This window comes from Lygodium microphyllum, chromosome 10, assembly GCF_053477565.2.
Source record: "Lygodium microphyllum isolate KBCC chromosome 10, Lygodium_microphyllum_v1.1.10, whole genome shotgun sequence".
NCBI lineage: Eukaryota > Viridiplantae > Streptophyta > Polypodiopsida > Schizaeales > Lygodiaceae > Lygodium > Lygodium microphyllum.
In genome coordinates, this window is record NC_141144.1 from 95,197,254 (window position 1) to 95,331,654 (window position 134,401).

At 41.5% G+C, this 134,401-nt stretch overlaps 1 protein-coding gene and 1 pseudogene across 2 annotated transcripts; both read left to right on the forward strand.

Annotated features, from left to right (window-relative positions):
* The first annotated feature begins 8,639 nt into the window (after window positions 1-8,639).
* Window positions 8,640-107,396, forward strand: PAT2 (protein affected trafficking 2). Of its 2 annotated transcripts, XM_087686599.1 has the most exons (10): window positions 8,640-8,990; window positions 54,065-54,141; window positions 54,580-54,829; window positions 54,962-55,525; window positions 56,513-56,686; window positions 57,404-57,751; window positions 91,545-91,745; window positions 91,879-93,026; window positions 106,087-106,359; window positions 106,462-107,396. In XM_087686599.1, exons 1-10 carry the CDS (start codon window positions 8,769-8,771, stop codon window positions 106,826-106,828), a joined length of 3,624 nt encoding a protein of 1,207 aa, XP_087542725.1. In that variant the 5' UTR covers window positions 8,640-8,768; the 3' UTR covers window positions 106,829-107,396. The 2 variants fall into 2 exon arrangements, with proteins under 2 accessions (XP_087542725.1, XP_087542726.1); XM_087686600.1 differs by lacking the exon at window positions 8,640-8,990 and having other exon boundaries at window positions 54,069-54,170; window positions 106,462-107,394.
* On the forward strand, window positions 49,015-51,697 carry LOC148030306 (uncharacterized; annotated as a pseudogene).
* Window positions 107,397-134,401: the final 27,005 nt, after the last annotated feature.

Here is a 134,401-nt window from a genome sequence, read left to right on the forward strand (position 1 = left end):
AATGTAGCAGGTGCATTAGTCAATCCAAAAGGCATCACTAAAAATTCATAATGACCAAATTGTGTTCTAAATGTAGTCTTGAATATGTCAGACTTATCTAATCTCACCTGATGATAACCAGATTTAAGATCTATTTTACTAAATATGGTAGAACCTTGCAGTTTATCCATAAGATCATTGACTCTAGGAATTGGATATCTATTCTTTACAATAATTTTATTTAGAGCACGATAATCAATGCACATACGATAAGTATTATTCTTCTTCTTTACCAATAAAACAGGTGCACCAAATGGAGAACTACTAGGTCTAATCAATCCTCTATTTAGTAATTCCTCAACTTGATTTTGAATTTTTTTTTGCTCTATCTGGTTATGCCTACATGGTGCTTTACAAGGTGGTTGTGTACCAGGAATTAAATCTATTTTGTGGTCTTCAGGACATGAAGAAGGTAAACCAGGTGGTAGATCTTCTACAAAACAATCTTTAAATTGTGCAAGGAATTCTTTATGCCTAGGATGCATATGTTTTTCTTTAGCCTGCAGTTCATTCACCCAAATTAGATAATATTTACTACTTTTGCGTAATGCACGTTTAGCTTGAGTTATGAGAGAGCAGTGGAAATGCGTTAGATGCATGCATATCATACAATGTAATATGTTTTCCTTGAAAATTAATATTAATTGAATGCGTGGAATAATCTATATCAGGGTTATGCTGATGACGCCAAGGCATACCTAAAATAATATCACTGGACTGTAATGGTACAACTAGAAAATTCATTCTTTCAATATATTCACCAATTTGAATTTCTAGATCATGCACCTCGTGTTTCATTATACCTTGTGCCTAAAAATGTTGCTTTAATGCGATAATGCGTAGGAACAGTTTGTAATTTCAATTCTTTCACTAACTTTGCAGAAATAAAATCATGTGTACTACCATCATCATGCAAAATAATATTTTCTTTTCCATGCACTAAACATTTCATTGTCAATAAAGAATGTGGAGTTGGCATACTTGGTAAAGTATCTGAAGGAGTAGTAATGTCGTCTTCATCTTTCGTAAAGTCAAGCATTTCTTCTTGTTCTTCATCTTCGATTGCTCCAAGATAGTTAATATAGACAGGTGGCTTCTTCGATTGGCAATTGGTTGCTAGATGTCCAAGTTGGTGGCATTTGTAACACACTATAGGTTTGGCTTTAGATACATTGTTTGCAATGGCAGGAAGTCTAGGAATATTAGGATTTGGCTGTGAAGTTGGCTTAGGGTTTTGATTGGTATTGGATGGTAAAGCAGGTGGTTTTACCCAAGACTTACGGAAAGATGATGAAGGAAAACGACCTTGATTGAATCTTCTAAAATTTGAATTGAATTGCTTAGATCCATAGTTACCATTGGCTTGAAATTGTTGTGGACGCTTGTCTCTTCCTCGAAGCTTGTCTTCAGTGTTATGAGCTAAAAAAATTGCATCTTCAAGAGTTGCAGGCTTGAACATATTGACTTCAGTGTAGTAAGGCCCAAGTAATCTAGACATATACTTACGCTTGTGAGTCGCTTCAGGTATGTCTTCAAGCATGCGTAACTGAAGTAATGCATTCCAAAAGCGTTCGGTGTACTGAGGAATAGGCTCACGATCTCTTTGCTGAAGAAGGTCCCATTGCTTTATGGCTTTTTCATGGAATTGTGGAGGAAGAAAATTCTGTATAAACTTCTTCTTGAAACTCTCCCAAGTAGTGGGACAATCTATACTCTTACGAACCACGGTCCACCAAAGAGATGCTCTATCCACTAAATGATTAGTGACACACTTGATTTTATCTTTTTCAGCGTATGTTTCCTCATGAAAGTAATCATCAAACTGACTGATGAATACAAGAACAGTTTTTTCCTCTCGAGTGCCATTGAAAGTATGGAATTTAAAATTTCTTTTACTTATATTTGTTTCTTTGCGGATGGATTGAGCTTCGAGAGTCGCATCGATGGTACGTCGGATAAGATCTTCAGATTGTGGTTCCTCTTTGTCGGTAGTCGATCTTTGTAAATTGGCCAATTGAACTTGCAATGCTTGCCGGGCTCTTCGTTCTTCGTCCAACTACATCATAATTAAATCCAGCTTTTGCTCCATCGTAGGTTCAGGAAGATCGCCTTCAGCCCATCAAATCATCCATATTTTGTTCCGTCATCCTGCAAAACTTCAAAAGACCTCACACTCTCAAAATCCAATTAGCGGGATGAGCGTAGCTCAAGATCGGGTGTACAAGGCTTATATATTTTTGTGTGTGGCTTTCACAGTCTTCGTCTTTGGCAATTACAGGATTTGAAATCTTTGAAAAATCTACGTTTTGACCTTCTACGTGTGCTGAAACTGGTTCAACAAGTCTGCATATGCGAACAGTACCTTCCAGGGAACAACTTTGCAGTTCGGTACTTCTGCGCAGGAACAGTCCTTATAGGAGTTTTGGGCACAAGTCAGTTCGTGACTTCAGGTTACTTGCCAGACTTGCAGAGTAAGTAATTTTTGACTTGCAGAATTTAAACTTGTAGACTTTGTAGATTTTGTGTGACTTTGACTTATGGTAGTAAGCTTGAAACTTAATCAGCAACGACGTCGAATTTTAGGGGGGGGCCGTTTTTTTTATCCGCGAAAATCACGGAATGGCCGCCCTGATGTTTGAAGCCTTTAAGCTTCTTTAAGCTTAATAAGATTTATATTAAGCTTTTAAGCTTATGAGCTTTGAAACTTATCTCTGTGTATCCATGACTTGTAGAAGAGGATGTAGGAGTGGTTCTCCGCCGTTGTAGGCCGGTCCTTCGCGATCAGAAGCTGGAAATAGAGGTTCTTGACCGCCAGGAATCCACCCGTATCGACCGTTCGTGATGAGATTGACCGTAGAGCTCGATTGTTCCAGAAGCTCCGCCTTCGCACAAGATGGGTAGCGATTGGAAGCTCTCGATCTCAGCTTCGCTTTAATACCACTGGTGCGCAGATCGGATGCCGTATGCTCGCGTAGTGAATGCCGGAGGTCCCCAAGAACAAAAGAACTCTACTTTTTGCACAAAACTCAAGGTAAAAAGCATGCACGACATGACCAAGAGACCAATTGGATGCAATCTCCCCCCATGCCTTGTGTGAGCGCTCCACAAAGCATGTATTTTATGTATCAATCATCTTCAAGCTCAAATAATAGCCCAAATTACAAAATAGCACGCTTTTGGCTTTTGAGTTTGCTTTAGCACAAAATAGAAATAAAGCTAATGGGCGGCGCCCAAAGAGTCAGGCGTACCCAATACAATGTCCAAATACAAATATCATAGTCGTGCGCCCATGCGCATATAAAATAATAAATAAATATCCAACACCTCCATAAATAGGCGCGACAAAATATAGGCGCTATGCCTAAGGTATACACCCATCAAAATATAAGTGATAACTCGAATACATGCTATACTCCAATGCTTTCCTCTACCACTACTGCTATCTCTACACATCAACTGAAGCATTCACAATCGTTAGTAAAATAATACAATTAAACCGACAAAAGTGAATACCTAGCAGTCTTCAGCTACATAAATAAATCAACTGGTTAGAAATCAATCCTAACCTTAATTTATTACGAGTGCGCACTCTAAACTCATAAACGTTTATTAATTTAATATGTATTTTGCGGAATCACCCATGTACACACTAAATTAATGAAACGCCCGAAAAGGATAGGCGTCCCCATCAACTTCTCACACAAAGAATCCACTTTGTGTATGAGCCCCGGTCAACAAAGTTTACGGAATCCACCGTAAAACCTCATGGAATCCACCGTGAAATATGCCTCCTAGCATCAGGCCAAGACACTTTAACTAGTGTAGCATGTATTTCAACACTTAGAGAGTTGATGGAGCATCTACAAAAAATGTAGGTGCTCCATGAACTTGTTAGAGTTCACACAAGTTGTCAATTTGAGTGTGGTTAATAGGGCATTCTCTCACTTCCTTTTAGCATTCTTGCTGCAATTTGGACTCAATGTCATCGTGGTGACACTTGCAAGTCCATATACTTAGATATCTTGGCACACATAAATGGAATTTACAATTTATTGTATGAAAAGACAAGGTGGTAAATTAAGGGAAAAACATCCAAATCCATAGCTCTCTCTCTCTCTCTCTCTCTCTCTCTCTCTCTCTCTCTCTCTTTGTTTTTTAAAGATGAGTGATTTATATTATATTAGACATTACAAGATGATAGAAAGTAACATGACTAAAAGAGTATAGAAGTCACAGCAAAGAAGTAACATAAAGAATTTGCCATATTCCAAGGCATAAAATTCTCCTTAGAAAGAAGATCAATGTGCTACACAAGATCCAATTGTCAGTGTAGGAGACCCTTCAGCTTAACAAGGTGTTGTCGGTGTTAAGAGTACAAAAGTCATGGCAAAGAAGAGTAGAAACAAATCGCCATATGCCAGGGGACCAAGCTCTCCCTAGAAAGAAGATTAATGTACTAAACAAGATCTAGTTGGCAATGTAGGAGACCTTTCGACTTAGCAAGGTGACTCCTTTGTCATAAGAAATTTTCATATGCCAAGGGACCAAGTTCTCCTTGGAAAGAAGACTAGCACTCTACACTAATACTCGCGTAAGCATGGGTGTTCATTATCCTAGTATGAAGTGCAAGGATTCACGCTAGGACCTGCACAAGCATGGTTCTGCACCTGTAATAAGATGATGTTTAGACTCCCCTCCCCGCCCCCCCCCCCCCCCCTCTCTCTCTCTCTCTCTCTCTCTCTCTCTCTCTCTCTCTCTCTCTCTCTCTCTCTCTCTCTCTACACACGCACACACACACACACACACACACACACACATTCTCTTATCAAAATTGTGCTACTCAAACAAACATTCAACTAAATTTTCACACATTGATTTAAAGATATTTGCATCGAGATGCAATCATCACTTCCCCTCTCTAACGTTGTTTCAAGCAACGATCGAGAATATCTCTCTCACACAAGCCGAAAACGAGACGACACGGAGTGCCAATTATTGGATTAACTTTGTCTATGTACAACGCAAAACAAAATATTTTGATTCTTTACAACCAAAACACCAGCACAAACGAACAATTATGCCTCTTTGTAGCCTCAATGGCAACGAAAAACACATACTATGTAGAGCATCCAAAACCTTGAACAAAGATAGAAAATACGAGCTTGAAAGAATAATTGCAAACAACCTTCATACCTCTTAGGAGTTGTAGCAATGCATCGAGCCTTATACATCAAGCTTGTGGAAATTCGACGAACATACACTTAACTCCGAATGTTTATATGTGACCCTCCTCTTTTCCCTCATAAGAAGCAAGAAGAAACTCAAAGAGAAGGGCCCCTATCTCTTCACAACTTTATCCTTATATAGTTTTTATTTGCGTTATAAACATCCTTGAAAAGCATTAGGCTTTTTAGTTTTTCCTTTTCATTCAAAAGCCCTTTAAGCTCTTCATCATTTTTCTTCACTACATACTTGCATATCTACATCTTTTGCCTTGATGTTGTTAGGCTTGGCAAGATTTGCATTTTTTATTTTAATCAGACTCGACTCCCTTTCTTTTTTGAATTTTCACTTTCTGATTCTTCTTCTTCTTCTTGTTCAACACCCTTCTTGACGTTGCCTTATTACGTACTACTATCCTAATTGGTAGCTCGCTTCCCCTATATAGTGATCACTTACTTCACTCTCACATGATACCACCTCCTTAGTCTTGACTCTTCTCTCCTTCCCCTTTAGCTTCCCATTGTTGGTGTAAATACACCTGAAAACCTCGAGAGATCTGAAAAGGCATGACATCCTTTCATATCATGCAGAGCCTAATTCTCTCTCGCCTAATTCTGTGTGCCTCTTCTCTCTTCCAAGTTCTGCACCCTGTCTCTGATACTCCTCTCAATCATGCTTTCTTTGCCTATCTCTGATAGTGGGAGGCCTCTTGGCCATGGCCTCCCACACCCGTTGCCCAGCTTGATACAGAGCTAACTTCGTCTTCATAGCCACCTTCCCTGATCATATCAGTAAACTCCCTTATTGCAGACAATGCATGGCCCATCCTTGCCATAGAGTGGGCCAACTCAGCTTCTAGAACAAAGCAAGCAACTCCTCTTGATTGCAGCATACCTCCTGAGTGGTCTCGGGCCCAATCAAAGTCACAAACTCATGAAGCTCAACTAGGCCATTGTAGTTCTTGTCTGCCTTACATAATAGCAGGTGCAATTGCTCGTGATTGGGCTTGAGGCCACGGGACCGCACCATAGCTGCAAATTCAAGTTGTGTAAGACTGCCTTCACCATCCCGTCAGATTTCACATTGCTGCAGAAAACTCAGCAAGACTGATCCTACCATCACCGTCAGTGGGAGCTTCCCTTCTTTCCTTGGCCTGATTATTAGCTAGCGGCCTACTTCTGGGCATTGTCACTTCTAAAATCTTGGACCAGCATCGTCGAGAAGAAGATTCTTCCTTAGCTCTAGTACAAACGAGCCAGATAGGAAAACCCCGGGAGCTTACAACTGCTTGAGCAGGCTGATCTTTGTTGAGATCAGTGTTGAATGATCTCTGCATCTTCCTTTTTATCTACTTACTACAACAGTGATTAGATGTGAAGCATCTCAGTTGCCTACTACAGCAACTCGTGACTCGGCATGTCTTGTTGAACTCTCGGGTTTGTGCTCCTGCTCCACCTCCCGCCATGCAACAAGCAACACACTTCACAGCTAGCAAGAATTCTCCGACCTTGCTTTTCCACGCATTACACGCAACAGCCAAAAGCCTCGAGCTTTCGCCTCTTCTCCACTTGATGATCCACATAGCAGCACCAAAGAAATTGCAACCGCTGGTTCTTCCATGAACTCCATCCTTAGTAACCTTTGGAGCTCGAAAGCTCTGTTCAATGACAATATATTCCCCCCTTGGGACCCATTGTGACCTTAACTGCATTAGACAACTGCTCCAAACCATGTAACAATGCAATGTGTTTCTATTCGAAAACATGGTTTGAAATTAAACTTTGTGCTCAATCATACATGTCATCGAGAAGAAATGCAATCATACAAGTAATGCCCCACATGAAAAAATGGATGCATTGAAAAAATAGTGCTTAGCCTATGTACATGTGCCCATGCATCATGTAAGATGCAAACATAGTTCCTTGATTACTTTAGATCCATAACCTCTCCTCTCATCACTCATCAAGGAAGAAATGTTGTACTTGGCTTCATCCTCCCAAAATCTCACAATTTCTCAAGAAAATAATAGTCCTCATGATGTTGACCAAGAAAATAACCCATCTCACAATTGAAGGTGTCCTTCATGACCCTCAAACTCACCCAACCTCCTTTTCCACTCAACAGGTACATCTTAGTCCATAGAATCCCCTCGATTCTCTTTACATCTCTTGCAAACTATTTCAACATCATCATGAAAAGTTCACACATTCTCTCTCTCTCTTCCTCTTCCTCTTCCTCTCTCTCTCTCTCTTAGCAAGAATCCCGTCCCAGTCTTGGCCACATGTCCAAAGGACTTTATCTACTATCCACCTCAAGAAAATGCAGCTACTCCACTTAGCATGAAGGGAGGTCCACGTTGCCTACACAATACCCCCTCCCCTATGATGTTTGAGTTATGTATCGCAACCCATGGAGAGAGAGAGAGAGAGAGAGAGAGAGGTGAAGGTAAAGAATGCGTAGCTTCTTCTTCACCTTCTACTCGTCTCCATTCAGCTTACCATCTAAGCAACATGGTAGCTAAATCCCCCCTGCTCTTGTGCGTTGCTCAACTACTGGCCTACACTGCCATTTATCAAGTGGCAATGCCTCATTTGCCCATGCATCATATACACTGGCCATTTGATTGCGCACCATGTGCTTATATGCCCCTTTAGCCATGGGAAGTAACCCACAGGGATGCTTGATGGTAGTGGAGAAGCTTGCCGATGTTGGTAGGAGATGAAGTTATAAAGCATGCTAGTGTTGTAGTTCAAGATATTGCTAAGGCTTTACATCTTGCCCAACATGTTGGTGGGAGATGCTGCTGCTAAAGCTGAGCTAAGCCCTATATCCCTTTCATTTGCCTTGCCACCCATCCAACATGATGCTGAGCTTGACACATGTTCTTCACACCCACTTGCTTGCTGCACTTGTGGCCACCTACCACAATGTATCACAAAGGGTGTACTTAAGCTCAAACTCAAAGCTTGGACTAAAGTTTAATGGAGAAAGGAGAATGGCTTTCTTTTCCTCTTGCTCAAGAATGTGGCATGGTCCACCATTGAAGCTGGAGCTCATGTCGTATGCGAGCTGAAGATAAACTTATATGAGACACAAACATAGAGAGAGATGGTTGATGAGTGTTTTTGGTCCACGAAGAGCAGTGCTGTGAGAGAGAATAAGCTATGAGTTATGACTGGATAGAAAGGTTCTGAGCACCCTTTGAATTTGTATAAAAAGGAGAGTAAATTCTAAGGGCAAAAGAGAATATAAGTCGCTTTCTAGGCCCACTCATCATCTATAGGTCTGGGAGTCCTATAATCTTGCCACATAGGTCCGGTCTAATAACTTTCCTACCCTTGTTTTGTAAGTTAGCCTTGGAAAGTGCGAAAGTAACAGATAGACTAGGAATCAAAAAGACAAGCATTCTCAGACATCTCTACCTCTCTGTCTGTCTGTCTGTCTGTCTCTTTCTCTATGTAAGTAAGTCCTTTTGCGTGCGTGCTCACTCGGGTGAAGCAAGAGGGATGGCAATGTTCCCGCAGTTCGCGTCCACAGCTGCAAGCTTCACGCGCGCCTCGTCCCTGGTGTTCAAGGTGGGCACCGACGCCCATCTCTACGACGATCCTCACGACGCCGACATCGTCAGGCTCCTCGACAGCAAGTTCGATGCCGAGAAAGTGGAGGCCATGAAACGTCTCCTGGCCCTCATGTCTCAGGGCTGCGACGTCTCCTCCTTCTTCCCCCAGGTCAGTCTGGAATCGCAGATCCATGATCATTGATTATCCTATCATAATACTACTCCATCATTCTTATGCAACAGAAACAAATAATACACGCTTCCTCTAAGGCACAAATGCGGCTCATGTAGGTGAGAGAAATCAATCATTATGTTTCTAGATCGAACATAAAACCGTCACATTGAATAATGGATTTAACGGTATGGAATGCTTGGCTGATAATCAATATCTAGCCTTGGAAAGATAGCATGATTTTCTCGTGTCATAGACTGTAGGAGCTTGAGGACCTGTTCCCATCACCATTATGGTTCCCAACCAGTTCGACCATTGGTTGGGAATCTGTAAAGACTTGATTGCACGCGCAACGTATTATGCGGCATATAAAATGCAATTTTCATAGCGTCGAAATCTGTGCTGCGAAAGAGAAAAGACTGATAAGAAAAAAGGGTGCGTGGGCTGGTTGCGAACCTTTTAGGACCATGCCTTCACCCATGGGCTGAAAAGATTTGGGTTCCGAAATCAATTGCAAATCCAAACACCATGGAAACATGCAAATGTGGGAAATGGTTCCCATCTTGTTTGTGAACCAAGCTCTAGTGGGGACAAGTCTTGAGTTAGGGAATTTCAAGAAGATATATCTCGTAGCCTTGGAAGGGTAGCATCATGCGCGACTTTTAAGTAGCTTGAAGTTTGCAATTTTACAAAGGTGGGGTGCCTTTGAGCTGGTTCATGATTACTAGGTGAGAAAAAGGTTTATTTGGAGCATGCCCTTAGTGTAAGTGTGCCACGTGTAAGCATTTGCAAACTAGAGTTGTCCCTCTTCATTGCCACCGATCAACTCCAAGAGTAGTAAGATTTTGCCAATAGAGATCTCTCACTTGGAGTATACCTTATCGAGCAATACAAAATGAGTGCAAACAAGAGAATTTTCACACAAGACAACACATCAATTTGATAGAAAATAAACCACTTGGACTAATTGACTCCAGATTTGGTCATTCCTAAAGTTCAATCTATTTTTACCTATATCCACTTTAGTAACCTTTTCGTCTTAATGATTGGCAAAAATAGAATTAGAGGAGTGTAATCACCCAAATAGACATTTCAACTAGTTTTTAATTTCTAGAGCTAGCATGTGGCATACTAACATTTGACTTATCTTGACATTTTTTTGGTGATTTTGCATGTATGCCTATCCAAGGGTAACTATTTGATGTTAATCATTTCTCTTTTTGAAAATACCGATTCTTAGCACAAGGAAAGTTGTTCCATCAGACAAGTACTTGGTCTTTATGACCCCCTTCACACCTATCACATTCCACCTTGTTGGACGCACAACCAACTCCCATATCTCATTACAGTTGATAGAATCAAGCTCACCTTGGATGTGTTGGAGCCTCTTGAAGAGTGGTAGGCTCTCTATCCTCCAAGATTTAAGTCATAAGGGCACAGTTTACACATTATGTCCTTGCCTCTACTACAATCTAGCTCATCAACGACTCTCCGATATCTTTGTGATTTGGCCAACCTTGAAACTAGTTTTGATGAGTTGAAATACCATGGAAACTTTGTGGTTTTTAGCTATTCAATGCTCAAAGCTTCAATTGGGCATTTGTGTGCTTGTAGATGAACCAATTACAATAGTTTTGGGTGATGTTGCCCTCTTTCTTCCCCTCTAAATCTCTCTCTCATGTGTATATGCATTATGGGGCACACAAAGTTCCCAACTAGCCATGGCCCCTACCACATCAACACTAAGTTTACACAAAATGCCACTTCAAAAGGAAAAACAACTAAAGGTCACTTTCCATGCCATTGATAATGCCCAACTCTGTGCCTCTATTGCTTGCATATCTACTGTTTGAGTTGTTCTAGCTCTTGTAGCCACTACCTCTTGAGTTGTGTATCTAATGGACATGAGGTATGCATTCTTTAATGACGTTCTTGAGGAGGAGATCTATGTTGATTAGTCTCTAGGTTTTAGTGTGCTCGGTAAGGAGGATCATGTGTACCGCTTGTGGAAGGCCTTCTATGGCCTGAAGCAAGCTTTGAGAGCTTGGTATTAGCGGATAGATTGCTTGTTTCTTGAGCAGGGCTTTCATAGTTTAGATCATGACCCCCATCCCTACTTTCGATTGAATGGTTAGGGTTGTATTCTTGTCATCCTCTATGTGGATGACCTTATTTTGATGGGCAGCCATACACAGGAGGTGGAGTGTACATGCGAGATATTTCGCTAGGAGTTTGACATGATCAATCTTAGTGAGTGTCATTTTCTCCCAAGTCTTGAGATGGATCGACTTCCTCTAGGCGTATTTATCCCATAGCATAGGTACATCTTTGAGCTCTTGTCAAAGTTTAAAATGGGTTCTTGTAAGCCTATTACTTGCCCCATAGATGTTGTGCCCAAAGTTGTAGATTCAGTTGGGGGGAAGAAGAAGAAAGGGAAATCAAAGGCTAAATGACAGTTTGAGTTTTTTAGACTTTGACTCTGACTTGGAGAAGCCTAAGTGACCATATTGTGGGAAGGGGACACATCTAGATGATAAATGTTGAAAGAAGTACCCTCATCTTCGCCTGGGAGCAAAGGATGTAGCTAAAACATTTGAACCTTAAACCTCTACTCCAGCAGTTACCCATGAGTCGGTGTTTTTTCATATTGTTGAGTTGGAGGAGCCTTCTTAAGTGGTTGCCTTATCTTTTGAGAGGCCTTGGTTGGTCGATAGTGGAGTCTCTAGTCATATGACTCCACGAGGTGAACTGTTGTAGGAACTATGCCCTTTTGAGGGTTTCGTCATTGTTGGTGACATTGTATTGGTGCCTATTAATGGGGTTGGTATTATGCCTTTGTTTCTTGATTGCGCATTGAGCTCCCTTTCACATGCCCTTTATGTTTCGAACTTGGGTTTTCGACAACTCTTAGTTTATGGCCTTACTAGGCTTGGTACTCGGGCTGTCTTCACTGAGTAGGTCGTTTGTATTGAGGACTCTTCTATCGGGGGGCTGTTGTCGTGATAGGTTGGTAGGAGAGTGGGCTTTACAGGCTCTATTTCCCTTCTCTTATGCAAGGCCCTTCGAGGTAGTGGTCTATTGCTACACCTGTTCCTGCTTGTGCACCGCACCCTTTATTCCACAGGTTTCTTTCCATCCCCTACCCTCTTCTTCAGTGGTTCTCTCGTACCCCCCATTCCTTTCAGAGGGGGATGATCTTGGTGATGCGGTTGTGGATTTCCTAGCCCCTAGTGTTTTAGAGGGGTTTTCCCAGGATTGTGAGAAGCTTCTTCATTGGCAGTCTTCATTGATGGACTTCATTGACATTGGCTTTCCTCTTACTGCCCCAGGATCTGTTTCCTCCTTGGCCTTTTGCCACATCTAAGATTTGAGAGGGGGTGTTAGTAGTCATGATTGTTATGCCTTGTTATTTCTTGCCTATGAGCCTAAGTCTAAGTTAGATGAGGATTTTAGGAGCTCTGACCTGTCTGTCACTTATTTTGACGGAGGAGGTAGCACATTCTAGAGCAACCATTTTATTGCCTCTCAATGCATTTTCTCCTCCGGTTGGGATTTTGTGCCCATTTATTTGACAGTTTTTGTATACATTAGTATGCCTTCACTTGTCAAACATTGTCTATATTTGCCAGGAATTTTTCATGCACATTTGACATTTTTATCTACATTAATTGCTGGTTGGCCCTTTTAAAGGGCCCAAATAGCAAGTCGGCTAGATTTAGGAGTGTTTAGCTATTTATAGCCATCCTCCACTCACTTAGTAGATCATCTCTCATTCTTCCCTTGCAGGTTTGTAGGTGCACACTTCGACTTCGGTCTTCTCCTCCGTTTCTAGTGCTGCTATCATCATTAGCTTGATTTGGTGCCCTCACATTGATGCTATTGGCTACATGGAAGGATTGATCATTTCTCCTCATGTATTTAGCATTTGTTCCTTGTTCATTGTAGATTGAAGGCCTAGAGACTAGAATTTCAATCACTAAAACTGGGGCAATTTTGGGAGATCCAAGTGGCCATTCAACCTACTGTAAATGTCTCGAACAATATAGTATACTTAACAATTATAATATTCGTTTGTTTTCGAGACTTAATGTTTCAAGAAATGAAGAAAATAAATACTTAAAGCTGAATATAACAATTACTTAAAAAATTACAGCCATGGAAACATAAAAGTAATGGAGATAAGATTGAGGATTAAAGATGGATAATCCTCGCAAAAGAATGTATTTTTGCTCAACCCAAGTTCCTTAGGGAAGAGCTTGGTTACAATCGACCTAAGATATAGTAGTAGTTACTACTCTTACAAGATCATGCAAAGATATACATCCACACATGCATCACTTACTATGCAGTAAAAACAAGAGATTTCTTTACAAAAGAGGTGAGTAGAAAGAGGGAAAATCAGCTATTCTTAATTGTTGATTAACAATACATCGATATGGCTTGCTTCTTGTTCTTGAAAGGAAAAAAGTGCTCGAGGAGGGTTTGCTGTCCTGTAAAATAGCAGTGAAAGAGTAGGGAATATGGGAGTAAAGTTTACAGCCAAGAAAACTGATGTAGAATGAGGAAGTATCAGTTCTCTTTACAGAAGAAAGGGGAAAGCTAGCACAAAAACAAAAGTGGAGTAGCATAAGACAAGTGCCTAGCCACATGTCATAAGGTGTAACAAGTGGTGGGACACTTGGAAGTTTGTATGACAAGTGTTAAGGCACTTGTCTCTTTTTTATGGCCCTTCTTTTTGTGGTGAATATTGTCAAGAATAGAAATAACCAAATTTAGTAAGTATTGCTAGAACATAAAACTTATTGTTTTCAAAACTGTCATTCTTATTTTTTAGAACTAACATTTTTAGACGGATTCGAGGCTCCTAAAATTGAGAGATCCCCCCAATATGGATGTCATGTGAAAGCTCTTTAAAGTACAAAAATAGTATTGAAATCTTTATACAAGTTTTCTATGCAAAGATATATGCAATTTAAGCTTTTAGCCTATGCATGCACATTGTACAAACATTTCATGATTATGTCATCTTGCTGATTGTAATTGTTTGTTCTAGTGAATTGAGCCCACTTTTCAAGGCATTAATCCTTTCTGTGTGCGAGCTTGACCTTGGTATGCTAGTTTTGGTCACAAGCGCCCAATTGAGTCGTATGGGTGGAAGTGTGTACTATCTTTTCTATAACTTGTTGCATGGGTCTACCATAACGGATGGTCACTCATCAATGGCAAGTTCTAATGCATTTTTCTTTATATGTAGTAAGTATAAAGTAAACAAATTTAATAGACAATTAAATATACAAAATAATAGAAAGGATACAAATTCTTTTTCTATCCTGTTATGACACCTCAATATTTGGGGCTAAATTTGTCACCCAAGGAGCACAATTGAAGGCCAATCCCTGTGCAAACCAAGGGGCAAATTGGTTGGAAGGCTTGTTGGTCATTTATGACAGCAAGAGGTAGTTGGATATGCGGAGGAGATTAAAGAATCTCAGTGTACTCCATCTATTTGCAATAAAAGATAAAGGAATACCACAAGGGGTGCTAGTTTAGGGGCCAATAGACTATCCATTGTCCAAGTTTAACTGGTAATTATGCGTTTCAATTTATGTACTTTAATTGCTTCTTGTAATTATTGATTACTCAAGTTAGTACTAGCCTTTTCGAGGACGAAGGTTGGTTTTATGGTTTCATTGCTGAGATACCATTAATTCCCTTGACTTGGTGGGCCCGAGGCACCTGGATAAAGGTCAAAAGCTTTGCTTTAGTGCTGAAATTATGTTTGTTGAGCATTTGCAACAAGTATGTCTTATTATAGTGAGATGGGGTCAACTAGTGATGATGCATCTTAGTTTGAAAATGCACATAATGAAGGAAAAATGCAAAGCCTAATCTTTGGAATATGCCTACAACATGGACAGCAAGGAGAAAATGTGGTTGACCAAGAAGTAGGTCCTAGGCCACATGATGTGGGTCACCAGTAAGGAGATGAAGAATATGATGACTAATTTAAGGCTCGGTTGAAGGCATCATTTGACATCTATGCTCAATTGGCTAAAGGTCCACAATTCAAGAGATTTTTGAACTCTCCTAAAAAGGACAGCAAGGGCAAGAAGAAAATGTCATCTTCAAAGGCATTGGGGCATGAAAAACCCCCCAAAGGGCAGCCATCATAGCCTGAAGATGCATCAAAGATTGGTGATGAGTAAAAGCAATTGGTATCAATGGGATTGGATATGCAAGTGCAAGGCTATCTTGGTAGTGCCTATCCAATGGGTTTTGGACAGCTGAGCATGCATACAAGTATGGGACAGCTAGGATACTTTGGTGGTGATACTATTTTTCATGCTATGGTGGGTCAAGGACCACATATGGGGATGTATGGCACAACTCCTTTGTTAGCAATTTAGCCAGCTTATGAGTGAGTTTGGGCAAGTGCAGTTGTGGGCTGGGCATTGCAAACTATTTTAGGTATTTTTCATTGTCATTATTTTGGTGATTTTGGCCATTTATTGCTGGCCGATTGCATATTTATGCTGGTCGACTTGTTATTTTGTTGGCATTATTTTATGTCTATACATTCTGGCTTCGTCCTTCTCGGTTTGTATCATCATCATCTACTTGCAAATTCCCAAAGCAGGTCCTGTTGGAGAGGAGATGGTACTTGTGCCCATGGAGTCAGTGACTCACTATTGTATGTAATTGTCCCATGTTTGGTATATGGATTCCGTTTCTTGAGCATATCTCTGAGTTCTCCCTTTGCAATATTCTTTTGTTTTCTGTTTTCTCGTGTTGTGCAGTCTATTATAGTAATATTCTACGCTTCCATTGTTGCACCCACCTTTGACATGGTATTAGACATCTGTGTTCGGGCTCTGGGTGCTCTTTTCTATTGTGGACAGTCTGCCCTCACACTGTTTTGCCACCGATCAGTCTCTTGAATCTTCTTGTCTTCTGCAGCACAAGTGACCTGTCCTTGCTCCAAATCGGGCTGATTTTCTACCCCTGTAGTCAGCATTTCATCTCAGTTGCCTACATTTTTGTTTTTTTGCATTATTTTAATGCTGATGCCTGCATTTAATGCTTGTCTGTTTGTGTTTTGATCTGCAGCTTCTATGTTTTCAGCATTTAATGCTTGTGCAAGCTGGGCGACAACATTTCCAACATTCGGATAGGGTTTTTTGACTATTTTCATCCCAATTATCTCAAATTTTGTAGTCGTTTACTAATCAGCTCTTCTTTACATTGCTTGTGAACTCGACATTTGTGCAATTTGTGCTGTGCTTGGCTATACTCTCTCTATTCTCTATTCTTTATCTTTTCTTCCCATTCTCTCCAAATGGCTTCTCCTTGCTATTCTACTGATGACAAACTTCATGGAGTGTTGTTATGAACGTATGGTTTATGTAGAAGTGATTATGGTACAAGGTTTATGGAGCTATTGAGTGTCCTTAGCGCCCTACTCCTTTTCTTAATGATTGGAACCAGGACAACCATGAAGAAGTTGTCCTTACTTGGGATTTCGATGATGCACCTTCATATTTTGATCTTTTTCAATGTATCTCTAAAGAGGTGTTATGAGCAGTTTTCTCTTGTAGGATAGCTTCAGCGGTATGGGAGAAGCCTCAATAGATGAAGTTTGAGCCTAAGGATATTGTCCAATCATTCTTACTTCGTGTTACACAGGTACAAGATTAGCTTTGTTGAACCCAGTCCGTGCTTCTAGAGGTTCATCTCATTGGGATTGTGCTTAACAAGAGCTCTTTGGAGTTTATTGGAGATACCAATGCTTTGTGGTTCCAAATATCATTGACGTAAGTGAGCTTTATACATATGTCCTCGATGGTGCTTGAGCATGAGGCATCATTGCAATTATAGGGGAGGCTTCCATCTTGGCATGGTGGCCAAGATGAGACATATGTAGCTTTAAAGAGAGGTGATATGAAGAAGTTGTTGAAGGCCAAGTGTTTTCACTGTGGTAAGAAGAACATTTTTGCAAGGATTGTAAGGAGTTAGTGGCTTCGAAGAAAAAAAAGAAGCACGATACAGGCTCCTCTGATGAGTCATCTTTCTCCTTGGACTCTGATTTGGATTCTTGGATCAAGGCGAAGGCCAAGACGTGGAAGTTATTCTCTTTTTTAGATCAAGGGAAGGGCTTAGTAGCCTCTGTTGTTACTTTCTAGTGTAGTTGATGTAGTCATCCCTCATGACTCATGGTGCTAAAGAGGGAGCATGAGAGGGTAATGAGGTGGGATAGGTGAGCCTCATCTATACAGGTATGCAGGTGCATAGGTTCTAGAGAGGGACTACCTTGGTGCATCGATTGAAGTCTAGTTAGTAGCCTTTGAAATCTTGGAGCTGGGGTTGACATCTAGGTTCATGATGGGTTGTGTCTTGACAGAGAGCGGGATTGGCTTCTAGTCAGAGCTCACTTGAGGGGACATTATGGTGGTCTGGTTGAAGGTGAGGAATCCATGCCCATTTATGCTCAGAGGCAATAGTGATAGGATAATCACATGTGCTATTGTGAGGCATGGTTGAACATCAGGTTCTCTTTGTGGCACCTTGATGGTGGCTCGATCACCCATGGCTTGGGTATCCATGGTCCTATTTTGGTGGTCTTTGCTGTATGGACTATGATTTTTCATTATCATTGCATCATTGTATTGTATTAGATTACCCATGATCTGAGAAAGGGGGTTAGTAGTTTAGTTAGCTCACGAGTGAGTTAAGGTATGTGTAGTTATGGGTTGGGCATTGTTGACTATCTTAGGTACTTTTTATTGTCATTATTCTGACAATTTGGGCCATTTAGGTGTACACGCACCCTTACACATGTACTATATATATATTATCAAAAACCTAAAGTGGTACTTTGAGATCGTATCCACATAGTCTTATGCTCACTCTCACTCTCACTCTCTACTTTGCACTCACAATCTCTCATTGTGCGAACCTCTGCATCGTGTGTCTCGATCCTTGTGCACTCACTGACAAATTGGTACTAGAGGCTAGAGCTTAGGTTGTTGGAGCTGCGTCTGGATAGTTGTCAGAGCTGCATTAGGACTTAAATGTGCTTACAGAAATTGCAGGAGATTAATTTAAAAAAAATACTAGAAAAAAAACGCAGAGCCGTCAGGCACGCCTTTGACGGGTTGATTGGCGTCGGGCATTGCAGACAAGCTGGCGAGCGAGGCGACTAACGTCGCAGGCGAGCTGACGAGCGAAGCGTGCAGTAGCTGGCGGGACGTCGGGCAATCGAACGAGCAGGGACGAGTTGGCAGTCGATGAGCGAAGCGACTGATGGTTGGTTGGATGGAGGTGATGCTCGAGACAGTTGGCGAGCGTGGCACAACAGACAGAACTAGTAGGTCGAGTTGTTGATGCTTTAGATGGATTGGCGAGGCAGCTGACATGGCGTGCAACACAAGGGCTGACAAGAGGCAGCCTGGCGTGTGGCGCAAGAAGCAACTCATGCTGCTGCAGGTCGTGGCGAATCTGACGGGGCAGAGTTGGTGGACTGAGTGGGGAGCTCCCACAGGTTGAGCGGAGCTGAGCTGAACGGAACCTCGGCTGAACAGGGCCAATGTTACTTTGATACCAAATGTGAGAGAGGACAGCAGGATCGAAACTCAGCACAGAAAACAGTAGAGAGTAGAGAGTGAAGCATGACACCCAATGCAATAGACTGAAAGAGTGTAAATTGAAAGTACAAGGTACAACCCTTAAACCTTAGGGTTGTAGAGGGGTGTTCACACCCGAACACGGTAAGTGCATGTAAGTGTGTGTCATAAGCACATACGAAATAATACCATAAGTCTGGGGAAAAAAACCTCTCCTACCGAGAGTAAAAGTGCCCCAGTGTCCTATTGATCACCGACACTCCGATGTGAGTGTAGGCGTAAGTGAGGCGTGAGTGAAATACCCAATAGAAGCTTGAGGTTATACACAATTTTGAAATATGGCAAAAATAGTGCTACAATGTCTTGGTGTAGAAGAAATAGGTGAAGCCCATCAAAGCTAAGGGAATAAGACTAGTATGTATGGACCAAGAAGAGTGGGATGATTTGGATGAGCTTGCACGCTCTACAATAGAGCTCTCAGTGTCAGACAACTTGCTCTTTAACATTGAGAAGCTGAAATTTGCATATGAAAAGTGGTGAAGACTTGAGGAATTGTATGCTCAAAAAAATGCAGCCAGCAAGGTTTATTGGCTAAAAAAGTTGATGGACCTTCGCGTGAAGGAAGGTACAGCCATGTCTGTACATTTGAATGAGTTCAACTCAATAGTTAGCTGATTGGTTTGGATTTTCACATTGATGATGAGTTCAAGGCTACTTTCTTGCTATGCACTTTGCATGAAAGTTGGGATACTTTTAGGACAGCTTCGAGTAACTCAAATGCTCAACTGTTATATTTTGATGTGGAAAGTTCTTTGCTGATGGAAAAACTCAACATGCAAAATAATTCATTAAACAAGTCTTTTAATGTATTGCACACTAGGGACAGATTTCAGCAAAAGGGTAATTTTGAAAATAGAGCACGTAACAACTCTCGTCGCAAAATTGTGGAGTGTCATCATTGTGGCAGGAAAGGGTACTACAAATGGGACTGTTTTCTCTTGAAGAAAGAGAGGCAAAAGCAAAAACACTAAAGACAACAAGGCTGAGAAAAAGGACAGCCAACTTGTAAAGAAAAGCTGTGTGAAGATAGAGGAGGTAAATGTAGTCACTCATGAGAATGACAATGACAGTGATGTACTCCTTGCTTCTTCTTTGAGTGCACATGCATTGATTATAGATTTTATTGATGACATGTACACTTGGATACTTGATTCAAGTGTGTCTTTTCATGTCACACCACATCATGAGTGATTTTTTGATTACAATGGTGGTGCACGTGGTGTTATCCACTTGGGGGATAACTATGCATGCCAAATTGTAGATATTGGTAGTGTGAAATTGGAATTTCAGTATGGCTTCATGTTTGTTTTGCATGATGTGAGACATGTACCTTAGCTTAAGAAGAGCTTGATAGGCATAGGGCAACCAGATGACGAAGGCTATTATATCACCTTTGGGGATAGCAAATTGAAAATTCGTAAGGGCTCTTGCATGGTTGCCAAGGGCTCTAAAAGTGATACTTTGTATCCTTTGTATATATCTAGCGTGTGTGACTATGTAGTCGCCATAACCGAGCAGCCAAGTGTTTCTTTGTGGCACAATTGGTCGGGGCATATGAGTCAAACTGGAATGAAAGCTTTCTCATTTGGGTTATTTGCCATATTTGAGGTATGTTGATTTTGAACAATGTGATCATTGTATTTATGGTAAGCATGCTCAAATGTCACAAAAAAAATCTCTCTAAAGTCTTCATCCTTAGAGTTGGTACATTCAGATGTATGTTAGATGCTAAGTTACCTCTAGGGGAAAAGAAATATTTCATTACTTTTGTTGATGATGTCACATACAAAGTATGGGTTTATCCAATCTGCCGTAAAGATGAGGTCTTGGATAAAATTTAAACATTCCTGGCACTTGCTGAACATTAGACCAGCAAGACATTGAAGTGTCTTCGCTCTGACAATGGTGGGGAATATGTGTCCAAAGCCTTTCAAGACTTTTGTGACAGCAAAGGGATTAAAAGGGAGCTCATCGCCCCTCACAATCCACCCCAAAATGGTGTTGTAGAGCGTATAAACAAGGCCATTCAAGACATGGTCTGTACAATGCTGTCACATGCTGCTTTACCTCATGGATTTTGGATAGAGGCTATTATGATAGCCGTACACTTGATTACTCAGTTGCTACACATGTCTTTTTGGGGGAGGGGGGAAGTCTTGCAAGAAGTGTGGTTGGGTAAGCCATATTTGTATGCTCACTTGAGAGTGTTTGGCTGCGAGGCATTTGTGCATACTCGCAAGAAAGAACGCAACAAACTTGGGCCAAAGTCCTACAAGTGTATTTTCCTAGGATATGGTGATGAGGGTGAAATGGGGTATAGGTTATGTGATCTTGAAAAAATGAAAATTATATGTAACAATGATGTTATCTTCTGGGAAAATTGCATGCATAAATGGCCTAAAAAGACTGAGGAAGTCAAAAGGGTTGTATTCCTAGATGTACCGATAGGACAGCAAAGAATGCCCGCTACATTGCAGCAAATACATGTTGTAAATGGCCCTGAAAATGCAGGGGATGATGCTGAAAATGATCAACAAGATATTGCATATGATGTACCACAACTTCTATAAGAACAAATGGCTTCGGAACAATAAGAACCAACTGTATAGCATGTTGAACCTGCAAAAGAGCAGGTTGTTAATGCAGATTTGCAGGCTGGATAGCCAACAAATCTTGATCATTGGGTCTGTAGGTCGACCAGAATGCAAAAACAGCCAGATAGGTTTGTTCCTAGTGTCAATTATGTGGCTGATTATGCCATGTTGATTGATTGTGGTGAGTTGTCATGCTTCAAGGAAGCAATGGAGAGAAATGACAGCTAGAAATGGCATAAGGCTATGTTGTCAAAGATGGAATCTCTCATGAAAAATGACACTTGGGATTTGGTGCATTTTCCTAAAGTGTAGAAATTGCTACCATGCAAATGGGTTTACAAAATGAAAGTCACTTCTAGTTCTTTGCGAAGGTACAAAGCACGATTGGTTACTAAAGGGTACAAGCAAGAACATGGAATTGATTTTGATGGAATTTTTTTATATTGTAGTCAAAATGACTACTTTGTGAATTATTTTGGGCTTGGTTGCATCTGAAGATATGGGACTCAAACAAATGGATGTAAAAATAGCTTTCTTACATGCTGATTTGCATGAGATCTATATGCTGTAGCTTGAGGGTTTTGTTGCAAAGGGAAAAGAGCACATGGTATGTAAACTCAATAAGAGTTTGTATGGGCTAAAACAAGTACCACAAGAATGGTATCATCAATTTGATACATTTAATGCAGTCTTAGGGATTTTTATAAATCTCAAGTTGATCACTGCTTATATACCAAGAAGGCAGTAGATGGCAGCCTTATTCTCTTTGTATTGTTGGGTGTAAAGTCCCTTTGGGTGTGAAGTCCCTTAATCTCCATGTGTATAAACTTATGGGTATGAACACACCCTTATCTGTACCCTAACATATAAATACATTTTATTCTTTGTGTACCGATACTCAATTGGTACACTTATCTTGGGATTCTCTCACTCTCACTCTAAACAGTGCTCTTGCTTCACTTTTGTCTTGCACTTCATTACACACTCCTCCCAACAAACTGGCATTAGAGTTGAGGTAAGAGTGTGCGCGCTTTCCAAGGACAGTGCGAGTCAGTCTTGCATGTGTGCGTGAAAGAGTGAGGTAGCTTACCTTTCAACTAGTTGAGCATGAGTAGGCGTTCGACTTGATCAGGCGACAGCTGTCGTGACCAGAGGGAGACTGACAGGTTGTCAACGTGATTGGTGTGGTGCAATAGGGCAATTGTTGTGACCAGACGGAGACCAACAAGCAGTTAGTGTGACTGGTGTGGCATAATAGGTTAGGCGCGATAGGTATGTGACTCAACAAGTAGGCTAGCAAGCGACGACGCGAGTTTCGGACGTGGTAGCAAGTCAGGTGCGACAAACGAGGTGTGAGGTAGGTCAATGGGCGCCACGCTTCAGTGGCTCCCTTCTTCGTCATTTTTTCTTTAAATTATTTCTTGTAGTCTATTTCCCTTTTCATTGACGGGGATTCACATGCATAAGTACAACTCCTAGATTTGTGCATATTTATGCCCGAAAATTTGGGGGTTTTCCTAGATTTGATATTGGTCATGCATAACAGTGACATTGGACCCAGAAATTGCAGAAATTGTGCACATTGGTCTTGAAAATTTTGGGGCTTTTCATATATTAGTCAAATTTTGCTGAGTTGAGCTGAATTTATTGACATTGTTGCACATTTGAACCCGAAAAATTTGGGTCCTTTGCAAAATTTTGCTAAATTTGCCTGTTTTATGATCTCGAGAACACATATTAATGCAAGTGGGGTAGATTGATTAGTGAAATTTTGGGACTTTTGCTGAAATTTGTGAATTTTTGCAAAATTGATGTGTGAAATGCACATTGGGGACATTGCCAAAGCAATCTTGGTGCTGTAAGTAGTGAAATTTGAGTTTATCATCTCCCATTTGTGATATTTTGAAGAATTTGTAGAGAATTCTGGTGTTTCTGTGTATCAGAAGTGCTTTTGGGCACATATCTATGCAGTACACATGTTTGGCAGCTTCCATTGAGTTGATATATTGCTGAATGTTCATGGTGCAGGAGTCTTAGTGATCACTTGCAAATCTGGGACTATTGCAAATGTATTTTTGGTGATATTGCTGAAGTGGGAGTCCCTTTGCAGTGGTGTATGCATGGATTATATGCTGAAATCTCAGTTATATTGTTGAAAGTCATTCCTTCTACTGCTGTACATGAACTTGGATCAAATCTTGCTCTTATCTCTTGAAAATTTGGGCTGAAATAAGCTGAATATTCAGCCTAATATTTACTGTCATAAAATACAGCATTGGTACTTGGCACTTTGTTGAATAATGGCCACTAATGCTTCTAGCAGCAATGATGCTAAATCCCTTCTTGAAATCAAGAGGTCTGATGGCATTGGCTTTGACTTGTGGAAGGATAGGATGCAAGGCATTTTGTTTCTCAAGGATTGTGATGATACTCTCTTGGAAATCAAGCCTGTAGGTATCATAGATGAGGATTGGGCTAGACTCAACAAGAAGGCCATTGCATACATTAAAATTGTTTGTATCTGATTAAGCGTCTTGATACGGCTTATGCCATATGGGAAAAGTTGATAGATACCTATGAAAATATAACTCCAATAAATGAAGTGCATCTCGTACGCAAGCTTGTGAATGTGGAGTTGGATGAGTCTAAGCTAGCATCGGAGCATTTGAGTGCTTTCACAGGGATTTTGAGTCAGTTGTTGCAGGGCTTTGGTTTGCAGCCTTTCAATGATAAATTGAAGGCTATTTTCTTGTTGATGACTTTGCGTGATAGCTGGGAGTCTTTGGTTGTTTCACTAAGCAACAACCCTGCTTTAACCTTTGATGGTGCTAGGGGCTCTATTCTCAATGAGGAGATTAGAAGAAAGTCCAGTGGAGAAAACATTGGTTCAGCTTATCATCTTAGAGGTAGGTTAGAAGAGAGAGGTAATGTAAGAAATAAAGGCAAAATTTGGAGTAAACGCAAGGGCAAATAGTAGGATGTTACTTGCTATCAATGTGGGCGTAGGGCATAAAAAGCCCGATTGTTGATACTACAAGAAAGAGCAAGAAAGAAAGAAATAGCAAGGAAAGAGAAAGGAGGATAACAACTCTTCCTCAAAAGAAGTTGCAAAGGCAAATGTTGCATCTAGTGTGGTCATTGAAGAGCTCTCCGACATTGGAGAGATACTTGTTGCAGTCTCATGCAATGATATAGATGTTATGGCAGTAGCATGTGATATGCACATCACTAAAAGGAGGTGATTGATGCCTTACTTTTAGCTCATGATGGGCTGTCCCAATCATGGATAATGGACAATGGTGCCTCTTTTCATGTTACTTCCTCTTTGGAGTTCTTTTTTAAATACATTGCAGGTTGCCTAGGCAAGGTTTACTTGGGCAACAATTATGCATGTGAAATAGAGGTTGTAGGTACCATTTACTTGGCTCTTAAATTTTAATAATGGCCAAGAGCTGATTTTACAGGATGTCAGATATGCACCTGGTATAAAGAAAACTCTATTGTCAGTTTCACAACTTGATGCAACAGGATGCTTTACCACCTTTGGTGGTGGATCTTGGAAGGTTCACAAGGGCTTTATGCTGATTGTTAAAGGCAGCAAAAAGGGGACTTAGTACTATTTGCATTGTAAAGTATCACCTGATCAGTTTTTGGCTATGCTTGCAGTTCATTCTCAGATGGAACTTTGGCATAAAAGACTTGCCCATATATGCTAGAAAGGCCTTCAGGTTCTCACGTCTTTAGGGAGATTTGATGCTAAAGGCTTTGGTCTCAATTTTTGTAATGATTGCATATATGGAAAATACGTGAAGTCTTCTTATTACTCTGGTATCACTAAAAGATCCAATGCTCTTGACTTAGTAGACTTTGAAGTATGCACCATGCCTGTTAATTCACATGGGAGTGTATAGTACTTTGTCACTTTTATTGATGATTTCAGTAGAAAGTTATGGGTGCATGTGTTAAAGAGTAAAAAGGAAGTGTTGGATGCTTTTAAAAGGTTTCATGACTTTGTTACTACACATAAAGGGCTTAAGTTAAAAGCTATAAGAACGGATAATGGGGGCGAGTATATTTCTAATGAGTTCAAAAGGTTTTTTGAGATTCATGGTATTAAGAGGGAGTTGAGAGCCCCTTATAATCTTGCATCAAATGGCGTTGTTGAAAGATATAATTGCACACTTTGTGAGAGAGTCAGATGAATGCTGTCCACAACTAATTTCATGTAGCAGTTTTGGGGAGAGGCTCTTAAAATTGTAGTTTATGTATGCAATCGCTCTTCCAATCATGCATTGGAAAATTGCATTCCCGAAGAGATTTGGACCGGCAAACCTGCTTCATATGACCATTTGCGTGTTTTTGGTTGCGATGCCTTTGTGCGTGTTCTTGTAAATCAAAGGACTAAACTAGACATGAAATCCATCAAGGGCATCTTCATGGGATATGGAGATGAGGGAGAGATAGGTCATAGAGTTTGGCTTCCTCAGGACATGAAGATAGTATGCAATCAAGACGAAGTATTTAATGAGGCAAAGTTGTTGGAAAATGCTACACTTGGTGACCTTGAGAAAAAGAAGGTCAAATTACAACATGAACAACCAGCCATTTAGCAAGCATTAGCTGAAGATTCTATTCCTTCTGATGCTGAAAATGAGCAGTAACCTATTGTGCTACAGCTAGAAGATAATAGACAGCAAATAGATGCACATCATGGAATAGGACAGTAAGAAGAACATGTCGAAAACAGGTTACAACAGCTAGGAAATGTTAAAAATCAGCAACTAGGTGATGATGTGTACACACTTGAGGATTTAGACCCATTGCCTAACAATACAAATCATTGGGTAAGAAGGTCTACACGTGTCAAAAGGCAGCCACAGAGGTTTTAACCATCTTTGAATTGTATTTTATTGATTGATAAAGGTGAGCCTCTGACATTTAGAGAGGCACAGTCATGTGAAAACAAGAGAAAGTGGGAGCTTGCTATGCAGGAAGAGATGAAGTCTTTGTATGCGAATAACACATGGGAGCTTGTACCTTTGCCTAAGGATAGGAAAGCTACCCCTAATAAATGGGTTTATGAGGTGAAATATATTGATGGAAAGCCCAAGTACAAGGCACATTTGGTTGCTAAGGGCTGTACCATAGAAATAGGGAACGCCCGTTCCGGCACTTGGGAACGGATTAACGCGTTCCGAGAGGTTTGAGCCTAGGAAACGCTACCGGAACATTCCAGCCCGTTTCCTGTCCTGTTTCCGCCCGTTCCGAGTGGTTCCCCGGCCGTTCTGTGTTTGGAACGGCCGTTTCAGCAACGGGGCATTAATTTAAAAAAACAGCGTCGATCTAGTTTTGTCTCGCCTCACACCAGTTGGCTCACCTCCAGTCTCTTGCGCCTCTCTTGGCTGCTTGACCCGCCTCCTGTCTCTCGTGCCTCTCTCGACTGCTTGGCCCTCCGTTCCCGTTCCCTAACTTTGGGCGTTTCTGCCGTTGGTAACTATGGGTTGTACACAGAAGGAAGGCATAGACTTCCTGGAGGTTTTTTCATTAGTGGTGAAGATGATTATGCTCTGTGTCTTGTTTGCTCTCATTGCATCTGACATGAGGACATGTATTTTTGAAACCTCACTTAACATGTGGATTAATTTTTAATCACATGGTTAAGTGAATGTTGCACATGTGAGGTGTAACTGGGGTCACAGTAAATTTATGAGCGTGGGACCCAAAGAAATCATGGGATGTCAAAGGCAAAAGTTGCTATAAATTATGCCGCGCAAGTACTTGGTGGTATCTGGTATCAGTTGTTGGCCTAGGTTATTCATTTGGCCATAAGTGTTAGTTGGTGACATAGAGAAGCGGTATCTAATGGTGCTTAACGCCAATCTAGTGGTCAAAGATGGCACAGAGACACTTGGGAGAATGGAAGTTGTCTAGCCAATTAAATTATTGGACAGTTAGATTATTTTTTAAGGTACCAAAATAATTATTAGATTAATTTTCAGTATTTAAAAACTAATTTTTTTTGGAAGGTTGCTCCTTGTAAAAAATGCCGTGTAAGAATGAAAAAACGTCTTTAGAGGCTGGAGAGAGGCATTTTAGTGTATTCATCTTGCAAGAGAGAGGGAGGAGATACTGTTGGTTTGATTTGCAACCATTGGAGGACCTTTTGAGGCAGCTAGGGATAGGAGAAGACCAATCAACAGTAGGTGATAACATCTATAGGCTGTTTGAGTGAGGGTAGCAGCAGTAAATGACTGATTTTCTTCAGTTCTTTGCATCTACAAGTCGTTGAGATAGGCAATAGTAGTAAATGATAGATTTTCTTTAGTTCTTCGGGGAAGAAAGTCTGAATTTTCTCTCTTGTTAGCATTCTCTCTCATCTTCTAGCCTTTCTACAGCCTTGCTCTGAAGATTACAGCATTGAGATCACAAGAGGTTGAGAAATTTCAGATTTCTGTATTGTAAACCCTAACCTATAGTAGAAATTAGGGTTTAGCAGCAGCGTCAGGAAGCGTGCCAATAATTGGAAGATCCAGCACTTGGATTCAATAGGGTTGAAGTTGTTTTCAGTCAAATTCAGGTGGAGGGACCAACAAATCAATGAATTTGGGGGATTTTCCATCTCCATCAAAGTAGATGAAGGCCAATTGACTGCCCAAACAAGGGATAAATTAGATTGAAGGCTTACTAGTCATTTTGGATAGCAAGGGGAGTCGGAATACTGAAAGGGATTGGGAGAATCCCATTGTATATCAACGTATTCTTTAATTAAGTTAAATAAATACCAAAAGGTCCGCTAATTTTGGGGCCAACAGGGTATCCAGTATCCAAGATTATATGATTAAGTGTGCATTTCAATTTTTAAATTTGTTAATTGTTGTAAATAGTGCTTAATCAGGTTATTTACCACCCTATCCAAGGAGGAAGGCTAGTTTTAACATCCTTTGGGTTTAGAGATCAGATGGATGTGTAGATTGCTTTTCTTCATGGTGACCTGGATAAAGAGTTGTACATGCAACAACCCGAAGGTTTTACTATTCTAGGGAAAGAACATTTAGTTTGTAAGTTGAAATGCATCTTATATGGGTTGAAACAAGCCCCTAGACAGTGGTATAAAAAGTTTGATACTTTTATGCTCAGCTGTGGATTTAAACGTAGTCATGCAGATCACTGCTTATACACTAAAAATTATTGTGCTGGTCTTATATGTGGATGACATGCTGATTGCAGGAAAGCATGAGAGTACTTTAAATGCTCTTAAAAGGCAGTTTAGTTCAGCCTTCTCAATGAAAGATTTGGGGGCAGTTGAATATATTTTAGGCATGCGTATTAAAAGAGATAGAGGGCAGCACCTATTGTTTCTCTCACAGGACAAGTACATCTGCAAAGCACCTGACAGGTTTTAATATGGCTGATGCTAAGCCTCTTGGTGTGCCTTTAGCGTCACATACAAAGCTTAGCAAAGCTGAGTGCCCAAAGGATGTTGCAGCTGCTATTGCTATAAAGGGCATACGTTATGCATCAGGTTGTGGTTCTTTGATGTATGCCATGGTTGCAACTCTTCCTGACATTGCTCATGCAATAGGAGTTGTTAGTAGATTCATGTTTAACCTTGGTAAGTCACATTGGAAAGCAGTGAAATGTATCTTTAGATACTTAAAAGGTACACATGAAAAGTGTATATGCTATGGAAAGGGTACACTAAAGTTGTAGGGATTCTGTGATTCGGACATGGTAGATCTTGACTTTAGAAAATCTACCAATAGGTATGCCTTTACTTTGGCTGGTGGGGCTATTTCTTGGTGTTCAAGGTTGCAGAAAATTGTGGCATTGAGTAGTGCAGAGGTTGAATATATTTCCGCCACAGAAGCTTCTAAGGAAACTATTTGGCTAAGGATTTTGGTATTTTTTCTTATATTCCAGTGCTTGGTTGTGATAGCTAGAGTGCTATATGTCTGGCTAAGAATGCCATATTTCATACACGTACCAAACACATAGATGTTGAGTACTACTTCATTCAATAGGTCTTGGATGATGGTCTTGTTACATTGACTAAGGTCAAAACCTAGGATAACCCTGCAAATGTTCTCACTAAGAGTCTCGCAAAGGCTCAGCATGAGCATTGCATCCGATTAGTGGGAGTTGGCTAGCTTAAAGGTACCACTTCAGGCCTTTAAGTGGGAGGTTGTTGGATGTAAAGTCCCTTAATCTCTACGTGTATAAACTTATGGGTGTGAACACTTTGTATGTGAATGACATGCTGATTGTAGGCAGGGATGCTTATGCTTTGGACTCCTTAAAACAAAGCCAACACAGGAGCTTTGATATGAAGGATCTTGGTGAGGCCAATCATATTCTTGGCATATATATACTCAGGGACAGATCGCAAGGTCTTTTCTATTTGTTACAGTATGAGTATGTTACTAAGGTTTTGTAGCGTTTCAATATGGAGGGTGGGAAGCCATTTGTGTATCGTTGCCTCCATACGTGAAACTTAGTACAGATCACAGCTCTACATCTGATGATGGAAAGGTTGAGATCACCAAGATTCCTTATGCTTCAGCTGTTGGTAGCTTGATGTATGCTTCGGTTGCTGCACGTCCTGACATTGTATTTGCGGTGGGAGTGGTTAACAGGTACATGGCATATCCTGGCAAAAAGCATTGGGAAGTAGTGAAGGGTATCATGAGATACCTTAAGGGCATAAAGGACTCGTGCATTTGTTTGGGAAGCAGAAGTCATCTGTTGTTGGCTTCACAGATGCAGACTATGCTAGTCATCCTGTCTGTAGGAAGTCTACTTCAGGATATGTGTTCATGTTCATAGGGGAAGCAGCCTCTTGGATATCTAGGCTGCAGAAGTGTGTTGCATTGTCTACTACAGAGGCAAAGCATGTGGCTGCCACTAAGGCATGCAAGGAGGCTTTATGGCTTTCATGTCTGGTGAGAGAGCTTGGCATTACAAAGGTTTCTATTCTCCATTGTGATAGTCAGAGTGCTATCATGTTAGCACGGAATCTCGTTTTTCATGCAAAGACAAAGGACATACAAGTGACGTATCATTTTATCAAGAATGTACTTGATAGCAAGAGCATTGAGCTTATCGGGGTACATATCGATGATAACCTAGCAGACCTTCTCACGAAGGGTTTTTTAGCAGAGCGGTTTGCTCATTGTTGCTAGTTGATGGGGGTTGGATAGTATATGTATATTTTAGCTTTTTACATACATAGACTTAGTTGATTCTTTTCTCTACCTTCAGGCACTTTGCCTTTAGGTTGGAGGTTATTGGGAATAAAGGGTCACCGTGCCTTTTATGGTGTTCGAGTGTGCACATACCCTTACACGTACTATATATATATTATTACAAACCTAAAGTGGTACTTTGAGATTGTACCCATATCGAGTCTTGTGCTCTCTCTCTCTCTCTCTCTCTCTCTTTGTCTCTCTTACTCTCTACTCTGCACTCACTCTCTTTCACTGTGCAAATCTCAGCATTGTGTATCTCAATTCTCATGCACTTCACTGACTCCAGTCCCCGTGCAGCTAGTGACTCATTGTTGTATGCGACTGTCTTGTGTTTGGTATATGGATTCCATTTCATGAGCATATCTTTGAGTTTTCCCTTTGCAGTGATCTTTTGTTTCCTCTTTTCTCTTGTGATTGCAACAGTCTTCTACGCTTCCATTGTTGCACTCACATTTGATATCCTTATGGTGTGTAGCAACTGATGCATGGTATGCAAAGCCCAATGTATTCAGGTATGGTTGGTAGTATACATAACCCCATATATGGTAGTATTGACATGATGCTTGGGGCACAAAGTGGCATGTATGGTAATGCATTTGCACCCCCTAATGCTTATGGTGCTCAAAGAATGAGTGTTGCTCATGCAAATGCTTCTTATGGTGTTGGTCATGAAATTAATATAGCAAATGTACCCTTTTTACAAAGGCCAGTGTAATAACTTGACTCTAAAAGGGGTAGTAAAGGACTATGATGAGGGTGTAAAAGAGGTGAAGTTTGATGCCTTCACTGGTGCATAAGATAGGTTGAAAGCTTTGAAGGGGAGAGAGTGCGCAATGGAGTGCGAGATATGTTGGATAACAGGGGCACAGCTGAGAGAGATGGAGATCGAGCAGGAGTGAGCGTGAGAGTGTGACGGCTGAAGAGAGTGTGAATAGAGTGAAAGTACGAGTCGATTAGAGTGTACCAACAATGTGTTGGTACACAAAGAACGTAAAGGGTGCGTTCACATGTACAATGTGCGTGTACTATACATGGAGGTTACCGGGCCTTTATATCCCAACAACCTCCCACTTAAAGGTCCAATATGAACCTCTAGCTAACCAACTCCCACTAGTCGAATGCAATGCTCGTGCTGAGCTTTGCTTAGACTTTTAGTGAGAACATTTGCAGGGTTATCTCGTGTTTTAATCTTGGTCAATGTGATTTGACCATCTTCCAGAATCTGTCTGATGAAGTGATATCGCACATCTATATGCTTTGTGTGTGAATGATACATGGCATTCTTAGCCAGATACACAGCACTTTGGCTATCACATCCCAAAACTGTAGTACCCATAGACGTGCTGAGATCATCTGCAAGTCTACTCAACCATATAGCTTCCTTAGAAGCTTCAGTAGCTGATACATATTCAGCTTCATTGGTTCTCAGTGCAACAATGTTTTGCAACCTAGAACACCAAGAAATAGCCCCACCAGACCTGTTGGTGGACCTACGAGTGTCCAAGTCACCTGCCATGTCTGCATCACAATAACCCTGCAAACTAAGTGCACCCTACCCATAGCAAATACTTTTTCTTTGTGTACCCTTAAGGTATCGAAGCCTTGCCTTGTACTTGGGTTTCCCATCAATTGTCTTTACTTTGTACAACCATTTGTTTGGAAGTGGCTTCCTTCCCTTGGGTAGTGATACAAGATCCCAAGTATCATTTGCATATAGAGATTTAATCTCTTCCTGCATAGCTAGCTCCCACTTACTGCTGAACTCACATGACTTGGCCTCTTTGTATGTAAGAGACTCACCCTCATTTGTAAGCATCGCATAATGCAAGGAGGGGTCGAAGCTATGTGGTTGCTTTCTTACATGTGTAGACCTGCGTACCCAATGATCAACATTTTTAGGAATTGGGTCTACATCTGGAGGTATATTATTTTCAGCATTTATTGGCTGCTGTAAGCCATTTTCAGCATGCTGTTCATGCTGTACAGCACCTTCATTTTCATTTCCAGCACTTGCATTTTCATAATCAGCAAGCCTATTTTACTGTCCATGACCTCCTGGTGCTTCTATATGTTGTCCATCATCATTTGGCTCAAAAATAACCGGCTGATCATTAGTTTCAGCCTGTGGTACAGCACCTTGAGGCTCATTTTCTGAAGTAATGGGTGGCTGCAAGCTCTGAAATTTCAAATTTTTCAGATCTTCATTAGAGGCTAAAGTGGCTTTTAGCAATTTTGCCTCATTGAACTTAACATTACGGCTGTGAATAATTTTCTTGGATTGAGGTAACCACACTCTGTAGCCAAATTCATCCTCATCACCATAGCCCCGATGAAAATGCCTTTGGTGGATTTTGGGTCAAGTTTATTCCTGAGCTCATCCCTAACATGCATAAAAGCATCACAGCCAAATATGCGCAAATGGTTATATGAGGCTGATTTTCCAGACCAAACCTCCTCAGGGATGCCATTATTTAAGGACCTGTTTGGAGAGCGGTTGCAAATGTGAACCGTGGTTTTGAGTGCCTCTCCCCAAAATGCATGAGGGAGATTAGCAGTGGATAGCATGCACCGCACTCTTTCACATAAAGTCCTGTTATATATTTCAGCCACCCCATTTGAAGAAGGGCTGTAAGGGGTTGTAAGCTCCCTCTTAATACCATGCAAGTCACAAAAGGACTTGAATTTAGTCGATGTGAACTCACCCCTATTATCAGTTCTCAAGCACTTCAGCTTTCTACTTGTTTGAGTGGTTATAAATGCATGAAAAGTTTTAAAAACAGCAAACACTTCACTTTTATTTTTCAGCAAGTACACCCAAATCTTCTTGGAACAGTCATCTATAAAGGAAACAAAATATGCAGCACCACCCAACGATTTTACGGGCATGCTACATACATCAGAATGCACTAAGTTCAAGACATTGGACTTATGAGAGACACCAGAGTAAAATGATTTTTTAATTTGCTTTCCAAATTGACACTCATTACAAAAGTCAAGTTTAGAGCCTTTTTCATCAACCCTCTTCAGAAAGGTGAGGACATCAAGTCCTTTTTGGCTCATATGGCCTAATCTCTTATGCCATAACTGCAAGTCGCTGCAAATTTCAGCAATTTCAAGAAACTTGCCATTTAAGGCTTTGTAGTGCAAACAATACAAAGTGCCCTTCTTGGTTCCTTTTGCAATGAGCATGGACCCCTTTTTCACTTTCCACAGACCACCACTAAACAGTGTGGTATAGCTATGCAAGTCAAGCTGACCAATAGATAGTAAACTCTTTTTAATGCCAGGCACGTATTTGACATCTTTTAGCACAAGCTCTTGACCATTGTCTAAAGACAAGTGTATTTTGCCAACTCCATCAATGCTGCAAGCATGGTTATTTCCAAGATACACCTTTCCATAACTGCGTGCATTGAACATAGCAAAACACTCCACGCAAGGAGTCACATGGAAAGAGGCACCAGACTCTACAATCCAAGTCTGAGTGACACCATCATCAATTGACAAGAGTGCATCAATCACATCAGCCTTGGTAATTTGGATATCCTGCATGTGACATACAAGGATATTATAATGAGCTGCGCATAATACATTAGCCTCTGTATCTGAAAGCTCCTCTATGACCACACTAGAGGCCACATTGGCCTTTTCTTTGCCTTTGGTTGTTTCCGATGCATCTGTCTTTTCTTCCTTCTTTTTATCTCCTGCATTCTTCTTTCTCTCTTGTTCCTTCTTGTAATATCTACAATCAGGTTTCCTGTGGCCCTTCCGACCAAAGTGATAGCAAGTAATGTCACTCTTATCCTTTCCTTTTCTCTTGCTCCTGTTTCTGTGTCCTGCATTTGCATTTTTCTTTTCAACCTTGCCCTTACATTGTAAGTTGAGTTGCTGCCTTCTCCACTAGACATACGTCTAATTTCTTCATTCAAGATAGAATCGCTCACCCCATCATATGAGAGATTGGGGTTATTGCTGAGTGAAACCACCAAGGTTTCCCACGAGTCCGGTAGTGTCATGATAAAAAAGATTGCCCCCAACTTATCATCAAAGTGCAAATTTGCATCTTTGAGCTGATTTAGAATCCCTGTAAATGCACTCAAGTGCTCAGTTGCAGGGTTTGACTCATCCAATTGCATATTCACCAATTTGCGCATTAAATGTACCCAATTAACAAGTGTGGTGATCTCATGAGTAGTTTTCAGCTTCTCCCATATTGCATAATGTGTGTCTAAACCCTTAATGTCTGTCAGAATGTCATTAGTGACACCCATCTTTATGTAAGCCACAACCTTTTTATTCACTCTAGTCCAATCTGCATCAGACATTAGTGCGGGTTTATCTTCTTGCAAAGCATCCTCACAATCCTTTAGAAACAAAATGCCCTGTATACGGTCTTTCCAAAGGTCGAATCCATGACCATCAAACCATTTAATCTCCATCAAATGCTTGATGTCTGAATTGGAAAAAGTTGCAGCCATTTTATCACGAAAAAAAGAGTAAATGCACTAATCTACAAAAGTACAAGCTGAACCAGCAAAATACACTGTTGTTCTTTCTCAACTAGAAGTAAATTTTTGCTGTTTGTACATAAACCAGCCACCACACGGGCAAAAATGCAGAAATTTACCAAATTCTGCGCAAACCCCCAAATTTTCAAGTTCAAAATTGCATAAATGTCAATCAATCTGACACAGCTGAGCAAAACTTTGCCAATACATGAAAAGCCCAAAATTTTTGGGATCCAATGTCAGGAAATTTTGCTCAAAGGGGCAAAATTTTGACTAATTTGGCAAAATCCCCAAATTAATTTGGGTTACTACTCGCAATGTCTGCTATTTCTGACTCGATAGTCACTGATAGGCATGACAGGCATGAAGCATGTCAAATCTAGGAAAAGCCCCAAATTTCTGGCTCAAATCTTCACAGATCTGAGATCTTTGCTTCCGGTGTGTGAACATCCACCAGGAGTAAGCGGTGACCAAAAAAATGTAGGAGGAAATTTAGATTTTATAGGAAACTGACGTGGGTCGTTAGGTGGATCGTGTGGCTGTTGCGTGGCTTGTTTGCCACGGGTCACGTCGCTGCCCTTTGCTGCCGTCGACCTTTGCCTAGTCCCCACGCCACATGTCGTTGCCCTTCTGTTGCCCAGTCGCCCACTTGGTCACGTCGGTCGTGTCCCGTTTGATGCCCACGTGCCCTACAATGTATGCTACCTCCTACCTTCCAAGGATTAAATTACTTATGAAGAATACACAACATCATGATTGTGATTATTGTCTATTTATTGAGACTGCAAAAAGTCAATTTAGCAAGAAGGTTGCTGGAACTCGACACTATTTGGGTTTGGATCCACAGTGGTTTTCAACATATGCAATAGGATTGGGAACAATGGAGTTCAATATCACAATCGGAGTATTTGTTGGCTTTGACACTCTACTGTCCAGCATAACACTAACTCCATCAGATATTATTGCTACAACTGAAGACAGAACAGTAATTGCGAGGCTACATGGAGATCTTGTGTTCTATACACAATTTCTAGTTTTTCCAAGTGTGTACCTGTCAAAACTAGCTAATTACATGAGACAACTTTTGAATCGATCAGAATGGCTTTTGATTGATAAGCTAAAATATTCCTTCAATGGGCGATTGTGTGATCACATTGGAACATTATACTATGCATTTTGTGATTAGTTAAGTCGATGTACACAAGCCTTCAACAACTGTTTAAGATTTCAAATTCCAGACTATATAGAGGATCATTGTTTGCTGGCTGTTCGTGCAAATTTCGATTTTCAGCTTGCTGTCCTGGCATTTCAGCCTGCAAATCAACATTAGTAGCTTGTTGTCCCGGATGTTCTTGCACATGTAGTGGCTCATCATGGGAAATAGCTGGCTGATCATTTCCAGCATTATTTTCTACATTTACAAGTTCATTTACAGCAGGTATTTGCTGCTATACAGCGGGCACATTTTGCTGTCCAAAAGGTATTTCTTTCCGGAATACAACCCTACGGACATCCTCAGTCTTTTCGGGCTGTTTATGCATGCAATCTTCTCGGAAGATAACATCATTGCTGCGTACTACTTTCCTTTTCTCGAGATCCCACAATCTATATCCCATTTCACCCTCATCACCATATCCTAGAATAATGCATTTACAGGACTTTGGCTTAAGTTTGTTGCGTTTTTCTTTACAAATGTGCACAAAAGCCTCGTAGCCAAACACTTTCAGGTGAGCATATGATGGTGGCTTGTCCAACCACGCTTCTTGGAGAACCCCCCCCCCCCCCCCCCCCCAAAAGACTTGTTTGGTGATCAATTAATTAAGTGTACGGTTGTCATAACAGCCTTTGCCCAAAAACCATGCGGTAATCTAGCATGAGACAACATCGTACAGACCTTATCCTGTATGGTCCGATTCATACACTCTGTAACTTCATTTTGGGGTGGATTATGAGGGGCAGTGAGCTTCCTCTTTATCCCTTTGCTATCACAAAATGCTTGAAAGACCTTGGACACATATTCCCCACCATTGTTAGAGCGAAGATACTTAAGTGTCTTATCAGTTTGATTTTCAGCCAATGCCAATAATTTTTTAAATTTATCAAGCACTTCATCCTTTCTACGAATAGGATAAACCCATATCTTTTGTATAGCATCATTGACAAAGGTGACAAAATATTTCTTTTCCCCTAAAGATAATCCTGGCATCTGACATATATCTGAATGTACTAACTCTAGACGAGAAGATTTCAGCGAAAGAGACTTTTAATGAGATGTCTGTGCATGTTTACCATAAACACAATAATCACATTGCTTAAAATCAGCATAACGAAGACAAGGCAAGTAACCCAAACGAGAAAGCACTTTCATTCCTGTTTGACTCATGTGTCCCAACCAGCCATGCCACAAAGAAACACTTGGCTGCTTGGTCACGGCAACAACATGATCATTCACACTAGATACATGGAGAGGATACAAGGTATCACTTTTACAACCTCTGGCAATCACTCTAGATCCCCTTATAGATCTTCCATTTCCCATCACCAAAGGTGGTATGAAATCCATCATCATCTAGCTGCCCAGTGCTAATCAAGCTCTTCTTGAGCTGAGGTATATACCGTACATGCTGAAGTGTGAAGACAGAGCCATGCTGAAACTGCAACTGCACACTGCCAATACCTGCAGTGTCACATGCATAGTTGTCCCTAAGATGGACAACACCATGTCGACCCCTTGTATAGGTAGAGAATCACTCACATGAGGGGTGACATGAAAGGAAGCACCTGAATCGAGAATCCAGGTATGCATGTTATCATCTGTATGTGTTATTTGCATATAGAGACTCCATCTCTTCCTGTATAGCAAGCTTCCACTTTCTCTTGTTTTCACATGATTGTGCCTCTTTAAATGTCAGAGGCTCACTCTCATTAGTCAACAAAATGCAATCCAAAGATGGCTGAAATCTCTGTGGCTGCCTTCTGACATGTGTAGACCTTCTTACCCAATGATTTATATTATCAGGCAGTGGGCCTACATCTTGAGGAATGTGCACACCATCACCAGGTGGCTGATTTTCAGCATTTTCTTGCTGCTGTAAGGTGTTTTCACTATGTTCTTCTTGCTGTCCTATTTCACCTTGTGCATCTACGTGCTGTCCATGATCTTCTAGCTGTAGCACAATAGGTTGTTGCTCATTTTCAGCATCAAAAGGGACATAACTTTCAGCTAATGGCTGCTGAGTGGCTGGCTGTTCATGCTGAAATTTGACATTCTTTTTGTCAAGATCACCATGTGTAGCATTTTTTAGCAACTTTGCCCTATTAAATACTATGTCTCGGATGCGTACTATTTTCTTGCCTTGAGGAAGCCAAACTCTATAACCCATCTCTCCCTCATCTCCATATCCCATGAAGATGCCCTTGATGGATTTCATGTCTAGTTTAGTCCTTTGGTTTACAAGAACATGCACAAAGGCATCACAACCAAAAACATGCAAATGGTCATATGAAGCAGGTTTGCCGGTCCAAACCTCTTCAGGAATGCAATTTTTCAATGCATGATTGGGAGAGCGATTGCATACATGAACTGCAGTTTTAAGAGCCTCTCCCCAAAACTGCTATATGAAATTAGTTGTGGACAGGATGCATCTGACTCTCTCACAAAGTGTGCGATTATATATTTCAGCCACGCCATTTGATGTAGGATTATAAGGGCCTGTCAACTGCCTCTTAATGCTATGCATCTCACAAAACTTGTTAAATTCATTTGAGACATACTCACCTCCATTATCTATTCTTATGGCTTTCAACTTAAGCCCTTTCTGTGTGGTAACAAAAGCATGAAACTTTTTAAAAGCATCCAATACTTCCTTTTTGCTCTTAAGTACATATACCCATGACTTTCGACTGAAATCATCAATGAAAGTAACAAAGTACCGTGCACCCCCATACAAATTAACAAGCATAGTGCACACATTAGAGTGTACTAAGTCAAGAGCATTAGACTTCTAAACGACACCAGAGTAATGAGGAGACTTCACATGTTTTCCATATGATTAATCATTACAAAATTCGAGACCAGAGCCTTTTACATCAAATGTCCCTAAAGAGGAGAGAACCTGAAGGTCTTTCTGGCTCATATGACCAAGTCTTTTGTGTCAAAGCTCCATCTGTGAATGGACTTCAGCCACAGCCAAGAACTTGCCATATAATGCTTTACAATGTAAGTAATATAAAGTCCCCCATTTGCTGCCTTTAACAATCAACATAGAGCCCTTGTGGGCCTTCCAAGATCTACCACCAAAGGTAGTAAAATACCCTCCAGCATCAAGCTGCCCAATTGATGGTAGACTTTTCTTTATGCCAGGTACAAATCTGACATCGTGGAAAATCAGCCCTTGGCCATTTTCAAGGGCTAAGTGAATGGTGCCAATACCCTCCATCTCACATGCATAGTTATTACCCAAGTAAACCTTGCCTAGGCAACTTGCAGTGTATTTAGAAAATGACTCCAAAGAGGGGGTAATATGAAAAGAGGCACCGCTGTCCACTATCTATGATTGTGACAGCCCATCATGAGCTGAAAGTAAAGCATCAATTACATCCTTTTTGCTGATGTGCATATCACCTGCTGCTGCCATAACGTTTACATCAGCACATGAGGCTGCAACAAGTACCTCTTCAGTGTCAGGAAGCTCTTCAATAACCACACTAGATGCAACATCTGCCTTCGCAACTTCTTTTGAGGAAGAGCTGTCATCATCTTTCTTATCATCCTTCTTTTTCTTACCATGCTGTTTCTTTCTTTCTTGCTCTTTCTTGAAGTACTGGCAAACGGGCTTTTTATGCCCTTTATGCCCACACTGATAGCATGTGACATCTTGCTATTTGCCTTTGCTTTTGCTTCTGCTTTTGCCTTTACCAGCTGCATTACCCCTCTTTTTAGACCTGTCTTTTACATGGTAAGCTGAGCCACTGCTTTCGTCCATAGAAACAGGGAACGCCCGCCCAGGAAACGTTGGCGGAATGTTCTAGCCCGTTCCTTGTCCTGTTTCCGCCCGTTCCGAGCCGTTCCTTGGCCATTCCCTATTTTGCACGGTTGTTTCAACAGCGGGGCATTAAAAAAGAAAAAAAGAAAAAACGTTGATCGCGTCCTATCCCGCCTTGCGCCAGATGGCCCAACTCCCACCTCTCTCGCATGCTTGACCCCTCTCCCGCCTCCCGCCTCTCGCGCCTCTCTTGACTGCCTGGCTGCTCGATTGCCAGACCCGCCTGTTGCAACTCCCACCTCTGCCGCCTGCCTAAAATTGATATATATCTCTAGATGAAATCTAGACTTAAGTGTTGGCTCTCTCTATCTATCTATCTATCTATCTATCTATCTATCTATCTATCTATATAATGCCGTTCCCTCTGTTCCCGTTCCCTAACTTTGGGCGTTCCCCGTTCCTTGTACCTATGCTTTCACCACTAGAATTTCTTTTGATTTCTTCATTAAGGATTGAACCTCTAACACCATCAAAAGTCAAAGTAGGATTGTTGGTAAGTGACACAACCAAAGATTCCCAGCTGTCAGTCAAAGTCATCAATCAGAAAATAGCTTTCAATTTATCATTGAAATCTGCCAAACCAGAGTCATGCAACTGACTCAAAACCCTTGTGAAAGGACTCAAATGCTCAGATGCTGGCTTAGACTCATCCAACTCCATGTTCACAAGTTTACGTATAAGATGCCCTTGATTCACTGGAGTTGTAATTTCATAAGTGTCCTTAAGCTTTTTCCATATAGCATAACCTGTATCAAGATGCTTGATGTCTGTAAGTACATCATCAGACACTGCCATCTTAATGTATGCAATGGCCTTCTTGTTAAGTCTAGCCCAATCCGCATCTGTCATAGCTGTTAGCTTAGTCTCCAAGAGAGCATCTTCACAGTCCTTGAGAAACAAAATGCCTTGCATCCTATCCTTCCACAAGTCAAAGCCAGTGCCATCAAACCTCTTGATTTCAAAGAGGGATTTAGTGTCATTGTTGCTAGAAGCATTTGCAACCATTTTTCAGCAATACACCAGAAATTCAATGCTGCAATTTATGACAGCAAAAATGAGCTGAATATCCCAAATTTTCAGCAAATAATAGTTGACTTTTAGCAGTATGACTGCAATTTCAGCGTACATTAAATGCATACATCACTGCCAGGTAACTCCCACTTCAGCAATATCACCAAAAATATATATGCAACAATCCCAGATTTGCAAATGATCACTAAGACTGCTGCAACACGAATAATCAGCAATACATCAACTCAATGGGAGCTGCCCAACATGTGTACTACATACATATATGCTTGTATCAACTTCTGATACACAAAACACCAAGAAATCTCTGCAATTTCTCAAAAATCGCACAAATGGGAGATAGAAAAATGCTAAAATCACTCTGCTTATGGCAACAAGATTGCTTCAGCAATATTCCCAAAGTGCATTTTACGCATGAACTTTGCCAAAATCCACAAATTTCAGCAAAAGCCCCAAAATTTCACTATCGAATTTGCCCCAGTTGCATTAATACATGTTCTCGAGAGCATAAAACGGGAATATTTAGCAAAATTTCACTAAATTTTGCAAAAGCCCCAAAAGTTTCGGGTCCAAGTGTGCACGAATGTCAGCCAATCTGACTCAACTGAACAAAATTTCACCAATACAGCAAAAGCCCCAAATTTTATGGGTCCAATATTGAGAAATTTTACTCAAATGAGAAAAAATTCACTAAATTTGGCGAAATCCCCAATTTAAATGTGCACAATGTCTGCAATTTCTGACGCAGATGCCTCAATTATGCATACACAGCACCAAATTTGGAAAAGCCCCAAATTTCTAGGCATAAATCTGCACAAATCTGAGCACTGTGCTTGTGTGCGCGAACCCTCGTCAGCGAGCAATGGGCCTGCTTGCAAAAATTAATGTAAAATTGACAAAAATTGCTGATAACGTGACGAAACACCAGCTGTTGACTAGCCGCCTGTCCGGCGTGAGCTGTTGCCTGTTGTTTGTGACTGCCCCTGCTGTCGTTGACCTGCTGGAATTGGCGAAAACTGCTGCATTGACCAGAATTAGCCGTCGCCTGCAAAAATGAGTCTGCATGTGTTGTCGCCTAGTTGGGAACTGTCGATTGTCTGTCCTGGCAACATACGTGTGTCAAAATAGCGACGACTTGACTTGTATTGGCCTGCAAAGGCTGTGCGTGACCTGTCTGGTGACAGTTTGAGCAAAAACGAGCTTGAAGTATTGTTGCCTGTCTCGTACATCCTTCTTCTTGACTAGCAGAGATGATGACTTGTTGATTTCTTGCGAGCGAAGCGTTGGCGATGTCTGGCACAAGCTTCGGGAAATGCGCACACTTTAGCCACAGCTCTGATACTAATTTGAAGGGGAGAGAGTGCGCAATGGAGTGTGAGATAGAGGTGCGAGTAACAGAGTTGAGAGTTAGAGAGAGTGAACGCAGAGATAGGTGTACCGGATTGTGATGGTACACAAAGAATGAAAGAATGTATTTATATGTTAGGGTACAATAAAGGTGTGTTCACACACGTATGACTATATACACAGAGACGAAGGGACTTTACACCCAAAAATAGTTGCATAATGTAGAGAATTAAGGGCTGTAAGTAAATGCTTGTTTATCAACATGAGGGCCATATAGGAAAGGACTGTTCCAGTAGGTAGCAAGTTGGAAAGTTTGAAAATCAGGGAGATCCTAAGGGAAAAAAGCCCAAAACATCAATTAGTTTGGTGCCCGATGTGGTTAATGATCAGCCCTATGATGATGTACTGAGTAATGCAGTGCATGGGGGAAAATCTGAGATTAGCATGTATTGATCTTCTTTGATAATGGGGCACGAGCTATCTTTATCTCTACAAACATGGTAGCCCTAGAGAGGATGAGATGGGACCCATGGGAGAAGTTGGTATGGCACGCAAGGGCTATGCATGCAAATTGGTTGGCAGTGTACAATGTTTCAACAAGGGATAAAGAAATGTAGGTTATGCTTTTTCTATTGGGAGAAGAGTATGTTGAAGTATACAAAATAACGATTCAAACCACAATTTTAACAAGAGCATAATGAGCTATGCCATCAATGGAGGGATCCACCAAGTGAAGCGTTCACTTTGGTAGCAAAGGACAAACTCATAAACTTCTAGAGATTGGTTCATGCACATGAGGACAAATTGTAGTCATTGAACATACTTAATCTCACACTTCGTTTCTTCTAAACTTTCATAGTTAGATTTTTATATTGGGCACTAAAACACTAAACCTAGGACAACTACAGTTTCCCTCCATCTTTCAGGAGCGGCTCCTCATAAATTTCTCCTGCCATGCTAGTGGCGGTTTTTCCGGGAAGTTTTGATGTTTGACTTTAAGAAATTTGTTTCAAGGTATAGATCCCTTGGATCTATTTGAATATCCCCATTTAAATTCATTTTTATATTTCTCTTCTCCAATTGATTAAAATTAATTCGTTTTATTTATTTGATTAACAACAAACATTCAAATCAAAACATCTAACGTTCTAAAAACCCATAATTTTAATTCCTTGTAACGTTTTCCCACTCCCTACTGCAATTCCATCGTTGCTTTTTAGTGTTTAAATACTTAATTCGTTTTGCGAGTATAACATCCTTTCTTTCTTCTTCTTTACTAAATACAAATCAGGATAAAAACAGGCACTCTTCCTTGCAATCATCAGATAATCATTTTTTAATTCGAACAAAATATAGATCACACCGCTCATTGGAAAGCTTCGCTTGCACATTTAGGGATACATGGACAATGATGAGTTTTTCATTGCACTGCTTGAAGGTTGTGATGTCTTGCTTGGTATGCCTTGGTGCCATCATGTGCATGCAGTGATTGATTTTACAGGCTAAAGTGTTCACTATTTAGCATAAGGGAAAGACCCATACTTTGGATGTAAAATTGAAAGGGGAATCTGTCCTTGTTGTATTGACTATTGCCATTTCTAAAGTAATGAAAAATCACATTTTAGTATACTTGATTTTCACTAAGGATGAGGTTGATAATGAAAATGTTAGGAGTATGTCTTAAGCTAGAAAAGAGTCGCATGTTATTTTTGAAAATATATGTTGATTGCTTTTCTCAATCACTTCCAAGGAAGCTATCGCTTGAAAGGTCAGAAGATCATGACATATAGATATTATCCTTGGAAGTGGCCCTCCTAATAAGCCCCTTCCTACAAGGTAAATGCAGCCCAGCAAGAGGAGTTAATGATTCAAGTGAATGAGCTGTTAAGAAAAGGGCTGATTCAGCCCAACTCATCTCCCTTTTGTTCTCTAGTGCTTTTGGTTTATCAAACGGGTGGATCATGGCATATATACATTGACTATTGTACTTTGAATAAAATCACAAGAAGGAATTTGTTCTTGATTCATTGGATCGATGATCTTATGGATAGATTGCAAGGGGCAGCCATATTCAGCCATATTGATTTAAAATTGGGTATTACCGAATTCGCATTAGACCGGAGGATGTTTATAAGACAACTTTTAGGACATCTTTTGGTTTGTATGAGTTTCTTATCATGCCTTTTGGACTTATGAATGCTCTTGCCATATTTAATCGGATGATGGATCATATCTTCAAGCCATATGGGGAACTTGTGGGCACTTTTTTTTCTGACACGATTGTCTATTCAAAGAATGAGGTGGAGCATAGGTAGCATTTGGATATTGTGTTTAATGAGTTACATAAATATAGGAGAGTAGAGCTTCTTGTAATAATAAGATCATCCATATATAAGATGAGCAAAACACACTTGTCACCCTCAACCTTGAAGTACAGGCTGGGGTCATGGGCTGATCGATAGAAGCCACTCTATAGAAAGGAGTTATCAATCCTGTGGTACTAAGCATGAGGAGCTTGATTCAAGCCGTAGAGGGCATTCTGCAATCTATAGACATGGTCCTCCTTTCCTTGTACAAGAAAACCTGGAGGTTGAGAAACATAAATCTCCTCCTCAAGGACACCATTCAAGAAGGCAAACTTTATGTCCATCTAATAAATAGGCTAGCAGTGGTGGGCTGCAAGAGCCAAAATAAGTTGAATAGTAGACATCTGAGCCGTAGGTGCAAAAGTCTCAAAATAGTACAAACTTGCCCTTTGAGCAAAACCCTTGGCAACAAGCCTAGGTTGGAATATCACATGCTTGTTCACCTCAAGTTTTTATGTCATTGGGTTGTAGAGTCGATAGCCCTTTGTGGTAGTGCTGTAACTTGTGAAGACGAGTTTTTTGGACTTTGAGTCAAGCTTTGTGTCTTTTCCTTCTTTTGTCCACATGGAGAAATGCATCATATCTAAAGTTACGGAAGTGAGATATGGAGGGCTTTCAACCAAAGAAAGCCTCCTATGGAGTCATGTCCTGTAAGGCAGAAGTCGGGGAACAGGTGTGGATGTGAGCCGCAATAGCTATTGCCTCACCTCAAAGGAAATAAGGAAGACTGCGATGCTCCAACATTGATCGGGCCATCTCTAGCATGATCTGAGTTGCACGCTCCACCACACCATTCTCTGAAGGTGTGTTTGGTGGAGTATACTTCACCCAAATGTCCTAATTGTTGCAAAATTGAGAAAAGAGGTTAGAAGTAAACTCTTCACTATGATTTGCTTGTACACCATAAACTTAAATTAGTTTGTGTCTCCACAAACACCTTTCACTCGTTGACATTGGAGTATGCCTTGCTCTTGTACTCTAGAAAATAAAACCACACATAATAACTAAAGTTGTCTACAATCAACATCAGATACTTGGTCTTCCCAAGGGAGGCCATGTCCATAGGTCCACAAAGGTTAGTGTGAACCAACTCAAGTGGGATATAGAAGCCCTCCTAGTGGTAGCGTGGGGATGTGGCTACCTATGTTGCTTGCCTCTCAAACAGCTAGGGCACAAAGTATGAATAGGAGGGAAGTTAGGAAGTCCTTCCACCATCTTCTTGTGAGAAGCCAGTCGTATAGCGTCAAAATTGAGATGACCATAATGAGCATGCCAAAGCAGCCCAAGCTCATGGGAAGATCTTGCGGCCAAGGTTGTGAGCATGTAAAGCCCATCCTCCTAGGATCTTGTTCAAAGAATGGCACCTGTAGAAGCATCCTCCATTGTTACCACATCCTATGTAAATATCATATGGGTACTGAGTCGCCCATCATGCTCCAAGACAAGCAATGAAAGCTCCTCCCATAAGAGCGTCTCATGGATGCTCGACGTGATAAGTTTGGTGTAGAAGATATTGAATGGAGGAGATGGCAATTGAGTCAAAAGGATCATAGCTATGCCTTTAGAGGATATCGCTCGATCGAGAGAGCCAAGCTCACCTCTCATGTCCTCCATCTTCAAGATGTGCTCCTTCATAGAGGAGGAATCATCAAGACTAAGCATCCACAATTTCTTCTTAGGGGAAATCTTGTGGGCAAACGTCTTGTGGTGATACAAGGACACAAGCTTCTTCCACACTTCCACCGCAGCCTTTAATCTTTGAACATGGACAAGGACAGAATGCTGCAAACTCATAAAGAGAAAAGATCGGGCTTGAGAGTTGAGCCAATCCCCCCACAAGGCTGCACAATCCATAGAAGTCCCATCTGTTGGATTCTCCTTAGGATGAGGGATGGATTTGAAACAAGAGCCCAAAGATCAAAGCTGTTGAGTATGCACTCCACCTCACACGACCACAACAAACCATTGAGTTTGTCTTCTTTGGTTAATAAAGATAAGACTTACACTTGCACTGAGGAAATCAAGGACGGAATCTTCAGTAAGGACGGAGCCTTATGTGAAAGATGAATGTAAAAGGGATGGGTGTGAATGGGGGACTCCTTTCGTTGACTATAATCGTGATAATTGCGTCTCCGCTTAGAAGCGTGTCTAGCAAGAAGCTCCTTCTCTGAGTCATCAAAGCTTGTGAACTGGTGAGATATCCTTGATCTTGCAATCACCCAGAAATTTCCGTTTTGAATTCGGGGGCAAGGCATTTCAAGCTTGCTTGGCAGACCTATCTCGTTGAAGTTAGCACAACACCAAAACCTTCCACGAATTGAGTCCTCAAGTATGGGACAATGCTCCAAATTTACTTGGAACTCGAGCCATCTCCCAGTTCCACTGCGCAAGCACCTTGCATCACTAGACAAGTAGTCACCCCACCTCAGGAAGTACACCACAACATGACAGGTACCTAGATTGCTTGAAGACCCTTGCTTGAAGACCCATTGACACTCGGTGGCCTTCATCTACCTCTTCCTATGAACTTCCCTACCTTCGGATAGCTGGAAAGGTAGTAGGCACTCAGCTAAAGAGACTATAGATGCGTCGTTTGTCAAGGAAAAGTTGTCGCCTACAACAAGATGCTATCATTTACACTAGGAAGCTATCGCTTGTACCAAGATGTGGTCACTTGCAAATCGCAAATTTGTGTTTTTTGCAAAACACAGAAAGTTGGGCCATCTAATGACTCGGCAAAGTTGCTTCGTCTCTTGAAGCACCTGCATAGGCTATAAATGTAGGTTGAAAATCTGTGTTTCAAAGATTTGGGCTGCTCCTTTGTGTGAAAACCTGCTCTTTTGCTAGAAATTTCTAGACTGTATCCTCACTTAGGTGATAATACCATGTGAGAGTATGCAATGGAAGAAGAAATACGAATATAGGGAGAACGAGAGAGAGAGAAAGAGAGGAAGCAGAGGATGAAGGAAGAATACTACAGTGACAGAAGAAGAATGCTGAGATTGATTAGTTCTTGCACACAGCCCAAAGCATCAGTGAGGGTACCAGATGAGGCTGATGATGATGGCGACACCAAGTACGGATAGCCGGAGTGTGCACCTACAAAAGGAAGAATGAAGATTGAAGAGTGTGTGTGTCTGCCAAGTGGGGGGGGGGACTATAAATGCCAAATCACCAATAAATTGGCTGATTTGTTGTTGTAGGGGTCATAAATGTTGGCCGACCAGCATTTAATGTTGGTCGTTGAAGAAAAAATGCCATAAAAATAAGAGTGACCTTGGAAACAAATTTGAGATGACAATGACCATGTTGGACAACTATAGGCAGAATATGAAAAGCAGTAACTGGGCTAGGAATGCACACAAGAAGTTGACAAATAAAGAAAATGCACCTAAATTACCAGAGCTCCTATGTCTCCATCAGACTCTGATAGGAGCTCACAACCCAGGCTGTTATAACTAACATAGGCATGCTAACAAAAACATGGGAGAGAGAGCACCCTTGTGTGTAACCAGCCTTCCTCCTTGGAGAGGGTGGTAATTTTCTGATTAAGCACTTAATTACAACAATTAGCAATTGAATATAAATTGAAATGCACAATTTACCTTAATACTCTTGGACAATAGACACCCGATTGGCCCCCAAAATTGGCGCCCCTTTTGGTATTTCTTTAACTTTAGTTGCTAAAGGATTGAGTACAAGGTAGGTTCAGAACGTACGTACGGATCGTTACCGTACGGTACGTACTGATCGTACGTTTTGTGTACGTATGGAACATAAAAAACGTGATCATTTTTTTCATGTAAAATTTGGGGCCCAAAACGTGATGTGTCTAACAATTTCTGCATCGCTTGGTTATTTGTGGATTTTCCTAGGCAAATTGAGACAAAAGCCCCAAACGTGTTCATTGTTTCAGTGTTTGCAGGTTATGTGAGCTACAGGAGGCGCCAGCGTGCACAGACCAGGTACGTCTCGTCTCTCTCTGTCTCTCTCTCTCTGCGCTCTCTCTCTCTCTCTGTGGGCTCACATTCATGCATGTTGGAGCCTCTCTCTCTCTCTCTCTCGTAATGGACTCTCTTCTCTCTCTCTCTCTCTCTCTCTCTCTCTCTCGCATGTGCACGTGCACGCTCGCTCGCGTTGATTCTTGTGCACGCGCGCGCACATATTTACTGATGTTTTTCTCTCTTATCTTGCTCCAGGAGCCATCATGCCGAAACCAGTCAATCCATATTGGAAGGAGTATACCAATATACTCCATATCATCAACACTCCCGGGCAAGTTGGTTCAAGTAGTCGCAGGTGGTCATGCAAATTCTGCAATTTCACATTGATCAGTACAATTACGCGTGTGGTGAAGCATTTGACAGGCATCAATTGAACAAACAACTGTAGCGCGTGCAAGAAGGTGCCAAAAGCTGTCCGAGAGAAGTTGATTGCTGAGAACTTCCCAGCAATGGGGGCAGCAGCAAAAGGCCAAGGATCCTAGAAAACACAAGACGCCTTGCACGATACTCTCATTGGGGAGTTTGGTGATCCTCCTACACAGGTAGAGGAGAGTTTTGTGTCTCAGCCCGTTGCCTCAGAGCAGCCATCTGCTAGTAGGAAGAGGGCTCGTGTCATGCAGGAGGAGGAGGAGGAGGAGGAGGAGGAAGGTTCTAATGATGTGCATGTGCCTAGGCAAACCACCTTGCCTTCACGTGTGCATTCTCAGTCTTGGGTGAGAGAGCGTCAGAAGGTGGCTAAGATGGAGATTTTTCTCGCGCTCTCATTGAGTGCAATATCAGTTTCAATGTCTCAAGGACTGAGCAGTGGAAGAGGATGGTTAGGGCCATTGCCCAAGTGGGTGCTAGTGCTACAGATTCATGGTGTGGGCTGGATTACAAACAAATGCGCACCACCGCACTTGACGAGCAAAAGGCCTTAATAGATAAGGCATTGGTCCCAGTGAAAGCTGGCTGGCAGCAGTTTGGATGCACCATCATCTCTGATGGATGGAGTGATATACGCAGGCGGCACATCATAAATATACTTGTCTCCTCTTGTCTTGGTACTTACTTCTTGCGCGCTGTAGATGCAGGGAAGGCAGGAGAGAAGATCACAGGTGAGTTTATCTATGGGCATATTCGTACATCCATCATGGAGATTGGTAAAGAGAATGTGGTCCAAGTTGTTACAGATAATGCATCCAATTGCAAGGCAATGGGAAAAATGGTGAAGGCGGAGTTCCCACACATTGTGTGGACTCCATGTGCAGCCCATTGTCTAGACTTGCTTATGGAGGATATAGGCAAACTACCTTGGGTGCAGCCCATAGTTTTAGATGCTACTAGGATGACCACATTCTTTCGAAAGAAGCATCAGACTTTAGCCATCTTTCCTAGCCACAGTAATCTAGATATGGTGCGGCCCTCCAAGACCAGATTTGCATACATGTTTTTGGTGTTGCAAAAGCTCTTCAAGCTTAGGGATCCACTTTTGCAGACAGTTGTGGACCCAAAGTGGAGGGACATGTCTCATGCACAAAAAGAGGCGACCAAAGCCATTCAAAGGCGTATCCTAGATGAGTCTTTTTGGACAGAGGTGCAGGATTTGACAGTGGCTTTGCAGCCCTGTATGTGATGCTAGGAGTCATGGACATGGAGGGCTCCACATTGGGTCTGGTTTATCACCTCTTCATGCAAATGAAGAGCCATGTCACAGCATGCCAAGCCTTGTCCTAGTAGCGGTAAGTACTAGATTTTGTTATTGTACTTCTTTATGGCTGCTTGCATATGCTATTTACTTATTATTAAATTTTAATGCATAGGCTATATAGTACAGCACATGCATTGGCCTTGCAATGTGTCTAAACTTTGATATTGTTGATTTTTGCAGTCGAGATGATATCTTGACTCTTGTAGAGAGTCGGTGGAAGTTTATGAGTCGTCCCATTCATGGGATGGCTGCTTTACTCCATCCTTTCTACAAGACCCCAGGCTTGTTCCATGAGCAGCATCTTATGCAACTGAAAGACAAGTTCATCGCACGTATCTTTGACAAGGAGGAGCAGCTTCAAATAGATGCAGAGATGTGTAGCTTCATGAATAACTTGGGACCATCATTTTCACGGGTGGTGGCATTGCATTCGGAGGCTATTAGTCTTCCTCACATGGTGGCAGAGTTATGGTCGGCAAGGTCTTCCACGTCTGACTTATTTGGCTCTACGTATCCTGTCACAGGTAACTCACTCTCTGTGCTCTCTCTCTCTCTCTTTCACTCTCTCAAGTGTAGCAATGGCAATTATCAAGCCAATGACACCTGCAAATGTAGGATTGCTCCAGCGGATGCTTGTGAGCGCAATTGGAGTGCTTATTCTTTGATTCATACAAAGATCCGGAATCGCCTTAGCACTTCTCAATTGGAGAAGTTAGTGTATTGCAGGGCCAATATGAGGCTTGTGCGCGCCTACCATGCCTTGGGGACACCCAAGCAGGTTCGAACTAGTAGCTATTTACATGTTTGAAATATTATATCTCTACATTAGTATTTAAAATTTACATTATTGTTCAATGTTAACAAATGTATGCTATGTTGCCATCTTGAACAGGCTGATCCCTCACGTACAAAGCTGGTGGCTGATCCGAATCATCTGATCACAGATGAGGACCAGCATATTAGGGACGATCAGGAGGAGATTTTGCGTATGCTTCATAGAGAGATGGAGGAGGTGGATAGGCGTGTGACGAGGTCACACGCACGTGCTTATAGCATTCCACTACGTGAGCAAGCTGCAAATCCAGAGAATGCTCGACGGAAAGGCATTCACAGAGGGAAGCTACCCATTCGGACTCCTCGGCGACGTGCGAATGAGGCAGTTCGTCTCATTCACACTGAGGAGGAGGAGGATCTAGGTGATGCAGTCCAGGCTACAGGCCATGTGATGGTAGAGCCAGAGTTTGATGACGATGGCAATGTCGTGGTGGATGGAGACATGCTCTCTTCAGCCTTATCATCGTCCTCTTCTGATCATGAGTTTTGCTAGAGCCTAAGCAGTGGACTGTGGGCACTAGTGACTACAGTCAGATCTAAAAATTTTGAATTTTCATATATTTCAGTTGGGTGTTTTTATTTATGACATATGTATGCTCTATTAGGAGCCATCTTAACTTGACATTTGTCACCTTGGTGGATTGTTCCTAACTTCCTTGTTAGCAATTGTACGTTGTTTGATGCAGTGTACTGTGTTATGTTTTGGCTTTATCATGTAGACTTCCTCAATGTTAGTTTGATAGTCTCAAATTTTAGTTTTCACTATTCAGTTTTATGCACGTGTTAAATGTTTAATGCTTAAAGGTTTTAATTGTGATGTGACATGGTCATAAGTACTAAGTAGGGAATGTATATATCTTTATGCTTAATGTACAGTGGGAAACACCCTAAAATATCCTCTTGTTTATTATTTTTTTACAAAGGTATGTATTTTTACATACATAAAAAATTTATCCACACAGAACGACGTATAGTACGTATCTATACGTGCCATACATTACGTATGGAACCACCTTGATTGAGTACAAGTTGAGATTCCGCAATCTCCTTTGTTGATCCAAAAGCCCCTTGCTGTACATACAATCAACAAGCAATTTGGGCAATTGCCCCTTGATTTTCACCTAGGAATTGCACAAATGGAACCACCAATTGGCCAAATGTTGTCCCAATTCAAATGGATGACTTGGCATCTAAAATCCTTGTCAATTCCATGAATTTCAGGTATTGATTTCAGTGTACAATGCCTTCTCTTGTTGGCACGGGTACCAAGGTGGCTTGTAAACCCTAGTTTTTGCAAAAATTTAGGGTTTCCAGCAAAGATCTCTTTGTTGTCTACCAAATTTGGCTAAGATTTGCTTAAAATGGTTGAGATCCCTTGAGAATGGGTTGGAGGTGTGAGAAAGCCAAAATGAGAGAGAAATCTGATTTTCTTTTGCAAGAAAACCCTAATTTCTACCTGCTCCTTGCTCCAGCCTGCATTTAATATAATCACCTACTGCCAAACACCTCCAAAATGCTTTCACCTGATCAACAATGCTGTTGCTAGCCCTTGCAAGGTGACTCTTTGTTGTCCCTTTGCTTGCTGAGGCCCCTAGATGACTGTCTTTTGCAGCAAATTGTTGTTCTTTGATTAGAAAATGAACTAGCAGCTCTCTCTCTCTCTCTCTCTCTCTCTCTCACTGTAAACTAACGGAATGGCTGAGACCCAGTCCCCAAAAACGTTTTCTGAGTTTGCATGGCATTTTACCTAAGTGGCAGTCTTCTAAACCCATTTTTCAGCATTGTCCAGCCATATAATTCATTTTTAGTGTTAAATAATCCTAAAAATTAAATTCAGCCCCTCAAACTCCATAATTAAATTGTCTAGGCCATTTGCAACTTGGAGTGTTCACCAACCTCTGTTGACCCTTAGATTGGCATTAATTAATTAATTAATGCTAGTCCCTAGTGTTACAACCAACACTTATTGGCCAAATAATTGTCCTAGGGTCAAAACTGACACCAACCGACCTCCAAAGCCTAGCTGGCATAACTTATCACAACTTTTGTGTTTCATACCTACTGCATTCTTGGGGTCCTTGGTCTGTTACCTTGAAATAATTGCTATATGCATCACATGTGCTAAACAACCTTACACATTTAATTAATAACTCAATCAAATGTTATCAGCAAGATTAAAGCATCTCAAAATTTCACATCCTCGTGACATTGTGTGTGTGTGTTGGAAGATGTCTTTGTTAGATGAGAATGGGAAAAAGCTTTTACCAACAAGAAGATAAAAAGTGCTTATGTGTTAGAGCTCATTCACATGAGAATATTCAAGAGGAAAATGATAATACAACCCTAATGTACATTAGTCCCACCACCTAAGAGGGCAGTGACCAGTCTGATGGGAAAAACACCCTTCTCAGCAATAAGACACGAAAAGTGCACGTGTTTTAGAGCCCATTCAGACCAGAACGACCAAGAGGAACATGATTCGTGTAACAACATCCAAATACATTTGAACAGCCCAAAGCCACAAATGATAGAGCAGGTCTTGGTTAGTGTGCTACCAGAAAATACAGAAAATAGGTGGAGTAGGTAAGGGAAGAAAGAAGAAGATTATGATTTTTCCAAAGTTTTTGATAACCTTTATTTCATGACTAATGGCAACCTTTATAGTTGTTGGATCTTTATCTGAAATATTCTAGAATTATGCTGATCAGTGGTTCCCAATGTGTTTGCAGGTCGTGAAGAGTGTGGCTTCACAAAACTTGGAGGTCAAAAAGCTTGTGTACATATATTTGGTGCATTATGCTGAAAAGTATGCTGTCCTCAGAACTTTTATCACTGGTATGCCTTATAATTGTATAGGCACATAAATAACGATAGGGAGGAAGTTAGAGAGTAAGAACATATTGACATGTTTTGTTCAAGACAATCTTTTGAATACTAGTGGAAACAAGCTCAACCTTCAGTGCGAGGACTAGACCAAATCCCAGAGATGTGAATCCAACATACCATTACCTTCTCCTTCTCATGCTTTCATTGAGCCTATGTGCTCTTAGCTTGCTGATTGCCAGATTGGCAGCTCACACATACTTTCTGGATGATTATTTTTCTCAAAGATAAGAAATTTACTTTCCTTGCATGCTTGCTCCAGTCTTTTTAAGGTTCACAATTCTTGGACTAGGATAAAAGGATTTTCTTGCTGGAATAGGTGTTAATCCATCTGTATGTGATGGTGTGGTTTGGAATGCAGGCGCCCTGATGAAGCTTTGCTGTCAATCAACACTTTCCAGAAAGATCTGGTAGATTTTAACCCACTTGTTCGTGCATGGGCATTGCGTGCCATGTCAGGCATCAAATTACATGTGGTGGCTCCATTAATGCTGATGGCCATACAAAAGTGTGTGAAGGATCCATCTCCATATGTTCGAAAGTGTGCTGCCAATGCCATTCCCAAGCTTCATATTTTGGATACAGATCAGTATCATGATGCTTTAGAACAGGTAATAGTAATACACCTAGTGTGAGCTGTCATGGATTTGGAACTTGATGAAGAAAATCTGAGATATTCTTTTGTTTTTCCCTGTAATATTTGTTTCACTTTCATTCTCACTCTCACACTTTCTCTTGCACAGTTGGTTGGGTTGTTGCTGGATGACATGTCTCCTGGAGTTGTTGGGGCAGCTATTGCTGCATTTCTCACAATCTGTCCGGACCAGCTGACTCTAATAGGGCCAAGGTTTCACAATCTTTGTGAGTTGCTTCCAGATGTGGAGGAGTGGGGCCAAGTTCTATTGATTGACATTCTTCTTCGCTATGCTATTGCTCGACATGGAATGCCACCATGCCGTAAAAAACTCTTTGAGTGTAAGGACAAGTCAGAAGCAAAGCAGCTATCTTCAGTTTGTGAATCATCTGAAAAAATGGCGTGTAGAGAAAGCGAGGTGTTGATAAAGCAACAGAACTGTGTTCCTCAGTCAACCATGGATGTGAAATCAGTCTTCCATTGGACAAATCACGTGGAGGATGACATAAAGTTGTTGCTGCAGTATACATCTCCTCTTTTATGGAGTCATAATAGTGCAGTAGTTTTGGCAGCTGCAGGAGTTCTTTGGCTTGTGGCACCAGAGGAAAAGTTAAAGATCCTAGTGAAGCCTTTACTATTTCTTATGAGATCTTCATTTGACTCCCAGTATGTGGTAATGGATTTCTTTCGTTTGGGATCACATATTGTCTTACATTGTATTCAATGTTGTAATCAATCTGTATTATGTCTCTAGAGTTTGCAGCCTGAAAAGCTATCATCTTAAGGGACGATTCTTTACTGCTTTTTCTTAAACTTCACATTTATAATAGTATGCTGGTTGCTGACTGTATTCTGAGCAAGCTGCTATAATGAGCTTTCCTTCAACATGTTTGAATATAAGAGATGCATGCAGACTTGGCCTTGTGGTCTCCACTTCATTTGGACCCCCTTGTATGTGCGTGTTGACTATCGCATATTGATTGCTTGTGTTTTGGCTCTTACTAAGTAGATGCATTATTCAGTATAGTAGAGGAATTTTTTTTTCGGGGCCCCAAATCATTCATATATGTACAATTGCACATCCAAAGGATTTGCAGTGTCATTATCTAACTCTGTTTTAGTGCTGTCACTAATCTGTAACTCAAACAATCTCCTTTAACAAAGAAGGTTCATTTAGCAAGACTAGGATCAAATTAAAGCCCAAGATGAATAGAATGGAGTTGATGAGAGTAGATGGATGATCCATGGGCCATACTAGGTTAGCTTGAATATAAGGTACCTGCCTGACAAATATAACCATTATATATTTTTAGTAGGTTTTTCATTTACTTTCAAAGTTTTTTGTATTGTGTAGGTTCATTGTGTAGATTCTAACACCCAAGGATTTTTGATGTGTAGTTCAAGTGTCAAAACCTTTTTCATTGAAGCACGAGAATGCTTATGGTAAAGGTTCTTTTTAGTTGGGATGTGAAAATGCTTGTGGGAAAAGAGTTTCTTTTCTAAGGAAAAATTAAAAGAAGAATTTTGATACAGTGGCTCTTTCTATCGAACCCTAGTTGGATCAAATTTGTTTTGATATCCTGTCTCTTTTGTGCGGTTTGCATTTGTTTTTCCACTCAATAAGATTTCTGATGATCAATCATGATTGCCATTTTTCCAGGTAATGGCTAACTTAAAAACATTCGTCCAAGAAAGACCTGACCTGTTTGAAGACTTCTATGAAGATTTCTTTATCTGGTCATCTGATACCCAATCCATTAGGGCAATAAAACTTGACATTTTGCCCATGATAGCAACAGAAGCATCTATCTCGTGTATATTGCAAGAATTACAGGTAGACTAGCTTATTTTTCAAATGCTAGTAATTCTCAACAGAAAAGCTGTCTTCCATTTTCTGCATGGCTTTTGCTTAGTCTCCTGGTCTTATATTGACAATGTCTCATTTGGTCTGCTAGTCTGATATTCACAACATAGTGCATTTACATTTTTCAATTATTTAAGCTCTGTCTTACTTCATCTGTAAGTATTGGAACTGGAAGTTTATGTATTCAGTAGTTACAAATGTAGGACTTAGTGTTACACCAACGTTCAATCTTGAGATAATAGGTGGTAAAGCTAAAAAGGGAGTAGAATTTGTTTCCTCACTCTGAGAATAACACTGCATATCCAGTTCATTAATTCCAACTTCTCTAACTTTCATGCGAGCCTTTTTTTAGTTCTTCAACTTCTTTTAGGCTTGTTATATCCACACTAGCTTACGTAGCTCACCCTTTCTTTGAATTTATTCCTTGATACAAAAACATATTGCTTCAGTGCTGTAGTGACCAAAAGTATTTGCTCAGATAAGTTAACAACACCCAAGGGCACTATGGGCAAAGTGTTTATGGATGTAAGATATAATGTAAGATTTCTGTTCATGTTATTGTAGACTTTGAGAAGAGAACATGGGAACTTTATAGAGTTGAGACAGCTGCCGAACTTCTTTATGTAAAATTTATTATTGAAGTATGTTTCTTTGAGTGTCTGTGTTCACTGGTTTCCAACATTTCAGGCATATGTCCGAGATTGTGATCGTCAATTTGCTGCCAAGGCTGTAAGTGCGTTGGGAAAATGTGCGACAACATTCCCCTCTGTTGCTAAATCCTGCATGGAAAGCCTTCTCTCTTTAGTGAAAGGAGAGAGTAGGCGTACAAAAGATTGTGATGGTGTAATGGCAAACATAACTGGCAAAATTGGCGTCTCACAGCTAGATTCAAAGAAGAATTTTGTAGAGAAACGGTCACCAGGTGACTCACAAGTTTTTAGTAGCAGAGATGATGAAAGAGAGGCAGCTGTCGTAACTCAAGCCGTACTTGCAATGCGATCAATGATGCAGATGCATTTCCATGAGCTTGAAAAGGTGCAGCTTGTTATTATTGTTTATGACATGCAATTTTCTTAGATCTGCTTGAGCTAATATTGGAATATTGGTACTTTACATAACTGTGAACTCATGTTTAGTTTTTTACCCAAAGTTTTGTAATAAAAAGATGTCCAGAACTTATTGAAATTGGTGCATTGGACTTAGGTTTGGAAAATAACTAGGATAATTAATACAATCAAAGGATGATCAATCCCGTTGCCTTGGGTCTTTCCAGTCGCCACATTTTGAATGGCAAATGCTTCTTTTGTTCTACTAGTGTGGAATCTTCCTACCATAAATTTATTTCATGCCCCTTGGCCAGATAGATTTGGTCCCTCTTGTTTGACATATGGAGAGCTCCAGTGGGGCCTTTGCTGCATCCCTCTGATTGGGTCTTTGGTATAGCAAAATATCCCATTCCCACAGAGCCACATATGAAGATCTTGTTTCATTTCTTCAGTTCCGACTTTTGGGGTTTTTGGAACAATTGGGTCAGTTGGAATGCCTTTGTCTTCAATTTGGCCTCCAGGGTTCAAAGTCATATTGCTAAGCTCAAGGGCCTTCCCTATTGGCAGTTGGATCTTATTCAGCATGCTGGCCTTCTCCCTAGGATTTAGTTGCTTGGCCTGTGATAGTTTCTTCTGCTTCTCTGCTGTGACTCTTGTGTTTGTTTCTCATGTGATTAATACAATTACTTGTCTCTCTTTTTGTTTGTCTCTCTCTCACACACACACACACACACACACACACACACACACACACACACACACACACAGCCTTAGGTCCTTTGGAGGACAAAATTGACCTATAGGACACATCAGATAGTTCATCACATTCTGTTTCGTGTATCAGTGCCATGAAGGCACATAAAACAAAAAGGGAAAAGAAAATTAAATGGGATAATCTCTAAGCCCTTATGCCTCATACGAGCTTTAATTACAACATGAAGTTCCATTACTTATGTAGAGGGTAGCAAAATTCCATTGCAAGTTATATTTACTTCTAGGGAAGTGGAGTGCAGAACTCCTTGGTGACTGCTTTTTGTCCTCGATACATTGCCCACTTACCATTTCTTCACGCTTCTTTTGACTTTTGCTAATTTTGTTGATCGATTTTTGAGCTGAAGTGGGTCAACTCGCTATCCATACTTTCCTCCCTTGTAGGGACCTAGCTTGCTTCATCACTGTTGTCTTCTCTGTCATATCTATGTAGCTAACCTTTGCTTGTATGCCTTTTGGGATAATCCAAGTGGGCTCTCCCAAATCTACGAAAGGGACCGCCTTGCTTAATTGTGCTCGTAGGACATTCATTTCTATGATGAAATCTTGTTCCAACTTGGGAGCAAGATTCTCCCTATCCCAACCCAAGGAAGACCACCAATCCTTATTTCTCCCTCATTACTTTCAATCCTCTCGTTTTCCTTGATTATCGACATAACCGCTGTACAAAAGTGTGTTGAATTAGATGAGTTTTTTTTGTTTTTTTTGGGTATATGGTTGGCCAATTCTGCTTGGAGTGACTCTGTTATAGGCTTCTTGTTTGCTTTCTATTGTTCCTTCTTCATGCCTTGTAGTGTTCTTGCACTTCTTTTGTGTTCTTCTTTTTTGATCATTTCTTGCTTCATTTTTCACCAGCTCTTGTTGAACTTTTTCAACTCCTGCAGTAGGTAGGGCTACCATTATGAAGGCTTTGCTGTTGGTAGGGAGACACAAAAGGTGTTTGGAGGTTGACTATTGCAGTAAAGGTCTTCTTTTTCTCCATTTGAATTGTTGAGACCCAAAGGGAAAGTTGTTTGAACAGTCCCCAAGAGATTCCCCTTCTCTCCTTGGGTCTGTTTGACATTAACCCTACAGGAGACGAGGCAGTTGCAAGGTAAGACGGATGAAGTGAGAGTGGGACGGGACAACTAAGGCGAGGGTGGGGCAAGTGCAAGTGGAGTGAGGGTAGGGTGGGTTTGGGCAAGGGCAGGAGAAGGGGTGGGGTAGACATTCCAACCGGGGCAGGGGTAGAGGGTGGGGTGGGAGTGTTGGGGGTAAGGGCGAGGGCAGAGATTACAAGGCAAGGTGGGAGGTATCAAAATATGTGACAATGTAGAGAGATAGTAGGGTTTGTAGGGAGAAACATAGAGTCTGTACAGCAAACACTGAGCGAGAAGAGAAACTCAAAAACACAAGAGAACAAGATGATGAAGCATTGAATTATGCTATGTGAAGTAAAAAGTTGATACAAGGGAGTCGATGCTTAGAAAATGACTACATTGTCTTGTTTGAACATTGTCTTGTTTGAATTACGCAGCAGCACTTGTTGGGAATATGCAAATTGAAGGGAGCGAAACGTACTTCTCCGGGCAGTGAGCTATCGAAGCAATCAGTGGAAGGTGAAGGACAGTTGTTGAGGGAGCGAAACCTAGCCTCAAATGCCATCTGAGAGGAAGCAAGAGATTTACAATTGTCGAGGGAGCGAACTGCAGTCCTCTAAAGCCAGTAGTGGACCAAGGCTGCAAATGTAGACGCCAGAGGCCATAAGGCAGCAAAATGCTAGGCAAGAATTGAAGCTAGATGCTTATGTATTGATGCCAGATGCTGGGAGTTATAAATGCAAGCTAGAGGGGCTGCCAAATTGATGCCAGGTGGAAGAAGAGTGACTCCAAGGCAATAGATATTGATGCCAAGCAGGAGGGGATGATGCTAGACAATGGGGAAGCCTCTAGACTAAAAAACGTAGGTGAAGGTGGAGCACGAAGGAGAAGGATATTGACGCCAAGCAAAGGGATGGTGATGCGAGGTGGAAGATGCTCCAAGCGCAAGGCGAAAAGCTATGCAAACAGGGTGCTTGAAGCAGAGGGAGAAAATGGTGAAAAACAGCCATGAACCACGAACCACAATGTTTGCCAGCAGCGGTGTGAGGGCAGTGGAAGGGTTGGAGGGAGAAGGAAAGGGTGTCTAATGACAGAAGAAGAGTCGTGAAGAGTGTGGGTGGTAGTGTAGAATGAATGGAGAGGCAGCTATTTATAGGCCTTGGTTGTCTAGGATGGTGCACTACTGAGTGGGTGCCCATTGATAAAGTGCCCAGAATGCGGAGGTCACCATTATTGGGCTTGTTAGTTCAAAACCCTAGCTGAGATGGATACACGAAAGAAGTGGTTTCTCAACACCCACTCTTAGGCCCGAAAAGGGATGAAGAAAAAGGAGTGAAGAGAGGTCATGAGAAGATGTAGAGGATCCTTGAGATCTAAGATTTCAACCTAAAAGATAACATGTAGTAAGGAATAGGAGATTGTATGAGATGTAGAACTTGACTCCACCTTGGGAGAGATGCTACTAGCTTTGTAACTCCATGCTGGAAGGAATTCTAAGGCCTTATCACCAAGTCGCGGTTGAACCTCCATGGCCCTGATCTAAGTGGTACCTGAAGGTTCTAGGAATCAAGAGAAGAAACGACTTCTTGAAGACAGCCATCACCGAAGAGTAAATGGTGGGCGAAGAACTTCACGATGAGTAGTATTCCCTCAGAGGTTGGAGATGGAGGGGCCCTCTTGAAAGTTGAAGAAGTGGTGGAAGTCCTCGAAGGGCGTGGAAATAACATCCCCCTCTGTGAGAGATATGGGATGTTAAAACTCGTGGATCATGAACTTAGAAACATCTAATAATGAGTGCTGCAAGTCATGCTGAAGAAGGTATCTAGGGTGTTGAAGATGTCGAAGTACTCCCAGAGGTGGTCTCTCGAACTTGAGTAGTTGAGGATGAGGAAAGGTGAGGCTCACATGGAGTCAAGGGTGGCCAACCGTCATTGTCTCTCAATGGAGTGGACTATGGAGCTAAAGCAATGAAAGGTGTTGAACAACCACTGTCTCTCGAAGGAGCAGACTCTCGTGGGGACGGTATCCAACATGAGTGTCTCTCGATGGAGTCGACTGCAAAACTGTGGGTTGTTGAAGTGGCAGTCCTGAAACCGTAGAAAAAGTAGAAGCAACGTCCACAGTGCATGGCGGTGGTTGCAAGGAGGTTGAGGTACGAAGTGATCCTCCTTTGGCTTGAAAGGGCTTAGTGCGCATCAGATGTGTCTTATTCATAGTTGCCTTCGTACGTCGTACGGAGAGGTTCGTACGATACGAATCATACAGTACGTATCCGTATGACTTTTGGGGCCTATTTGGGCCATGTCGCCTGTGCCACCTGGATCTCGTGTCCCATGTTTTTTTGCGCGTGTGCTTTTACTCCGCTTGCTTGCGTGGCACTTTTTGGGGGGTGGGAAGCCTTCGATACCTCACCCCACCCCCTTTTCTAGCCATGCACTCCCCTCCCCAGCCCTCTTTGGATTCCTTCTAGCTAGCAGCTCTCTCTTTGACCGTTGACCCCTCTCTCATCTACAAAAGGTGCTCCTCTCTTCCATGCTTTCACACCAATTCTGCAAGCACTTGTGACTTACCATTCTTATCTTCCTCTCTTGGATGTCATTCTCGAATCTCACCTCCCATCCCCTCCCTCTTTCTCGCACCCGATCGAAGCATTTGCCATTCTGAAAATCTCATCTCCCATCCTCTCTATCCCGCAACCTATCAAAGCATTTGCTATTCTCATCTCCCATCCCCTCTCTCTCACTCTTGCTCTATTAACTTTACCCCAACCCTTGGGCCTCTCAAGTCTCCCTCTCAACTTTCAAGAGTCGAGACTCAAGCATCTCTCTCTCTCTCTCTCTCTCCCCTCTTTATCCGTCATCGGCACCATGACTTGTGAGAAGCACGAGGCCTTCAATTTGCATGCGATCCATGTGGAGAGGGACACAAAGAAGTCCAACTCCCACCATTGGACATGCAAGTATTATGGGAAGTGCTATACAAGCGGTGCAACTTGGCTTCTCCAACATCTTTCCAAGCCGGGGGGGCAAGTTGCTCCATGCAAGGAGATCCCTTGAAACATTGCGGGGGAGATTCTTGCCAAGATGAGAGGGGGATCCACAAGAGGAGGAGGAACTTGCTTATCGGCACCAACTCCTATGCCTACTAACGAGGAAGCATCCCATGTGGGCGTATCTTCAACCGATGCGGGAGAGGCCTCTACCATTGGTGGTGGAGGCTCCACATCCGCATTCGGCTTCGGTAAAAGACAGAGTGAAGGCTCATGCGGTGCCAGAGAGACAATCGTCCCTCTCTTAAGCTCCCGGTCATGTGCGTGGATTGGTTGTCTTTCTTAGAGAAAGGCAACGACTTACGGACATTGAAATTGCATGCATGGTGATTGATGAAATCTTGTATTCAATGTCCTAAAGCAAGAGCAATGGAAGAAGATGGTAAAAGCCATTGCCAAAGTGGGTCCATGTGAAGGATGGACCGGTGTCACATATAACGGCATGAGGACGAGAAAGATTGATGATGAGGAGAGGATTGATAGAGCCCTTGATCCTATTCGGGCCGCATGGATAAAATATGGTTGCTCCATTCTCACCGACGGATGGAGTGATTGTAAGAAACGGGGCATCATCCACATACTCGTCTCATGTCCACTCGGCACTTACTTTGTGGGAGCCGTAGATACTGGCAAGAGGGGGAGAAAAACGACGGGCGCATTCATCTACTGCCACATTCGACAAGCCATCATTGAGGTATACATTGCAATTTGCGTTTTAAATTTGTTTCACTTTCTTTCATTATGATAATATCATGATTCATGATTGAAATTAGATTTATATATAACTTGTAATTTGTAAATTGTGGTTGTAGGTGGACCCCTAAAATGTGGTGCAAGTTGTTACCGACAATGCATCGAATTGTCGGCGCATGGGCCATTTGCTTGAGGTCGAGTTCCCTACGATTGTGTGGACTCCATGTGTAAGTCATTGTTTGGACTTGCTCATGGAGGACATTGGGAAGCTCAAGTGGATGAAGAGGGCAGTTCGCAAAGCTACATCAATTGTCACATTCTTCACGGTAAAGGTAAAAGTGCTTGCGATGTATCGTGAGCATAGGACACTGGAGTTGAAGAAGCCTTCTTCAACTCGCTTTACTTACATGTGGTTATTACTGGAGTGCCTTTATGAGGTGCGGTCCGCCTTGCATTAGATAGTGGTGTCCACTCTATAGAATGAGTGGGATGAGCATGAGATAGAGGAGGCCAAAGCCATTTAGCGTTTGTGCCTTAATGAGTAGTTTTGGCAAAAGGTCCGTGCCGTTGTCATTGTCATGACTTCCTTTTATAGGGTGTTATGTATGAGTGATTGCGAGGGGTCCACCATAGGCCTTCTCGTTTACTTCTTTAGAGCGGCATTGATGGAGGCACGTGCTTGAATAGTGATCACAAAGACACATCGTGCACATCTTTTAGAGATAGCATAGAGGAGAAGGGTATGGATGCATAAGCCTATCCATGGTTTTGCCGCATTGGTACATCCGGCCTACAAGTCACCGGCGGTCATGGATGATAGAGAGTTCCGTTCAGACCTGCTTGCTTATTTGACTCGTATGGTCGTTGTGGATGATCACAATGCAGTGCTAGAGGAGTTAGGATGCTATGTAGATCAGAGAGAGCATGTGGCTTTTACTTCTCCCACTTGTTGGAGGAGAGAGTCACTTGTGAAGCCTTAATTTTGGTGGCAAAACTTTGGATACGCACTGGGGACCCTTACAGCTCTTAGCCATGAGGCTTCTTGCCGAGGATTGCTCTTCAGGCGCATGTGAGAGAAACTGGAGTGCCTATTCCCTCATTCACACAAAGATTCATAATTGGCTTAGCACACGACAGTTAGAGCGGCTAGTCTATTGCCCCACTAACTTACGCACGATGGGGGCTATAATGAGCATGGGTAGTCCGAAGCAGGTAAAGTTTAAACACTTAACCATAACATTTAAAATTTGTTGTTTTAACTTTTAAACTTTGAACTTTGAAGTTTAAACTTTATACTTTACAATTTAGACTTTAGCATTTACAATGATCAATCTTACGTACATCACTGCATTGTGTAGATGAATATTGATACATTCAAGTTGACGGGCGACACTCTTCCGAGTATACATAAGGAGGTGGAGGAGGAGGAGGAGAGGATTTTTGCAGAGCTCTATAGAGAGCTTATAGCAGCAGATACTCGTGACACTCACAATCAACGTGCTTGTGGGTGAGGAGTTTGAGTAGGTTGTAGTAGGGGCATGGTCAATCGACACCCTCCATCATTGAGGAGGGGTGGTTTGAGTGGCTTGCAGAGATATGTAAGGCGGGGCTCTAGTAGTTCACATCCTGTGCCTCATGATGACATCCCCCCCTTGCCTACATAGCTGCTACCTATGGAGCCATCATTTGATGATGATGGTAACCTCATCAATGAGGATGAGTATGAGTGTGTCTTATCATCGGATGCCGAGGAGTCATCTTCAGACTCTCTTGATGAGCACTCAGATGGTTCTGATGATGATGATGATGATGATAGTGATGCCTCATCATAGATTCATATGACATAGGTATTTTTTTTTGTATCAGATATACTAGACTGTAGTTGTATTGCATGTTTTGCGTTGCCCATGCAGCCGCGATGGTCACCCTCATGTATTCATCTTATTTTGTAATGAAATGGCTATTTCCAGTTTAAACATGTATTGTATGATCTATCATTTAATGATTTATGATTTTTGTTATTTAAAAAATCATCTTAATTTATTTTTCGTACTAACATCGTACTGTACCTTAAAAAATCATAAGGTACCAATTAGTACTGTATTTTATTGTACCGTACCGTATTATACCTTTCGTACCTGACAACTATGGTCTTATTACCTTGAGCATAAAAATTTGAAAGGTGGTGTAAAATAACTCAGAAGGGAGATATGGCACAAGGGGTGTCGGGTGGTAGACACATATACTTTGGCGGTGTAGGAAGCAAAGGTCGATGTCCGCAAGCATCAGTGTGGGGTTTGATAGTGTCCGAAGAGGAGCACCTAGTGGTTTGTCCATCTGCTTGTAGCAAAGTCATAGCACCGATGGGGCAACTTGTAAAAGGGAGAGTGGGAGGGAGAGGAAGAGAAGGGTATCTCTATCTATTGGTAATATAACGGAAATGAAGGGGAATTAGTAGATGATGCCAAACCCACAACTTGTCTTTGCCTTCTCTGAGGAACAAGATCTTTAGTTGTTTGAGCTTTTGCACTCTGATACCATGTCAGAATATGCAATGATGCATGCGGTAGGATTTGCGGAAGAAACAGAGTGTGTGTATGACAAACATTGATAGAGAAGAGAAACTCAGAAACACAAGAGAACAAGATGATGAAGCACTGAACGATGCTATGTGAAGTAAAAGCTGATACAATGGAGCCAAAGCTCAAAATATGACTACATTATCTTGTTTGAATAAGGCGGCAACACTTGTGGGAAATATGCACAATGAAGGTAGCGAAATGCAGTCCTTCGGGCAGTGGGCTATTGAACTAATTAGTGGAAGATGAAGTATAGTTGTTGAGGGAGTGAAATGTAGTTCTCAGATGCCATCTGAGAGGAAGAAGGAGACCACTAGCTATCGAGGGAGCAAACTGGAGTCCTCTAAAGCGAGGAGTGGACCAAGGACACAAATGCAAATGGAAGGGGTCGCAAGGCATCAAAATGCCAAGTAGGAACTGATGCCAGATGTTGGGAGCTGTAAACACAAGGTAGAGGGGCTACCAAATTGACGCCAAGTGAAAGAAGAGTGACGCCAAGGCAGCAAATGCTGATGTCAAGTAGGAGGAGATGATGCTAGATAGTGGGAAAGCCTCTAGACTGAAAAACGTAGGCGAAGGTGGAGCCTGAAAGAGAAGGGTGCTGATGTCAAGCAGAGGGATGGTGGGGCTAGGTAGAAGATGCTCCAAACACAAAGCGTGATGCTATGGAAATAGGGCACCTGAAGTAGAGGGAGAAAGTGGTGAAAGACAACCACGAACCACGAATCACAATGTTCGCTAGCAGGGGTGTGAGGATAGTGGAAGGGTTGGAGGGAGACGGGAAGGGTGTCTGATGATAGAAGAAGAGTTGCGAAGAATGTGGGTAGTGGCGTAGAATGAACGGGGAGGTGGTTTATTTATTGGCCTCAACTGTCTAGGTGGCACACCATTGAGTAGATGGCCATTGATAAAGTACCCAGAATGAGAGGCTAGCCCTTTTTGGGGTTGTCAGTGCAAAATCCTAACTGAGATGGATACAAGGAAGAAGTGGTTTTTGAACAGGAAGGCAATAGGCAAGGTAGGGCAGGGGTGGGTTCAGAGAGAGGGGGTGTTATTGTTAGGGGCAAGGGTAGGGGTTATAGGGCAGGGTGAGAGGTTGATAGATAGGGCAGTCCAGAGGGTGGGGCATGAGTGCTGGGGCCAAGGGCGGGGTGTAACAAGTCTTCCTCCTCGGATAGGGTGGTAAATAACTTGATTAAGCGCTATTTATTGTTGGGAATAAAGGCCTCGTGCCTTTAAATGTGCTCGGATGTGAACACACCCTTAGCATTTGTACTTATACATATATATCTATCTAAAAACTTAAAGTTACACTCTCGTCATTGTACCTAAAAACGTACACACACTCTACTTTGCTCTCTCTGACTCTCTGTCTCTCCGCATGCAACGAACACCTGTTGTCTCGATCTTCGTGCCTCTCCTGTCACTACAAATTGGTATCAGAGTTGGCAAGAGACAACTGCAGACATCGTGGGTAGTTGTAGGCAATGAGGACAGTCGACAGTTGTAGGCATTGTGAAGAGGTGCCACGTGAGACTCCAGCGAGGAGACAGGTCACGGCGGGCAAGCCACGATAGGCAGTAGACAGCGCATGCAGCAGTTGACGGGGGCAGTAGTTGGCGTGTGACCGTCTAGAGGATGACCATTGGGCAGCAGTCGCGTGACGGGTTTGTGGCGGGTAGGCGTAGGCCGGTCGGCGACTTGCACGGGGTCAACGGATCCCGTCACACCTTTTTTTTTTCAAAATCGTATTTTTTAAAAAGGAAAAAAAATCAACTTCCACACCCCTTTCTTTACGGGGTTTCACGCGCCAGGCACAAAAGGCCAGATTTGTGCAACTATGGTCCAGAAAATTTGGGGCTTTTCCTAGATTTGGGGAATGTGATGCAGGACAAACAAATTTGTCTCAGAAATTGCAGGAATTTGTGACATTTTGTCCCCGACATTTGGGGCTTTTCATGTACATGCACAAATTGGGCTGAAATTTACCCAATTTTTTGACATTGATGCACATTGGACCGCGTGAAATTTGGGGCTTTTGCAGTTTGGGCAAAATTTGTGCAGCATTTGGTCATTTTATGTACATGCAGGTTGAATTCCATGCAATTTGGACATCAACACTTGGTAAAATTTGGGGGTTTTGCTGAAATTGCTCTATTTTGGCAAAATTGACCTGTTCTATGCATGACAGAGAAAATGCAGATGTGTGGTTGATGCTTTGAGCACAAAATTTTTGGGGCTTTTGACTGTGTGTGTCAAATTTTATGCCTGTGGGTACATGTACAACAGAAATTGTAGCTAAAATTTGGGATTTCTCATGTAATGTGATGCACATGCCCTTGGAACAGCTGTAATCAGTTGGATAATGCTGTAGCACATGGTTCGGTGCTTCTGAAAATTTAATTACAGATCTGAAATCTGTGCTTCTACGTGGTTATTTATTGCTGGTTGGTACTTGTTTGTACCTTGGTCAATTGGGTGATAGTTTTGGGCCTGCATTTGCTGTTTTTTGGTCACATTTGGGACGTCTGGTGGGAGAGCTTGGCATCACAGAGTTACCTGTTCTCCATTGTGATAGTCAGAGTGCTATCATGCTAGCACGGAATTCTGTCTTTCATGCAAAGACAAAGCACATACAGGTGAAGTACCACTTCATTAGAGAGGTACTTGACAACAAGAGCATTGAGCTTGTCAAAGTGCATACAGATGATAATCCTACAGACCTTCTCACGAAGGGTCTTCCAGCTGAGCGGTTTGCTCATTACCGACAGATGATGGGAGTTGGATAGATATATGCATTTCAGCTTTGTACATACTAGACTTAGCTGATTCTTTTCGCCTCTTAAGGCACATTGCCTTTAGGTGGGAGGTTGTTGGAAATAAAGGCTCTCGTGCCTTTAAATGTGCTTGGGTGTGAACACAGCCTTAGCACTTGTACTTACACATATATATCTATCTAGAAACCTAAAGGTACACTCTCGTCATTGTACCTAAAAATGTGCACATTCTCTACTCTGCTCTCTCTCACTCTCTCTGTCTCTCTGCGCGGAAGGAACACCTGCTGTCTTGATCTTCATGCTTCTCCCGTCACTACATTTACAACAATTAAGAAATTCACAAAACTGAAATGCACACTTTATCATATAATCTTGGACATTGGATATCTTATTGGCTTCAAATCTGGAGTCCCTTTCGGTATTTGTTTAACTTAGTTCAAGAAAAAGTTGATGTACAATGGGATTCTCCCAGTCGCTTTCGGTTTTCCAATCCCCCTTGCTGTTCAAAATGAACAACAAGTCTTCAATTTGATTTGTTGATTGATTTAGGCAAACAATTGGCCTTCACTCTCTTTGATGGATATGGAAAACGCCCCGAATTCAATTATTTGTTGGTTCCTCCACTCGAATAGGCTAAAAACAGCTTCAACCTTGTTGAATCCAAGTCTTCGAGCTTCCAATTTTTGGTACACTTTCCAAGGCTGTTGCTAAACCCTAATTTCTTCTGCAAATTAGGGTTTATAGTAGAGAAATGTGAAAATTTTCAGCCTTTGGTGATCTCAATGCTGTAATCTTCGGAGCAAGGTTGTAGAAAGAGTGGGGAGATGAGAAAATGCTGAGGAGAGAGAAAATTCAGACTTTCTTTGCGAAGAATTGAAGAAAATTTGTCATTTACTGTTGTTGCTTGTCTCAACAACTTGTAGGTGCTGTCATCTATTGTTAATTGGTGTTTTCCTACGCTTGGCTGCCTCTGAAGGTCCTCAAATGGCTGCAAATGAGACTTGCAGCATCTCCTACCCCTCTCTTGTAGGCTGAATACACTAAAAATGCCTCTATCCAACATATAAAGACGTTTTTTAGTCTTGCGTGGGCATTTTGACAAGTGACAGTCTTCCCAAATGGTTTTTCCATCATTATTTATAATTACATATTAATTTTCAGTTTTTAAATACTGAAAATTAATCTATCAATTATTTCGATGCCTTGAAAAATAATCTAACTGACCAATAATTAAATTGGCTAGGCAACTTCCATTTTCGAGTGCCTCTGTGTCATCTTTGATTGTGAGATTGATATTAGGTACCTTTAAGTGCCACTTCTCTAGTGTCACCAACAATTGACACTTATGACCAAATGAATGATGTGGGCCAATAACTGGCACTAGATACCACCAAGTACCTGTGCAGCATAACTTATAGCAACTTTTCCTTTTGACATCCGGTGATTTCCTCGGGTCTCAGGCTCGTAAATTTACTCCAACCCTAGTTACACCTCACATGTGCAACATTTACTTAACCATGTGATTAAAAATTAATCCACAAGTTAAGCGAGTTTTCAAAAATACATGTCCTCATGATAGCCCTTTCCCTTGAAATCCTTGCAATCGTCCTTGATTGCATTGCCAAATGCATCAAAAGTAAAATAGCGGATTGAAATTTCTACAAGGCATCATAGTTAACACAACATTGCGCATTGTTGCTCAACCATTTCATATGTCCAACGCATGCTGAAAATTACCAACCAATCATACCATAACATAAGACTCACAAAGTATCTCAAAAACATTGCAACATTATCATGTGACATGTCTATTTTTCATGAGCTCAACTCATCTAGCAAAACGAAACCATAGCATAGCATAACCAAGCATAAACCATGGCTAAAATATCAATGGCATCATCACATATGCTATTGTCCATGGAACCAGATGTAAACCATTGAAAATTGAGCATAATCTGACCATAAACTGATTACTTGCTGATTTGAGAACTGATCACAAATTGTTGCAAATGTAACTCCAAACTGATCACAAACTCATTGCAAAAACTGACCAGCAATAAATGCAAAAACTGATGCGAAATTAATCCCAAAAGTGACCATAAACGGTTCTCAAATTGATAAAAAATTGAGCTGAAACTAATCAGAATTTGTCTCAAAATTGAGGCAAAATTCATGGCAAATTGATCATAAGCTGATGCAAAAGTATAGTTTCAGTGCTCGAGTGAAACTCATACTCATCTATATACATCTCACAGTGACTAGTACACTAAGTAGTGACCTCATGGCAAACATAGTGTTAGCGTAGTACCTTGGATGCATGCTGAATATATCCGAGATCCACTATATATGAGAGCTATCTATAACTGGAGGAGTGAAAGTGCTACCTCCCTCTTGAGCATCAAGCAATACTCCAGACCCTTGCTTTGCTGAACCTGACGGAGCCCGAACTAAAGTCGACTCTAATTGAAAGATATCTAGGTAAAGCTGCAACAATTGAGGATGGTTTGCCAAGTCATCCTCTTCTATCCATTTAGCATCCATTGGTGAATAATTCTGAAATTTCACCAAGTATCTCCTGGAAACTTTACCTTTGATCTTTCATTCCTTATTTGCCAAAATTTGCTTGGGTACTTAAATCTCATCCAACTCCTCAATCTCAGGCTGAATTTTAGCAGACATATCCTTTGGCACATCACCATGAAAAGGCCTAAACAAATTGATATGAAAGGCATTGTGTATCCGCCGATGTGGAGATAATTTCAGCCAATATGCCACATCACTGATGTTCCCCAATACCTGGAAGGGCCCATAGTATCTCCTACTCAACTTCCGATACAATCTTTCTCTTCCTTTCATCTTTTTTAGCCTTGCCTTTTCAAAACACAGCAATACATAATCACCCTCTGCAAAAAGATAGAATATGGACTATCATTTGCAAGTTTAGCAAACATGCCCATTTCATTCCGGTGAGAAAGAAAATAAAGGTTGATCACATGGCACAAATTTTTTTGGAGCACATCTTTCAGTATCATAGTATGCCGGAGTTGATTGTTAGTGATCAAGATCCTCAGATGAGTAGTTTATTCTAGAAGGGGTTGTTTGAGAATATAGATACCATGATGAAATTCTCATCATCCTGCCATCTGCAAACCGATGGTCAATTTGAAGAGGCTAATTCTGCAGTGTTGGATCTATTGAGGTGCTATGTTTCAAATAAGTTGTAGTGGGAGGAGTGCTTGCCATTGATTGTGTTTGCATATAACAATATGGTACATAGTTCCACTGCCAAAGGTCCATTTCAGGTGGTTAAGGGTAGTAAGAAGGTATCATTTATCTAGCACACTAAAGATAAGATATTTGAGGCTTATTGCTATGTGGAAAACTTGGATGGAGCCTTGTAGAATATGCGATATTATGGGCCTTTCCAAGTGTTGGAGAAGATTAATGATGTGGCACTGAAATTACCTCCACATTGGCAGATACACAATGCCTTTCATGCATAGTTGCACTTGTACGTAGTACAAATTGGTTCGTACTATACGATTCGTATCGTACAGTACAGTACAAATTCGTACATTTTTTTTTTCTTTTTTTCTTTTGTCCCTCTCGTTGGGTGTGGTTGTTGTTGTTGGTGGTAGTTTGGGTTGTTGACTGTTGTTGTTGTGGTGGTGGTGGTGATTTTGTAGCCTTGATCGATCAACTAAGAAAGGGGGTGGAAGCTTGATTAGACTCATCATACGTGTTTTGTTATGATTTATCCTAGAGCCAAAGGCCATACATAAGGTATTCAAGCAGTTCCAAACGTTTCTAATTGATGTCCCATCATTTTTCACAATATGTTAGTGTCATCAATAAATAAATTCAGCACCATTTGAGAATCATCAAGTAGCTTAATCCTATTGATTTTACCTTTGTTCACAGCTCATTTTGCACCACCCAACCCAAAGCATTAGTACACATTGCTAATAAAACTAGGCCAGAGGATAGCTTGGCCTAATGTACCTTCTGAGAGTACACGAATTAGTGACTGTACCATCGGTAGCTACTTTAGCCTTAGCAATGCCAAACAAAACCATAACAAAATTTATAAATTTTTTACCAAAACCTTTTGTGGTTTGTTTGGTAACTGTTGGTCTCACAGGTCATTTTGGCCTCTGGTAGACGTTAATAAAGCATCTCATGTCATTTCATCTCTCTCTCTCTCTCTCTCTCCTCTCCCTCTCTCTTAACCTTCTCTCTCTCTCAAGCATACATGCCTCTTATTTGTCATTCATGTATGATGTATCCACTCCTATGTATGTACTTGTAAGTTGTAGCGCATGTTGCGCATGCGGCATATACCATAGAGGTTTTGGCATGTTACCCTCAAGTATTCATCTTATATACTCCAATAGCATTGCTATTTAGACTTTAAACATCTGTTCTATCATCTATAGTTCAAAATAATAAAGTTATTTTTTTTTCGTACTAATATCATGCCGTACCTTATAAAATCTTAAGGTACCATTTAGTACTGTATTTTATCGTACCGTACCGTACTGTACTTTTCGTACCTGACAACTATGCTTTCATGTCAGTTTATTGAGGCCTTTTCATGGTGATGTGCCAAAGGAAATATATGCTGAAATTCAACTTGAGGTTGAGTAGTTGTATGGGATTTTGATACCTGAGTAAATTTTGGCACATAAGGAAAGAAAGGTTAGAGGTAAAGTTTTCAAGAGATATTTGGTGAAGTTGGCACAAAGCGGATGACTTGGCAGACTATTCTTAGTTGTTGTAACTTTACCTGGATGCCTTTCGGTTAGAGCCAACTTTGGTTTGGGCTCAGTGAGATTTAGCAAAGCAGGGTTCCACAGTAGTGCTTGATGTTCAAGGGAAGGTAGCAATTTCACTCTACCAGTTATGGATAGCTCTCATATGTAGTGGATCTTGAATGTATTCATAAAAAACAAGATAAAGGAAGAGGCAAGAGAAAAATAAGTTGATAGTAGGGCTAAAGGTTATGGGGTTAGTCTAGCATTGTTGGAGAAATTATGAAGATGAAGATACTAAGGAAGAAAATACCTCGAGGTGCAAAAGAAATAAATGATTAAGATAGAAATTTAGACCATATCTTTTTCAATGCGAAGCAAGCTTTGTGTGAAAGCACAAGAAACAAGTATAATATGGAGAGAGAGAGAGAGAGAGAGAGAGAGAGAGAGAGAGAGAGAGAGAGAGAGAGAGAGAGAGAGAGAGAGAGAGAGAGAGAGAGAGAGAGAGAGAGAGAGAGAGATGGCGGTTGATCGTGTCCTGTCCTTGAGCCGCCTGCGGAAGCCCTGTCCCTGAATCGCCTGCGTGGTCGCTCCCTACCTGCGGACGTCAACCTGCACGCGGATGCCTACCTGTGGAGGCTCGAGATTCGCCGAGGATGTCCGTACCTGCAAGGTCTGCCTCGTTCCTGTTTCGCTTGCTGCCTTCTCGTCTTTTGTCTTGGCAATCAGATCGTGATCCGGACTCCCCCTGCTGTGCGACTGTGCCCTACTGCGCGGCGTCCTGCCTGACGCCTCCCCTCTTACGCGTGCACAGCCCGTTCTGCCCTGCCCTTGCCTATCCTCTCGACTCGTGCTGCCTCCCCGCGTGCGACCTTTCTCCGATCTGGACTCCCCCTGCTGTGCGACTGTGCCCTATCGCGTGGCGTCCTGCCTGACGTCTCCCCTCTAACGCGTGCACAGCCCGTTCTGCCTTGCCCTTGCCTATCCTCTCGACTCGTGCTACCTCCCCGCGTGCAACCTTCCTCCTCTGGTCCGCGCCACAGAGAGAGAAGAAAGAAAGAAAGAAAGTTATATTAACGTCTTCTAAAGACCAAAACTAGCCTATGAGACAAACTGTGATACAACTGATGAGGTCCAGCAATCCAAAATAGAAGTGCTGAATGAAAAGCTAAAAACTGGAAACTGAAAATACGGCGTGTGAGAGAGAGAGAGAGAGAGAGAGAGAGAGAGAGAGAGAGAGAGAGAGAGAGAGAGAGAGAGGGAGGGAGGGAGGGAGGGAGGGAGGGAGGGAGAGAGACATAATTGGGGAGCACGCGATTGCGACTCTGCACAGCTCACAGAGCTGATATGCCCCTGTACAACGAGCGAGAGAGAGAGTGAGAGAGAGCGAGAGAGCGAGAGAGAAGAGAAGAGAAGAGAAAAGCATGGCTGGTCTGGATCTGGCTTTTATCGACCAAACGGTGGCAGCCCTTGGTCCGGATTCTGATACAGAGGAACTGGAGGATATGGCTCCTTGCACAGAGAGATGCCTCCTGGTCCTGACTTTCAGCCTGCGGGCAAACGCTCCAAGCATATTTTAGAAGAGACAATGGGTCATCAGGAATGTCCTTATGCTCAGGTTGCCTCTGATTCGGTGGATTCTCAAGATATTGATTGGGAGCATTTGCTGGAGTTTGCCAACACTCTGCTTGGCGATTATGTCCAACATAATCATAAAGCTTTTTCTGACTCTGGCACCGAAGATGTTCTGGAAGCTACGGTGGACCCGAAAAATGTCTTGCGCTCATTTTCGGTGTTTTATGACCATGTGGTTATACTCTTCTTCATTGGCAGGATCCCAGTGCTTTCCCATATTCGTCAGTGGCTGCACAATCTGCTACAAGGGGACTGTGTTGAGGAGATTTTTGTGGGGCCCCGAGGCTTCTATGAGGTGCTGTTGAAATCTAAGAAGCATCGTGCGGATCTCCTGTCTAAACTGCCATTGTTCTTTGATCACCATTTGGTCCATGTTGTGCCATGGCGTCCTATGGCAGGCGACGTGAATGCCCGGTGTGGGTTGAAGTGGAAAATTGCCCGGTTGTCTATTGGCCACTGTTAAAGGATTCCATGGCCGTTGTGGGCATTGTTTTGGCCCCCCCGAGCCTAAGGGCCATGAATCGTAACCGTTTGTGTATGTTATGGGACACTGCTAGGAAAAGGCCTGCGTGGCTACGTCTTAATTGCTCTGGCATGCATCCTTTGCACTTTCGTTTGAAATAGGGAAACTTTGCAGGACACTGCTTTTCGTGTGGAAAATTGGGGCATTTTATCGCCAAATGCCCAGAGAAGCAACCGTCTTCAGATGATGAGCATGTTGTGCTTCCTATGGAAGACATGGTGCTTGATGCTCCGTCACAGGATGCAACCCAGCCACCTAAAGTTTTGGACAAAGGTAAACAACAGGTTTCGGGTTTGGATTCCCGTGGCAATGACTGGGTAGATGCATGCCCCAAAAAAGGTAAAAAGTTTGATGCTGGCCTGGCGGATACTGGGCCTAATACTTCACAAGATTCCATGCGCACATATATGCGTAGGAAAGAAATGTTGTCTTCAGAGCACACTGCGCGTACTATGGTTTTCTTGTGCTCCGCGTAATCAGTCTACTAGGAAAGTATTTACAGACGGTCCAAAGGGCCCACCCGCTAAGTTGGCTTTTGATAGGAGAGGTAATGTGATTACATCATGGGATCGTTGTTATCCCCGTTCCATCCCCAAGACAGTGGATATTCTATCTACCTCTAAAGCTGGCCGTCAGAACTCTTTTGCCGTGTTAGCTGATTTTTTGGATGAGGGTGTCCTGGACATTCTAGCAAAAAAGGTTAAATCGAGGCAAGCGGTGCCTCGTTCCTAATTTTCTTTTTGAATACACATGAAGATAGCCACGTGGAATGTGCAAGGCATTTGTTCTCGCCATAAGCAACATGCCATGTGGATTGTATTGCATGAGAATCAATGGGATGCCTTGTGTGCTGTTGAGCACAAGAGTCACGGTGAAGCAGGAAAAGTTGTGGATTGCCATGGGTTTCACTTGTTTTATGCAGGGACACATGCCATGCCTTATTTTGGTGTGCTTATGATTGTACACGAGAAATATCAGCCTATTCTTATTAAAAATGATGTACATGGCCGCTTTGTGGTAATTGAAGTTTTATTTGAAGGAGAGATCTTATGGTTGCTGGGCCTTTATGCTCCGAATGACCCTTTATTCCGCCGGGATCTTTGGAATACTTTGCAGACCTCCTTGTCACTTGGCAGAGGGGGTTTTTTGATGGGGGATTTTAATATGTGTGTTGATTCTTCACAGTCCACATCAGGGCATTCGGTGATGGACGCTCCGGAAAGCCGGGTGTGGAATGCGTTTGCTCTTGCTGTACTTAAGCAAGATCTCTGGTCTTGGCTACACCCTTCTTCTACAGGGTTTACTTTCCATTCGGCACAGTATGCAACTACATGGTCGCGGTTGGACCGCACATATATCATGCAGGATGATGATTTTCTTTCTGAGATGTTGGAAATGCAAGCGTTGCAGCAATATGCCTTGTCGGACCATTTCCCTCTCCAGCTTGAGATACTTGCACAACCCATTGCACCTTTTATGCAATTGCTGGATAGACTCTCTTTGCGTTTCAACTCGTCTTATTTGAAGCATTCAATCTTTCAGGGCTATATGCAGCAATTGATTGATAGATTCTTATTGGACTTCGCTTCTGAGGGCACTACTTCTTTTGAACGATTGCTCTCTAATGTGCAGCGGGTCGCTCGGTAGTACGGGATTCATCATGCCTCTCTTTGTCGGCGGCGTCGACAAGCAGCGGAGGACTTACCGGCTTTGGTTCGTTCTCTGTTGGTGGACACTCTAGATGATGTATTTCTGCTGTCATTGGCGATGTGTTTGGCTGATCTTATTAAAGAGTTTCAGTTGAAATCTTATTAGCAGGCCAAATTGCAAAATTTGACAGAGAATTTGCAAGATAGTGCTTGTCAGTCTCATAAGTTCTTCCGCGCTCTGCATGCATCCCCTGCGCGAGAAAATATGACTCCACTCCAGGATTTTGAAGGTCGAATGGTCACTGATCCTCAGACTATTGTCAATATGTGTAGGGATTATTTTCTAGATCTTCTTGGTTCTTCGCATTCACTCTCTGACCAGGTTACACATGCACGCTCAGTCTTCTATGATCTGGTCTGCCATTAGGTTCCACTTGATATGCAAACTACTTTGGAGACAGATATTTGTGAGGAGGAGGTTATGGATGTTTTGTTACTCCTGCCTAAGGATAAAGTCCCGATTGGGATGGTCTCACCAATGAATTCTTTGAGAGTTCTGCTACCCAACTGGTGAAGCCATTGACGACTATGTTTCAGCAGGTTTTGGAAATAGGGATCATACCTTCCTCATGGAAAGGTCTTATCAAACTGCTTCCAAAAGTTCCTTCGCCGTCAATGTTGCAACATTGGAGAACAATTTCTTTGATGGGTTCGATGTATAAAATCTTTTCCAAAGTGCTGGCGAATCGGCTCCACAAGCATCTTCCGGCCATTGTGCATCCTCTTCAATATGGTTTCATTGAGGGCCGAAACATTCTGCATAATATCTTAAATGTGCAACTGGCTATTGACTATGCAAGACACTCTAGTCAAGAAGTGGTATTGATTCAATTGGATTTGGAAAAGGCTTTTGATTATTTAGACTGGTCTTTCATTGTAGAACTTATGTCTACTATGGGCTTTGGTACTCGGATGTCCCGCTTGATCTACACCATTAGTGCTGCGGCTTCTTCGCGAGTTATGCTAAATGGTGGTGTTACAGAGCCATTTGTCCTTGCACGCTCTGTGAGACAGGGTTGCCGTTTGAGTCCTCTCTTCTTTGCCCTTGCGACTCATCCGGTTCTTTCGATGTTATCTTCTATGGCAGCTTCTACTCAGTTGCTTGGATTGTCTCTTCCTTTTGGACAGCACTTCATTAGTCAATCTTTGGCTGATGATAGCTTTATGATTTTGCGTGCGGACAAGGACAATATTCGCAAGGCATTAGATGTTTGGACGCTCTTTGGTCATGCTTCTGGTCTTCGTATCAATGCTTTCAAATCAGCCATTCTCAGTTGCACGGAGTCCGATTTACAGTCATTGGGCTGGCAGGGACAGGTTGTTCCCCGTGGTTCCATTGTTAGGCATCTTGGGTACCCTTTGGGTGTTGATGTTCGGCCAAAGCAACTACTAGAGTGGATTTCACAGAAACTGGCAACTAAGTTTCTGTATTGAAAGTCGCAAGCTTGGCCCTTCCATGTTCGCCTCAAAGTGGCTCAGACAATTATGCTACCAATGCTCACATATTTCTTGCCATTGCTGCCTTGGACTACTACTACTTTGAATGCTCTTACTCAGCCCATTCGTTTCATGTTATGGAAGATGGATTCATTGCATGCAGGCATTTCATGGATTTCTTGGTCGCATACATGTACCCCCAAACGCATGGGTGGTGGGGCTATTTTGGATGTTGAAACCCACTCCGTTGGTCTCTTTTTCGTGCCATGTGCGTGGATCATCACCCGTGGGCCGTTATAGCCCGTTATTTTCTTGAGGACTGCGGGCTTTTGCATGGTTATACACAAATTCGGAGCTCCTGGTGGCATGTTCTTAATGCCGACTCTCGGTTTTCTAGTCCTTCCTCATCCTTGCTTGTGCATTTGGTCGGCTCTTGGAAATTGGTTCTCTAGAAGGTGCGTTGGCATCCAGCGGAGGACCGCTTACATACTAACTCTTTTCAACTGGAATTGTTGGTAGCCTCGAGATTACTTTCATGGGAAGGCAAACATGAGCTCAGACCAAAATTTAACTGCATGGCCCGTATGGGCTTGACTTCAGTTGCAGATGCCACCCTTGCTAGTCGTAATGTCTTGATATCGTTTCGTACAGCCAGGAGGAGTTTCCGAATCCCTCGTGGATACCGTGATTTATGGGAACAACTTTTGTTAGTGCTCCAGAGTAGGCAACCCTTTCTTGCCCTTGCTTTGGATCGTCCTTGGCATGACTGGGACCTTGCAGGTCGGTTGAATTTGGAAAAGGCCTCAGCTAACCATGTGTATCATCTTCTGATTAAAGATCATCAATGGCTGGTTACTAAAGCTAATACTGTATGGGGATTGCAGAAATCTCAGTCATGGTGGAAGGCAACTGTGATGGAGAGCTGGTTGAACAAGACACCTTTCAAATGCAAGGTCTTTCTTTGGAGGGTAATGATTGGTGGTCTTCCTCTTGCCTCGGCCCTTTCCAAGCATCGAATCTCTAACGGCAATTGTTTCTTCTGCACCACTACTGTGGAATCGGCCCGTCATTGATTTATTTCTTGCCCTCTCGCTAAGAATATCTGGTCGCTCTTGTCAGCGGTTTGGCGAGCTGTGGTCGATTTCTCGCTAACCCCTTTTGATTGGGTTTTTGTACGGCCAAAATACCCCACACCCGCACAATTGCATATGAAGATCTTGTTCCACTTTCTTAGATATTGGGGATGCTGGCACAATTGGATCACTTGGAATGGCTTTCTTTTTGATTCGGTCTCTAATGTTCCGGGACACATTGGGAGGCTTAAAGGTCTCTTGCATTGGCAGATAGATCTCATTCGGCACTCTGACTTGCTCCCTCGGGAGGACTTACTTCCTTGGCATATGGCAATTTCCTCTGTGTCTTTGCCATGACTTATGTAACTCTTTTGTGGTTTCGTACTGAGTTTTTACACACGATGGCTTAGAGCCATCGTGTATCTTGTAATCATGTAAACTTGTACCTTTTTTCGTAATTAATACAATTACCTTTTACGAAAAAAAGAGAGAGGTACAATATGTGGGATCCGCTTGTAGCTTGCTTGTCTCTCGGTAGACCAAGAGTATTAATGGAAGATTTCAATATGTGTGTTTATCATTTGCAGTCTACCTCTTAGTAGTTAGTGATGGATACACCTGAGAGTTGTGCATGGCATGATTTTGAAATGATTGTTTTAAAGTAGGACATTTGGTCTTAGGTCTGCCCATTAGATTCGAGTTTTTCTTTTCAATTAGCACAATACTTTACCCATAGTTGTCAGGTACGATACGGTACGGTACGATTAAATATGGTACTAATTGGTACCTTATGATTTTATAAGGTACGGTATGATATTAGTACGAAAAAAAAATTAAGATAATTTTGTAAATAACAAAAATCATAATACATTAAATGATAGATCATAGAATACATGTTTAAAGTGGAACTAGCCATTTCATTACAAAAAAAGATTAATACATGAGGGTGACCATCGAGGTCACATGGGCTAGGCAAAACATGCGATACAACTACAGTCTACAGTCTAGTATATCTGATACAAAAAAAAGAGAGACCTATGTCATATGAATCTATGATGAGGCATCATCATCATCATCATCATCATCATCATCAGAACCATTTGAGTGCTCATCAAGAGAGTCTGAAGATGACTCCTCGACATCCGATGATGAGATATACTCATATTCATCCTCACTGATGAGGTTACCATCATCATCAAATGATGGCTCTCTAGGTGGTGGTTGTGTAGGTAAGGGGGGGATGTCATCATGAGGCACATGATGTGAGCTACTAGAGTCCCGCCTTACATATGTTTGCAAGCCACTCGAACCACCCCTCCTCGATGATAGAGGGCGTCGAATGACCATGTCCTTGCTACCACCTACTCGAACTCCTCGCCCACCAGCACGCTGACTGCGAGTGTCACGAGTATTTGCTGCTATAAGCTCTCTATAGAGCTCTGCGAAAATCATCTCCTCCTCCTCGTCCACCTCCTTATGTATACTCGGAAGAGTGTCGCTCGTCAACTTAAATGTATTAACATTCACCTACACAATGCAATGATGCATGTAAGATTGATAATTGTAAATGCTAAAGTCTAAATTGTAAATAATAAAGTTTAAACTTCAAAGTTCAAAGTTTAAAAGTTAAAACAACAAATTTTAAATGTTATGGTGAAGTGTTTAAACTTTACCTAGTTTGGACTACCCATGCTCATCATAGCCTTCATCATGCATAAGTTAGTGCGGCAATAGACTAGCCGCTCTAACTGTTGTGTGCTAAGCCGATTACGAATCTTTGTGTGAATGAGAGAATAGGCACTCCAGTTTCTCTCACATGCACCCGAAGAGCAATCCTGGGTAAGGACCGTCATGGCTAAGGGTTGAAGGGTCTCTAGTGCGTATCCAAAGTTTTACCATCAAAATAAAGGCTTCACAAGTGACTCTTTCCTGCAACAAGTGGGAGAAGCAAAAGCCACATGCCCTCTTTGATTTGCATAGCATCTTAGCTCCTCTAGCACTGCATTGTGGTCATCCACAGCAACCATACGAGTCAAATAAGCAAGCTGGTTTGAACGCAACCCTCTATTATCCATGACTGCCGATGACTTGTAGTTTTGATGTACCAATGCGGCAAAACCATGGATGGGCTTATGCATCCACGCCCATCTCCTCTCTGCTATCTCTAAAACATGTGCACGCTGTGTCTCTGTGATCACTGTACAAGCACATGCCTCCGCTAATGCCGCTCTAAAGAAGTGAACGAGAAGGCCCATGGTGGACCCCTCGCAATCACTCATATGTAGCACCCTATAAAAGGGAGTCACGACAATGACAACGGCACGGACTTTTTGCCCAAACTGCTCATTAAGGCACAAGCATTGCATGGCTTTGGCCTTCTCTGTCTCATGCTCATTCCACTCATTCCATAGAGTGGACATCATTGTCTGGCGCAAGGCGGACCGCACCTCATAAAGGCGCTCCAGCAATAACCACATGTAAGCAAAGCGAGTTGAAGAAGGCTTTTTCAACTCCAGTGTGCTATGCTCATGATACATCGCAAGCACCTTTACCTTACCGTGAAGAATGTGACAATTGATGTAGCTTTGCGGACCACCCTCTTCACCCACTTGAGCTTCCCAATGTCCTCCATGAGCAAGTCCAAACAATGACTTGCACATGGAGTCCACACAATCGTAGGGAACTCCGCCTCAAGCAAATGGCCCATGCGCCGACAATTCGATGCATTGTAATTTGTCGGTAACAACTTGCACTACAGTTGAGGGGCCCACCTACAATCACAATTTACAAATTACAAGTTATGTATAAATCAAATTTCAATCATGAATCATGATATTATCATAATGAAAGAAAGTGAAACAAATTTAAAATGCAAATTGCAATGTATACCTCGATGATAGCTTGTGAAATGTGACGGTAGATGAATGTGCCCGCCGTTTTTCTCCCCCTCTTGGCAGTATTTATGGCCCGCAAAACGTAAGTGCCAATTCGACATGAGACGAGTATGTTGATGATGCCCCGTTTCTTACGATCACTCCATCCATCGGTGAGAATGGAGCAACCATATTTTATCCATGCGGCCCGAATAGGATCAAGGGTTCTATCAATCCTCTCCTTCTCTTCATCAATCTTTCTCGTCCTCATGTCGTTGTATGTGACACCGGTGCATCCTTCACATGGACCCACATTGGCAATGGCTTTTACCATCTTCTTCCATTGCTCTTGCTTTAGGACATTGAATGCAAGATTGCAGTCAATCATCGTGCGTGCAATTTCAATGTCCGCAAGTCGTTGCCTTTCTCTAAGAAAGGCAACCGATCCATGCACATGATCGAGAGCTTGAGAGAGAGACGATTCTCTCTCTGGCATCCCATGAGCCTCCACTCGTTGTCTTTTACCGGAGCCGGATGCAAATGTGGAGCCCCCACCAGCAATGGTAGAGGCCTCTCCCGCATCAGTTGAACATACGCCCACATTGGATGCTTCCTCGTTAGTAGGTATAGGAGTTGGTGCCGATAAGCCAGTTCCTCCTCCTTTTGTGGATCCCCCTCTCATCTTAGCGAGAATCTCCTCTGCAATGTTTTGAGGGATCTCCTTGCATGGAGCAACTTTCCCCTCCTCGTCTTGGAAAGATGTTGGAGAAGCCGAGTTACACCACTTGTATAGTGCTTCTCGCAATACTTGCATGTCCAATGGTGGAAGTTGGACTTCTTTGTGTGTCCCTCTCCACATGGATCGCATGGAAATTGAAGGCCTCATGCTTCTCACGAGTCATGGTCCCGATGACGGATAAAGAGGCCAGAGAGAGAGAGAGAGAGAGAGAGAGAGAGAGAGAGAGAGAGAGTGGGGTATTTACGGAAAAAAAAAAAAAAGAGAGAGTGGGGTAAAGTTGAAAGAGCAAGATTGAGAGAGAGGGGATGGGAGATGAGAATGGCAAATGCTTTGATAGGGTGCACCGTGCGGGATAGAGGGGATGGGAGATGAGATTTGAGAATGGCAAATGCTTCGATAGGGTGCGGGAAAGAGGAGATGCGAGGTGACTCGTGAGATTCGAGAATGACAAATCACACGTCCATTCGAGAATCGAGTGACGAGATCCAAGAGAGGAAGATGAGAATGGTAAGTCACAAGTGCTTGCTGAATTGGTGTGCAAGCATGGAGGAGAGGAGCACCTTTTGTAGATGAGAGAAGGGTCAAAGTTCAAACAGTCAAAGAGGGGTTAACGGTCAAAGAGAGGGCTGCCAGCTAGAAGGAATCCAAAGAGGGCTGGGGAGGGGAGGGCATGGCTGGAAAAGGGGGTGGGGTGAGGTATCCAAGGCTTCCCACCCCCAAAAAGTGCCACGCAGGCACGCAGAGAAAAATCAGAGGTGCAGAAAACGCGGGACGTGAGATCTAGGCAGCGCAGGTGACGTGGCCAAAATAGGTGCAAAATCACGTATGAATTTGTACGGATACGTACTGTATGGTACCGTACGGTAGGAACCAGTCCGTACCACGTACGAAGGCAACTATGACTTTACCTCATGGTCTTGTTTTGACCACATGTATGTTATGCATGAGGATGCTTTCTCCTTGGAGATTGTGGACATGTGGGTGCTGCAACAATATATTTTATCGGATCATTTTCCTTTGCAGATATTGACATGCCACCACCTCGTCGCCCCTTTTGCACAATTTTTGGGGCGACTTTTATTGCGTTATTATTCATTTTGATCCATGTTGTCTAGTATTTGGAGGAATGTGATTGGCATGTAAATGTGTCCCTTTGATTGGATCTTTGCTTGGCTGAAACACCCTACTCTCGTACAATCACATATGAAGATTTTGCTTCCAGTCCTTTGTTTTTGGGGCTGTTGGCACAATTGGACAACCTGGAATGTTTATTTTTGATTCCGCGTTTGGGGTGCAAACACACCTTGCCAAGTTGAAAGGTCTCGTACATTGGCAGCTAGACGTTATTTAGCATACTGATCTCCTTTCCAGGGAGAAGTTGGTCCCTTGGCATACAACAATCTCTAATGCTTTGTTGCTGTGACTTTTGTACTCTTTTAGTTACATGGCCTTCTGTAAAAGAGAGTTTATGTATGATGGCTTGGAGCTGTCCTACATCTTGTAATCTTGGTACTTCTTTTGTAATTAATACTATATATATAAGTAGAGAGAGAGAGAGAGAGAGAGAGAGAGAGAGAGAGAGAGAGAGAGAGAGCATTCCTAATAATTAATAAGCAAATGATATATTTGATTAGCCGATGCATGTTCTAAGAGTAGCCACCAATTAATTTTCAATTCTTCTAGGGGCTATCCAGGTCTAAGTGGGGAAAGGTTGTCAAACAAGCAAGGCTTCTAAAACGGTTTCTCACAAATTACGGTGTGTGTCTTGCCCAGTGGCAAGACACACACAATCTCTACTGTTTAAGGTTTGGTGTTATATTGTCGTAGGTCGAGGCATCTATGTATCCACAAGATTGGATTTTTGCCAAAACCACACTAGCAAACTTTGTGCAGCCACATGAGATGAATCATAATTGTTTTCCACTTTTTCTGAAGACACATATAGTCTCTAGTGTGTTTGGTGTTATATTGTTGAGGCATCCATGCATCCACAAGATTGGATTTTTGGCAAACCCAAACTAATAGATTTTGTGCAGCTGCATGTGATGGTTGTTTTCTACTTTTTGTGCTTTGGGGATGCTAGCATAAGTGGATGACAGCTGTATGTGATGGTTGTTTTCTACTTTTTGTGCTTTGGGGATGCTAGCATAAGTGGATGATTTGGAATGCGTTCTTTTTCTAATTCTCATTTCGGAGGGTAGTCATATTGGCTACTTCAGAGGTCTCCTACGTTGGCAATTTAGCACCATACAATACGTGACCCTCATATCTGGGGATGATTTTCCTTCTTGGTATGCACCAGTCTCTTCAATGTTTTTGTTGTACATATAGTTCTCTGGTGACTCTTATATTTTATGTTCAATTTGATGTGGTCACTATGCCGGTTGGTCTTTGGTAGATGAGATACATTGTTCTAGCTAGAGAAAATTTGACCAACCAAGTTGAGGACAGAGCATTGAACACTAAGCTACTTCTATTGTATGCAAGTTTCTACTTGAGGAGATCTTTTGCAGGTATGGGTGTGTTGGAAAGGTCACTACAGATCAAGGTGAGGTAGATGCCGATGAGTCTAGGAAGTTTTTCTCTAGGTTTGGTATTAAGCTGGCCTTAACTTCTACATATAATCCAGAGGGTAATGGGAAGAGTGAAAGGGGTCAGCCAGCTATAGTGAAGGCCTTAGCCAACGCTTGTGGTGGACGGATCAGGGAATGGCGGCAGTTATTGCCTTTTGCTTTATGGGCGGACCATATTACACACCGTACAGCCACAATATTTATGCCTGTAGAGTTGATCTATGGACAAAAGCCAGTGATGCCCATAGATATTTGTGCACTTACTTGGAGTGTGTTGCCTTAGCAAGATGATATGTCTAGAGAGGAGCTCTTGGCCCTTTGCATACAGTGGCTTGAGAGAAGACTAGATGATGTGCAGAGAGTAGTGCAGGAGCTTAAAGAGGCAAGGCTACAAAGTAAGTATAGGTTTGATAGCAGATATAGGTTTTAGGGCCTAGAGCGATTGAAGAGGGTGATTGGGTCTTGGTCTATGACAATAGCCTGGAAAATCAACATAACACTATTCGCAAGGTAGCCAAGAGATGGTCTGGGCCTTATGTAGTGAAGCATGTCCATGACAATGCTTCTTATTCACTGATAGAGTTCATTAGGATTGTCTTGCGGATACCCATTGTGGGTAAGAGAATCAAAGTATTCAAGAGAAGGGTTGAAGAGGCATATGTAGTGGAGAACTTGGGTGAAGAAGAACATGATGGCAGAGAGGATGATGAAGAAGAAGTGGATGATATGGTAGATGAAGTAGAAGATCTCGATGCGGAAGAAGAGGAGTTTGAGCTGATTGTGGAGCTTGGAGGAGATGAGGATGGGTATTTGTGACCCATCCGAAGAATTTGTAGGTTTGGAGGGGGTGGATGTTGTGGTCACTTGTGGCACTGCATGTCCACTCATGAAAAACCTAAGAAGACACTACTTCTCATAGGTCTTCAGGTAGTTCATTAGATAGGGTGTTGACCGCTTTTGTATTTAATCCGCTTAGTGCGTTTCTAGTGGATTAGAGCTATTTTTTAGGAATATGAAGTTGTGGAAGAGTTTACAGGATGTCAAAAGCCAAGAGTGAAACTGAGTAAAAAAAAGGCAATGATGACGTGCCAAGTGTATGATAGTGTTGGTGGGAGTTGTAGAAGACTTGACAAGACCATGGATGAAGAGAATACCCTTGCGGAGTATGTTGGGGACAAGAACAAATGGCCAACAAAGTATTTCAAGGGTGTGATAGTTGTTTTGAAGCATTGACATGATTTTCCATTACCTAGATTGTGTAAAGAGTGTCGGACTATAAAAAAGGAATGTGAGTGTCCTTTCCAATGTCCATGAGACAAGTCCAAAAGTGGCCAAGATAGTGTCCTTGACCTAAGTAAGTGGCCAAGATCAAAGTTCTTGTGGCCAAAGAGTAAAAAAGCTTTTTACCAAAGTTGTAATCAGCTTGTGAAGAGTTGTGGGCTGCCTGCAACATGCTGAAAATGGTGCTGAATGCTGCATTCTGATCAGGGGTGCCCTATTGAGACCAAAAAGGCAGCATGATTATGATGGATTGAAGCACCAAGAGTAAGTTTGATCAAAAGCGAAGTGTTTGAAAAACATGAACAGTGATAGATGAAGCAGGGTATGCAGTTCATGAGCTATGATAGATCTAGACAGACTTGGAAGATAAAAAATGTGATGATGAAAAGCATATTTAGCATGGAAAGCAAGAGAGATCCCATACCCTTGGATAGGCAAACTCAAAAAGCAATGATGGGAAAGCAAATGCATGAAGAAACAGGGCAAAAACAGGGACTGATTTGGACTGAACTGATGTAAATAGGCCCATGAGAGATTGTCAAGATCCTAGGTAATCAAACATACAGTTTACTGCTGTAGGTATTGAAGGAGTGTTCTATTGTTGTGATAGGGGAGGACAGGGTTTTTTTCTTCTTGTGGGGTGTTGAGCTTATCCATCATCTTGTATTAGGCCGAAATCTATCATGGTTTTCAACATTGTATTGGACTCTTGTATAGGACTTTTCATTAAAATACATAAAGAGCTTTGGTGTCAATTATCTTCGCTTCTATCTTGTTAATCTCGTTTGAGTCCGTGCAACTTGTGGCTTGACACAAACCGCCCTCGATATTTCCCAGATTTGACCTATGGCTGGGAGAAGGTAAGGAGGTAGATCGAGCAGCTCTGTACTAGGGATTGGGTGAGGGGCATCTAGATTATAGAGGAGGTGGTAGAGGCTCTGGCGGAGTCTAGCAGGATTTGCCAAGAGGTGGCTCTCTAGCCTTGACAACACTGTTGGGAGAGGAGGAGAGGGCACATCGGAGAGACCTTGTAGCCATTGGGAGATTGCTCTAGGAAACACTTGGAGATCCCACCCTGCACACGTAGGAGCTTAGAGCGAGGGTAGTCCTCGTGGGCCTAAAGGGCAGTGTTAGAATTTGCCAATTCTATGGATAGTGCCCAATGTTTTAGTTATTTGGTTTGTAGTGTGAACAAAACTACAGTAATAAGTTGTCACCACTTCTAGAGTTAGTTCTAGAGTTAATTTAACTCTAGTTGAGTTAGGGATAGGTCTAACTTACTTAAGACCTATTGTACTTTCATTCTATCATCCTAGCACTTGCATCTTTTGATTGTGGAACTGCTGCCCACTTTTGCTCATTGTCTTTGTGTTCACACACTCTCTTCCTCCATTTCCAACATTTGGTATCAAGGTAGCCTCTACAGGTAGATTCCAAACAAGCATTGTCAGCCAGTGCTGCTTTGCCAAAGTCCTGCTGCAGCCAGCCAACATTCAGCCTGAGGAAGAGAAGTTGCTGTTTTGGAGGAAGTGTTGCTGCTATTTTCAGCTTGCATGGAGTCCCGTACACAATCTTGCATGCATTTGTTCACACATAGCTTTTCTCAACCTTGTTCGTAATATTCTCAGCCTTGCCCACCATTTTCTTAACCTTGCTCGCCATTTTCTTAGTCCTGCTGGCTATTTTCAGCATATCTGAGAAAAAACACAAGGACCTTAATTGTTCAAATTTGGGGGTTTTTGGAAAATTTCTGCAATTTCTCATCTATCTTGCTCGGCTCATACCTAATTTTCTAGAAAATTTCAATTTCTCATACTCTGTGCCAGGAAATTTTGGGATTTTCGGCCAACTTTTCCAATCTCCAAAATTTCTTGAAATTTCTTTGGGGAAAGTTAGGGCTTTTTCCCAATTCACGTTCGTGTGCATGAATCTCCTCTGAAAGTCAAACATTGTGTAATTTTTTCGACATTGGTGTTAGAAATTTGGGGCTTTTCAGCTTTTTTGGCTTCAGCATGCATCATGAGGTAGAGTCCACCACTGGTTATTGTTGGCATGTATCATGAGGCAACATTTTTGCAAAAAATTGCACTGTAAGGTAAACATTTCTTTAATTTCTTAGAAAATTTTAGGAAGAAATTTGGGACTTTTGCCCATGCATCCCAAGTCAGAAAATCAATGGTATAACAACATTTAATTGCTACCATAGTCAGATTGAACAGTAAATATGGGAAAAATTCAGAAATTTTGGTGAGAATCGACATATTTGTAATTTTGTGAGCACACATTACGAGTCAGGTGTATTGCAGCAGTATACAACAATGCATTGCTGTTATTCTTGTGGGGCTGAGTGCTGATTTGGGTGACATAGTGCACACTTTGGCATTTGTATGACAATTTGGCACTTCTTTGTGGCACTTGGTTAGCAATCATGAAGAATTTCTGGTACTCTAAGGAGTACACACATTATACTTCAGCATTGAAGTATTTGGCTATAGATTTTTGCTCATTCGTGAGCATGGCACGTGAGGGAAACAATGATCAGAGCAGCATCCTTGGTGTCCCTACTCTAGAGGACAAGCTTGATGGCTCCAACTACTAGTTGTGGAGTTTTATGGTCTGCAACCTTGTTGTGAAGGACTTGTGGGACAATGTTACAAGTGACTTGTAGCGACTAGGAGGTCTTGCACCTCATACACCCCAGCGTCACGCTCGAGGACAGGTGGTTGGTGCTACTACTGGTGTTGCTCCTCCTCCCATCCTATGGAGGATCAGAGGAAATGGGATTCTAAGGATGCTCAAGCACTTTCTTTGATTAGCCACCTTTTCCTTGGAAAAAAGAAAAAAGAAAGCCCATATACTCTTGGACACTTTTGTCAGTTTTGTGCCTGAAAGTTTTGAAGCATCTCATGCTCTGTAAAGGGCAGTGTTCAAGAAATCTTTTTGTATTGAACCATGCATGAATCCTTCTCATTGTACACCAAGGAGGATTTTGATAATTTGAACTTGTTTTTCTTCATTGTCTTGTAGGATTATAAGTAAATCAATATATTTCAAGGACAATTTCCTTCTCACACCATTTTGGCGGATGCCCCAATTATCCACATAAATTTGTTAAGATGTTCCAAGAGGCTGCCTTCAACTTGCTTGTAGCATCATGACAAAAGGCTGGGTCTCTCCAAACATCTTTGGCACCTACTGCGAAAAGAAAGGTCTCCCACGCCTTTCGCTCTCCATCTGCAATGTGCTGGAAATTCGTGCCTCTATCTTGCTGATCCTCTATGGTATCTAGGTTGTTGAAGAGTCCAACAATTTAAGAGAAAACCTCGGCAGACCTATCACCACCTTGACCAAAAGGAGCTTGTGCTCCAACCTTTGCTAGTGCATAGATGTTGGGGATTTTGATGCAAGAATCCCCAACATCTACCTGTTATCTTTCATGTGACAAGAGACTCAAGCCAATCAAAGTACACACTTGGACCAGGGGTTTCCATAACACATGCTTGAAGTACCTTGCTGAACAAACTGTGGGCTATGAGTTGAGGGAAGGCTGGCTTTTTTCTCTTTTTTCTCTTTTTCTGCATTTTTTTGGGGGGGGCGGGGCAGGAGCAGCAAAACTCAGCTGAGAAGAAGATGAAGGTGGAGGTAAGGAAGGGCAGGGCTGCAGCCTGTAGTACCTGTGGAGTGCTGCAACAAGATGAGGGGGGACATGGTGGCATGTGCAACGTAGGGACAGTGTGGCCAGTAGATGACAGTGAGGGGCAGCTCGGTGAAGAGGAGAGAAGTGTGAAAGAGAGGGAAACTGAAGGGAGTCGGCTTGAAGATGAAGGGGGAAGCGTGTTAAGCCTGGCTGAGCGTGGCAGTGGCAGAATGTTAAGGAGGACCAGTTGGTAGGTCTATATACAAAATTTGCCTGATAATGTAGTATTTAGTTGTCTAAAATCCCCCCAACAACTTAACTCTGATGGTAGACATATTCTTATGATGATTATTTAAATCCCTTTCCTTTCTTGCACCCACAGCCCATGGGAATGCTTAATTTCCTGTGTTAAAAGTGGCATTGTCCATCCCCATCTCTGAATGTAGAACTGGGTGGATTCTGTGTAAGTTGACATTCAATAACACAATATTTTCTAGGATCTCTACATGACTGTCCAATGGTGTTAAGTTTTCGTTTGAAATTTCTAAATTGAAATATTTTGGTGGAAAATAAAGGTGGAGTAACTTGGAAATTCACACACAGGTCTTCTGTCGGCTTGTGCGTGATCTGGATCTTTGCAGAATATCTGCAGCTCGTGCTGTTGTTATTTGGATGATTGGAGAATATGGCTGCAACAGTGTTCTCATTAAGGATATGTTTCCTTCAATTCTCAAGTACCTTGCAGCATGCTTTCTGAAAGAAGAAGCTGAGTCTAAATTGCAAATTCTGAATTGTATTTGCAAGGTTGAGTGTATCTTTTGTGTGGCAGTTTTTGGAATAAATTTTTTGTTATCAATCGTGCTTTGTATCTACTTTTTTCATGCTTTGTACAGCTCTTTTTCATGATAAGTCTGCGTTCTTAAAAAATGTGTTGCAGATAGTTATTCAATCCCAGACGACTGTTGGTTTTCCTTTGGAGGCAGCTGCACTTGCATTGAGCTACATACTAGATCTTGGTAGTTGTGATATGAACTATGACATTCGTGATCGGGCTCGAATGCTTAGGCAGCTTATGTATTTGCACCTAAAGAGGGGATCTTTAGAGTTGCCATCAAATATGTTGCAGAATAGTAGCCTTAATAAAGTGGTGGACTCGTTGGCATCTTTCCTAGACCAGTATGATGAACCTGCAAGCAAGTCACCGATTTCTGTTTTGCCAGAATACATATTGGCATCAACTAAATTAACGTCTTTCAATCAGTCTCTGCCCCAAGATCAAGATTTTTTACCTGGGTCCATGTCACACATTGTTCATCATCATGCTCCTGGCTATAGACCGCTTCCTGAGGCATGCAGCCTTAAAGAACCCCCACAGTCGCTGGAAGCAGTCCAAATTTTGGAAAATTATTCAGGTGATGTGTTGGGAAAGAAGCTGGCGGAGCCTAATCATTTTGTTGCAGAAAGTGATTTTAGTGGGAGTTACAGTTCAGGATCAACCCACAGTGGCAGTGATAATGATGATTTTGCTGGAGAAAGAAATGGCACAGTACACTCTCAGACAAGTGAAAGCGAACCTTCAAGTGGGAATGCTTCACAAGCTATGGGTATTGAGAGAAGTACCTTACCCAATGAAGTAGAATTTGAACCCTTGATACACTTATCTGATGTTGAGATTGAAAATATTAATTTGCCAAGCATTCATGAATCGGATGCTCAGCAATCTGTTAGTGCAAGACCAACATTGAGATCTGCAGATGAGTTGGAATCTTGGCTTCAATCTTCTAGCCTTGACATGGGTCAGAGAAGTATGGAAGTTTCTCAGGATACATCTCACACAGGTTTTGCAACCCTTTTATTGAAATCATTGAATACAGAACCAAAGAGTATGACACTGCTGAACTTTACTAATGGTGAGGGTTTGGAGGTGAAGTACAGTTATATCTTCTCAGACTCTGGAGGCTCCCAGAACATGGTCTGCTTGGGACTTAAATTTGTGAACAGGACAACAGATGTGATGTCTGCAATCAGTGTGAAGGCTTGGGATTCAGAGGCTAATAGTGTGTCCGGAGATGGTGTATCATTCAAGTAAGTAACGGTTCGAGAAGCCATGATGTTTGTGATCATCTCTTAGTAGATGTTCTTTTTGTATTATTCTTGTTCTTATTGTCTCTTCTAGGTTAAGACTTTGAAAGAACTGCTCATATAAGAATGCCAGTTTCCTGCAATAAGGGTTTGGTCGTCTGCTCTTGGCTGCTCCAAAAATGTGTAAGGACCCATGTGTATAATAGTGATACATGTCCAGATGATGCAAAGTCACTGGCTGTGAGACTTGAGGTGCCTTTGTTGGGATGCTGAGCAGTTGATCTCTAAACCAAACACTGTGGATCAGGAAACTTGAGACTTAATATGTGCTCCCAGATTTTATATGAGCTTAATTTCAGTGCCTAATATGCATCCGGCCATTTTTTGATTCTCTCTTAATCTGAGTGTTCCAGAGATTGTCCGGGGGAGAAAGACAAATTGAGTAACAAATTGGGGCATCTTTGTTGGATTATCTTAATCTGGAGATTCTCCTTAAGTTTGACACATCCACAAAAGAAGGCCCAAATTCAACAATCTAATGGTACGTAAAAGAAAAACCAGACAGTGATAGTAATCCAGTAAGGCAAAATTTGGAAAAAGCTCTCCCATCATGTCACGAGCTCCCCCCCCCCCCCCCGTCACGTCTGATCGTGCCTGCCTAGGTCGTTCGTGCCACCACATCAGCTGGCCCCCCAACGGTTCGCGATTGCCTGGCACCCCCCACCCTCCAGTTGCTCCCTCTCCTGCAGCAACTTCCCCCCTCAGGTAGCACCGCGACGTGATGGGTAGTTTTCTCAGAAGGGTCGCGCAATGGAAACCTCTGGTCAGACGCTGGTGCACTCAGCGAGTGCCCCCCAGTCAAACACCTTGTGTGTCATCCTCTCTGAGGAGCAGCTCTTAGCCGTCCGAGCTATGGAGCTGGAGCTAAAGGAAACAACGATTTATGGTTAGGTAGTACGACATTCCCCAGCCAGGGCCCAGCTTCGGGATTGGCTTTATTCCACACTGCACATTGGCACAACACAGATCGCGGAGGCGGTCCTAATGGGCCTAGGGATCTTCATGGTTAGGCTCTGTTCGATAGATGCAGCTCGCGAGTTACTTGCCAGTTCACTAGATGAGTCCACGAAGGGGGTCATATACATGGCTCCTTGGTACAGTGGCTTTACTGTGGAGACATTTGCACTCCACAACAGGTTTCTTCGGCACCCGGCCACTCTTCTCTTCCATGGCCTAACGATAGAGTATCGCCAATTGGTGGAAGACTTTGGACGGCTCTTCGGCACTGTCCTTCCCGCGTCTTTCGCGGATGCAGTGACAACAGCAGCTGGAGTCTCAAAGGTACGGGTGGCAGTGAAAGAGATCAAGAATATCCCACAGTTCCTAGAGATTGAGGTTGGTGGGCACCCCTTTAGGCAGCAGGTCATTGTGACAGGGCAGCCAGGGCAGTGCTTGTGCTGCTACGACTTTGGGCATCAGGCAGCAGCGTGTACGTGTTTCGGAGCCAAGGCGGCTCCGTTGACAAGCCTGTAGGTGGACGCTGACGGCTTCACACGGGTCTAGAGACGATAGAGAGGGAGACGGCAGGGGGGACGCAACTAGCTCTTTAGACCTAGCCTCGACAGCAAGGAGCAGGTGGATGAGCGACGCCCCCTCGGCAAAGCACTCCACAGCCCCCCCTTGCCTGCCTCACCCGGCAAGACCATAGCCCCCCACATCCAGTACCTGCGCCACAAACTACCTCACCTGAGATCCCATAGCCCCCACACCCACCCACCCCGGCCCCCACTGACCGTGGCCCCTCCCCCCCACATACCCGCCATGCACCTCTATCCATCCCACCATCCCTCAATCCTCCTCCCCCCCACCACCTCCCCTACCGAGCACCCCCCTTGAATCCGCACCCGGTACAGGTGGTCCGTCCCAAACCCACCCCCCCTTCTCCCACAGGAGGTGATGAGCCACACACGCCTACATCCTCCTAGCACCAGCAGTCTCCCCCCTCCCATACAGCCATCAGCTCATCTGTCCTTGCTGCCCGTCACACTTTCTCGAGACAAGCACAATTGTTGCCACAAGAGTTCTTCCGCAGTGACATATGGTTCTACCTGAGAGTTGTGGAACGCGGAGAGTTTCCACTACCTCTAGAGGTGGGGATCTTTGTGGTTCGTAAGTCAAGGATGGGCAAGGTCCATCTACTAGCACCACCGGATGGGCCAAGCTATGCCTTTTTTCTTCAGTCTTCTCACTCAGGGGAGTGGACAACTACATAGATAGAGGAACAGTTGAAGAGTCAGGTGGCAGACCACATCTCCCGGTGGATGGGAGAAGAAAGACTAGTACTGTTTGCACAGCAATGGCCTAGTTGCATGAGGGACATTAACTGGTGGGCTGGTGCCGAGGTCCCACACTTGTGCATTATCTTTCGAGCCCCTCCACAATGGAGAGCTTCGAGGGATGTGATCGAGTGGCCCCTGGCATAGGTGGCCCGTTTCTACCAGTGTACAGAGTCACGACTCTTAGCATGGTTGATAGATGTATTGATAGCACCACCTGGAGCATCTATCACCCCTATGGTCCGACCGAGGGCCACCATGGGGGATTGGAGTTCATCGTCCAAACTGGTGGCAAAGCGTACTTGCATGCCTCATAGCTTCTTCTCTTCATCAACAGCCTCCATACCGAACAAATGCATGTTCGGTCAGTCACAGGTTTCCCCATGAGCTTACACCTTGCATCCTGGAATGTGAATAGTCTTTACTACAGTGGGGCACGTGGTTCCAGGAAGTTGATTGTGGGGCAGAAGCTGCAGCCTGTCCTTGCCGGTCGGATCGACATTCTACTTCTACAAGAGCACAAGCTAACCCCTACCCAGGCCTAGCAGGTTGGGAAGGTACTTCTGGGCAGCTCGCACACTTACTGGAAGCACACCATAGGCGCCTACGACAGGAGTGGAGGTGTATGCATCTCTATCGGCCCAAGTCTCACTGCTTGTGTACGAGACCACGGGATGATAGTGGTATGGAGGGTTCTATGGATCAAATTGGATATTGGGGGATCGTGCCTTGAAGTCCTCAATGTCTATGCCCCTACGGAGGTTAGGGCATGCAGTAAATTTTGGGTGGAGATTGCAGATGGACTCCTAGAGGTGGACTCCTGGATCGTTGGAGGAGACTTCAACAACCTAGAGGCTTTGGAGGACTAACAGGGCAGAGGCATAAACTACCAGGGCATGGCTGGGGAGAGGCAGGAGGCATGGGAGGTCTTTTTGCTAGTAGTAGGAGTACGCGATGCCTGGAGAGACTCTGCCTTCCACAGGAGGGAGAGGTCGTTGGACTTCTCTTGGGGATATAGGCGGCTAGGTGGAGTCCTGCTGGAGCGGTTGGACAAGTTCTATGTGGGAGAGTGGGGAGGCTCTCGTGGAGGCTAGATTGAGTAGTTGGCAGTCACCATGTTGTTTGATCATTGCCCAGTTCTCCTGACACTTGATCCCCTAGCATCTGCTCTAGATACACGATCGTGTCGGATCCCTGACTCGATCTATAGGAGGGAGGAGGTGACGAGACCAGATTTGGACCAGAGAGTGGGATTGGAGGGACTGGATAGCAGAGGAGGTTGCAGACGTCCTAGCCGAGTTGAGCAGAATCTGCCAAGAAGTAGCCATACAGGCCAAGCAGCAAAGCTGGGAGGAGGAGAGCGCACTCTGGCGGGACCTAGCAGCCAGGCAGAGATTATTAAAGGAGGCACCAGGGGATCCCACCCTCCACGCACAAGAGATGCGCAAGCAAGTAGCCAGTGCTGGCCTAGAGGACAAGCACTTGGAGTTCTCCTTCTGAACCTCAGCAGCCTTTTAGGCACGGAAGGGAGACACGATGTGCAAGGAGTTCTTCCAGGTGCACCAGCCTTGCACCGCAGGAGAGCAGATACGCAGCCTTCGGGATCAATATGAGAGAACTCGTTTTAGCCCAGATGAGGTGATGGAGATTGCCACCGACTATTACACGCGCCTTTTTTAGCAGGAGAGCTTTAGCTAAAGGACAGAGATGTAGATAGCAGGTCTGGGATCACATCTCGCTCCTCGTCACAAAGGAGATGGGACGCTCCCTCCTAGCCCCCTTCACACTAGAGGAGGCTTTCCATACACAGAATGGGCAGAAATGCTCGGGAGAGGATGGCCTCTCTAACGCCTCCTTCGCTACCTACTGTGAAGTGATGAAGGACACCCTATCGATGTCTTTCTAGGAGATTTTCACTTCAGGACAGATACAGGGAGTCTTTTGGCAGGCCTTATCAATCTTCTCCCCAAAGGGGGAGACCGATTGGAGCTTTCCCAGTGGAGATCGATCATCTTATTGTCAGTGGCCTATAAGGCACTAGCAAAGATGATCGGTAGGCGACTCCGCCCCGTGCTTCCAGACATCATCCATGACACAGACAGACTTTGTCCAGGATAGGAGTATCCTTGACAATGTATTTACCTTCTTTGAGGCGATAGAGTGGGCTCAACACAGTGGGCAGAGACTGGCCATACTACTGTTGGATTTCGAGAAAGCTTATTATAGGGTGGACTGGGATTTCCTAGAGGGCACCATGGTGAGGTTGGGATTCCCCCAGGTTTGGATTCGCGGGGTCTCTGCCCTTTACAGATCGGCCACCAGTAGGGTTCTCATAGGCGGAAGGCGAGGGGAGGAGTTTCGGGTGGAGAGATTGGTTCAACAGGGTTGCTCCCTGGCCCTATACCTGTTTCTACTCTTTGCAGAGGCGATGTCTCACTTCCTTAGGTCACGTTCACAGCAGACCGCTTGGAGGTATGGGAGATTATAGGGAGTCTAACTAGATGGCATATCTGGAAGGCGTGGTGTCAGATGGCTTTTGGCGGAAAGTGACTCTCAGTATAGGCGACCTTAGTGGAGCTCTGGACCTCCATCATCCACTCCCTGCGCGGCCGATGGGACTAGGTGCAAGGCGAGTCTAGGGCTTGTCAGGAGCTCCTTTGTCATTTCATGCGCAATTGGGGCGGCTAGGACCTGTTCTTCGTGATGCAAGCAGGCAGCCCCAGTTGGCGATACACAAAACAAAACACCCCCCCCCCCCCCCCCCCCCCCCCCCCCCACCACCCAACACACACACACACACACACAAAAGAAAAGACTTCTTGCCCCCATCCCTCCCAGACCGCCTTGCACCTTGAGAGGCTTGTATCCATGATGTAGTTGTGACTTTGCATCAGCTCCAGCTAGTCAGTTGAGCATGAGCACCCCATTGTAATCAGTTTTTTTGAGTAATATAATCCCAATGAGATCAGTCTAGGATAGAAGTGATCAAGGCTTGAGGTTAGTGGCCCCAAGTATGGAGTAGGATATAATAGTGGCAATCTTTCTCTTTTCTCTAAAAAAAAACACTACCCATGAACAACTGCTCTATATATGCTAGTGTGTTTTACTGTACTGAGGTGTGAAGAAATCCAACTTATAATCCAGAAATAATACTTTGGAAATCTAGTTTAGGAGAACGAATGCTCCAGAGTAATAACACAGGCTGAGTCAGAGATCCTAGCCAGAAATCCCCAATTTTTTAAAGCACCCTTCTCCGCTTGTATCATCTGCTTCATAGCAAGGATGCATAGTGAAGTTTGTCTTCCTTTTGCAGAAGGATGGTGGAACCAACAGTAACACCAATTTACATCACTATGCAGCAAGCAATAAATTCATTAAATAAATGATAAATTATAAAAACCTAGCACTTATGACAATGGGCTAGACTGCACCAAAGAAATTGAGATGAGCTGACACTCGACTGCCCCCAAAACGTTGCCGTCCCTTGCGATATTTCTTTTCACATTAATGTTGTCCAACTGAGATTTGACTCAAATTGAGAAGATGACAGGCCTGGCCTCAAACTCAAGAGATATGCTCTTGAGTTCTCAACTGCCTTTATTGACTAAGCCGATTCTCTTACAACATTTGGAATATTTGGCTGTTCTTTGTAAGCTAATCCAATGGGCCCCTTGATTTCACCATTAGGGAAGCTCAAATTGAATCTTTTTCCATTACATGCAAATCAGCCCTCCTATAGAACTCCACTATCTCACCCATTCAGTTGTCCACTACCCAATTAACATTAGCAACTGTCCTCAATCATTGAGGCATGTGTGCATGCATCTAATGCAGCCATGTAGAACCTAAACCTTGCTGGTTTTAGACTGAGAAAAGCAAATCGCCAGTCAGCAACATATCAAACTCAAATCACCAATTTTCACTGCTAGATTGCAGATACATCTGACAAGAGAGGGAAAATCAGTAGAGAGAAAAATCCCCGATTTTCAGCCCTAAAACAGCAACCAGCATCATACCTCAAGTTGCCCCTTATTTTTGAATGCTTGGGGAGCCAAAACGAGTATTCAACAGTTGCATGTAGGTCATCCTTGTTGTAGATGACCAATCTCTTCAAATCTGCTGTAAATCTTCAATTTGACGGCCACAATCCTTCATGCATGGCTAGCATTTGCTGGCATGCATTCCAAGACAGCCATGAAACCCTGATTTTTGTTGAAATCAGGTGTAGAATCAGCAAATTCACTGTTGAAATGCTTCAAATTTAGTGACGAGGCTTCAATAGGCATATGGAGAGAGAGAGAGAGAGAGAGAGAGAGAGAGAGAGAGAGAGAGAGAATTCTAATTCTCTTGCACAAACAATGTCCAAACAATAGCCACATATTGCCAAGAGGCTTCAAGATGCTATCACCTACTCAAGATTAGGGTTTTTTTTGTTGGGAATAAAGGGTTATTGTGCCTTTTTCGGTGTTCGGGTGTGAACGCACCCTTACACTCTTGTACTTTGTATACTATCTAACCCTAAAAGTGGTACATTTGTCATTGTACCAGATACGCATTGTGTCATGCTTACACTCCTGTGACTTACACTTTTCTACTGCTTCCTGCACAATATCTGACACTCTCAATCTCAAATCACTTAGTCTTGATCTAGCAGCTTCAACAAACTAGTATTAGAGCATGTGATTGGCTTGAGGTGATTGGCCTGAGGTGACAGGCGGCAGATTGGGGTGAAGACAGACGTGTTGAGATAGATTCCACGTTGTCAAAGACTTGTGACAGTGAAACCAACTTTCCTTTCGTGGATGGGTGGTAAATCCTTGATTACAACTTAATTACAACAGCAAACAATAAATGCAAATCTGAAAATACAAATTTATCTACTGATCATGGACAATGCACACCCGATTGGCCTCAAAATTGGCGCCCCTTTCGGTATTTCTTTAGCTTTATTGAAGAAGAAGTTGATTTACAATGGGATTCTCCCGATCCCCTTTGCAATCCAAACTCCCCTTACTGTCCAAAGTGATTAGCAAGTCTTCAATCTATTTTGCCCCTTGATTCGAGCACTTAATTGGCCTTCACCCACTTCATAGACGATGGAAACGCCCCAAAATAAATGGCTGGCTAGTCCTCCACCTGAATTTAGCTGAAATTCACCTTTAGCCCAGTTGAATCCAAGTCTTGGAGCTTCCAATTTTTGGTACGCTTCTCGAGGCTGCTGGTAAACCCTAATTTCTGTTGCAAATTAGAGTTTACAGCATAGAAATCTGAAATTTCTCGGCCTTTGGTGATCTCAATGCTACAATTTTGAAGCAAGTTTGTAGAAAGGTTGGGAGATGGAAGAGAATACTGAGGAGAGAGAAAATTCAGACTTTCTTCATGAAGAAGTGAAGAAAATCTGTCATTTAGTATTGCTTCCCTGTCTCAACAGCTTGTAGATGTTGTCACCTGCTATTGATTGGTCTGCTCCTGTCCTTGGTTGCCTCAGAAGGTCCTCCAATGGCTGCAAATCAAACCAGCAGTATCTCCTCTCTCTCTCTTGCAGGTTGAATCCACAAAAAATGCCTCTCTTTAACCTTTAAAGACGTTTTTCACATTTTAGCCTCTCTTTAACCTTCAATTTGTGCAACAAATGTTTGGTATATGCACTTGGGTACATGTATTGATGCAATCTTGACGGATTACCCTCTAAAAATTTGGGGCTTTTGATCAAAATTGTCAAAATTGTGTCCAGGAACACCTTTGGAGCAAAAACTGTAGTGAAATTTTGGGGATTTCACATGTAATTGGTGCCTTGGTACCTAAGTGTATCAGTAATTGTTTGAGGAGTGTAGCAGCAGATATGTTTGTAAAAATTCTAAAAATCTATTTGCATATTTGAAATCTCTGCAATCTTGGGATTTTCATTGCTAGTTGGTACTTGTTGTGTAACATTTGGGCTTGCCTTTGGTGACTGCTTAGTTAATTAGGTACTACAAATTATGGTTGGAAACAATGATAACAATAATTTTTTGCACATCAAGAAGCTTGAGGGTGCATATAATTTTGCAATATGGCAAAAATAGTGCTACAATGTCTTGATGCAGAAGAAACATGTAAAGTCCATCAAAACAAAGGGAATAAAACTAGCAGACATGGAACAAGAAGAGTAGGATGACTTGGGTGAGCTTGCCGGCTCTACCATTGAGCTCTTAGTGTCAAACAACTTGCTCTTTAACATTGAGAAGCTGAATTCAGCATATGCAATGTGGCAGAGGCTTGAAGAATTGTATGCTCAGAAAATTGCAACCAACAAGGTTTATTGGCTGAAAAATTTAATGAACTTTCGCATGAAAGAAGGTAGAGCCATGTCTGTACATTTGAATGAGTTCAACTCAATTTTTAGTCAAGTGATTGCTTTGGATTTCCATATTGATGATGAGTTCAAGACTACTTTCTTGCTATGCACTTTGCCTAAAAGTTGAGATACTTTTAGGACAGCTTTGAGTAACTCGAATGCTCAGCTGTTATACTTTGATATGGAGAGTTCTTTGCTGATGGAAGAACTCAATAGGCAAAATAACTCAGCAAACAAGTCTTCTAATGCATTGCACACTAGAGGTAGATTTTAGCAAAAGGGCAGTTCTAAAAATAGAGCACGCAGCAAGTCTCGTGGCAAAAATGTGGAGTGCCATCATTGTGGCAAAAAAGGGCTCTACAAACAGGATTGTTTTTAATTGAAGAAAGCGAAAGGCAAAAACAAAAACACTAAAGACAACTAGGCTGAAAAAAAGAATAGCTAGCTTACAAAGAAGAGCAAAGTGAAAATAGAAGAGGTTAATGTAGTCACCCATGAGAATGACAGTGATGGTGATGTACTTGTTGATTCTTCTTCGAGTACACATGCATTGATTGCAGATTTTGAGGATGATATGTACACTTGGATACTTGATTCAAGTGTGTCCTTTCATGTCACACTACATCATGAGTGGTTTTCTGACTACAATGGTGGTGTACGTTGTGTTGTCCACTTGGGGGATAACTATGCATGTAAAATTGCAAGCATTGGCAGTGTGAAACTTGAATTTCAGCATGGCTCCGTGTTTGTTTTGCATAATGTGAGACGTGTACCTTAAGCACAGGGTAACTAGATGATGAAGGCTATCACACCACCTTTGGGGATAGCAAATGGAAAATTTGTAAGGGCTCTCGCATTGTTGCCAAGGGGTCCAAAAGTGATACTTTGTATCCTTTGCATGTATCTAATGTGCGTGACCTGTAGTCGCCATAACTGAGTAGCCAAGTATTTCTTTGTGTCATAGCCGGTTAGGACACGTGAGTCAAACTGGAATGAAAGTGCTTTCTCACTTGGGTTATTTGCCGACTTTGAGGTATGCTGACTTTGAACAATGTTATCATTGTATTTATGGTAAAAATCTCTTTCTCTAAAGTCTTCACCCTTAGAGTTGGTACATTTAGATGTATGTCAAATGCTAGGATTATCTCTAGGGGGGAAGAAGTTTTTCATTACCTTTGTTGATGATGCCACATGCAAAGTATACGTTTATCCAATCTGTCACAAAGACGAGGCCTTGGATAAATTTAAAAAATTATTGGCACTTGTTGAAAATCAAACTAGCAGGACATTAAAATGCCTTTGCTTTGACAATGGTGGGGAATATGTGTCCAAAGCCTTTCAGGACTATAGTATGTAAACTCAACGAGAGCTTATATGGGCTAAAGCAGGCACCACGAGAATGGTATCATAAATTTGATACATTAATGCAAGCTCAGGGATTTCATTGTTCTCAAGTTGATCACTGCTTATACACCAAGAATGCAACAAATGGCAGTCTTATTCTCTTAGTTTTGTATGTCGATGACATATTGATTGCAGGCAAGGATATTCATGCCTTCCTTGAAGTAGAGTTTACACAATAGCTTTGATATGAGGATCTTGGTGAGGCCAATCACATTCTTGGCATGCATATACTGAGAGAGAGATCGAAGGGTCTTCTTTATCTGTCACAACAAGAGTATGTCATTAAGGTTCTGTAGCATTTCAATATGTAAGGGGGGGAAGCCATTAGTGTACCATTGCCTCCATATGTGAAACTTAGTGCAGTTGACAGCCCTACATCTGATGATAGAAAGGCTGAAATGGTCAAGATACCTTATGCTTCAGCTATTGGTAGCTTGATGTATGCAATCCATTGAACCTTAAATTGAACATTGGAATCCCCTTTTCTTATCAGTTATAAATTCAAAATGTTTAGGGTTTAGGGTTATGATGGGATTGGTTTCTTATGAATGGATACATCCCTTATTTTACAGCAGCAAACACATGCTGAACAACAACTTGAATATCAGCCCATTGATCAAGGTATGGCTGATTATGACGTGGCCGATAAGAGGGCTACTATTTGGGAAGCTAAAACAGTCCCTACATGGGTGTTAGATACATTGCAAGACAGCAAACAGCCCATTTCTCTTCCTGTTAGAACTAGAGCAGCTACTCGCCATGCACATGGTAACTTGGTTGCGCAAGCACTTGTAGCTTCTGAATGCAATGAAAAACTTGTTTCACTACAGGATGCTTTACAAAACGAACATTGGATGAGAGCCATGCAGTTATAGTTAACTCTATTAATAGAAGTGGCACATGGGAGTTATATGACTTGCCCATTGGCAAGCGTGCTATAAGCACTAAGTGGATTTGCAAATTAAAACGCAGATCCGATGGTAGCATTGATTGCTACAAGGCACGTCTTGTTGGCAAAGGGTATGCCCAACAGCATGGGATTAACTATTATGAGACATTTGCATCCACTTCACATATGACCACCATGCGTAGTGTCGTTGCTTTGGTTGCTCATTATAATTGGCATGTGCATTAGTTGGATGTGAAGATTGCCACTTCACATATGACCACCATGCGCAATGTCATTGCTTTGGCTACCCATTATGATTTGTATGTGCATCAGTTGGATGTGAAGATTGCTTTTCTGAATGGTGATCTTTACGAGGAGGTTCATGTTACTCAACCTCTTGGCTTTGTTTAGAAAGGATTAGAAAGCAGAGTGTGTTGTTTGTGCAAGGTCCTCTATGGTTTAAAACAAACACTTGGGGTATTGTATGATAAGATACATGCATACTTGATTGCTCTTGGCTTCAATAATTCACACATTGAGAGCACACTTTATGTCCACAAAGATGGGGATAGCCCCTTGCTTCTCATTCTTTATGTCGATGACATGTTGTTGATTAGACCTCATGAGACACTTTCAGCCTTAAGAACTGAATTGTTGCATGCTTTTGATGTGACAGATCTTGGCCACTTGCACTACTATCTTCGCATACAATTTATTGTAGTTGAGGGGGGCATTATCTTATCATGTTTCTCCTACATTCTGGTGTGAACAGTCCCTTATCCCATGAGCACCTTTTACCCTCTAGCTGGAGAAGGGTTTTTTTTTCCCTGTGTGAATACCCATCAGTGGTGGATGTGGTACTTAGTACCTTAGGGATTGTACTTTCTTTCACTCTCACATATTGGATGTGACCTTTCAGCACTCTATTCTCTCTTGTTGTTCACTTGTTCACTGTGAGTGTGTGTGAGTATGCGCGTGTTGCTAAACCCTAACCTAGCACAATCAACAACACATTAGGCCCAAATCTCCAATTTCCACTATCAGATTGCATATGCTTAAACCGAGATGAGGGAAAATCAACAAGAAAGAGAATTCCCTGACTTTGAGCCCTAAGACATTGACCACTATTAAAATAGTGATTGACATCATTGATCCTCAATTTGCCCCTTGATTTTGAATGTTTGGGGAGCCAAATTGAGTCTTCAATAGTTGCATATATGTCATCCTTGTTGTAGATTCCACACATAAAATCGAGATAAACAGTTCTTTGGTCATACCCTTAAAATAACATTAAATGCTGCCTAGTCTCAATTTTAAATTGCTAACCTCTTTGAACTTGAAAGTGTTGAAATTTTAAACAAACCTTAGTAAGAGACGTCGAATGATTTAAATCCTTAACCCCCATGACAATAGAAGTCATTTCCAATGGGTTATTTAATGTCCCTAACCAAAATTTGTCTCCCATTTGCACCCATCTACACAACGTCTGCTGAGCCCAAGCTAGGATTGTGTCAGTGTGGCACACATTCAACGTAATCTCACATGTGCCCAACTAAATTGTCCAGAGAATTGAGTTAACAATTCACATTCTTGTGACACAACCCAAAGAGTCTTGGACATCAAGGCTGTGGGAGACCCGAACTACTCAGACATAGACCATGCTGCCCATAATAGGCACCGATTGCTCGGGTCTAGGCATGATATCATAGACCTGTGGAGGACAGATTCAAAGCCTATGACAGGATGCGGTACATATGCCAGCCTTCTCATCTTTGCCCCATGTACCATACGCTACATCCCATCATACCCATTGGATGGAGTGGGAAGTATATTACTCTCATTATTGGTCATGGTTGTACTCTAAAAATATGCTAGATAGGGACTATACATGGAATGCACTTGATTATAACTAATATCTTTTCAGTTTTTATATGATACTTAGAATAAGGATTTATTGTATATTGATTTGTCTCACAGGCGATTTGGCCTCTTTTAGATGTTGATGTGTGTGTGTGACAATGCTCTACCATTGTTGATGCTTTGTACTGAAGTGTGAAGCAAGGTGGGTATTGGATCACTAATTATATTTGTCATCAGGTCTAGTGCTTTGAAAAGAGAAGAGAGTGCACTAATCATACCATCAGAGGTGATAGCGACCCTCAATCCACATCAATCAATGGAGGGAAAGTTGTACATAAATTTTAATCAACAGCTTATGCCAGTTAAGCTTGCGGTATTGTGTAATGGGAAGCAATTTCCTGTCAAGATTGCACCTGATATAGGTGCCTTCTTGAGGCCAAAGATGTTCACTGATCAGGCTTTTGCAGCAGCTGTACGGGGATTGCCAGGAATGTTTGAGACCACACGCAGGTCTAGTATCCTGACTGCTGCGTCTGTGACATTTTAATTCCTAGCATGAGCCAATAGTCATTACTGTCAGTGTTCTCTCTAATAACATTATTTGCTTCACAGGTGTAACATAAGGGGAGACCTAACAGGTCAGAAGTCCTCTCTTCAAGGACCTGATCAGGAAACTTTGTCTGTTGCCACATATGTTGCATCAACTGTGCTGCAAAATGTCAATGTTTTCTTTATTTCAGCTTCAATACCTGTAGACATGTCAGCGGCTGATGCTGGAGAATCTTTTCGTTTGCACTTAAAATTTAGCGGCGAGACCCTAGCTGCATCAATGCTTTGCCTTATAACAATTGTCATTGAGGTAAAGGAGTCTGTTGATCAGAACATCGTTTTGCCAGTGTTGATGAAGGTGAACTGTGAAGATTCTGTATTTGGATTGAACTTGTTGAAGCGACTTCAGAAAGCCCTTGATGCTGAATGATAAAGAAGCTTTTGATGATGAATGATAAAGAAGCCAGCTTGAGCCAGGAAAAACTGTCATGGTTAACAATCTGTCACTCTTCTCTTCCTAACCCAACATATAGCTGCCTTAGGTGATCCCCATTAATCTGCCTTTTCAAACTTGTAGAAGATATGAAGCTAGTTAACATCAAGGCAACTGTTAAAGCTTGTAGAAGATATGAAGCTAGTCATTCAAACTTCATAGTAAGAGAATTCAAGCATTCTGAGTCATTCTGAAATACAATGTGTTTGTCCCCTGACCTACCCTAATGGTGTACATAAGCACATGAAGTTTGAACGCTATTCCAATAAGTTACCACTTTCAGTTCAGTTCAAATGGAAGTAATGTAATTTGACATCTTGACCTACTCAGCATTCCCTAATAAATCACTCTCTCAGTGTAGGAGGTTGTTATTAGTCCCCATCCTTTTGGGAAGATAAAGATTGCAGTTTGTGGGCACAATCTGTAAGTTTTGGTAAATTAGGGTCATGATTTAATCTGCCAAACCTACTTAAGTGGAATCTTTGCCGCAACCTCTTAACCCTATTACTTCCAAAATACCTTAAAACACTCTTCTGAGTCATTACTCATATACAGGTGTACTTCAAATGTTTTTGAAATTTAATGGTCTCTAAGGTGTCACCCAAGCCTGTGTGCGTGCCATTACAAGGAACAAGTTTGACTTTCAGTCATTTTTTTGGTACGATACAAGATTTTAGGGAGTGGGAGAATAAGGTACTGAACCATTTGCTTGACCTGTATTTAATGCACATAAGCGTGTTCACCCTTTTGTTGCCATGGATGACTAAATTTGTGACAAAGCACGAATGCAGGTTCCTGTAGGAATGTCTTATCTCTGCAAGTACTCTCTGATCTTGGCCCTACGTGCAAATGCCTAGGTAAGATCTTGTATCTAGAAGCAAGTTTTAGTAGGGAGGGACTATGGTTTCTTCTAGCACATGTTAGCGTTTCAAGTTTCTATATGGCAACCCATACATACATACAGAGGCACATACAAACATAGTTACGTATATAACACAAACACATGCAAACATGCATATATATATATATATCTACATATGTATGTATGTGCATACATATCTATATGGCCGTGCATATATTGGCATTTCTTGTTTGGGTTGGACTTTGTTTTGATTCTTTTCGAGTTCATGTTTTTTTGTTTAAGAAAATGTGTATGCAAGTGTCCAATCAACTTAATCCTCAATTTCTTAATATATGAATAATCAACCAAACACATCAAACTGAATTGACTCCTCCCTAATGAAGGATCTTGTTCCTAGTACATGGATGGCTTCATGGTCAAAACTCACATGAATCAACCCATTTAACACTTACATACCATGCATACATTTTGAAAGTATAGTACTCCAAAGACGTCTACGGCACGAGCATTGTCTTTCATGTAGAATAACGTGCATGGGTGAAGAGAGTACTTGAGATATAACTCTATCCAAATTGATAGTAATAACAATGCGTAATATTCCTTTGCATTGCCATAGCACCCAAGGAAGTGATGTACAATTATACTTTAAAATAAGTCCTTCCAGTCCACTTAAATTCCCAAAAATGTGCATGCTCGTTTCTTACAATACACCAATAGTCCTTTTGCACACCATAGCACCTAAGAAAGTAATGCACAATTATACTTAAAAACTAGTCCTTCCAATCCACTTAAATTCCCAAAAATATACATAACTGTTGCTTACAAGTACACCAATAGGTGCCATGCCAAGCAACAAACATCATATGTCATGGACTTCGAATTGATTCTTACTACGATCCATGAATTTCACAAGCAAGAATCTTCAATAACTAGGCACCATTGGAATCAACATAGTATTTACAAGGAATCATCCTAAAAATCCTTAATGAAGTTTTGTTTGACCAAGTGCTTAGAAACCTTTATGATCAAGAAATCCAAGGTTATCACGACTACAAAGAGATACCTCTCAATAGCCATATAGTAGAATGAGCATGAATAGCACTCAACAACTTAACCTAATTGGCCACACATGGAAGATGATTGCCTTAAATTAAGTGTGCAAAACCATAATTTTAGAATGTAAAAAGCTCCTTGAGGAGATGGGATGCCCACAAATGTATAAAGTAATCAATGTTTAATAGTTTAAAGTTGAAATAAAGCTCAAATTTCAAGTGTTCCTCCAAGCATATGAATTCATATCAAACATCTCCACAACATCATCTTGGTAAGCCAGCCTATTATCTTTTGTCTCCCCTAATTATTGTTTCATCATTTCCTAATAAGGTTACTTAAAGAGAAATTCTTAAATAATTTCCTTGTAAGATTACTCATATTCATGTTAGATGAACAAGTGAAATTGGCAAAGGAGCAATTGTAAAAGAACCTATTCAACATATAGAAGAGGACAACATGGTGCCTTATTTTAGCTTCTATGCCAAACACGAAGCCTACCCATGCTTCTTTTCATAAAGTTAACATTGTTGAGAGTCTCCTTAAGAAGTATATAAAAGTAGAATGCTAGGTTAGGAAACATTAGTACTATAGCATGGATTGATTCTCCCATGGCCGCAAGCCCATAGCAGTTCTCAATGGTGGTGCAAAACCTAAGCATGAATGTGGGGCTATGCGTGAAAGACTAATCTCATCCTTTAAGTATCCTGCAATGACCCACCAACTTCCACATTGTTTCATGTGCTTTTGTTGTTTTATAGCACTTCTCAATGGTGGTGCAAAGCCTAAGCATGAATGTGGACCTACACACGAAAGACTAATCTCATCCTTTAAGTATCCTACAATTACCTAGTCTTCACATTGTTTCATGTGCTTTTGTTGTTTTATATCAGTTGAGAATTGTAGAGAGAGAGAGAGAGAGAGAGAGAGAGAGAGAGAGAGAGAGAGAGAGAGAGAGAGAGAGAGAGAGAGAGAGAGAGAGAGAGAGAGAGACACACACACACAGATTTCATTTGTTTGATCATGTTGTTTGGTATTACTTGACTTTGCATTGTTTGACTTAACAATTCCAAAATACTTGCCAATTGGGCCATATCCTAGTTGGTTTGAGTGTGGGTTGAGTTTGATGGGTGTGTGACTTTAAACTTTTGGCTACCTTTTTTTATAGTACAATTATCTACAAGCATATGGAATACTTCATTATATTTTCTATAGTTAGAGTTTCATAAATCTCAATCCAAAAATTTTATTTCCTTGATTTTAAAATCACTATTGAAAATAACATATTACTTACAAAATCACCAAAAAACCAAGTTCTTTAAAGCATGGTTTTTGTTTTAGTTGAGAAAAAGTGGTGTTTCTAAAGTCGTCGTGTGTATGTAATGGATGGTGTTAAAATTTGATTGAGTATTTTTTGTGCTTTAGTTGTTGACAAGATTTATCCTTCGATTATTCTTTCTATGATTTGTGTGTGTAATGAGAATTGTATATGATGTATGGTGGAGAGATGGCACACCTCTCTATAACTTATGTAAGCCTAAGGAACATGCTATTCTTGCAACCTAGAATGTACAAATGTAGTGATTGCTAACATTGACATGTTCAAACAATGTTGATGTCATTTTGTAGATTCTAAGTGTTAGCTTCAAGTCTCAATAAAATGATGGTGCTAGGTTGAGAAAAAATTAGGCAACTCAAATGTAAATTAATAATGTGCAAGAGCATGCACTGAACATTACCCTTTTGTATTTTCTTCACTTTCCCAAAGCAAGGTCTAATTTGATTCCCAAAAACAAGTGATGCTTTTGGGAACAAAAGTAGACCTTGCTCAAGAGTCTACATCTTAAGAAAAAATCAACTTACTCTAGAGCTATATCTTAACTCAAGAAGCTTTGATGCAATTTCGAATAACAATTCACCATACCACTCTGGTATTGTAAAGTTATATGGTCTAATGGCCAATGGTAGCAACCATATTATGTGCTATTAAAAATTCCCAAGAAGTACATTTCTACTATAGGCATGAGTTTTCATGCTCGCAAATGGATAAAATGAATCTTGCACCATCCCATCCTTGTAAGACATGGAGGATATATAATTTGAAAGAGCATCACAATTCATCTATGTGAGTAGCCCAATATCTGTAATGCGTTGGCACAATTATATAAGTGTTGCATGCAAATGTATTGTCTAGACCATGCATGTTAGGTGCCCAAGAGTACAAAAGATATTTTCTATGCCAAAAAATTGCCAAGAAGGCCCTGGTCTGAAGTGGACCCAAATGCCAAACTTTAGACCAGGGTCTTCTTGGTATTTTTTTGGTATACAAAATATTTTATGTGCTCTTGGGTACCTAAGGAGTGTGGACATTAAGTTTCATCACATTTTGATATGGTTAGGTGTTTTGAATTCTCGGGTCACCCATTGTTCTGGCTTGGGATATTGAAGTTGAGTTCAAATGCTTGTTTGCCTTTCTATTTCAACCACTTGTTATGGAGAAGAAAACATGCTTTGTACAACTATGGAAGAAGAAGGGAATACAAGAAGAAAGAGAAAAGAGAGACGAGTCTCATTCTCCAAGTCCCTCACTCACACTCATTCTCACTCTCAAGAACATACACAAAAAGATGACATGGAAGTAAGGCGAAGGGCTCTTCCTAAACTTGCACATTGAAGAATGAGCTCTTCCATTCACTTTTTGATTTGCATGCATTAGGGTTAGGGTTTCCTACAATAAGTTGAGCAACCTATCCAATTTTTAGGATCTTAAATATTCATTTTTTATTTATGCATGCACCCTAAGTTAATTAGATCTCTTCTAAACCAAAGTGAAAATCAACCTCACATCCATTGTGGGTCTTCCTAATCAGCTACAATACATGTTTCAAGTTGCACAATAGTAAGCCCAACTTTCATATAATGTTAAAAAATATCAATTTAATCACAATAAGTAATTGGAATATATTATAGATGCACATTATAGATAACAATGTCTAAATTAATTTGATAAACTAGAAAGAATAATCGTTTCCAAAATAATTCTAGCACGTTGATTTGCATACTACTACTTTGCTTAACTTAACTTTTGCATCCTTCTTTGATTAAGGTTAACATTATCCCCCTCCTAGATGAGTACTAGTCCCTTGGCACTCACCATTATAGGTAACATGTTTCAACTTACACCATAGATGTGGAATGCTTGGGATGCATTTTCCTCATCCTCAGAGGAGTGATGGTCGTCGTTGATCAAGAGATTGAAGGATGTCATTTTGATACTCAACAATTGGTTGAAGTGGTGGTTAGTGACATAGCTTATAGAGAGTGGCGTTATTGATGTTGGTGCCTTTGGCTGATGTTCCTATTGTTGCATAAACTTGGATGGATATTGGAGTTAGATTGCATATTATAGAGGATGAAAGAATCGTCGTTGAAGGAGACATGATGTTTCAAGGAATTATTTGTTTATACTAAAGTTAGTGGACTATGGTACAATGTTACTTAACCTTGGTGTAAACCATTCATATAAGTTGCAACTATATTGGAATGCAATATATGCATCAGGAAGTTTTAGCATAGTGATTAGTAATGATAAGTATCCAACGTCTCATACCATATCTACTAGGCCCATTCTATTACGACATGCAACTCTTTCTCCATGTCAAGCATAGGGTGGTGTTGCATCGGTTGAGTTAGTTGGACACCTTGTACAATTGCAAGCACTCACAAGGAAGTGGAAGCTACATACATTGGGTCCTTCACCGAATCCCTTTTATCTTGCCTTTCTTTTGAGGTAGTCATTATCTAACTTTTAGTTATGGACATTAAATCTCGACTGGTATACCATTGCTTTTTAAACGGTCTTCATACTTTTGCTTTCTATTCTAGTTCTTGTGCTTTATCCATGGATATCTAGTAGTGCTCAATATGGAATATGAAAGTTAAGTGACACCACTTATCTTCATCCTTGGGAATGCATCCCATGAGGTCATCTACAAACTCATCCTCATAATGCACATCAATGTGTTCCTCCCCTCTAGAAAATTTTCATGCTTTTCAACTAGAATTCCAATGTTCGGCTAAACATCTATGCAAGAAACATTAGCTTATTATCTAGCTCTTTGAGGCATTCAACGACCCCATGTATTCTCTTTTTGAGCTTCTTCTTCTCCCATTTTCATGCAAGTTCAGTTTGGATTTTTTTACTAGCAAGAGGGTTCAGTTGTTGAGACAAGCACAACTTGATATATGCTAAACTGCTTGTGCTTCTATTTTCCAAAATTGTATCCTCTTTTATTGATTTCTTAGTAATTTGTTTCTCAATTGAGTTAACTAGTTTCTGCACAATTGGGGATTGCAATTATATGGGTTCCACTTCGAGTTTTAAAGTAGTAACTATGGAGTCATTGGATTGCCTGTGGTAGCAATTGAGAACAACTACTTGATCAAATACTTGGATCAATTGGAAGTATTCTTAGGTTTAATAGATTCAAACATAATCTTGATAACACTCTTCAAATGTAGGTCATTGATTCTTAGGTATTTCCTTGGCTATCTCTTGTGGATCCATTTCCTTAGATTCTACAATGGCATGTAGCTGTTGTTGTTGCTACATTTCTCATTTTGTTATTGGGATGAAGGTTTCATAGACTTAATGAGACTTGGGATGTTTTGTTGAACTAGCACTTTCCTATAATTGTTGTTTTTTCTCAATACTAAGTGGATCTGTTATCTCCCTCTTTGGATTTTCTACGTCAAAGTGAGTGGCATCATTATGGGTAAGGTATGGTTTCATTTCCTAATAGGAAGATAGTTTCTTAGGCACTTTTAGTTTCTCATGTGAGTTGGCAACTATCTCAAGTCATTGCACTTCAAAAGGTGTAGGCTGCTATGCCTTGTTTTGATAGGTAACCACTTGCTTTTCAATTATTGGTTTGGACACTTTTGACTCTTGATGATCGAGTAAGTTCTTATTCAGGTTTGCATTTTGGATCTAGTTCTATTTTTGTTTTATTTGGGCTGAAATTTAGTCATAGAGTCAGTGGAAGTAGTGGGGGGGGGGGGGGGGGGGGGTGGGGGGCGCGGGGGGTTTTGGTAACCATATCCATTCACCCTTAACCTTACAGTAGCCCTTGGGAACCCATTGCTACTTTGTGCTAACTCCCCATCAATGCTTGTGGTTTTAAGCTCTTTGGCTCCTCTTTCACCTAGTTGAAGCCTTTTGATATCTAACTTTAGTAGTTGTGTATCATGTTATGTTGCTCTCACAAGCTTTAGATTTTTCCTTTGGATTAGAGGATTCTTCTTCAGTGTTTCTTTGTTTTTCTCATGAGCTTTGAGCAATTTCTTAAGCACTTTCTCTGCATCTTTAGTGGCTTTTGTGGTTGACTTAGTGAGTGTTTTTTTTCCCATTTCCTTCGGAATAAGAAATAATACCCTTATTGAAAGATGTAATTTTCTTGACACTTAGCAAGTTCAAGTGTATGCATTGTGCTTTATAATGGACGTTGCATTTTATCACACACTTAGATGGTCTTCCAAGTAGGTTTGCTTTTCCTATGTCTTCAAAGTTAGGGAGCACATAAAACATGATTGGCATACTTTCAATTTCATATGGTCATGAAGATTTTACACTTGTCTAGGAGGAAATATGGAGATTCTCTGTAAGGATTGTTGGTTGCATTTATGAACACAAGCTCAAGTCGATGTTAGTCCATGCATCATAGGTTAGGATATTAAAATCTGTGCTTTTGTCAATGAGAGAATCAATAATGTGTTCTCACTTTGCAACAAGTTTGACCCTAACTTATGCCATATTAGTGCTTTTTGTTTAGGGTCAATGTTTGTGGCCTTGACCTTTCAAATTAAAATGTTAGGTCCTATAGATCTAGTTTGGCTATTACTAGATGGTTCGCATTTAAGACAATATTGATACATATACGTAATACAACACTCATTGTATATTTGGTCATCTTGATTTTCTAATTGAGATTATTTCTGTTTCGGACAATTTTTTGACATGTGCTTATGTTGATGGCAATTGTAACACTCAATCATTTCTCTTAGAAAGTTCCATCCTTTTCACATCCTAGCAACATGATTGGAATCAATCGGTAGTCCATGATGATTGCATTACCCTCTTCATCGTAAATAACATAATGACTCATGTACGCAAGGGGATCGCTAGATGGGTATGTTATTAGTGGTCCTAGAGGTTTTGGGTATCCTTGAAGGATTCATCTCAGTACTTGGAATGGTTTGATTGGGTGGAGCTAGCAATAGTAAGGGTTTTTCTAATTGGAAGAGTCTCTATTGGTTTGTAGGCATCCAATATTTGCACATAAAGTGGGGTAAGGAGCCTTCTTGCAGCTCGGTTATAGCTTATGTCATTGCCAAAATGATCCTAATTGGATCTTGCTCGATTGGGTTTACAATATTCCAAAGGTAAGAGTTCTTTAGGTAGTGCATGCGATGCACATTTTGTTCATAAGCTCTTGGTTGATTCACTACTGCCATGATCTTTGCAAGCTCTAATTGCTATTTTTGAAGAGCAATAATAATTTTTTCATGGCACTTAGCTCTCTACTACTTAGGCTTTGAAGTTTTGTATTCCTATTGCCTTCCAATCTCCACTCCTCTCCATAAAGAGGTATCTAATTGCCTTATTAGTATCTCATTGATATTGAATGACTTTGTATACTCTCTTGTCTCAAATGCCTTTAGTGAATGCTTTAACACAACCCCCTTTTAGTGTGGGATTTTTTATACAAACTTCATACTTTAGCCACATAATCTTTCATACTCTCTCCTTCCTATTGTTCCATGTTCATTAGCCACATAATCTTTCATGCTCTCTCCTTCCTATTGTTCCATGTTGATTAGCCATAAGATAAGATTGTCTCATAGCTGGATTCAATGAAGCACATTATGAGAAGATATTTTAGTGTGGAGAAATATGACTCATTGGTAGCATCCAAGGCCAAGAATCAAGTTCACCTATTCCCAACAAAGCACAATCTAAAGGCTTACACTTTCCTTGAGTCTGATGTAAAGTCATTGGCCTCGTATACTTGCTCAAAATGTTCTACCAAATTGTAGGGATCATCTCCTGCTTTATGTTTCTCCATTTGTTTGGCAATAAGGGGGATTTTCTTGCCATTAAGTTCAAGGTTTTCTACTAGCCATGTCAAAAATTTATTGGCTATGTGAGTTCCTACTTGGAGCATATGGAGTTATCAATCATTCTTCCTTGTACCAAGTTTGATTGGGAATCAGAAGACAATCCTATTTATTTTGAATTTTGGATGAACCTCTTGATATTGTCAATCTCTCTTTACCATTCTGTTTGTTCTTTTAATGCAGTTGTGTCTAGTTCTAGGAATCAATTGAAAGTATCGTTTTCGTGGGTCTAAAGAATTTGCAATTTGTTTATCATAGCTTTCTCTATTAATTGGCTAATGCCAAACTCTATGGCATTTTTGAAATTATGGGTGGGCTCCTATGTGTCTTGTAGGATGTCCTCCTGAAATCTCTCTTTCACCATTTTGTGGGCTAGTCCTTGGTATGTTTCTCAAGCGGCTAGCTTAATCATTTTGTCAAAAATTTACTTGGACGAGACTGGTTTCAATCTCTACTCGATGGTCTGAGCATCGAAGACTAAGAGATCCCGGGGTTGGGGTTCATAGTCCACTACATAAGCACATTGAGTATTAGGCTCTAAATATCTAGAGGAATCTATTTCAATCTTCCTAAAATATCAAACTTTTGTTATAAGCTCTAAGCGGCATGTAGTCTTTAGTCATTGTCACAACAAACACCTTGTCTAGATTGTCTTTCCTTTCCTTTAATGCAATTAGCAAATCATTTGTGAATCTTTGGCCGATTGGTTACTTCCTCTATATCTAATTCTCTCCAAGTGGCCATTTGCGGATAGTTTCTCTAGAAGGAAAAAGTGCATGTGCATGGAAAGAGAAAATAAATGTAGACTTAAGGACCCCCTATTGATCTTCTTTGCATATAGAAATAGGTTTCAATAGAACTCCACTCGTTGATATGTAGACATGTGAAACCTTGGGTAGAAACATTGGAAGATTTTATATTTTCCCATGAAATCAAAGTTTATTCATGATGTGTCAAATGAATTTCTAATTTTCCTTTTTAAAGGCCTTTTCAATATCCACTTGTAAGAATACTACCTTCTGTCTACTACTGATGTGATCGCAGCGTTATGCGAAAACAATCCGCTAATGATTTTTTTCCATCCTTCATGATGCTGGCCATTCTACGGTGGTAGTCACAACATTAAGGACATTATATTTAAGTGATCACCCTTTGATAAACCTATATTGATGCAGATTTATGCACCTCTTAAAAATCAAGCTTAATCTAGCTGCTAATGTTTTCATTACAATTTTCTTGGTGACTCCCAATAAGGAAATGGGCCTCTAATCCTGAAGTTTACTACACCATTGTTGCTTGGGCATTTAAGCAATGATGCTTCTACTCCATGAACTAGGCACCTCATTCTCCGCCTAAATCTTATAGATGAAATTAGTGAATACTCTAACCTTCGCCACTTGAAAATCTACAATCTTTTTCTCTTTCTTTGTGTTAATTCAAAATCCCTACCTTTGAACATGACTCTTTCAATCGCTTCCACTCTTTCCCTTCTTTCAATATTCATGCAAGTTAGCTCTCACAGTCCACCAAACTCTTGATAATACTAGTAGCATCAACAATAGCATTCTCCATTGTCACAAGTGATAGGCTCTTCATGTGTATCAAGGTTCTCATATGGTTTTGAAACCATAATATTGTGAATGATGGCAGCATGAGAGGGGTCCTCCATGTATGAATACAAGAGGAAGCTACAAAAGCTCGTGAGATGATAAAGTCAAGTGGATTGTACACTTGAATGAGGTTCACTTGAGTTGAGGGGTGTACACTAAAGTGCATGGACTCACAACCTCTCTCTAAAAAACTCCTCTTCTTCTCTAACTCGAGTGCTTCACTTGGGTGGTTAGATTCCACTTTCTCGAGACACATGCTCCCTTATGCATGGACAACTCTTATCTTCCTTTTACTCAACATTCTCTAAATCATATTTTTTCTCTAATCCTTTTGATCAAACTCAAGTGCTCCTATGGGTAGTGTCGACTAGTGTTAAGGCTTGTGATTATAGATTCATGAAGGCTACCTAACCTTCTTCTCTTCTCTAATCCTTCTCACTTACAACACTTGAGTGCTCCTATGGGTAGTTCAATTAGTACTTAGGTTTTTTATGATGGATTTGTGAAGGTTACTTTTCCTATATTCGAGTACTTTCCTTCTTTGAATCCTCATACTAGTCTTCTCTTCCAATATACTCTATATCTTCACTTAAGTGCTCTTCTCTATTATGATAATTTTGTTTCAGAGTAACTATCCAAAGAGCTAAAGGCCTCACACATAATAGTGTTTATACATGGATTAGTGATGAAGTGAAACTAATCTATTGAAGTTACCGATAAACTTTCATATCTAACACATGAGTAACATACTAGCAACCTCTTTTTTGTGGATTTCTTCTTTTTAAGATTTCCTTTTTGCTTAGTGCTCCTAACTTATTATATCTTATTCTAAGAAATCAAATTAAAAGATTAAAAAATTGATTCCTCATCAATCTGATTTCTTAGTCGAATCATGAAAGTTTCAAAGTTTGTGAGAGGCACACATCAATTCCTCATTGCCCCATCGTACTCCTAGGATGCACAAGACTACTATTTTGCCATACAATAAGGATTCAACCATTGTTGGGTGATTGATTCCGTTCCATGTCTCGACAATGGAATAAAAAATGTTAGTATAAAGGCTTAATGTTGGTCCATTGGATGGACTCTTATTCTTCCAAGAGTAAACTCATATCTACATGACCATCTCCCACAAAGCCGGCTCATATTCCAATCTCCAAGCTATTATACTCTCTCACAATCCTAATGTAAGAAATAAAGTAAATGACTAAAAAGGTTATAGAGTAGACTCACCTTCTCACATGTATGCACTGCAGTCAAAATGCCTTTAAGGTTTGTTGGTAGCTTCATGATTCAAGTGGCATTTTCTTATACATTTCCACTCCCCCATCACATTCGATCTGATGCGAAAGCACTTGATTGAGGAGAGAAAAATAGAGAAGAAGGAGAAAAAGCAATCTAAACCTCATACTCTTATCTATCACCTCCAATCTATGAAAGAAGGGGAAGAAGAGAGCACAACAAATAGAGAAATGAGCTTCACTCTCCAAGTCTCTTAATCAAACTCTCACGGTCACTCTCTCACTCTTCCTCACTCTCAAGAAGGTGCATTAAAAGATGAGGTGGATCCAAGGAGGAGCATTAAAAAAAAAATGGAATCACTAGAAATAATTGAAATACATTATAGTTGCATATTGCATGCGATAATGCCTAAATTAATATGTTGAATTTTTTAAAAATAATTATTCCTAAAAGCATATGGTAGTAGTTAGTCACTCATGCTAAACTAGTTATATTTTTCTATTGTGTTTCAAAAGCCTTCTATGGATGGACTATGAATACATGCTCATATGTGTATCATCCTTTTTTCTATGCCTGACAAGGCCATTCTCTATCCAGATAAAGCAACAAGGAATGTGGACAAAGCATCACAAGTCCATAACAACATCATTCCTCCCAAAGCTATAGGAAACATGTTGGTCAAGAAGAGGTTTAGGAAGGCCAAGGAACAATCTGTTGAAAAGTTTCGACAAAGGTCTTGTCTTGACAAGTAGGACATCCAAAGCACCCTGGATGAGGTAGGAATTAGCATGCAAAGCTGCACTCAAGTGTTCAAAGTTGGATATACCTTTATCAAACATCCACATGTGCACATTGTATGCTTTATGTAGAATAGTAGTAGAGAAAATAATGCACCTCTACATTGGGTTTGCATGGAAATTGCAACTCCAAAAGGCCAAGGATGATGCTATTAGGTCTTTAAAGAATTATCTATAGGAATTGGTCTCCACGGGGGTAATGTTGTGACTAAAGAAAATCCTCATAGATCCAAAAATAGGAATAGTGTTCCTATGGAATCCTCAATAGGTGGAGTTAAGGCTAGAAGGTTTTTGGGCTTCCATGGTAACCCCACAAAAGGAACTCCCATGATAGGTTCTTCTTACATTCATTACAACCAATGGAAATCACTACACAACACAATCAAAGACCACAAGGATGACAGAAGAGCAAGGAGCAAGATGACCAAAGTCTAAGAAGCATTGGACATAGTGTTCATGTATTGTGATGAAACATATTTGTCCATGGAGGATCTCCCAATCTTTAAGAAGGCCCACAACAAATTCAAAACCTCCTTGAAGGCATCCTTGGGAGCAAATAATCTCATGCAATATATAGTAAGGAGCATCATATTGGGTTTTAATGCCTTGAACTTACTACTTAGTTCTTAACTAACCCCGTCTTTAATTTCTTATGAACAACATATTATTTATAGTCACCATCTTTGGTCATCCAACAAGTAAGGACCACATACTTCAGACATACAAGACATGGTGGTGGTGCACAAAATTCAAACAACCTATGGAAGTTTTTCAATGGTTTTACAAAGTAATTTGCCACAAAACAAGTAGAAGAAGCAAAAAGAACATACCAAAACTTGGAATAGCCCTTACATTACAAATGGGCATAACAAAAGGGACAAGAAGCTTACAAAAATTCGTATGCATATGAGAAGTTTTAACAATGGCTAGCCTCTAGGGAGAGGCAAGGCCAAAAATGGGGCTCAAAGGGTGGATAATACAATCTTTTATTCCTCCCTACATAGGCTTGAAGATGATGATTTCATAATCTTTGCCAGCATTTCATCATCCTCATCATTCAAGGTTGGGGATTGTATACATGGTGATTGCACTATTGGAGGCAATGACTCCATAGGAACCCTATCTTTCATCTGCAGTAAAAATTATCTTTTTGAATAAGCATGCAAATTGCATATGTCCTCGACCCTTGTTGCAATGGCATGAGTTGTATATGATATGAGTAAGATGCCATTAAAGATTGACATCCATACCCAATGCCAAATACCCATAATGTAAATATGTTTTCAACCAAAATTATTTTCTCTACATTTGATGGGAAGGGAATAGCCTCCACAAAACCTGGTCAATACTTTCAACACAAAAAGGGGGAGCCTTGCATCGTTGAGGGAATACTCATAGTGAGAAATTATAATTTATAAAAACAAACATAATGTTCATCATTCACTCAAATTAATACAATCTTTTTCTATAATAAATTGCAGGACATAATAGTTGTGTGTATGCATGTCATCTACCTTTGCGTGATCAAAAATTTCAATGTATTATGAAAGAGCCACATCTTTTTTGTGCCATGTGTACTTGTTGTTGGTGGTTGATGTCCTTGAGCCCCCTGCACAAGCAAGGAAGTTATCGTTGTATACCAAGACTTGGTTATAATGATTCATTCTTAGAAAAAAAAACACCAAGCACTATCACTGATAAAGAACAAGGAGAGCATCAACTAAATACTAATTGATTTTCATCACCTTCAAGCAAACGTACCATCCTCAATAGGATTGTGCCACCCATCCTCATGCACAATTGACATTTTATACTTTTCCAAATTAGCTAGACCGAGCCTTTCAATTATTTGCAACTCTTTCTTCTTCAGTATAAAACAGTGGGGAATTGCTGTTGCTCATAAGCCTTGGCCTCAGCTTCAATGCTTGTGAGTATTACTCACCCATAACAATCTTTGCATCTCCAATTACAGAATTAGCCAAGAGACGTAGATCTAGCTCGTCCACTACACAACCTCACTATGTTGTGCTAGGACAATGAGAATATAGTCCTTATCGATGTCTAGTGAATCCATTATATTAGCTAGGTCATCGTGGGTAGATAGGGATCGATCAAAACTTTGTAGAATAGCCTCCACTCTCTCCTCTTTTGCGTCAAAGTGCATCATCTCATCTACATCTTCTACCTCTTTGAGTGTAATGGTACGCTATCTTCTATCCTTAGCACGCAATCCTTGTCAAGCTGCCTCCAAGTCATTCTCATCTCCTAGGAGATGCAAATAGCAAAGGAATGCAAGGGGGGATTGCAAAAGATGGCATCTCTTTGAGTGTATTGAGAAATTCTCTATGTCCTTGTGGGCATTGCTAGATAGTTTATCTAGCGCTTTGGCTGGCTTTCTCTTCATGACTTTGTTGGTTGCAAAGTCATGGGTGTAGATATATTCCTATGTTCACTATGCCACTTGAGGTCATTCTTTGGTATTCATACGCTTATGCAACACATTCCTACAAAAACACAAAACATCCTCAATAGGAAATGGTGAAGCAAACATATGGGGCAACTCATGAGCATGGGAATAAGCATGCACATTGTGGAGGAACATGAAAGCCTCTCATTTGGGGTTTCCTCCATATCATCCTGAAACTCCAACTCATATCTCATATTGTTTCCTCTTCATGAAAGAGAGATTAAGAAAAAAGTGTCACTACGAAGTGATATGGGGTCTCTCCACATGAGGGAGGGGCCTCCCTTACTTGATAGTGACCCATGTCGGCTTCACCACCAAAATGGTCACTACTAGGTGATATTGGCTCTCTCTGCAAGAGGAAGGGGCCTCCCTCCATTTGGTGGCAACCCATTTGAGGGCTTCACCACACACAAGATGGTCACTACCAAAAGTGATATATACTCTCTTCATGTAAGAGGAAGGGGCCTCCCTTGCTTGTTGGTGACACTAAAGCGTTCACTACATACGAGGATCGCTACTAAGCAATATGGGCTCTCTCCACAAGAGAGAGGGGCCTCCCTAACTTGAGGGTGACACTGAAGGTCTTCATCGCACATAAGGGTCATTACCAAGTGATACAAGCTCTCTCCGAAGCAAGAGGGAGGGGTCTCTCTTACTTGGTGTGGCAACCTGTGTTGGCTACTACACACAAGGGTTGCTACCAAGTGATACATGCTCTCTCATCAAGAGGGAGTAGCCTCCCTCACTTGTTGATGGTAACACTAAAGGGCTTGGCCACACACAAGGGTTGTTGCTAAGCAATACGGGCTCTCTTCGCAAGAGGGAGGTGTCTCCCTCACTTGGTGGTGACCCGTGTAAGCTCCATTGCACATGAGGGTCACTACCAAGTGATATGGGCTCTCTCTATGAGCCAAAAGGTGTGTGTGTGTGTGTGTGTGTGTGTGTGTGGGGGGGGGGGGGGGGGGGGGGGGGGGGGGGGACACTCCCTTACTTACTGGTGACCCATCGTTTCAACTTCACAACACATTGGGGTCATTCAAAGAGGTAGGAGCTCTCTTCGCAAGAGGGAGGGGCCTCCCTCACATAGTGGCAACTTGTGCATGTTTCATAGCACACAAGGGGGTGTTTGTGACCCTCATGTGTTGGTAACCTCTTCTGCACCTCTATCAGAGAGCAATATGAGAAAACCTCTTTAAAAAAACTAGGGTCATCAGAGAGTAGTATGATGACTCTTTGCCTAGTGGAGGCACCTATCACTTTCTGGTGACCCTTTGTGGATTTACACCACATGAGGGTCATGAACAAGCTTATCCAATGGAAAAATGAAGAGGCTTACCCCCACCAGTTTTGGGGAGAAACTAGCCTATTTCACAACTAAAATGCCCAAAAAATAACCAAAATTCGCATCAAGAAGAGCCTCAATTTCAACCAGTTTTTTGAAAATCTTACTTGAAAAAGAAACACTAAAGGATGGTTTTCTATGAGCTATTCGTTTTGGTTAGAAATAGCACGAAGTGTGCAATTGGATGCATTGTCACATGGCACCTCATGTGAAGAGTTTGTCGAGAATTATGCGATCACACCTAGTGTAGCCCCTTTGTATGGAGTAATTGGGCTAAGGATATGCAGGCTCACTCAAGAGCTACCTATCCTCAAGCTATAACGCATTGCACTTACATATCATTTGAATGCAATGTCATAATACTTTTGTCATTTCACTTAAGTGTCTATGTCATTGTCTACATACACATGATTGTCTTTATGAGTCCAAATCTCAATCTTAGAACCTAATTCACTTGTGTAATAAAAAATTGTCATGTCTATGTCTTCATGAGTCTTGTTTACATCTATCACATCCACCATAGGCATGCTCTAGTTCCATGCAATTCAACATGGTATCGGAGCCATGGTGAGCATGACACTGATCCTCTAACTCCTTTCCACTTCTGTCTAGCTCAGTGTGAGCTCATGACTTCATGATCAACTCCATTTTCACTTTCAACTTCACTCCAGCTTCTTGTTTGCCATAGCCACACAACACCTACACTACTTTGAGCTCCTACATCTCTTCAACCATGCTAGATCTTGACTAACATTGGCCCTTCTACATCCCAACATTATCAATATTCATAGTCACTGCCCATTTGTAACCCATCATTTGGTCGTACGATGGTTCTCCTTGTGTGCAATGTGACGTCCACTCTGACCATACTAGGGCTTTGAAAGCCCACTACTCAAGCTTCCTTCCCATCAAGGCTTGCACCAAATGATCATATCCACGAGCTACACGAAGAGAAAAAATAGTCGCTTGCCATGAAACCCTAAAGAGAAGCCATAGCCTTCAAACATAAAGCTTACTTTTCTCTTCATTTCTTCACTCCTCTTGGGTCAAGGGACCCACTGATACTCTAATCTTACTCAGAGTACTAAAATTCCCATCATCAAATCAAGGAGGGGAAGATTTGGACTTAGAAGATCTTGAAGGATTTAGAAGAATCAAGGAAGAAGAAACAAACATAATGTCTATTGACACTCATCTAGTGCTCTTGGCACTTGTGTCTTTTGACACAATCAACTCTTCTATTGCTCAAATCTAAGAATTTGGTGCTGATTTGATGTTGTTCTAGTCACTCCAGCATTGGCAAAGACTTTGCGACATGTCACTTCAAAGGAGTCGAGTTCCACACCTGGCAAGACCTGCATAAAGCTTATCCTAATGAAGAAGGGCCTATGGGCCATCACCAATGGACAATAGAAGAAGCCTCGGGACAACAATTTGGCACAAAAATGATGACATAGCTCAAGCCATCATAAATCTTGAGTTAGATGATAGCTATATCCACCATGTGGACACCTGTGACATGTCCCATGATACTTAGGATATATTGGACATATTGTTTGGTGCCCAGTCATAGTCCTCTTTCAAACTAGACATGAAGCATAATACATCCCTAGCATCTCATCTGAACTACATGGAAAGTTTTCTAACCCAACTTGCATGAATAAATCTGAAAATGGATGAAGATATTTGTATTGGTGTCTTATTAAAAGTTTTTCTTCTAGATTTTGATAATGTTTCAACCACTTTAATCAATATGCCAAACCATAAATTGATTGAAATTAAAGCCTTTTTGTTAGAAGAAGAAAAGAAGATTAAAGGCAAAGAAGAAAATGCAAAAGATAAACAACTATTGTATGTTAGTAATAGGAACAAAGGCAAAAAGGACCAGCTATTTTGTGACTTCAGCAAAAGGATTGGACATATTGAGAAGTTCTATCATGCAAGAAAGAAGTCTTAGAAGGCCTATCTTGCAATAGTGAAGGAAGAAGAACATGGAGTAAAAGAAGAAGAAGAAGAAGAAGAAGACAATCAGGAACAGGAGGACAAGCCTCACCAGTCCTTCAATTCCCAATTTTGTGATAAGACTTTTTTGAAGCCTTGTATAACCTTGCTCTAATGCTCCTTTTCATGAGCTTGTAAACTCCTCATGTAACCTGGTACTATAGTCTCTGTACTTTTTGTGAAGCCCCTTTTACAGCCTTTGGTGGACGTCCACCATGTTTTTGATACCCACACTTAGCCTTGTTTGTGACAACCTCTAGATGATTACCATGTTTGTGGTGTGCCCACACTTTGCAGGTGGTTGCTCACCAAAGCCTCTACACACTTTGTGCCTTTTTGGTTGTGATTGAGGAGGGGTGTTGAGAATTAGGCAATCACACCTAGTGCAACCCTTTGTATGGAGCAGTTGGGCTAAGGATATGTAGGCTTGCTCAATCCTATAAGCACAATGGTGGAAAGCGCAACCTATCCTCAAGCTATAAAGCATTGTACTTGCCTATCATTTGAATGCAATGTCATAGTACTTTTGTCCTTTCACTCAAGTGTCTGTGTCATTGTCTACGTACACAAGATTGTCTTTATGAGTCCAAGTCTCAATCTTGGAACCTATATTACTTGTGTAATAAACAATTGTCATGTCTTTGCTTCATGAGTCTCGTTTACATCTATCATCCACCATAGCCATGCTCTAGATCCATGCATTTCAACAGAGTTGACGTCCATCACTAGGTCAAAGATCCTTGATATGCTATGTTTCTACCACAATGACAAGAGTGTAAGGTTGAAGTAGGAGCTAGAGGAGAGTAGATGCACGAGAGATCAAGAGAGTGGACATGATCAAAGGAGATCGAGAGAGGACTGGAGCCCAAGTGTGGTAGGAGAGAGCATCCTATTGAAGTTCTAAACCCTAAATTATTTTTAAGCAATCCTTGGTAGTGAAAAACATGCATGTACAATCATCACCGGTCCCTTTGTGGAGTTAACGTGGTTATCCCTTTTGATTACATGGCTAGTTCCTCCCTAGGTTTTGGAATTTGGAATTAATGAAAGGGACACTTTTTGAGGCTTCTCTTCTTTTTCTTGTTTTTTTTGGGAGGGGGGAGGCTTGGGATTATCAATGTACAATACCTTTATTACATATTGCTCCCTTCCACATGGCCAATCCACATGGTCTCATGCTCTTAGCTCTCATTGCATACTCAAAGCTCTTAGCCTTGCCCTATGAAGACCAAGGTCTAATTTTGACTGCTATTTTTCTCATTTTTGGCATCTTTGGTATTTCTATTAACTAAGCTATCAATGACATGTCTTGTTGAAGATGATGCATGTTATTTTTCATTGGCATCATAACTAGTATTGGATTTGTAGATAGTTGAGACTTACTCCCTTTGCCCTATGCCCCCCTAGCAATCTCTCATGCTCATCATTTGCCAATAAGGGTGTGATCTTTCTCTCATCCCGGGAGGGATTGTTATCTAGCTCCAAGATTTTAGACTGAGGTCCATTGCATGATAGCCTTCTTAGGTCTCCCCATTATATTGATAGCTTGGTGGGTCCAATCTCGCTCCCGACCCCCTTAGTTACATTTGGGACTTTTAGTAATGGATACCTTTCCCCTTGCTTGCATGGAAGCCCTCCAAATCCACTGATTATGCAAAACTCCAACCCCAAACCTATCAACCACCAGTATAACAGAAGGGAGAGACTGAAAATATTATTTAGGCTTTGGAAAGATAGACTCACCAAAACCCATGTGAATGATAACTTTAGATGGGATGATAGATCTACTTCTCTTGCCTATCAGCTTCCAAGCCAGTCACAAGAGTTCTAGGATGTTAGTACTAGTGCAACTAATGTGGGCCCCTCTGCCCAAGCATCCCAAATTTCCCCATATGCATCTCGGATTTTCCCATCGAGATGGATTCCCCCATATGCATCCCAGATATTTCCATACACATCTCGGACTTTTCCATATGCATCTTGAATATTTCCATACATATCCTGGATATTTCCATACACATCTTGGATTTTTCCATATGCATGTCGAATTCCCCCACATGCATTTGGAATTCCCCTCGTATATGTAAAAAGTCTATCTAATGTTATGTATGACATAAAATGTAATGGCCACACCTCATGGGGGAAGCACCTCGAATTCCCTTGTATGCATCCCAACCTACCATCTATGTACAAAATCTGACTAACATTATGATATGGAATGTACAAAATCTAACTAATATTATGATATGGAATGTAATGGCCTTCTATACTAGCACCAAGATATTTCATAATTTTTAATACAAATTGCTATTTGCATAGTTGAAAATACTTAATTTGTGACAACCCATGGGATGAACACCTACAAAAATTTCAATGTCTTGGTCTTGTTCATGGGACGAACACCTATAAAAATTTCAATGTCTTTGTCTTGTTCATTCAATGTCTTGGTCTTCATGGTTACCACCAGTAGTTCGTGGCAACCTTTTGCTTAGAGGCGCCCTCTATTTCTCGGTGGTGACCCTCATCCAATGTCCTTGTCATCGAGGGTCACCACCAAGACTCTCGTGGCTACCATTTGCCCAAGGGTAGCATTTGTTCACTTGGTGGTGACCCTCATCCAATGTCCTTATCATTGAGGGTCACCACCAAGTGGCTTTAGCTACCCTTTTCCCAATGACAATCTCTATCACTCGATGGTGACCTTCATCCAGAATCCTTATCATTGAGGGTCACCACCAATTGGTCCATAAATATAACACAATTGTCTCTGTGGCTCCATGGTCACTCTTTCGGGTCTATGATTTAGGTTTCATGGCACACATGGCTCCCTCTTGCGCAAAAGACAAAAGATATCAAGCTCACCATACGGTTCTTAGTAGGCTACATAAGATAAAGATGCAAATGCAACCTCCAATACCATGCTTACCCTTTCAAAGATTGGTCCACAAATCTGTTATCATTGGGCCATAGACATGCAATGGATTGTCTCGGCATAGTTCTCACACTTCAAGAGTTTGACAAAGACTTTCCCCATCAAATTTTTTGAAGATGTGTATTTTCTCATAGCCCATGCCTACATGGTGATGGTCAGGCCCAAAGATTTGGGTACTTGCATGTTGCATCGCATGAAGCTTTCGGTCGCATATTTGCGTAGGTCATGTCGAATTTTCGGTAGGATGTGGTTTGCTTGGGGTGGTTTAGTCCAGTCAGTTTTGTCCTTAATCTTTCTCCTGTCGTTGGTCTCAGTGGTGGTTTTGTTTGTGGGTTTTGTAGGTTTTCTCTTTGATTTCTGGTTTTGTGTGTGTGGTTTTTACTATAGTCTCAATGGCATCATCTTCTTCTTCCCCTCCGATTGTGGTACAGCATGTTCCCCTCGCAGTCCATGATTATTCTCTCCTTCTAGAGACGGATTGCATCCGACGTGCAGGCCTCAGACCATTTGTTGCCCTTACATTGCCGTTGGTAGATGAGAAGCTTTGTTACTCCTTCTTGGCTTCTTATAAAAACCAATCTTGCCTGGTTTATAACCATACCTTCTACTTATCTACAACTAATATCCATGAAGCGATGTGCTTGCCCCTTTCTACTTCCTTTGTGCCCAGCGGTAATCAGTTACTTACTGCTGAAGAGATAGTTACGCTCTTGAAGAAGGAAACTTCTACCCCCTTGCTTCTCAATCAACTTATTAACAATTCAGGGGTCTCTATTGCTCCTATCTCTTCTCCAGTATGGAAGCAGTTATGTCAGTTTCTCTAGGACCGATTTATGACGAGTAAGTTAGCTTCTAAGTATCTTTCCAAGGAACTGTTTACAGCTTCTGTGAAGATCCTAGAGGGTGCTAGGTTCAACTGGGCAAGCTTCTTACTCTCCAAGATGAATCAACATTTCCAACGTGTACGGAAGGGTCAGATCATTAATGTTTCCTATGGTGCTTTCTTACAGCGCATTATCACTTTTGCACCTCCTCCTGGTGGTGTGCCAGTGCTTGATTCTGTTCCTTTACAACCGCAGCCTCCACCATCAATCCCTTCCCCTCCACCTATGCAACCAAATTCAGAAGATGAGGAGTCCCCTGTTATATTTTCTCGCAAGAATCGCCTTCGTACAAAGGGTCCTTTTAGCCCTCTTGTACTTGATTCCCTTGTACCCGTACCTGTTCCTACTGTGTCGGGTAGTGCCCTTCCTTCTTTCCTCTCCTGTCCTAATTTATTTTCAGCCCAAAAGGAAGGACAAATTGATCAGCAGATGCCTTCATCCTTACATACTATATTATCTGAACCTATGCTTTCACAGCTAGTTTCAAATGTCCAGTGCACTCTGAAAACTTCCCTTACCTCTTGTCTTCAGACAATGTATACCAGTGTTTATACTTCCTTGCAAGACAATGTGGATTCCTTGACTAGTCAGCTGACTAAGGCACTAGAGGATTTGTCTGCAGAAAGAGCTATACTCGGTGATATTAATATTCAAATGACTGTTGCCACATCCTTAATGGATTCCCAGAAGGCAACTATCCAAGAGTTAGAATCTAAGGTTGCTAAGTTGGAAGAGGAGAATGCATCATTGCAGCTTGAGAAAAATTCTGCCCTTGAGGAAATAGTCACTTTGGCTAGTAAACTTGGTACTAGTGAAGGTGAGTTGCATTTGTTCGTGGCTATTGTTTGCCCACTCCTCTTTGGTTGTTTGTGTTCATTGGTTTCTTCTATCCTACTCTTGGTGCTAGTGCTTTGGAATTCTTATCTTATTCAGTGATTGAATAGGGATCATTGGAGTCTTATTTAATATGATTTTGAGACACATGTATGTTATTATGCAAATAGTACTTGCAAAGGCTACCATAGAAGTACCTTATGGAAAGTATACATGTCTCTCCTTTAAGGTTAGTTTGTGTTATTTGAAAGTGTCATCAAGAATAAACTTGGGGCTTATGTCCCTAGGTCCTCATGCAAGCTTGTTGTTTGCATGGTGTGGAGGCCCTTTCTTGCTAATAAGCAAGACCTTATAGGTAAAATGACCCATCAAATTGTCTAAGTCTCACAACAATCTGATCATGAGTTGTGGGTGGAGAACGTGCCTCAACACGTTTCTAATCCTCACCACTATATTTGATCTTCCAAATGTGAGTGGTTTCTACAATACAAGCTTATTTTCGCCAATTGAAGCTCCCATTTTCTAGCTTTGCTTTTGGTGCAAGATATTAATATACAAAGCTACTTTGATTTTTATATGAAAAAGTTCATGATAATTGTTCTTTAGTTTATTGTATCTCTCATATGCTGCAGGGAGGGAGTGGTTATTAAAGCGGATAGAGAGAGAGAGCTAGGCACGTACGCGGTGTCGAAATAAAGCATTAGTGGTTGTGCATGAGTATCAATGGGCCAAACAACAATTTGAAGCTCGCATGGCAAATGTTGAAGAATGGATACAATCAAGGCAGGCTGTGGACAGTGGGTCGCAATCACTGAAAGAGCAACTAGAGGGATTGGAGACAAGTAGGTCAAGACTGGAAGCTTTATGGCATGATATGGAGAATTCTATTACACGTCAACGCCTCCAAGCCCAAAGCCAACCTTAATCTTGCTGCCACTAATCCCAATCCCAAATCCAACCACGTCACATATAACAATCTTACCATGTAGGTTGTAGTTTCCACACACCTAACTTATCGGTCCCTATCGTCCAATGGACTTGAAATTTTGCAATGCCTTGTTTATTCATCACATTGTACAATTTTACACTGCAATGAGAAAATGAAAATGTAAAAAAGGGTTCCCATTTATATCGCTAGACTTGTTGGTTATAATTTTTTGGTAGAATTGTCTTTCTTGTGTCCAAAAGGCACATGAAATGTTTGTGTTTCTATGTGGAAAAGGCCTATGCAATGGCCTCTACTAATACAGGTGTGCAAGTCCAACTAATGGCTTTCTAACATAGATACATGACATTGTTATCTCTTTGCACATAATCTTATTTTCCTTTCCCGTTGGGATATGTCAAACGTCAAGAGAGAGTAATTAGGGATAATGTGATGCAAACATTTGATTGTGTGAATGTAAAGCAAAACTGGCAATGCAAATAGCAATGAACATTTTTATCATTAACATTGAAGTTAAACGAAGTAGGAAGTTGGATGTCTTCATTGTGTAGATTCCTCCTGAATTGTCCTAATGTGCATGTTGACCCTAGCTTCATAATGATCAATAGTTTATCATTCAGCCAAACATCAATGTCAATATTGAATCTCTAAAAGACTTCATCATGTCTTGGTCTAATGGCACCAACTTCCCACAAGCATGGTGTCATCTTCTATACAAGAATATCAAGATGAAGTTTTGAGTGGCAATCGTATACTTGCATATAACAGAATTTAGTTGCATCTTGCAAGAGATTCTATCTTGCACCTTTATATCCTAACTTGCATCCACAAACTCTAGGATGCTATATGCATCTCGACACTTCACTAGGAATATGATCCTTGAGGTGCAGACTTCAGTGCTAAAGAAGTCCACGAAAATGGGTAGAGGCATAAAGGTAGATATTTTACTTTGCCTACTTGCAATGTTGGGCTGTAGGCATTTTTGCAGCTTGTGAAAAATTTTGCACATTTAACTCTCACTCATCCTTGAATTTGCTAGTGATACTCTTTTCTCTTAAAATCTAGAAGGGGAAGGTTGGACAAGGTTCCCTATTTCTCATTGGAGGGAGGTGGCACAGAAAAATGATCATAAAAGAATATTCCCCTCTCAACCAGTGTTGTTTTGGTCCTCTTGTAAAGCTCCTCACAAATGAAGGTGTGGATGACATTTAGAACATCTACCACACATTCCACTGTGGTTGCTACTCCTGGAGACTTGATGGGTACAAGTCTGTAAACATCAAATGGTCTTATCAATTACAAGATAAATAAAAAACACTAAGTTGTCCTCATATCAAAAAGTTAACTCAACCAAATTGCACTTACAAGTGGGTCTATGTAGAGGGAGATTGAAGGCATTAGGCTCAAGATGAAGCTTCTTATGCATGAAAACATGTTGCACATGCACTTCTTTGATTGTTCTCTTGGAGCCACAGAGCCCAAAGTCCATTGCCCTACCCTTCCAACATCATAAGAAAGGATTGGTTGTCGAGGATCTCATTCGCTTTAATTATTGCATGATCATCAAGCGCATTATAAGTAACTCTGGACTCAATGGAACCATTGGGCCTTCGGCACTAAGCAGATGCCTCCATGGAGTGGAAAGATGGAGAGTAAAAATGTGTGATGGAGTGGATAGAAAACAAAGAGGAACTCCGAAGGTTATCAAAAGCAAAGGGAAGAGAGAAGGAATTGAACCCCAAAAGATTTGAAATAGGAGGATTCCACCACCTTCTTTTCGCCTTGATAAGAAAAATTGCTAAAATGCGACAATAAAACCTTACAATTGAAAAATGATAATCACTTGAGCCCATCTCAACAAAATTAACAATCGATCCACTTTATTGTTGGAAAGTGACAATTACTCTAGCCATTTCAATAAAACTAGCAATTTCAAAAATGCCAAAATGATTTTTCGAGAATGCCAAATTGATTTTCCAGAAAAAAGGTTATGTAATGGAAGCCTTCTCCTCATTGCTAAAATGCACTTTATTGCCTCTTGCTAAAAGGCCAAAAGTGACCTCAAACTCCCCCTAATGATTATAATGTTTTTCTTTATCTTATTCAAGTCTTGCTTGACCTACATCTTCTATGCCTTTCTATTTATCTCATAGAGTTTCTCCAATATATCCTCCTTGGGAAGGCTTGTATTGTGAGTATGGCCATGATACTATCAACAATGGCAAAAAGTTATAGATGCCTAGAAATTTCATGTCAAAACCTTGCAATATCATAATGGGGCTCAAAATAGCCTTAGATGTTACTTTGCTTACTAGAAATGGCATCTTAATCCAAGAAGTCACTTGCACATGCATTACATGCCTTCCTCAAAAGGGCCTATCCCATAGTGAAAGGAATAAAGAGAAATCTTACTAGAGGATTACTTCCTTTCATGCATACCTTATTCCTAGCTTGTTGCTTCTCGAGCTCATCATGTACACCTTCCAACTCAAGCTCTTAAGAAGAATTGTTAAATGGTAAGAAGATGGAGAAAATATGGGCTTTTTTGCAATTAAAGCTCTAAACCAAAACACTCAAATGGTAAGAAGATAGAGAAAAGATGGACTCAAAAGCTCACATATTAGATGTGATAAACTAGTAAGCATAATAGAGTCACTAGCACGGATTTCTTATGATGACCATCAAGTGTGCCAATGTTATATGTGCAAAACTATTAACATGCTTACTAAACTTGATTGCTCGATTTTGGTACATAAATTTATTGAAGATAGGCCATTGTCACCATGGAACACCACAATAGTTGTAAGCATATTTTGAAACACTCATTATCTTCAATGCATACTCATTAATTGTGATGTTTTCCTTTACCTTATTGAACTCTTGCGTGACCTAGATCTTGCACCTTTCTATTTGTGCTATGGACTTTCTCCAATATATCCTCCTTGGGCAAGCTTTCATCATGAATATGGCCAATCATACTATCAACAATTGCAAAAGGTAACAACATTATGATCATATCAATTGCAAGATCCTACGCTTGAATTTCTTGTTGATTCCTATCAAGTTTGAAGGACAAAAGAAGCTACAATTTAAAATGCTATCCCACCAAAGTTACAGTCTAATCGTTGCAATTGCAATCACATTAACAAGTGGAAAACATGAATAAACGTTACAAAAGATTATTTCTACAATATTTGAGATGCATCCAATATCATGAACAATGTATTGCAAGCTTAACACTAGCTAAACAAAGGAAATGGTAAAAAGTTGTGGATATCTAGAAACTTTGTCAAAACCTTGCAATATCATAGTGGGCTTGAAGTAGCCTTAGATGTCCTTTGCTCACCAAAAATGGCATCTCAATCCA

Coding starts and splice junctions, on each gene's coding strand:
- PAT2 (XM_087686599.1), top strand. CDS start 8,769: ATGGCAATGTTCCCGCAGTTCGCGTCCACAGCTGCAAGCTTCACGCGC. Junction 54,830..54,961: donor ATCATGATGCTTTAGAACAG/GTAATAGTAATA, acceptor TCTCTTGCACAG/TTGGTTGGGTTGTTGCTGGA. Junction 91,746..91,878: donor TTCTGAATTGTATTTGCAAG/GTTGAGTGTATC, acceptor AATGTGTTGCAG/ATAGTTATTCAATCCCAGAC.